Raw genomic sequence first — 144,179 nt, 5'->3', positions numbered from 1 at the left:
TGCTGTTTTTAAATCTGGAATGTCTACATTTGAAAATCTTTTTACCAAGTTTCTTAATCATAGTTGGTATGTTCTGGATCCTGGAATTTTTGCTCACGCAATAAAGAAAGACACTGAATGGAATGAAAATCTAGCAGAAAACAAAAACGAACAACACATAGACGAATCAAAAAATAATATTTCTAAATACAACAATAGTTTTGAATTACCAATCAACAATTTTGATACTATTGATAAGGGTAAGAAGCTAATTGAAAAGCAATACGTGAACGACTTTAAAACACACAAGTCGATTTCAAAATGTCATCAAATTGACTACCGCTCTAAATTTAAGACTAATGGATTTAACATATTTTGTGAAAGATGAAAAAGTTTTGAATCATATGAACACAGACCTAGATACCATTACAGCTTTAGTAATACAAAATGTCAGTCAATCAACAGGGCTAATAAAAAGAAACTCTCCATTAAAAAAATTGAAATCGAAAACCACTTTAACATCGAAAATTATTTTGAAATCAAAAAGTAATTTGTATTCTGAAACTTTATTCTCCAGAAAAAGGAAACATCCATTTAGTGGAAGGTTTGGAAAGACAGCGGACATGATGAAGCAATGTTACAGAGCAAATCTAGAGCTTAATACTGACACCTCTGATCAAGAGGATATTACATTTGAACTTTGCGAAGAAGAAACACAACGGGCCGAAATTCAGATAGAAACTGAAGAGAAAGATGTGACAATTACTCAAATAAAACAAGGGAGTTCAGAACCTAAGTTTTATCGATTTAATTCAAATTTTGACTCCAACATGGAAAAAATAATACAAACTGGTGATTGGTTGACCTGTAGTGAAATAAACCATGCCTAACTTTTGCTTCACAAACAATTTCCTTATGCGGAAGGCTTGGAAGATACTGGATTAGGTCCTTTGTTAAAAATGTCAAAACTGAAGTCGACCAGGGTACGAATTATCTATAGCAACAACCATTGGATAACATTTTCGGCTGAAACACCCAGTAATATTAAAGTTTTTGACTCTTTATCATGTAATCTTCTACACCATACTGCAATTAAACAAATTTGTCATGTTGTGAACTGCAGTGAATTCACGCTACGTATTTTAGTCCAGCCTACGCAACAGCAAGAAAATGATTCAGATTGTGGTTTATTTGCGATAGCATATGCAGCTGATATTCTTTTTGGAAAAAATCCAGTGGATTCAAATTATGATCTAAATAAAATGCGGGCACATCTAATTGATTGCTTTCGTCTAAATTTAATGAGTCAGTTTCCACAAGTTTCATTCAGTAAACGAACTAAACGAGGAAGACAAAAGATGATACTTCAAGACATTTTCTGTTCATTTTGTGTTTCTTTGATTCTGACGTCGAGACGGACAAAGGCCTATTCATGGCACAATGCTCAAACTGTAATGAATAGTACCATAAAAAATGCCAAAAGATACCAACAAATATATTCAAGAATAATAATTATGTCAATAGAAGTTGGAAGTGCTCTAGATGTCAATAAAAACTGAAAGCAATTTGTACTGTATTAGTCGTATGCTTGAATAAAACATTACACGTTTGTATTTACACGATTTTGTGTCGGAATTAACATTTTCATAACTGTGTAAGCGTATATATATATATATATATATATATATATATATATATATATATATATATATATATATATATATATATATATATATATATATATTATATATATATATATATATATATATATATATATATATATATATATATATATATATACGAATAGCGATAAAATAAAAATGCTAACAGAGTTAAAAAAAACGGATTAAAGTATAAACTAAATATTTTACAATTTTAAATTCTCCCTAATTTCTGCAGAAATTTACTTTTTTGGATTTGCATGTTTGCCTAAATCTTTTTTTTTAGGCAAACAATTATTTGTCATTTAAGAACACATTGTATGGACGGTAGTCGAGTTAGTCGTTGTAAAAAGGTCGGATTTAAGGACTAGTGTGTGCTAGAGCAATAGCCTTCTCCCCTTTGCATTAAATAATTTACTCTGTTTTGACTATTATACTGAAATTACCTGTTATAACTGATGAATAAAATTGAATTTTAAACGGAATGATACGTATGTGCAATTGATTACCATAAAGCAGGGTGTTAGTTTATTTTTGCTAATATCTTTTTGGTTACGCCAAAAAAAACTTTTATTTTATCTTTTTTTTATATGTAACATTCCAAAACTTAAATTATTTTTTTTTGTCTTTCTATTTTTTTTTTAGCTTCAAAATGCTATCAATCTCACACCTTCGTTGAGGCTGACTTTGATATCCTATTAATTTTATAATTGCTTATTAACTAATTTAACCTTCCTTACAATTGTTATTGATAGTTTTTTGGAGTTTTGCTAAATTATAACACAATATACAAACATATTTATGACATTTCACTAGCAAAATTATCAATTTAGAAAATAAATTGGGTTATCAAAACAGAATGGACAAAAAAATAAAATATTTTTAATGTTAATGTATCAAGTTAGGGTAAACATAGCAATTTAATTTATCTAGAGCATCCTTATAGAACACAAATAATCATAATTAGCATTTTTTAAATAATGCGAACACTAGTAGTAATGTCCTTTAGTTAAATATGTAGGTAAACACCTACATTTAAAAATAAAAATTGCTGTTTTGTTGTTTTAGTCAAGTTAACCCAAACACATTTGCACGAGTTATAATCAATTCACAATCATTAGAGTTTCTAAAATATACACAGAATATTATGTACAATTATGTACCAGAAAAAAAATTTACAATTATCTTTTTAGGCCAATACTTGTGTAATTAACAAGCAAAATTATCAAAGTCAGCTCCATTATCAAAGTTACTGTAGGTACTTTAAGAATTTTTTGAATAGAAGAATTAAACCCTTTCGCGACGCAGGGGTGTTTTTTCTTACTCGCTCGCCAAGGCTAAATAACAATAATAACGGTAATATTCTAAAGTATTTTTAAAAAGCATGTACTCAAAAGAAGCACATTTTGTTAAAGACACATTATACACTAATTATTAAAAAAACTTTAATATTTCAAAATATAAATATAAAAAATTTTATACTTGGGTTATTAACTATAAAACTAAAAAGTCTTTTTTTTAAAAAAAAAGTTTTTTTATCCATTTCTATAATCGAAGTTCTCAAAGGCGAATTTTTTCGCTAACAGTAAGTTATAAAGATTGAATATTGCTTTTATCTAACTTGCTATTTTAACTTTTATCTCTCTTGCTTTTTAAAATATAAAATAAAAATAATCGTTGCGAGTGGGATATGATCTAGACACAACCTATATAATCTGTATAAAATAATAGTAATATATAGTCTGAAAACAAAGACCGTTTTCATTGTTCAACCGTTTTATGTTGAAATTTGTATCAGCGACCCGGTCGCATATTTTGAAACCCCCCTATACAAGCTCAGAATAGGCAGAAAAATGAGCAATCTGATTCGCTGATTTTAAAAGACAGGCAAGTGCGATTTTGTTGAAAAATATAATTAAAATCAAAACAAACAGATTTTTGAAATAAATTTCAAAGTATGATATACTAAGTTTATCAATACAAGTCATGTGTTACTATTAACACAGGAAATTCATTTTATTTGAGTACTCTTCAGAATATTTAAAATGTATCAAAATCTATTTGTACAAGAGAATTTTCACTCGTAAAAATTTCAATAAAGTTTATCTTGGTGATGAAGATTTTATCTATTGTTAATTTTAAGAAACGAAAAAAAAAATGTGTTGAAGTAAATTTGATAAAATCTACAAATGTGTTTCTCTTAAAATATGTCCTTGGCCTTAAAGCATTCTCAAATACATAGTTTATATAAGTATGTTGTACGATACTAATAGTGAAGCACTTTAGCATACAAAGTTTATATGCAGTTTTACGTGACTACTGGTAAAGAAGTTTTTTTATAAACTAATTTACATGTTTATTATAAAGAGTTGAAAATTAGAGTTTTTTAAAAAAGAAAATTTGTACTAATTGCAAAACTAGTTTACATGTTCCATGTCAATATATGAGCTCTGAGGAGATTTTGTTTTCATGCTTTGTTTCAACCATAGTTTGGAGGAGGCTGATATATTTTTTTATTACGTAACTTTAATAAAACATCGTGTTAAACCATTAAAAACATTTTTAAAATTTATAAAAATTTTGGCAGGCTGCATTAAGTTATAAAATATTTGAAAATTTAACAAAAGAAGTGATATTTATGTTTGTCTACAGAACAGTAACTTTTGTACAGTTTCATATAAACACTGACATTAAAAGCAAGAAAAAGTATTGAAGTCAAATAAGTTAACCAAATAAAAGTGGATTATGGCATAAATAAAAGTAGATTATGGCAAATGATTGTGGCATTTTTGTATTGCAGTAATTGAAAAAAAAAAGATTTAAAAACTAAACTAAGTGGTTAAAATCAATCGTTTTAATGAAAAAAGAGTAATAAAAAAAAGAAAAGAAAATTATCAAAAAAAAAGCTATTATAAAATGTTTTTTGTATGTATAAACTCTTGAAATATTTCACTTGAATTTGCATGTGTGCAATTTTGCAAGATTTCTAAATGTGTTTCTCATCAAATATAATGTCCGTGTTCTATAAAGCATGCTCGATACAAAGTTTATATGCAATTGCACCAGACTTCTGGTAAAGTACTTAAAATATGAAAAGTACAAATTTTAAGCTGAGGTAGAGGTTGTTCTAAGCTTGTTACTGCATCTTTATACCAACTTGTTAATTATAAACAGTTTAACATTTAAAATTTTGGAAAAAGAAAATTTTTACAGATGTTTTGCCAAATTAGCTTACATATTCCATATAAATCTATGAACCCTGAAGAAGTTACTGTTCAACCTAAATTTTGAGAAGGCTGATAAGGCGTACATCAATATTTTTCTTTATATATATTATATAGGATGAAAATTGGATATTAATCTAATGGAAATAATTTGAATAATAAATTGGATAAAAATCTATTGCAAAATTTAACAAAAAAAGTGATATTTGTTTTTTCATTGAACATTAAAACTTTACTGAGTATTAAAGTCAAAAAATTTAACCAAATAAAGGTGAATTATGGCAATTTTTGTAATAAAAATAACTTCATCAAAATTAGCTTTTACATTTGAAGTAGCAAGTTTTCAAAAAAAGTTATTAATATTACATCAAAATAAAACATAAACCATCTCTGTTTTTATATTAATAAACAAGAGATATTCACAGAAATTTAAAAAAAGAACACTTGTTTTTATTGGTTATATTAAAAATTACATAATAAAACTATGAATAAAATTTGTAAATATGAAGTACATTTTATTTAAGATTTTTTTTCTAATTTTTTTAGAGCAGACATTTTTTTTTTCTTCTGGAGTATATAATGTAAAATAAATTATTAGCATTATAAATATATAAAGTTTATCAAAGTTTGCTGCTTTATTTAATATTATTTACCATCAGTTGCTACTAAAGGATACACATTTTATATTAATTATAGAATACAATAACGAGTATTTTGTTCAGGTTAAAAGCTATATATCAACAAACATGTATTAAGTTTTGAAATTGAAATAAACAACAACATGAACTTGCACGTTTGCAATCTTTCTTGTTTCTACCTTTTTACACTTAGTTTTTCATAAAGGTGTGTTAAGTTGAGATTTATTGCTTTTGGTAATCAGTTTACTATATCAAAATACACTTGTGGACATCAGGTTATAGATTTTTTCTAATAGCTTATTATGCTACAATGCTTTGTGATCTTTTATTACTATACAATACCAAAGGATATCTAAATTCGCTCTTGCTTACAATTGCTTTTAATTTAAGAGTGTTGCAAATCATCTGGGCTAGCTATAACAATCAATAAGCAATATTCTCAAACTTTTTTAGTGTTGTATATAATTTATATATGGGAGTAATAAGTGTAAAGTTCTTAAAAGAAATTAGGCTATTTTATCAAAATACTTTTCTTGCTAAATGATTGGATAAATGGGAACTTAATTTGAAAAAAAATTATACCAAGTTAATAATAGTCTATTGATATTAGTATGTAAATTTTAAAACTGTTTTAAAAAATATATCGTATGAGAATCACAGCATAGTCAAGTTTCACCATCTGGTTTATAGTTTGTTAAAATGGTTGTCTTTTTTATATCTTAGAATTATAAAAATAATTAGAAAAACAAACTAATTTTTTTAAATCTCTATTTTTAAGAAAAATTCTGAAAATCACGGATGTTTGAGTTGTGAGGGTTTGTATAAGTATTTGTACTATATTTCACAAAATTGGATAGAAAAATCATAATTTTTTTTGCTATTATTATTTGGTTTTTTATGAAGTTACTCAAATTCACTTTTATTATTTAATACGTTTTTTGACATTTGTTTTGATTTAAACATACGCGCAAAAGCCTCTCTTTCAAAATCAGCGAATCAGATTGCGCAAATTTCTGCCTATTCTGAGTCTGTATAGCACACCTATCCAAAAATGGTCCCAACCTCAATTTTGAGGACCAAAAAAACGACCTATTGGACATTAATCTGCAAGGTCTCTTGTATCACCAGATGTAAAAATTAAAATCTAATCTCTATAGCCTTAGGAGAAAAACACATTTAAAGTTTTATAGCTCTTTGCGCTACTGATTGCACTTGGAGCTCCGTTGTAAATCTATTTTGTTTTATTTTCACTTTTAAGGTCATGGAGTTTTAAAAAATATCAAAAACTCTTTACATATATGTGTTGGCTATAACCTGACAAAAAATCAGCTCTTTAACACTTGTTGTTTGTGTACAGGGACCTAAAGTATAGAGTATAGCACTAAAACCTCTTCAAAAAGAGACAACAGATACTTAACGTTTTTATTATAACCTTATTATTGACTATGGAAGTTTCAAAATTTAATAGAATGATGTCTTGGCATGTATCTTTTAGGCAAAAAAAATAGGAGCAAGATATCTTTTATCTGTAAAAAGATATAGCTCTTAAAGTAGAAACCTCGCCTTTAAAAAAGCGGCCAAAATGTAGCAGTTTTTTGTGGTTTTTATGTCTTTTAAAGATTCAAAGTTACATTAAATAACTAATCTAGTAACAATATGAGGTGACTAGCGGATATGGGATTCTATGGTTGTTAGACATCACATCTGTGTGTATTTTGTCTGCAAAAAGAGTGCTTTTTTTGACCTTGTTTGTACAAAAGTAGGAGCAAAAATCACATACTCAACGCTGTTAATGCAAGTTCTCAAACTTATATGTCTTGTTTGTTCTCGGTGATAACAAACATATTTTTTTTCCGGTCTGCAACATTTGTTTATAAACAATATATGTTAAGCTCTAAAAGATATGTTAAGTTTAAACAATATCTATATATATTATTTAAAATTCAACATATCTTTTGCGATGGAGTAAGAAAATATGTATACATATTTTCTACAAAAAAAAATAAAAATAAATAAATATATTCAAATAAAATATATATATTAATCTATGGTAATTTAAAGACCGGAATTTTAGTTTAATAGTTTTATGGCATTAAAAAACAGGGGTGTTCACATCACAGTAATGTTTAAATTTTGAGCTTAGACTTTTAAATAAACCTTAAAAGGTTCAACTTTAAAAGTCTAACTAGTCGTATGTCAATTTGCGTGTTCTTCACACTCATATTAATAAAAACTTTCATATAAAATGGAAAAAACAGATTTTAAACTTGAAATAACAAATTTTTTTCGACCTTTAATATGTTTGCAGACATATGACTGGTTAGAAATTAAACATATAACTTAAAACTCGTTTGAAAAAGTTGCTTTCTCAATTTAATGTTTTATCTTCATTGAGAGCAGCGTCATTTTATACCAAAATACGGCTTATCAACTATAAAGCAAAATTTTATATCTAAACTTAAGTAATTTAAAAAAATTTAACTTTGTTTGATTTTAGACAAACTAAAGCGCTAGAAGAAAAAAAAAAATTAAAAAAAATAAATTATTTGGGCTAAAATAATTAATTGGATATAATAACAACTTTTTTCATATTGTAAAAATTATGTTTAAATTGTAAATTCAAAATTAGTTGGTAATTTATAAAATAATTTCAGTATTAATGTTAGAATCAAGTTTTTTTTATATAAATCAAAAATGCATAACCTTGTTGTGCTTTTTTTTTTTGTTTTGAAGTATCTCCTAGACCTCCTATCTTTTATTGCTCTGACCAAGTTTGTTTCTACTATTTAAAAATCAAAAGCCACAACTTCAAAGTAATTACTTTTAAGTAATTACAAAAGCCGCAACTTCAAAGTAATCAAAACCTAAACAACTAAAAAGATTTTTGATCAACACAAGCTTGTACTGAAATTGTTTTTCAAAGATCATGGGGTTTTTTTAACCCCATGTAATGCCATCTAAAAGAAAAACTCATCATGATTGTCGGCAATCTGTATGCTTTTTTTGTTTTTCAAAATGTGACAGACATATTACTGATTTCATCAAGGAAAGGATACTAGATATTTTTTCTGGAAATTCTATTGACTTTAAGGATGATAGAGTTCCATTGGGCATATGCAATTCCTGCAGAGCGATTGTACAAAAGCATGGCAAGGGTGATAGAAACTTGGCTCTTCCCAAGCCTCATGACTATAACAAAGTGATTGTTAGACCAAAGACCAGAAGATTGGATTCTTGTAATTGTTTAATTTGCCAAGTTGGCAAACTAAAAGGACATTCTACAAAGCTCACTTTTTTAACCAATCAAGATTTGAAAGAAACATCAAGTAGCTTTGATAAACTATGCTCAAACTGTCTCAGTGTAGTCAAAAGAGGAATAACACATGTTTGTTCACAAACCACCAAGTATGAAAAGTAAGAAAATGAAAGCAACTGATTCAAGAACTGCTGAAAAATTTGCGTCCTCTGTAATAACTCAAAAGGTATCCTCTCCACAGGGCACAATTAGGTTGAGCAGAGAAAGTGGTAAAGCATTAACTATTACTCCAGGTACCTCCAGAGCTCAGTGCATATCAAGACCTTCTCTAACTACTTTGGGCATGGTTCAAGTTCAAATCAATACTGGTCTTTCAAATAAAAAGATGAAAAACTGGCTGTAACATTAAACAAGACTACAAATTCAAAAATTGTTGAAACAAAATTTAGGGAAAATTTTACAATGGCTGGTCGAAAAGTTGAAGGTTTATTCAAAGTTTCTAAAATCTCGCTTACAAAGCCATCAACAAAAACTGAAGATTTGGTGGATGTTGTTCATTGCAAGAGTTTAGGAGATTTTTATTACTCAATTCTCAGTGTTAGAGCAATCACTTCATCGCCTCTCATCAAACTAGGTATTGATGGTGGAGGATCTTTTTTAAAGTTCAGCTTAAGTGTTATCTCCAATGTTGGATGTCGAAATGTCACAAAAACTTCAGCCTCAAAAGACAAAAGCTTACTGACTGTAAAACATGGGAAAGAAACAAGTGCCAAGCGTCAGCTACTTGTTGCTGTTGCTGAAAATGTTTCAGAAACTTATGAAAATATCAAAAAAATTTTAAGTTTAATTGGGAAAATTGATGTGCCTTTCATTATTGCATGTGACAAGAAGTTAGCCAATATTATTTGTGGCATTCAGTCTCACTCAAGCAAACACCCTTGCTGTTGGTGTGATGTTAAATCTGATGACCTCAAAGAACAGGGAACTCCAAGAAACTTCAGATCCATCAAGATGCAATACAAAGCATTCATTGAGAAAGGGAATGGAAAAATGTGCGCAAAAGATTTTCATAATGTTGTTCATAATCCATTGTTTGACCAAGAAGATGTCAAACAAGTTATTGAGTTTATTCCCCCAATGGAACTTCATCTTCTCCTTGGAATTGTAAATCATCTTTAAAAATCAATGCTAAAGATATGGCCTAAAGGCAAAGATTGGCCATTACTTCTCAAATTGAAATTGCAACATTATCATGGTGGAGAGTTTGTTGGAAATGATTGTCATAAGCTTTTGAAGAACATAGATGTTTTGCAAAGAATTGTTGAAAGCGAAAAAGCAGAACACATGCTTGGTTTTGTAAAAACATTCCAACATTTTAAAAGTGTTGTTAGCTCCTGTTTTGGAAAGACATTAAATACTGCATATGTTCAACATATCAAAGACTTTAAAAACTCATATCTTCAACTCTCATTTTCAGTCACTCCAAAAACCCATGCAGTGTTCTACCATGTTCCTGAATTTATTGCTCTAAAGGGTTCGGCATTGGGCATTTTTAGTGAGCAATTAACAGAAACCTTGCATTCAATCTTCAATGCTCAATGGGCAAGGTACAAAAGAAACCCTGATCACCCTAGTTATGGAAGCCAGTTACTATATTGTGTTATTGACTATAACAGCAAGAATCTTTGAATTGGATTTTTTAAATAATTCTTTTTTTTTTTAACAGTTAAACAATGATTTCTAGAATTTCATTCAAGAAATACTTGAGAAAAAATTTGTTGATAATAAATATTCTTGTCTGAAATTTTTGTTTATATTAAAAACTATATTTATTAAGTTTATAAAAATTTTTTCAGAAGTGTATAGCTTATTTTGCAAGTACTAAATAAAAAAATATCAACAGCAATTTGAAGAAAAAGTAATAAATATCACAACAACACCATAAAGTAATTTTTTTTAAAGGAAATCATTTCATGTCTGTGTGTGTGTGTTTTTTCAATGGGAGATTAAGGTTATATGGGATTTTCTTCTGTTTGATATCTTATTAAAACCCAATTCAGTAAATATATATTTCCTATTTAAATTAAAGAAGTTGTTATTATTGTGTGTATTTCCAATATTTGGTCAATAATGTTTAGAAAAAACAACAAAGCAAACCTGTGGGTTTAACTACTGAAACAAAAAGAGGTTTTTATGCGTTTTAAATTCAGAACAACTAGAAAAAAATTTCTCAACGTGTTTTTTGCTTCTACTTTTGTACAAACAAGGTCAAAAAAGCACTCTTTTTGCAGACAAAATACACACAGATGTGATGTCTAACAACCATAGAATCCCATATCCGCTAGTCACCTCATATTGTTACTAGATTAGTTATTTAATGTAACTTTGAATCTTTAAAAGACATAAAAACCACAAAAAACTGCTACATTTTGGCCGCTTTTTTAAAGGCGAGGTTTCTACTTTAAGAGCTATATCTTTTTACAGATAAAAGATATCTTGCTCCTATTTTTTTTGCCTAAAAGATACATGCCAAGGCATCATTCTATTAAATTTTGAAACTTCCATAGTCAATAATAAGGTTATAATAAAAACGTTAAGTATCTGTTGTCTCTTTTTGAAGAGGTTTTAGTGCTATACTCTATACTTTAGGTCCCTGTACACAAACCACAAGTGTTAAAGAGCTGATTTTTTGTCAGGTTATAGCCAACACATACATGTAAAGAGTTTTTAATATTTTTTAAAAACTCCATTACCCAAAAGTGAAAAAAAAACAAAATAGATTTACAACGGAGCTCCAAGTGCAATCAGTAGCGCAAAGAGCTATAAAACTTTAAATGTGTTTTTCTCCTTAGGCTATAGAGATTAGATTTTAATTTTTACATCTGGTGATACAAGAGACCTTGCAGATTAATGTCCAATAGGTCGTTTTTTTGGTCCTCAAAATTGAGGTTGGGACCATTTTTGGATAGGTGTGTGCAACCATAGAGGATGAGAATTTATATGTATGTTTCAATTATGGGTTTCCAAAAAAAATACCAGAAAAAACCAGAGAAAAACTTGGAAAGAGTCCTTTTGATTTGTATTGCTATATGGTAGCTCATAATAAAACATACTCAAAAGAGATTAAAAAACTGAAAACTAATTTTGATGAATTCCCAGTTAAAGAGATAGGCAGTATTATAAAGGCTTTAAAAGACAAGAACGTGACAAAATATAACGAGTTAAAAAAAATTTATCTCGTAAAACTTTCTATTGCTTTGAAAAGTTACAAAGTAATTGCATAAAAATCATAACATGTTTTAAAGCAAATGATTTAGAAATTAAAGTTCTGCCGAATCCAAAAAAGTGCACGCAGAACTTGTTATTTTGGAATAACTATGGGCAATACGTAAAGAAAACCCGTCTGAGAAACGCTGCTACATTGCTACTACAAGACTCGCATGTGAACTTTGCAGGATCACCATTGAGTATTTTAAGAGTGATCTAAACCTTATTTACAAAGGCTCTCACAGGAGAATATATGCTGGTCCACACTGGAAAGTTCCAGCTTTTCTCCAAAGTTATGACAACCTTTTTGATAAGTTGTATGAATGTTTGTATACTTGTGCATCTAAGATGTTTGAACCAGATGAACATGGGAATTTGGTGTTAAATAAAGAAAATATTATTTGTAGTATAGAAGAGTCTTTTCGTGGTCTGTTTGAAAAGATGAAAAGTCGTTTGAAAGGCGAAGATACTAATACCAATGTGCCAGTGCTTCTAAGTTATCCTAAATTAGATATTACGTTATAGATGTTTAAACAATTTTAGCTTTGAAATGCTTGCATATAAAATGAACCTGCTAAAAAAAAAATTAAAAAAAAAAAATTAACCTGCAAAAAAAAATTTATATGATATTAGTATTTTGTAATTATATGTATATAATTTATATTGCAAATATATGTATATCGTATATTTTGTAACTATATTTTCACATTAAGGCAGTCAATATTCTTAAACTACACACCGTAATGTGAGCGTTAAGCACCAATCAAAGTATGCTTACAGTTTAATTAAACATAATATAAAATTGTATGAAGCTAAGTTAGTTTAATTGGGATGATGTTTTACGTGCCGTTGCAAGACAAGTTGCAAGATCATTATGAAAGTGCTTTTATCAACAAAGCATAACTTTTGTTACGAAACACGATTGTAAACTAATACAACAAATAGAAAGTTTTTTAACTAAAGACAATGAAATTGATACATTTTCCAGATGTTGTAACATCACTGTTGCAGTTAGTTTCGTGTTTTTCTAGATTCTTAAATGAGATAATGCTCTTTTTTTTGTTGGGTTTTTTTTCGAAGACGAATAACCAAATGCGTCTTAACTACGACTAAGAAGTAAAAGGAAACTAGATCTTGACTATTAAACTAAGTTGTTGCGCAACTTTCATTCACCACAGGTAGTTTTAGAATAATAACTACAGGTAGTTTTTAGAGAGCCCAGAAATGGAGAAAGTTTACAAACACAGAATGTACTTGCACGTTGTATTTTGGAGTACCTCTGAAAATCTTCAAGAAAGTCACAGCAAACACCCTTTGCTCCAAGGACTAGTTGTTCCAAAACATTATTTTAGTGAGTTCCAATGGTTACGCAATTGTAAACTAGGAAATAAGAAGACTGAGTTTTGAAAATTTCTTTCAAAACGAAGAGAACAAGCAACTTTTTCCAAAATCAATAAAGAGAATTCAATTATTTACTTGTAAAACCCTCAATTTTACTTTGGTCTCAGGAATTCACTCGTCAAGAAAAATTCACCGAGAAATGAAACCCCATCAGGATAAATGGATACAGCTGTATATAGAACTTAATACAGAGCTACATGCAGCTGTGACAACAGTCTCAAATTTCCGTTTAAACTGATAAACAATACAGTATTTGGGTCGTCCATTTATAACGTTATCGCCGAGGGGAAAAGGGGGTTTGTGCTTTTGTGTTTTTACGGAAAGGAGAAGAGAGGGAGGTTATATTTTTTGACGCAACCATGTTTAGATCTATAAACTCCTGCGTAAAACACTTAAAAAAAAAAAGGTACAACCATCATTATAAAAAATCAAATTATTTCTCAACAATTTGAGCTTTTGTAATTATGATTTTTTCATTTCCGACACTCATAATCGTCTAAAACATAAATTTTGAAAGTTGAAGTTTTCAAAACACTTTTTTTTGTGTGTGAACTAGAAAGGTGATTTTTATTAAACATCGACACCACTCTCTATTAAGAACACTTAGGATGAAGTCATGTCCCAAAGAAAACCTTTTGAGGCATAAAAATATTTACCTACACTCAAAAAAATCTTTCCTTATTTTTAAGGGAAAAATTAAGGAAATAATCCCCTAAAATCAGCACTGGTAAAGATTTCCTTAAACTAAGGAATTTGGTTTTTAAGGAAAATTCTTTCCTTAATAATCTTTCCTTATTTTTAAGGGAAAAACTATGGAAATAATCCCCTAAAAACAGCACTGGTAAAGATTTCCTTAAACTAAGGAAAATTGTTTTTAAGGAAATTTCTTTCCTTAAAACTATTTCCCTTAAAATAAGGAAATCCATAAGTAATAATTTTCTTAAAATAGTAAAAATTCATTCAAGGCAAAATTTGATTATTTTACGTGATATTTTTTCGGTAAGATCAAGACTGAAAAAAAGATTTCTTTATTTTAAGACAGCAGTTAGAGTAAAACTTCCTTACTGTAATTATTATTGTAAGTTTAAATCTATTTTCGAAAAACGTATAATCGATAAAAACAACAACAAAGTACATATACATATTAATAACTGTAATCTACAAATAGTGCACAGTAAAAATTTACAAATGTCGAGATCACAACTTAAGATTGGCATAGTTACATTTTAAACAATAATAAACATATATATACAGGACAACAAAATTTGTTAGTTCAGTTTAAAAAGTGAATCTACACTATATAATGAACTTTTATAACAAAAGTTAATAGTTCAATTTTGTACTGTTTAAATTCTTTTGCTGTTAACCATTTTTTTCCAGTCATCGGTAACAAAAAGATCAATGCTTTAATAGCAGCCGTAACCTGAGTCGTAACCTGAACATCTATGAAAAATAAAAACAAGGGTACTTGGCTAAATTAAAAATTTCTATATATATTACCTATTACCTTTTGTTTTGAAATATTACCTATTTCAATACAAAAAGATTTATTGTAATATTAATAAGTAGAATGTAAAGCGTTAAATGCAATTTTAATCATTATACAGCAAAAATTAAAAGCATAACAAACCTGAAAACCGAAGTTTAGTTTAAACTTAACTACTAACTCCTTTATATAAAATTATCTTGTGGATACGTACAACTGATACTCCAACAATCAAGCTGCATACAAAACAAATATTAAAGAAATTTAAACGCAATTTTAAATTTAGCACAGCATAAAGTAATAGCACAGAAACCTGAAAATCTAAGTTCAGTTTAAACTTAACTATTTAACTATATTAACAGTTTAACTTAACTCCTTTATATACAATGATCTTGTAGATATGTACAACTGATACTCCAACAATCAAGCTGCATAAACTACTTCAAACATTAAATAATACTCAACTTATTAAATAGTGAACATTTATTTTGTAAAAGTTACTAAACTAGCATTAAGTTGCTAAATAAAGAAATATAGTTTTAAAAAGTTAAATAGTAACATAATTTAATACATCGCATCTAAAACTGAAAATACAATAAACCTTTGTTTATACATTACTATTTTAACACCAGAATTGGAATAATATTTTGATTATACCAAGCAAAAGCTACCAATAAATTCCAACACAAGAAGTTCAATAACTATTAAAAAAGTATTTTAAAGATGCTCAAATAAAAAATGCAGGAAAATAAGTTTAAAATTGTTTACACTGCTAAATATTCAAGTTGATACAATGTAATAACTGTAACAAGAGCACACAAAACCACTTGTATAACCAAATATTAATGTAAATACAATGTAATAAATGCAGCATATACACTGAATTTTATAAAGCAACTTAAACAACTAAATATTCAAGTAAATACAATAAAAAGTAATAACTGCAGCATGATGAGTACACAAAATGAAAAAAACTGAAGCAATTGTACAACTTTGTTGACACTTATATTCAACTATAGTTGAATATAACTATACTCTACTCTATACTCTATAGTTATAACTATACTCTACTGTTAACCATACAAAGCAACTTTCATACACCTTCAGTGCTGATCACTAGTTAGTATTGCTACAGTTGAAAAAGACGAGCTACACTATTGATAGTCCCAACCATTCTTTCTTTGCCAAAAGTTAACTTATATATTATAAATTGCAAAAATTTAAAAAACATCTCTAAACCGCTAGGATACTCCAAATTGAAAATCCAAAACAACTTAAACATGTAATCCAAGCATTCCACCATTGAACATCCAGCCAAGCAAACATTTCCGTCGCACACAATTCTCCCAGTGATCTTGTCTTCATCGTTCAAGGAATACTCTAGGTATAGCTTTGGATGAGCCAGGTTTTGTGGAACATCTATAGAATTGCCAGTGCCAGGCTAAACATAAACAATTAGTACATGTATTGCAAATTATAACATTTCCAATTATATACAAATTTAAAATATTCACAATTTGTGCTATTAATACTAATTTAAGTTAGTGCAAAGTTAGAGTTAACTTGACAAAATAAAAACTTAATAAGAAAATTCGTTGCATGAGAATTATAGGGTACTATCTGCTTTTTTTATGTTATAATTTATTAATAAAAATGTTTAATTAATAATGTATAATTAAAAAAACAATTAAAAATTATATAAATCATATTAACAGCTTAATTATGAAAGATAAATAACAAAAACCACGTATTATTTATAAATATAATGATACATTATAACAATAAAAAATCGATAGTTAAATTCTCACAACATAGAAAAATAGATCATCCAGGTCATATTTTAAAAATCGGGAAAATTGTTTGCGGAAAATATCCGGAAAAAATCCATAATGATTTTCCCCTTAATTTCCTCATAATTTATAAAAAAATTTCCCTTAATTTCCTCTGTATAATATCAAACATTATATCAAATCCTTTTATTTAAACATTATTTTAAAGTTGTATTTTTTAAGAGCCACTCATAGCATAATAATAAATTTCATATATTGTCAATAATGAAGGAAGGGCATCTAAAAATACGGTACTTAAATTTGTATTTACGGCAAACTTTTTAAATATCCAGAAAAAAAATGAGAAAAATTATCCGGAATTCCTAGAATATTAGGAAAAAGATAATCCCTGAAAATGTCACATAGAACACTATAATTCTTATGTGACAAATTGTAGATTTATTTACTAAAAGAGAAAAAGAGCAACAAATTAAAATATTGCAGAAATACATAAGACATTTTTTAAAAATAAAAAACAATGCATCTAAAATGCTCACCGTCCCATATGCGATCAGCAAATCAAACGACTCCTTTGCCGTCAGGCGCTTTTTTCCTGTCATCGGCAACAGGTATAGCAATGCTTTCACAGTAGCTATAGTCTTTCCATCTATAAAAAATGCAATAAGTCGATTAATTTCACAGTAAAGATGAGCAATTTATCTCTATTAATAACAGTCAACCTCAAATTAACATAAAACACTACTCATACCACTTTTATATTAACTTACTGGATCCTCCAATCATTCCCTCTGTGTTGCATTTTTGAAGGTATTCAACTGTTGATTTGGAACAATAAAGTAGCACAGAGGATATCAAATTTTCCATACACACAACAAAGCGATCAGCTGCATCAGGGTACATACGACGAAAATCTTGCAGCAGCTAAACATTAAATAAATCTGTACATCATAAGCTCACTAATAAGAAAAAACACAAATATTTACGTGAATATAAATTTATATACTGAAAACCGTTTTATTTACTTTTCAATATCTATTTACAAAATATTAACCATTTGTGGCATAGACAAGTAACATGGTATTTGATGTACACATTCTAAATATGATGGATGACATTCTTCGATCTTTTTCCGTCTGTAGCAGAACGTTTTCTTCGCTGATAGTAAAAGGTCTTCACCAAAAACTGATACCGACAAGGTTGCTAATTTGATCATTTCTATTTTTAAATCATCACCTGTTATACCTGTAAATCAAAGCTAAATTTTATGTTTTACACAGCACAATGTGTAGTACTAAATAATATTTAAAAAAAATCAAATCTACATGAATGCGTTTACACAATATTCATTAGTTAAACAGTTATTCAAAAACAAATAAAAAAAGAAAACATATTTTTGAATTAAGTACATTATACTAATAACCTTCACAGAATTCACACTCCTCCAATTCTCGACAGCAACCTGTGAAAATAAACTCATCATTTTGTAGAACTGTAGTTATCAATGAATTCCTAGAGAGTGCATCAGACAGTGGTGCAGTACTTTGTTGCAAAGTCTGTCTAGCTTTACCCCTTTCCTCTTTTGGAGTCCATGTCCATCGTTTCTCATTGCTGCTAAGTTTAGCGCGTGCGTTTTCAATGCACTTAGCTAAAAAACCCTTGTGAGATTTTGGTTCAAAGAAATCTTCCGGTTTGAGACCTGTAATCCCGGCAAGAAATATGCTAACCATTTTCATTTTATCTTTTGGCGGGTAATTCCCGTAACAGTCGATAACTTTAGCAGCAGTCACATATGTTATCGCTTGTCTTTCAGATATTCCATAGGTTCCAGTTTTCAATTTTATCATGTGGTGTTTAGTTTTTGTATGCTGTAACAAGAATGACTCCAGAGACATTTGATTGGATAATATGCCTGATGCAGAAGAAGTAGGAGTATTTTCATTGATACCAGTTATGTCTCTGTTACTAGCCTCGCTAGATGGAGTAGTAGGAGTAGTCACTTGCGAAATATTGCTACCTTCATTGCTGACATTAGTTCTCGACAATAATGTGTCCTTTGTTATGGATTGACATTCTTGTACTTTCTAGACAAACAATGGTAAAATTAAAACAATTCACAAAATTGTTGTAAAAGTGCACAACAATTAATGATTTTGCAGAGCCATTGCATTTTTTGTCCAGCATACATTAATATACTCATAAATTATTATGTTTGTACACAGTCACATAAAATACAAAATAATACCTCTTTCCAGCATTTGCTTGGTTTGAGTATAACCACCGACATATCAGACCTTGAAACTATTGGAAAATCATTAGGATCAATTTCACATCCGTCACTATCCAACACAAACTTTAGACTGCTATCTGCACCAATGTCAAATTTCCGACATACTAAGACAAAATGCAGCTATTAGCCTATTAGTACATAGCGAATTAAATTTGTAAAAAAGAAAAGTCAGAAAAGTTTAACCAAATTAATTTCAATCATTTAATCTCTGATCAGCTGTAATTAGTCTACCTCTTGCTGTGTATAGTCTTTCCTGGCTGTTTTGTTTTAGGTATGTTTTTATTGTCAATAATGAAATATTACAATTATTACTATTGTTCCTTAGCATAATAAATTATTGAGGGAATTTTATGGCGCCTAAATTTTCGTATTAAGAAAGGCAAAAGTATGTAACTAATCAAAATAACTTAAAGGAAAATATATTCAGAATCGTGGATTCTGAATATACTAAAAGATGTCATAGTAGAAGAATGAAAAATAATAAACACAATAATATAAGTGTAATTTACATTTACTGTTATGCAAGAAAAGCTTTTTTTAGTGTTGACTCATTATCGCCGAAATTGTAATTCCTTATGAATTTGGTAAAAAAAACACGAATGGATAATTTTTTTTAATGCTTAAAAGGCTCAAATTGATAGTGTACACTATCTTCCTTTGTATTAAGATTATTTAAATTTGGATTTAAATCTCCATTATATATTTTTTAATATGCTGACAAAATAACACAAAATAATTTGCATAAGCACAAAAATGAGAAAATTGATTGTCAGCATGATTTAACAGCTAAGGTAAAGAAAAAAGAAGATATAGCACAAAGAAAAATAGCTGACTAAAAGATTACATATCTGGGACTAACAAGTTTTAATTTTTTACCCTCATAAAAGGTGGAATGAATGTTTAATGGAATGTGATCTTTCAACTCTTCAACTTGAGTGCTAAAAAGCTTTGAGCAAGGATTGTAGTCAATTGCATAACCATGAAAATGGTTATCGAAGTAGTTAACAGTAAGCCGCCTTAACAACATAAATGCAATATTACCAAGGTAAACAATGCATTCGACGTAACCAAACTCGGGTATACCATCACAGAAACCACACACAACTACACTTTTTTTTTCAATTCTGTAATGACCAACCTCAATCCATTGTGCAACATGAACTGTTTCTGTTTTGGATAACAGAAAATTATTGCACATAAACTGGCAAACGTCACATGGTTCAATTTGGCATACAATCTTCTCCTTCGTTGTCCCAATAACAGTGTGACTGCTGAACAGAGAGTGAGCAAGAAAAGCATTTGCTAGTGCAATTTGAGATTGCTTTGTTAATGAAAACGCTATGTTTTTGAAACAATGAGAACCTCTTGAAATTTGTTTAAAAAAGTTATGCCGAGATTCAAATCGCATGCACCAATATCTACACGGTGGACCACATCTTATGAGCGCTGTAGGATAATGCACCAAATAGTGATGCTTGGGTGTTAAGCGCTTTTCAGGAAATAAATTGAGATAAGTTTGATGATGTTCACCTATTAAATGTGACAAATTACTTGCTAAACCATCATTAACCCGTGGAGATAAAACAATATCTACAATTTCCATGAGCAATAAAAGTAAATTCCAATGAGGTTCGTCACGTGGGACATTGTGTCCTATTATAAACGGCAGATTTCACAATAGACACCAACATTCAGAAGCAGTCATTTTTAAATGTGTCAAAGATGAAAAAGTTGTGGGACGACTATTGACATCTGAAGAACCAAAACTAGATTTTGTCAATAACAGATTAAACTCGTTTAGAGATATGTATCCACCATCACTTAGTTTGCCTAAAATATCACTTAATTCAATAGGAATAATGCCTTCCAATAGATCATGCATTGCATCCACCGCAAAATTCTCCGTCACATGAAAGTACTTTAATTTGTTAAAAATGCATCCATGTTTAATACCGGTATGAGACTCTTTATAACCAAGTTGACCTAATGAATTAACCGACTCATCATATGACTCTTTAGTGCGTTTAACATAATCAGTCTCATAAAATTTTGTTTGATTCTCATCTTTAGTTGCCTCACACAATCTACAGAACTTGCGCGGATTGAAGTTTTCTAAGAAGCCAAATAATGAATGGTACCCCAAATTATCAGCTGAGAAAAGTGCTAATGCTGCTCTTACTTTTATTGTTTGATTACACACAGATACATCTATGCCGTCATCCGATTCTAACTTCATTAATGTGTTTACTAGGGGAGCAAGAATAATATCATATGTAAGTGCTTTATCTTTAGCATCTTGGGCATACCACATACCCACAAGAAAAATAGAACTTTCCTTTAAAAGTAGCTTGGAAGGTAAATTTCGCACCATCATGTACAGACCTTCCATTTTATTTATCTGTATATGTGGACCAAGTGGATTTGTAGTTTCAAATCCATCGATGTACAAATGTAAAACTAAAGCGTCAGGAAATTTAGAGAAAAAAGGATGTTTCTTGTATGTGTTAGTATCAAAGTAATCTGTAATGTTTCCATCATTGCTGGCATGGCTATTACAATTTAAACTTAAAGAAGTATTTTTGCATTCAATGATAATACGTGCTAATAAAACTTCAATTGGAACATATTGAGCAGTATCTACAACACTCTTCATTTCTCGATTGCCTGATAAAACTGATTTACGACTCTATTTCCTGACTCCTAGAGGTACGGGTTGAGGCTCAATGTACAACTGCTGCTGCTTTAAATAAGCAAGTTGTTTATGTTCTGTATCAACTTTGTCAACAGAAGTAGACATTGTTTCAAGATCTTTATAAAGATTTTGTACACAGAAAACATTTTCGTCAATACCTAGTTCTTTAAAAACAGATCGAATACGCTGCATTGTAAACTGCGTTGAATCTTGCAGCAACTCCTGAACATTCTCAGTTACAAACTTGGTATTTGTCAAAAGAACATTAGAGCGTGCTTGCAACTTAGTAATAAATGCAATAAAAGAACCCTGCATGCTTTCCTGTATACTTATTTGATCAGCAAAAACTACATCATTTACATTATCACAATCTACATCAGCCATAGTTTTTTCATGTATTTGGATTTCATTTGTTTCACAATCATCACATTGACTAGAGGAGAATGGTACAGATGCAAAATCACCTACATATAATTTCTGATGATGTTTTTCAATATGTATTCTCAAATTACGAAAACTTGAACATATTTTAGGACAGTCGCCTTGCCCACATCGAACATCAGTATGGAGAGAAACTGTGTGCAAACGTTTTAGGTGCCACAACATTATATTAACAGACCCAAAGGACTTTTGGCACAGGTAACAATTCAATGTCATACTAGAATCACTGTCACTGCGTTCTCAAAATATACACCTAATTGAATATAATGCAGACTGCTAAGTGAAGTTGTTATAACATATTTTAACTAATAAGTCAAAAACAATTGCCACTGGAGATAATAATACAGGCTAAAGCTTTTGTTGTTTTTATCCCTATTTACTCTTAAAAAAGAAATACAAGATTTAAACTGATTTAATTATTTAGAGTTAACTACTTTCACTGGAAAAATACAGTCTGGCATGGACCTTAAAAAGCTGAAATTGATAACCTCTTAAACCTCTTTCTACCGCAAAACAATAGTAATAAATAAATAATATAATATAGGCTAATTGTTGCTGGAGATATTATTTTAGTTAGTTTCAAAACACAGTTAGTATTTACTGTTTTCAATAGTGATAAAAAATCCGTTTTAGGCTGCTGCACTTTGTCAATAGTATAGAGTATTACCTGTTGACAAAAGCTCGTCAACACCTTGTTCAGGTTTGTATGGAATTAATTTTTTTTTTGAACGATCTTGATTGTAAACGTGTATAAGCAAAACAGAGTTGTCCATAACAATTAAACTAACTATAAATATTTACAATATAACGTAAAACCATATATTTTTCAAAACAACAATATTTACGATAACAAAAAATAGTTAATACTATTAATAAAATAATATTTGTGTTTAATAAATAGAGTTCCTGACAAAATCAGGTATTTTAATAACGTAAAAAACTTCTATTTATAACTAATATGAAAAAAATATATATACATTCACCTACAAAAGTATTTAAATATATAAGGTACTTATGTAAAGTAAAATTCTCAATGAAAAATAGAGCTTAATTGAAATTTCCAAATTAACTCCAAAATTTTAGTAGATTCACTAATTAACGTAACTGCTTTTTGCTTCCTGATGATCCAGCAATGGTGAAACTTAAAGTTGAAGAAAAAGTTAGATAAGTGTTATATATATAATATATATAAATACATATATATATATATATATATATATATATATATATATATATATATATATATATATATATATATATATATATATATATATATATATATATATACACACATAATATATATATATATATATATATATATATATATATATATATATATATATATATATATATATATATATATATATATATATATATACTCACATAATATATATATATATATATATATATATATATATATATATATATATATATATATATATATATATATATATATATATATATATATAATATATATTTATGGCTGTTGTGTAATGTAGGCTAATTGATAAACATTCATGAATAATATATGAATGTTTTACAATTATACTTATATATACATACATACATATATATATATATATATATATATATATATATATATATATATATATATATATATATATATATATATATATATATATATATAATATATTATATATATATTTATGTATATATAAGTATAATTGTGAAACATTCATATATTATTCATGAATATTTAACAATTACCCTACATTACACAACAGCCTACTTACACAAACCAGCCTTGCATTGAACATACAGTAATCACTTAAACTATAATAATAATAGTATAATTGTATGATATAGATTCCATAACTTAATATAATATTATTATATTTTATGATATAGATTCCTTATATTAATATAATATTCTTATGACATAAGAATATATATTATATATTCTTATGATGAAAATAATATCTTAATTAAAAATATCTTATCATAAGACTTATGGAACCTTTATCATACACGATATCAGCGCCTTTATTATAAAATAATATTTCCTTAAATTAATTCCGCATTATTTACTTAATTCGGACAAAAGGAAATAAGTTTCCTTCAAAATTCCTTCAAATCAAGGAATACTTTTTATAGAAAGTATTCTACCGCGAAAGAAATTTTACGGAAAAACAGATAAGGGAATTTTTTTCCTTAATACGCAAGGAAAGATTTTTTTGAGTGTAGGGCATTAGAAAAAAGGAAATTTTGAAATCTAGTTATTGTGTCCGCAGAAGATAAATAGCTTTAAAGTTCATTTCTCTTTAAATTGAGTAAGTGTAAGAAATTACCATATTTTGTAGAATTTAAGTAGTTAACATATGAAGTTTTTATATAAATTCATGAAAAATTAAGAAAATGTTATAAAACAATGTAAAGAAGAATAGAAATATTAAACATATTGGTAAAAGACCTCAAAAACTTCGTTAAATCAAGGACCATAAAATAACAAGGATGAGTTGCAAAGCCCTGGTTTCTGAATTTTAAAACTGAAGGTTTCATTCAAACTGTGTATTTATTAAAACTTTAGAAAGTAAAAGAAATAAGAGGAGAATACAGTTACAGTTTTGTAACATTACCACAAAATGGGATGTGCCTAAAAATTGCATTAGGCCAAAAAGAGTACAATTTTTTTTACAGTTTTAGCACATCGTTCAGAAAAGAAATGTGGTATGAATTAAATATCATATTAAATATGATATTTAATTCATACCACTAAATATTAAATATCACCGGATTATTTTTTGTTATAAAACATTTCTGTTTAACAGCTTCAGTTTTGAGATACGGAAAACCAAGGTAATGGGAGAAATCTTTGTAGTTTTGTAGCTTCACTTAAACTTTCAAAATTGTGCAATAGAATGGAGAAATCATTTCAAATTGCTCATGACTTTACTGTTGTAGTCAACAATGAGTTCTTTAAGTTAATTGCATATTAAGATAGTCTTGTGAGCGCTTATACCTTATGCCAATGTTGTTGAAAAGTGTGATGTAGAGCATCTGTGACTTGTTCACTAAACATTCACAGTCAGTAATTTTTTTTCTTGAACTGGCTGACATGGAAAAAGACAGAATGCACTTTTGATGTAACAGGTAAGTCAACACTTGAAACTGTCTTTGAACTGCTGAACCCATACTGCTTATTTAGATGGTTCCCAAAGCATGCTTCAACAACAAAGTTGAACTTTTTCAACAAATCAATTAATCCAATGGCACTGACAGCTGCAGATTTCTCTGCTTGTTGAAGTATGAAGTCCGAGTCCAGCAATGTGCCCACCGTGGTTTAGCTGCATTCAAATTTTGAAAGTTGAAAGCTTTTAAAACCCTTTTGTGTGTGTGTGAACTAGAAAAATGATTTTTACTAAACATCGACGTTTGATTTTTCTGTTAATAACGAATACTATTAAATAAAATACAGAAGTTCCTTTTTAGTTTGCAAAAATACAATTCTTTATGCGTTTAAAACAGCAAAAGTTTATGGTGTGACAAATTTATATTCATACAAAGTTTGTTATTTTTGAAATTTTATGCAAAGGTTGAAACGAAATGTCTTAAAAGTTTGAAACTAAATAATGTAATGCACGTGTGAAATTGAAACTAAATAATGTAATGTTTGAAATTGAAAATATTTTCTGAAATCTTACAACTTTTCAGGTCTAAATACAAAAATCATTTTGTATTCGATTTATTTCAAATGGCTTATATAAGTTTGTACTTAACTCGTTATTATTCGTCACTAACGGAAAATCAAAACGTCGGTGCTTAAATTTTATCGGTCAAATGTCTCAACTCAAACCCCTTTGTGGGGGGCCTTCATATAAAATAAGCTAACTATATTAATAATCTATATTATATAAAACTATAATAAAACTATATTATAAATATAATAAAAGACAAATTATTTATCGTTATCTTTTTATTTGGCTCTTAAAATTATCTAGTTTATAATGGTTGCTGCGGATTTGACTGAATTTATTGAGTTTAAACTGAATACGCTTAGTAGCCATAACCCAATTTGATCTTTTAAAAGAAATGCGAAAAAATAGAATTTTTTTAGAGTTTTTTTTATGATAAATTTATTTTAAAAAGGTTAGATAAGAAATAAACAAATGTAAGTTAGATTACAAAAAAATCTAAAAACAAAAAAGAAATATTGAAAATAAAAGAAAAAGTACTTGATTAATGCGACAATACCATTCCATTCAGAAGGCTTGCTTTTAAAACAAAACACCAGCAAAACTCCGTAACCGGTTGATTACTACTTATCCATCGTGATGCTCATCAGACAACAGTTGGTGATTATCGGCGAGCAGATTCTTTGAAAAAAAACCGCTGACAAGTTTGATATATTTTACTCTTGACAAAGTGTCTAGAAAGCTTAGACAGAAAATTGTTATTTTTATTTGTTTTAAACTTTAAATATAATTTTAATGAGCTGTTTTAAATAAAAATACTGAGTTTTATTTTGTTTTGGTCCTTCCAATGAATTTTATCTTAAGATTAGTCTGAACTTGATCTAAACTTATTAACCAAAAGAGGTTAATATCAACTCGTATAAAAATACCTGTCAACAGCTGTGAAACAATCGTTTTACTTTAAACATTTCAAAACTCTTAGACCTTTGAGCAGCCATAAAACTGTATTTTTTTGGTAAAAATATTTATCTTTGATATTTTATAGTAACTGAGGTATATTGCCGTTATCTTACTACCAAATTCTTCGTCCATTAACTGTCAGAGAATCCATTCTAAAACGTGATGCTGACAACTGATAAGCTGTGGTTTTGCATAACAACAGCAGGCACAAGGTCATCAGATGTTAATGTTGAAGCTGATTCAGCAAACAGTATTTTTCTTTTTGATGAGTGAATTGTTTTATTACGTGAAACTTGACCTGTAGAGTTCGCCACTTTCTTTTTGGAATTAGAAAGTATCAATCATTTTCGGTCACACTTTGCATCATCTTTGAAACTCTTTTTGAATGAATTTAGGAAATCAATATCTTTTCTGGCTTTTGAGCTTTTATTTAAAAAATGCAAAGTTGGAGTACGGATATTGAAAAAAGTGTCATTAATGATTGTTTAATTTTAATGGGTATAGACTAGGGTGCTCAAGTAAAATAATACCTAGAGAAGAAAAAGTAATATTAATAAAAACTAGTTTAATGAAAAAAAATATATAGTAAATTGAAAAGTGATTAAGTATATTAATGAGGATAATCGAAAGTTTATAAATAAAGTATTTTAGTAATAAAAAACCAAGTGTTCTTTAATTACATACAACGTAAATTCTAATTACACGAAACATGAGCCATAATAAAACAATTTTTTAAGCAATAGGTTTTTCAGAAAAAATTACAACAACAGCATCAGCAATAATCCAAAAATGTAGTTGAAAGAGTTGTTTGTTGGGAGATTTGAAACTATTCAGTTTGTTAAAAATTTAGTTTGAAAAACTACCTGAGTTCAAGCTCATTACTACGCACAGAAGATTAATTGTTCATACCACTAATTAATATAACTACATAATTAATTACATAATTCCACGAATTTCACTTGAAATCAAAACTCAAATTCAAGTTCTTGACTTTCAATAAAAAAATCCGCATTTGGCATTAGTTTTCATAACGTAGACACTCAACTTCGTTATCAGATCCCTTACTTCATAATAGACAGCAATTTAGACTCTTAAATTATACAACACAACGTCAGTATAGGCAGCAATTAATATATTACAAGGCTGACTGTCGTCTTACAGTTAAATAGCAAAATATGACTAGTAAACTATTTTAATTGGGATGATGTTTTACGTACTGTTAAAAGCAAGATATGAAGTGATGTTTTTCACGGTTTTCTAGCGATTTCTTACTCTGCTGATTTTATTATGTTTAACCTTTATTATGTTCAACTTTTATTATATTCAACCAACATTTTATGTCGTTCTTTGTAGTGATTGGCAAACATTTTCAGTAGCTTGGTGTCTGTCACACTATTTTATAAAAACTCCATCACAGAGCACTAGAAGAAGAATATTGCAAGGCCCTAGGTTGTTCCAAAACAGCCAGATTTAGAGTATGGTGAACTCCAATTAGTACAAGAACAGTACTTGAATTTGGCTTTACAATCTCAAAATGAAAAACAATATATTTTGAAAAGGTTACCTTTCAGATGAGCATATTTCCAATACACATGATGAAATCAATCTTCATATAAAGATAAAGCCAATTAACGTTTAATCAAAGCGCAATGCGAAATTCCTTACGATGGAATTCCGCATTGCGCTTCGTTTCCTGCGTCATTCACATTAATTAGCAAATTGGGATGTGAAGGAAACTCTGATCACAACACTTATAAACAGATATTAACGAACTCCGATGCTACTAATTTCTGTTTGTAGTTTTATTTATTCGGTTGAGATTAAGTGAAAGCCAATATATCATCCTTCCACATTTTTATGCAGATTAAATTTATTTTTTCAAAAGAAAAAACGAATTTACTACAACAGAAACAAACAAAGTTTTAAAAAAAGTATTTCAACTTATTCTAATACCAAAAGAATCAGCGAATCTCAAATTACTTTTAAACACGATCTTTTTACTCTAACTGATAGGCGGAAAAGTAAGCAATGCTTTGATGGATACAAATTATCAACAAAAATGTTGCATATGTGGTGCGACTCCCAAAATGATTAGCATAAAAAACTTTGTTGTTAAAAGAGTTGTAAAAACATTACGCTTTTGGCTTGTATACCTTACATGGTGGATTCATTTTTTTGAATGCTTGTTACGCATTAGTTTTCATTTAGATACAAAAAAGTTAAAATCAAACAAAAATTTTAAAACCAGCTTCTTGTTTTTTGGGAATACAAATGATGATAACAGAGTTTGCAGAATCTTTATGAAGACGGAGTTAAGTGATGAGACTACGGGATTTCACGGTAGTCCCATCGAAAATTTCAGTACTTTACTTAGTACGATATCTGCCGGCTATGAAATTAGTCTGGTTGTAATTATGACAACAATTCATCCGATAATAGTTCTTGAGTATATAATATTTGTTAAACTTGCATCATCACACGAATTATTGTTAGAATATACAAAAAAATTTTAATTTCACCTTGTTAGGAAAAAATTTATTACATGTGTTAAATTAAGTATAAAAATTGAGAAAGAAATTTTTTTGAATACATTTAAAACTATATCTTGGGTTCGTCTTTCGTGTATACGATTGACCAACTCAAGATATATATTTTAAAATGTTTTTCTCTCAATTTTTATAAGTTTAAATAGTGAAAAAAATTCTCAATAAAATAATAAATACCCTAAAAGTACTTTTTCTTCAAAAAAAATTTAAGAAACTAAAACCGTTTTTCTCTTACTCCATTTTACTCTGTAAAGAACAATTAAAAAAAATTAAAAATAAAGATTTTTCTCAATGGTGTAACCTTAACCTAAACCCATTTATGAAAAAATAGATTTAAACTTCTTTTTCTTATCCATTCCAAAATTCCGCTTGATAATGTCAAAAAATTATTATTTTGTTTTAAAACATTATATTAGAAACTGTTGTATCCTTTTCATAGGTTTTGCATAAACTATTAAAAATTTTCTAAGATGAGATTACCTACAAGTAGGCTTATTATCAACCAAAATACAGAAATAAAAATACCGAATTAGTGATAATGCTTTCTTAAGTACTTCTGTAAGTGGTATGTGTCAATTATTACTAATGAAGAGAGGCTTGTTTGATCAAATAGAAAAGTTGCCACTATGAAGTATCTCCACCAACTTTGAAAGATAAAAAAGGGAAGAAATCTTCGATTTTACTTTTGAGAATTATTATGAAAAACAGTCGTCTTGAACACGTTCAACTGTAATCTATATTTCAGACAGTTTTCGGTACGACAATATTTAATTTATAAACCGTTTTCAAAACATTCGTGATGAGCATAAAAGTTACAAGAAACCCGAACATATTAAAAAATGATTGGTTGCGTAATTCGTTAAAATCTTTCACATTAAAACTTCGCTTCGAAAAAATAAAAATACTTGCAGTGAGACCAAGGTTCAATCATAAATACATGGAAAGGACGGAACGAATATAAATATAAACAATTCATAAAAAAATTATGCGATAAATTAGATGGGCAGTTCGAAATTTACATGCACATCAGCTTGTTGCGCCATTGTAACGATATCAGATAGTTTCACAATCTATAACGAACAGTAACAAACTGAAACATGAACCAAACTAACAAAAAAATAACTAAACAGTAAATAATAAAGATCGGCAAAAAACTGGACGCAATTATTTATATATAATACTAACATACCATTCGAGCAGCATCATCCAAATCATTACACGGCAATCTTCGCATCTTCGACATTAGGTCCTATACATTGAGTAAAATAAAAGTGTGTTATCCTTGGTCAAGCAACAAAAAAGCAAAACATTGTAAAAGCCGTTTGGTTCTAAAGAAACCCAAATACTCTATAGAAAACCATTCTTTTTAGAGAATACCAATCGTCAAGCGAAACTTTATCAAATATCAACATGCAGTTTTTTTTATGATTGAGTGGTTACCTTGAAGTCGCACAACAAGAGGAATTTTCAAATGAAGAGCTTTAGCAGGTTCAATAATGCCTTCGGTGATAACATCACACTTCATAACTCCGCCAAATATGTTGACAAGAATAGCTTTTACCTACGTATACATCCACAGTATAATATGCTGCATATTACTAATGTTACTAATATACAATTATTGACAAACTTCATATGAACTTAATACATCTAAAAACAGAATAACTTATTCTTTTAATCGCAAAAATGAACAAACATCTCAGTATTGAAAAAAGCTTTATAACAATTATAAAAAAAAAAAATACAAAGTTTCAAGTTTCTCAGTGATTGACTGCTGCATCTTGTGGCAAAACCTTTGTTTTGCAGCCCAAATAGCACGATTTGTTCATTTACTATTCATTCCCCCCCTCCCCCACTCCATTTTAATAAAAATAAAAATTTCTATTTAAAGACTTAAAGACTTTAGAAATATTTCGATAGAACCTGACAACGAGTACATGATGAAAAAGGGGCAAACGCAAAAATTTGTGAAACTGGACATCTGTTGTTTTTCTCTGTGGTTTTTTTCTTATGTCTAAATAAATTGTAATCCCTTAGATCAACTGTGAAGTAATTTTCTTACATTTAAATTTTGATAAGACTTTTGTATTGAGGCAAATTCTGGTAACTCGAACCTTGATGGGATCAATTAAACGGTTTTAATTAACAAACGTTTTAGTTAGGTGAGGCTCCTAATAACTCAAACTTTCACATTAGGTAGAGAATTAGATTTTAGAAACTCGTTGGTCTGAAGCTTCATCTCCTTCCGTCATTCATCCAAGGTTTATTTTAAATCACCATTTGTCATCAGCTATAATTTCATAGTCAGTTATGACTGCATCTGTGTTGCGGAATCGATATAGTTGGAACCGTTTTTTAGTTGTAGTTACATCAGGAAAGAGGTTTTTAATAAACCATAATTTTCATATACTTTTGGAATATATTTACATTAACACTATGTAGCAAAAGTACAAATAGTACCAGGCGTGGATCCAGGAATTGTAACTGTAGCCAAATTTTATTTTCACCGTTAAAATTACGATAAAAGATCAATATTTTAATATTTTTTCACAGCAGTTATTGATTGAATAAAACGTCGGTAACGTATAATAAGAACCGTTTTGGCCATGGCAGGAACCTCTATAGCCAAAATCCGTAAATTACGACAGACAAATTTAAATTTTCAGGGATATTCCTTAAGCGAAAAAACCCAAAACTAACGTGTCAGACGTTAAATTTAAACTATGTGGCGATTGTCACAATAGCCACCCCTTAGATCCTTACCTAAATAGTACCTCTGCCCACATTAGTAACGATATAAATTTTTCCTTTTATTAGAAGCAAAAGTGCTTTTTATTAAAATGTTATTATTTATATTAAATTAAGAATTAGTAAGAAAATTCTGTCTTTATTGCACTTTGAAAGTTTATTTTAAGAAATGATCCTTTTAAAATTAGCTTTTTTTCTCCATAGGTATTTAAAAGTTACTATACTCACTCGTCTGTTTAAACTTATGATACGAAATGCAGCTGTAACAGCCTCAGCTGTTGCACCTCCACCAACATCTAAAAAATTAGCAGGTGCACCACCATTCAACTTAATGATTTCCATAGTAGCCATTGCTAAACCAGCTCCATTGACTTAAAAAAAAAGTTTGAACTTATCATTACTATAAAATTATATTACATTACAATTATGTTCTTAAACCAATATCCTTTTTTTCAATTATTTTTTACTTAAGCAGCCAATTGAACCTTCAAGACCAATATAGTTGAGGTTATAGCGTGATGCTTCAATTTCCCTAATATCGTCTTGTGTCCAATCTTTTAAGGCAATTAGCTCTTTGTGTCGAAACAGTGCATTGTCATCAAAAGATAACTTGCAATCCATACAAAGCACTTAAAAAGAATTGCCTAGTTTATAACTTACATAATTAAGAAAAATTTCATTTTCATATAAATATTTAACAAAAAAGCAATATTTTCTTTTTTTTTACATTTTTTTGAGGAGATTAAAAACACAAACAGAAAATACATTAGATTGGTTAACGAAGTGAAGCAGAACTAAATCTACATTCCCCATTTGCAAGCTCTGCAAATGGATTTATTTCCAATAACGTACAACCTATTTCTATAAAAAGCTTGTACAGCTTAACTAAAATACTAGCACAACAAGTTGCTGAATCATTTGTAAACCCTAATCGACCTGAAATTGTCAATGCTGCGGTGATAGATATATTTGTTTTTTTTTTAATGAAAATTAATTATGAAAAGGTTCGGATGTTAAACTGTTTTTACACTGAAACATAAAAAAAAGAACATTGAAAGAATTTAGCTCATATATATTTAAAATATCTATTAAGAGAGGTATGAGTAAAACAATCCTTAAAACTAATAAGGCATGCAACATGTTTTTGTTGACGATACAAAGGTTCAAGTTTATTTTTAAATCAACTACCCCAAGCAATATTCGCATCGTTCAAGTGGCAATGAATAAATATTTGCATCGTTCAAGTGGCAATGAATAAATATTTGCATCGTTCAAGTGGCAATGAATAAATATTTGCATCGTTCAAGTGGCAGTGAATAAACGAATGATATAGTTGAATTAAAATATGCTTATTTAGAATGCTTCTTGCTTTGTATAATATTCCAATACTCTTTGATATTATACCGCACAAAGTTTCGATGTGTTTTTTTCCAAGATAGATTTTCATCAATATGAATACCTAAGAAATTTGTGAAATTTACTTTTTTATTGGTATATTGTCAATAAAAAGACAAGGCATTTCTTTTGGCAGTTGGTGCTTTTGTAGTCGGGATGGAAAAGAATTCATTTGGTTTTATTAATATTCAGAGATAATTTATTTATCTTAAACCAATCAGAGATTTTAACTAGTTCGTTGTTCATGCTTGCAAATAGTGTTGTTTATGGGATAAAAATAGGTTAGTGTCATCTGCAAACATGATTGTCATTAAGTTTGAGACTTTATACAGATCGTTTATGTAAATAAGAAAAAGCAGTGGTCCCAGTATTGACCCTTGAGGAACTCCACATTTAATATCAAGAAGTTTACCCTTCCGTTTGTTTGCAATTACTTAAATAATTTATAATCCACTTTAAAACACTGCCAGTTATTCCATAGTATTTTAATTTGTTAACAAGAATTTCATGATTAAGTGTATAAAATGCTTTTGCTGAATCTATGAAAACTCCCAAAATGAATTGATAATTCTCAAAGGATTTGATTATACTTCTTGTAAACTGAATAACTGCATGTTCAGTAGAGTTATTATTTTTTGAACCCATATTGGTTGTTATATACTAGATTATTTTTAGTTAGATGACTATAGATTCTGTTATAAACAATTCTTTCTAAAACTTTTGAAAATACGGATAGAATGGATATGGGACAATAATTGCTTGCATTAGTTAAATCTTCTCCTTTTTATATTAGTGTAATCTTTGCTGTTTTTAGTTTATTGGGAAAAACGCCTTGTTTGATCAAACAAGAAAATATCTTAAAAAGTATGTGTTTTAGGACATCGTTTGAGTTGATAACAATGTTTCCATTGATTTCATCCGGACCAATCGCTTTGTTTAGTTTTAACATTTTGAAGGCACATTCGAATTCTTCAAAAATTAGTTCAAAAAGTAAGGGGAGTAAGGGGGAAGGAAGTGATCTTTTTTTATTCAGGTATAACTTAAGGTTATTTTTTTTGTAACTTGGATTTATTTTTATTGCAACTTGTATTTATTTGGTAATTTTTGTGTTTTTTGTGAACGTTGTGTTTATTTTGTGTTACTTTAGGAAGAGTAGTTAGTAGTTTTTTAAATTTTATAAAGTTGAAGACAGAAAACGTTTAAAAAGTCGTCTCACCCGGTCACGAGACCAATGACCAATTTATAAACTTTACATTTAAATTTTTATTTCAAATATTTATATTATAAATATATTATATATTATATATAAATATATTACTTGCAAACTGAAAACTCATGCCGGCAATCAATCACAAACATACGGACAAAGTATTATGACTTTATGACTGACAGTTTTGCAAAAAAGAAAAAAAGAAAAAAAAATTAGAAAATTATTACTAAAATAAAAAAAGTTTGCAAACCATAACCTAACAACTTTAGACACTTTTCTTAACATGCAGTTGTTATTATGGATACAGTTTGCTATGAAGGATTTACTTGTTATTATCCGTTATTGTATATACTATCAATATGTTGTTTAATACTTGAATTATCAAGATACAAAAAACGCTACACCTGTAGAAATCTAAAAATCAATCAAAAGATCGTGTTTTGGGACTAAACAATCTAATAATCATAATTTTGTTTATTGACTTCCAAACGGTATTTAATTCTGTATCTCATTTAAAACTTTTTAGTTACATCAATGTTAACTTTTTAGTTAAATCATCCCGTTTTTCTCTGATAAACATCAAAATGTTACACCTTTAACTAAGTTATCTACCGTTAGCCAAGAATAAAAGAAAATATATAAAAGTTACAAGAATCTGTTTGAAAGCTGAAAAAAAAATCTTAAAAAAAGGTTTAAGTTTAAATTTATTATAAAACAAAAATCTTAATAATAACCAATACGATTTAAAAAGAAAACATGCAGTATCGTAAAAACTTTTGTTATTTTTCTATACATTCAGGGTGTATACAATAACTTCACAATGAGTAGAATATAAATATATTTTCAATAACTAACTTACTAATCCTTTTTTAACAACACCTTTCATATACCCATATTACCCCACTGGTAGTGTAATACGAATACTCATAATATATTTGATACATATATCACACTTAGTGCTTTTCATAAATTTAAAAGGTCAAACTGTATTAGTTATGACAAGCAGTTTTCTTTTTCTTACTGGTACAGTCTTCTATTTAGTTTTGTTCTTCTCTTTTTCTCGCAACCTTGCGACAACATTTATTTGTTTATTATAGATACATCTGCTACAGAATAATATTTTGTGAATCTAACAAATAATTTGTAGACTATGGCAGTCCAATTGTTTTTCAATATTGGTATCACTATGATAAGTGTTTATCAAGTCTACTTTTAAATTGGAAGACATTATCAGCCTCAACAACTTTTTTCGGTAGTTGATTCCAATATATAACGATTCTATTAGTGAAGAAGAATTCTCTTTGAAAAATGTTAATCTTGGGGTGTTAATTATTTCTAATTGCTCTTGCAGGGCCTTGGAGCTGATGCCAGTGTGGTTTAGTTATTGGAACCTGCCAGTTTACTTTTATAAAGCTATTGGAAATTTTAAAATAATCAATTAGCATTCCTCTTATTCTTCTATCTTTAAGGGTAGTTAAACCCAGAACTTTGAGTCTTGATTCATAATTAAGTTTACTTAAAGCAGACACTAGTCTAGTGGCTCGTTTTTGAATTTTTTCAAGATTTTTCATGTCTTTTTTCTATAAGAATTCCATGCTGAAGAAAATGTTCCAAGATGAGGTCTTACAAACGACGTGTACAAAATCTTGAATGATTTTACGCTCCATTTAGTGAAAGTTCGCGTAAGCATTCCGAGAATACAAGTAGCTTTTGACATGGCTTTTTGGCATTGGATTTCCCATTTTGAATTTTTTGTAATTATAACACCAAGATCACGTTCGGATATTGTTTCCTGTAATTCCTGACCATTTATATAACATTTATGTTTATAAATGTCGTTAATTGTTTTTTTTCATATATACGTAACTTTACATTTATCATTATTAAATTTCATATGCCAGTCTTCAGCCCATTTCGCAGCTGCGTCAATGTCTTTTTGAAATGAAATGCTATCTAATAGATTTTTTATAATCGCAATAAGTTTTGTATCATCTGCAAAAAGCTTAATGAAATTTGTCATTACTTCTGGCATATCATTAATAAATATAACAAAAAATAGTGGTCCTAAACTAGAACCCTGTTGAATTCCGCTAACTAAATAGCACCAATCAGAACGATAGTTATCCATAACTAATTAAGTTGTTAAAATTCTGCCCTTTTTGGAAAGAAGACTTTGATACATTGTATATTGACTCCTCTTCCTTAACAAGCTGTATGGCAGTCATTTATTTGTTGTGATTATATGTACCAATAGTCTTGCATTGATTTTGTTTCAGGCATGATATTTATTTCAGTCTTATTATTTTATCTAAAATATTATAAGATTAACTTTAATTATACAAAATACAAAATTTAATTATAAAGTAAAATACAATAATAAAATAAATAATATGAGGAATACAAAAATGAAATGTCAAGTATTTTGATTGAAGTTAAAGTTTTACCCTAGCCATTCAAAGAAAACAAATTTGAACTATGATCTTAATGTAAATAGTTCAGTTGCATTATATAAAACTACTATATGTAACTGAAAAATGTATAATACTATATTTAAAAGCAAAAGTGAGCTTAATTATATAAGTAAATGTCATGCAGCTTATGATTTTGTAACGAAATTCTATAATTTTATTAGGATTTTATATACTTTATATATATATATATATTTATATCCATTTTATCCCACTATCATCTTACCTGTATATCCATTTAACCCCATTTTAGATTTTTGTTTATTTATCAATATGGGTTAGAGAACTTATAAATTAAATTTTACATGTTGTTACATGATGTTCCAACTAATAAATTTACATCAATATTCTTGAATAAGTAATATTACTGAAGTCTGCAGACAAAAGTTTTGAAACGTAATGTTTTTTTGTTTTTTTTAAAAACAAAATGTTTTACTTTTTAACTATTCATGTAAATCAAATAGAAACATTGTTAATGCAAATAGGAGAAGCTAATTATGTGTGCTAATTATAAACTGTTGGTAATTTTAGGGTTTTAGCATTATGTATAGATAATTATATATAGATAACTTACTCCAAAAATTCATATTACCCCAGCCTATCCTATTGGCCTAAAAATTTAATTTTAGAATAACCACTTATTCATTTTTTTTTCAGGTATATAATTATATTCTGTGTAAAATTGTGCAAATGTGCTTGGATTAACCTGACTCAAAATACAAAACAACAATTTTCCCATGTCCTCCAGCATGCCTAAAATCTAGATTCCAGTTATAATTCCATTTGTATATACTATCAGTTTTTGGTTACTCCCAATCACATTTATACTATAATCCAAACATTTTTTTTTTGCTTTTTCAGATAGTTTTCAGCATTTGACATTTTAATCTTATTGCATTTTTTAATGTTAAAGACAATAACTTCTATGTAAAAAAGTCATAAAGGTATAAAATATTAGAAAATGCAACAACATTAGCAAAGAGCATGAAAATTTATTAAGGTAGTCGATAGGTATTGACAGGTAGTCGATTACATGATTCGTATCGAGCACAAGTCACAATATCTGGAGCAGATTCTCAAACGATGCTCTTTCTCTGTAGAGAAGGTGCAAAAACGCATTGTAAATAAAACATAGTTGGATTTGCTCTTGTAGATAACCTTTAACCATTGTCACATCGTCGCAATGTTGCTTCTTTTTCACTTTTATATAAATACTATAATGGGCGCTGCTCTAAAGAGCTAGCATCTCTTGTGCCATCTGCTAAAATTTATTCTTGTGTTACTCGTCATTCAATTAAGTCTCATCCTTTTATTGGGGCTGTTCCTAAGTGCTCCAAAAATTCTTCTTTGTCTGGTTTATTTCCTCGAACATCAGTTCTTCAGAATTCGCTCTTTATCTTGATTTGCTGATTCATATGGTTTTCAATTTTTTAAGTCGTCTATTAATTGTTATCTTGCTTTATAAACATCATCTTTTCTCTTTCAGTATCTTTCAACTCTAATAGTGATTGCATGCAACTTTGTTGGAAGTGAAGATGTTTAAAAAAACAAAAAAACAGAAAAAAAATGCAAAATTTCTTGTAAGATATCTCAACAAACAGAATGACAATCTTCAAGGCATCAAAGTGTATACTATACGGTACTCTGCACAACATAAGCAAGCAGAGAAATGTAAAAAAAAACCTGGAGGGCAGGCCAGATTAAAGCCCAATAACAAAAAAAGGAGACCATAAATTCTTAGCATCTTGACAGATTAACTCCCACCTTTGGATTGTAGGGATATATATCTGCTGGTGAACAACTATCTAAACTGGATAGGTGCCACTAATTTAAAATTTAAAAATAACTTACCTGGACTTGATTAGACTTCACCTGATTCAATTGTTGTTTGCAACAAACTGGCTTCCAGAATTGCTTACAACGTAAAACCAGCAAGAGCCGATATTGATAGAGATTTAGTTTTCTCATACTTTGATGAGTCATCGGTTACATTAAAAAACATTCTTAATACTAATATATGGTGAGACAAATGTAAGTGATAACCCAGGATCTAAAACAGTAATTTGTAAATGTGGCCTTAAACGTGCAGAAAAAAAATGTCGCTTTCTAAAGAAGCTGTTAGTATTATGTACTGGAGGAGTGCAGTTGGTCAGTTTATTTCTCCCATGGTTGTTTATAAAGCTGCAAACTGCAACATAGAGTTGACACGTGGTGACTCTCCTGCAAGTATATTCGAAGGTTCAAAATATGGTTGGTTCGACTCTAGAACATTTGAGCTTTGGTTTTGAAAATTTTTGAACTGAAATTTTTATAATTGAACTCTTACAGCAAATCTTACAGGAACAAAGGACGCCAAGTTTCGTTGTTAATTTTCACTAATATTTTTATTCAACACTGCGCATTCTCAAAAATTATTTCCGCGCTGAAACTACCATGAAAAATCTGAACAGAAAATTAGCTAAATGCACGTTTCCGCGCGGAATTTATCAAAATAATTGGAGACCGGGTTTTATTGATTAGAAACGCAATACTCAACATAGTTACGGCGAGTATTGGTAAAACTTAAATCAAAATTTTGTATAACAATTTCTTATTTGACAATCTATAACTTAGGTTTTTAATGAAACAAAATAAATCTAAGATCATTTTTGTTTAATGCAAATTCTTTTGCTTGAATTAAAAAAATTTTTTTGGAGATTTTTTTTTTTATACAGAATTTAAGACATTTACAAAGTTTTTTGATGACCTTTAGGGTTATGCTAAATCAATTTGCTTGAAATTCTTTTAAAAACGTCCTTAATTTGGACATGATTATAGATCAAAAGAGCTATAACTTTTACAAAGTGTTTAAATCAATGAATTTTCTAAACATCGTGTTGTTTTCTCTCAATGTTATAAGTTTCTTTTCTTTTCTCATAATGTTATAAAGTTCTCCACTTAATAAGTAAAAGTAAACAAAAAAATATCATTCAAGAATTTGAGATTTCAATGATCTGGAAATTAAAGCTAAAGTTAGGATTCCATAATATACCGCAATTATAATATATTTAATTATATATTATCTTGATTAAGTATCTTGATTGTTTAAACTAATAACCCACTGACGGCAATTTTTTAAAAAGCACCTTAACTACTATAAGTCTGTGGGGGTCTTTATATTGGCATTAAATAAAATCTAAATAAAAAATATTTCAATAGAAAAATCAATGAATTATACAGTACGGGACAGATTAAGAATAATCACCTTTATTAGATTTAAAAGTTAACTATTTATTGCTTGTAAGTTTTCCATCGGCGATCAACAGCAACATGTTGTAGCTTTAAAGTTTTAAATAAATTACAAACACAGTAAATATTTAATATTTTATTGAAATCAATGAAAGTCAAATAATGTTGTTACATATTTTATTAGACTTTTTTATTATCTTTACGCCCATATATAAGAACACCCATATATAAGTTTTTGTACAACATTTTTATTATTATTATTATTATTATTTATATAGATTAGTACAGTGGCGTAGCTATCATATAGCAAAAGTAGGCAATATATAGAGACACCAGTTAATGGCAGCCAGCATGGGTCTACTTTGTAGACAACTTGGCTCTATAAAGTTAGGTAGTTAATCTTAAGAAATGAGGTAGGAGTTAGGTAGTTAGGTAGAAGTTAGGTAGTTAAACCTTAAGAAATAAATATTACATACTGCATATAAATATAAAAATGTTTATTTAAATAAATATTGTATATATATTCATTTTGTTTATATATAGAATAAAAGCAATGTCAAGATCATATATTGTTATACAATGTTCCGTTGTAAAAAGTTAATAACGTTTCGTTGACATAAGTTAACAACGTTTCGTTGCAACGAGTTAACAGCGTTTCGTTGCAACAAATTAACAACTTTGTTTTCAATTTTTCAGATAATATTTTGCAATTGACATTTCAATCCTATTGTAATTTTTCAATTTTAAAAACAAATAATTCTAGTTAAAAAAATTATAAAGACATGAAATTTTAACTAATATATAAGAGCAATTGTAAAGAATATGAGAATTTATAAACGTAAACCAGGTAGTTGATCATCACATCGTATCTTGCAAAATTAAAATATAAAGTTTTTAATACATTATTTGTTATCTATATACGGTGAGTATCGATTAATCATCAAATGAACCGTTTTGTCGAATGATTTTTTTCTCCATTTTAACTTTGTTAGGTAGTCTTTTTAGCTACCTTGTTTTTTCTCATACTTCGTGTATATGTGATTAAGTTTAATTAAAGAGCTAACAACCTTCTTTCAGTTGAAACTTATTCTAAAATTGTTTCTGACTGTTTTCCAATTCAGAACATTCAAGTAATTTACATGGCAAAAAATAATTGGGTTCTTTCAATGTCTTTTAGAAAGCTTTCTGATTTAGTTTTAAATTGATATGGTTGTTTTGAAAGGGAATTTTTAAAAGCGCATGTTGTGTTAATGTTTTTTTACACTGCCAGTAACAGTTAGTCAGTAGTTAGTGTAGAATAATCATATAGCAAATTAAAAATAATAAAAAATTTTAAAAGGAATTTCATCGGGAAACTTACACGATCTTGCATTATTATCTATATAGAAGATTACACGATCTTACATTATTATCTATAGAGCATAAAGAAGCTGCAAAAATGGACATTAAAGGACCTACGAATAATTTTGCTAATGCAAAAGCTAGAAGAAAACAATTTGAATTCTTTTTTTATACAATCATGTAACATAACACAAAAGTTGAAAAAGAAAACTTATTGCATTTATTTTTATAATTCTTATTCAGATCTATATAATTTGTTCTCTAGAGTTATGGGAATCGTGCTTCAGGGTTCTTTCAGCCACGCTTGTCTATAAGCCCAAAGTTTCATGCTACGCCTCTGGATTAGTATGTTTAAAACAACAGTTACAAAGTAATTTGAAAATTTTTAACGGGATTGTTAAGAAAAATTTCTGTTAACATAAGTTTGAGCCTACAAATCAAAGGTTTTAAAAATCTAAACTAATTGGTTTTAGGTGCAGCTACCTGCAAGCTGGACCTTAAACCAATTAGAAACTATCAAATAGACATTAAAAGTTTTCCTTTTAAACCAGAAATTTACGCCCAATAAGCGATATTGGTAAGAAATTTTTCTTTACCAATATTGCTTATTGGGTTTGACCCAGCGTCAAACCACAAAGCACTTGCTTCTGAGCCAGAATTCTAAAAACTGTGCCTCGGCTGCGTAACATTTCAGTTTTATTAAAAGATATACTTTGAATAACATTTAAGTTTTGAAAAAGAAGAACTTGGATTGCTTTGATTTTTTGCCTTTTTTTTTTTTTCAGTTACGCTCCTTTGTGCAATTCAGCAAAACAAAACTTTTAATAATTATTATTAACTTGAGAACATTTTGGCATCAGAAATCATTTTATATAAATATTATTTAAACCAAAGCTTTATTTGTGACGATCATTTAATTCGCCTTTTCTCTTATTTTTTTTACAGCAACAGCAAAAAAAGATTTTTAGTTGCAGTAAACATTATCTTTTAAAAGTAGATAAAGTAAAAGGAAAAAAAATGTAGCGTATTATTTGTATTGTATATTATTGTGTATATTTAGTTAAACAGTAATCTATATAACTATGATCCGAAATGCTAAAAACTGATATTGCAATTTTTAGTAATGATAGTAGGCCGTGGTATGATAGTTGGTCGTGATATGATATTAGGCCGTCATACGATAGTAGGTCGTGATATGATAGTAGGTCGAGATTGACGTCCTAATAAAAGTAACTATAAATAAATAAATTTAATTACTTTAATAAAATTGAACTTACTTTCTTTTTTAATATTTCATTTTCATTATAACTTGGTGCTTATTTTTAATTAAGATATGACCAGTGTAGCAGCTTAAAATGACTTGCCTAAAATAAATTCCCCCTACTTTGTTTTCTAGTAAAAAAAAATCCCGTCAGTCATTTTAGGTTTTTAAATAAATACTCCCTTTCGTAAATAAGTATTCCAAATGAGAATACTTATTACTACATCTGAAGATAATTACAATAAACGTCATCAATTAAACGCTTTTGATTATATTTGGTCATAAGTTGCTTTGAAAAATTGAAAAAAGAATAATAGAAAATTTATGTTTAAATGACTTGGTTCTAACACAGTACAATTGATTTCTAAAAACAACCAGTGCAATTTAGTTGACCAAAAGTATACTACGTTAACATAAAACGTTACTTTAATCAAGCCACATGTTGATAAAAATGAAAAGCTTATATTGAAAATTAAACTATTGTGTTAAAATTGAAGAAAGAGTTATACTTTTATGGTGTATATTTAATGTATGTTTAAGTTTAATGTAATTAACAATAAAATAAAAGTAAGTATTCAATGATAACTGGAAACCTGCGTCCAGTTGAGTTTGCGCAAAAAAAACCCTGCAACTTGAGCAAAAAACTTGCACAGATTGTTATTTGCGCAAATAAAAATCTTATGCAAATTGGCAATTGCGAGAAAAAAATCTACTTAGATATGCACAAAAAAACAATTTTAATTTACAGTTGAGTCCTTTGAAAAATACATCAACTAACCAATTCATTTGAGACTAAAATGGATTGAACCATTTTGATTGAATTTATTGAATTTTTGAAACTAAAGACCGGCAAGTTTATTTGTGCTATAACTCGTGGTTAAACGATATCATCATGGATGCTGCCAAAACGCTCATTTGGAAATATTCAATTGGCGCTAAACGTTTATATATATATATATATATATATATATATATATATATATATATATATATATAAAAATGCTGATAGTAAAAGATATTTTCTCAAAAAAAATTTTCAAATACATTTCGCATCTAACATTATACGTTTTAATATCATTTTTAATAAAAAAATAAAACTCTTTCTCTCCGCTTATTTGGTACTTAGTTAATAGAGATAGAGAAGAAAGGTTTTTATGTTTAAAAAAACCTTTCTTCTCTATCTCTATTAACTCTATTTGTACTAAAACCTGTAGTACTATGTACTACTTTCTATTTGTTCCCCTTTTATACTAAATTTTTCTTCAAGTAGTAACTTCAAATGTTTATAATATATATATGGATTAAGGGTATCCATCTTTAATACAAAACATTTTAAATTATACCTTAAATCTTCCTTATAAATTAATAAAAATATACAAATTTGTAAAAGTAACTAAACTACAAAAAAAGAAAAGAAAAAAAAATATTGATTTTATAAATAGTTTAAATAGTTTATGTGTGTTTAAAAATAAACAAACATACTAAAAGACACACGTAGAAACAAAAAAACACAAATAAAATACACAAAAATATAAAATATGCACAAATAAATCACATACACAAGTGAAATTTCTTTCATTAAAAAAATTATTGATGGTTCTGTTTTCAAAGTTCAAAAACTTGACACAAACAACTATAAATTTGCTAAATATTCGTTCATTACTATATTACGATCTAACTTTTTAAATTTTAGAATCAAGTTCATCGACATCAAGATCATCATTACTCTCGTTTTGTAAACGTCCTTTTTCAAGTTGTCGAAGTACAAGTTTTTTATAAACTCCATTAGCTTGAATAAGTTCATCGTGGGTACCTTCTTCAGCTACCACTCCCTTGTTTATCACAATTACCTGAAGATTGTATAAAAAGTCCATAATACCAATAAATGTAAACTATTGTAAGATAGTAAGAAAGTTTATCATAATATATATATACTTTTTTGATAATTTTGAATATTTCTGTACACCATTAATAAAAAATATTTACCCGGGAGGCGTGGCGCACTGTTGATAATCTGTGCGCTATTACAAGTACAGTTCTTTTTCCGGTCATTGCTCGATCTATAGCTTCTTGCACTAAATGCTCACTTTCAGAATCAAGTGCGCTTGTAGCCTAAAATATAATATAAACTTGAAACAAAAAAAGTATAATAAAATTCATACTTTTCACCAAAACAAGTCACTTTAGAACAAAGGTAATTTTATCATAGCGAGAAATCGATGCGAAAAGGTTAAGTATGATGATCCATTCTGTATAAATCTCTTAATTGTCATGGTGTGAAAAATTTTTATATTTAGATTCTTTTCATATTAAACTTGAGGTCCGGTCATCAAAAGGTTTCATCTTTTTTTCTTTTTCACAAATACTACAATGATCGCTACTTAAGCGAGCAATTAGCTCTTGTTCCATTAACTAAAACATAATCTCGCTTGACTTTTTATTTAGCTACAAATAACATTTTTGATTGTGCATCAATTCTTTGGAAGTCTCTCCAATCTTCTTGTTTTCCTGACTCAATTTCCGACAAAAATGAAAATGACAATGAATTGAAAAACTGACAAAACTTTCAGTTTTTCAATTCATTGTAAAACTTTCAGTTTTTCAAGTTATCTGTTAAACTTTCAGTTTTTAAGTCATCTGATAAACTTTCAGTTTTTCAAATCATCTGTTAAACTTTCAGTCTTCTTTATTGACATTTAACTCTTTTCTTTTTGTCTGAACTTAAATTTCTTACAACCTTGCTAGGTTCTAATCTTTCAATAGTTGTTGCCTGCAACCATTCTAGTTGCAAATTTAATTAAAAACAATTTTTTTTTCCACTTTTTTAACAACAATTATTAACATTAACAATAACTAAATAATGTATAAACAAATAAATAATAAATAACATGCTTAAATAAAGCATAAAAATTGTAAATGTTGTTTTAGCTTTTTTTTATATATTATTTTGTGTATAAATACACAAAATAATACATAAAAAACATATATACAATAAATACATAAAATAATACACTTTTACAGAAAGTTCTTTTAAATGTTTATTTAAACTAAACTGAAAAAGGGATACCTCATCTAAAAGTAAAATGTCAGGATTCATAAGAAGTGCTCGTGCAATAGCCACTCTCTGTTTTTGTCCACCTGAAAGTTTGATTCCACGCTCACCAACATATGTGTTATAACCTTCCTATAATATAATTAATATATGAAACTTGATACAGTTTTTAAAAGTAAAATATTTATACATAACCTGTAAAAAGTAATAAAAAGAATAACAACAATGAAAACAACTTTATTAGTAGTAATAAAAACAATAATATAATTAAAAAAAAAATGAAACTTTTTTAAAAAATAACATTTACCTCAAAGGACATGATAAAATCATGAGCATTAGCCTGTTTGGCAGCAAATTCTATCTATAAGGAAATATGCTTGAAAGCTTTTTTCACTTTTTTTTAATATATATAATTTATATATATATATATATATATATATATATATATATATATACATATATATATATATATATATATATATATATATATATATATATATATATATATATATATATATATATATATATATATATATATATATATTACTCGTCATTCATATATATCATATATATATATTCATATATATAAATATATATATTCATATATAGTCACATGTATATCATATATATATATATATATTCACATATAGTTATATATATATTACTCGTCATATATATATATATATATATATATATATATATATATATATATATATATATATATATATATATATATATATGTATATATATATATATATATATATATATATATATATATCTGAAAACTCTTATTTGTCTAGTTTTTTTCCTTGAACATGAGTTCTTTGGAATTCACTTCAAACATCTTGCTTTCCTGATTCATATAATTTGCAATCTTTTAAGTCATCTGTGAATTGATATCTTGCTCTACAAACTTCATCTTTTCTCTGCCAGTAACTTCCAACTCTTATAGTGGTTGCTTGCAGCCATGTTGGAAGCAAAGATGTAAAAAAAAAATATGTATATATATATGTGTGTGTGTGTATATATATATATTTATATATATATATATATATGCGTGTGTGTGTATATATATATATATATATATAGATCTATAGTTTGTTGGCTTTGGGAAGAGCGGAAGGAAAAAAGTGATTCTTACGCCAACATATACGTCACTTTTAATTACTTTTAACTTTCGTCCAACATTTCCGTGTTGGACAAAAGTAAAAACCATTAATTTAATTACAAATTAATCGTTTTTAAAAAAAACCACAAAACGCAAATTTAATTGACCAGAATGTTTTTAAAAACATTCTGAATGTTTTTAAAACATTTTGAATGTTTTTAACAATATAAACAATGTTTTTATTTTTATTTTTTTTATCAAAATGTTTTTATTTTTATTTTTTTTAATAAAATGTTTTTATTTTTATTTTTTTTACTGTAAATCATGCGCGGAGTGTTGCTACATCGACTATCTTATAGCCTGACTCGCAAGGGAGTGCTGCTACATCGACTGACAAATAGCCTGACTCGCAAGGGAGTGCTGCTACATCGACTGACAAATAGCCTGACTCGCAAGGGAGTGCTGCTACATCGACTGACAAATAGCCTGACCCGCAAGGGAGTGCTGCTACATCGACTGAGGGTTTGGTTGGGGCAGGCAGTCTATCATTATTAAAAAAAAAAAATTCCGGTCTTAAAAATTTTAATTTTTACTTTTTGTCAACAAAATATGGAAAAAACTTTCGGACAACATCTAAGGGTTCTATATATATATATATATATATATATATATATATATATATATATATATATATATATATATATATATATATATATATATATATATATATATATATATATATATATATATATATATATATGTATATATGAATATATTCATATATATATATACATATATATATATATGTATATATATATATATGTATGTATATATATATGTGTGTGTGTGTGTATATATATATATATACATAAATATACATATATTTACACACACACACTCACACACACACACACACACACACACACACACACACACACACACACACACACACACACACATATATATATTTACTCACACATATATAATTAATCAAAGTAAACAGTTTAATATCACATAAGATGGGTTGAAATTTTTAAAAAATTGCTATTATATAAATTTAAATATTTGACAAAATTTTAAACTTGGTTCTGCAATATACAGATTCATGCCAGCTGATAAACTTATTGACTGTTAGAAAAAAAAAACTAAAACAATATCTTGGTAAAACAACATCTTGGTAAAACAATTTCTTTGTATAACAACATCTTGGTAAAACAATATCTTGATAAAACAATATCTTGGTAAAATAATATCTTGGTAAAACAATATCTCGGTAAAACAATATCTTGGTAAAATGATGTTTTCAATTGAAACAGATTGAGAGCTTATTGATGACTTAATATTTAAAACATTTTTTTACTTTGATTAATTCAATTTTTTTTACAAAAAATTGAATTAATCAATTATAACTTATATTCAAAAACGTAATACAGTATATATATTTAGGGTAAAACTATAAATTTTGATTTCATTTTTTTACAAAAAAATTGAATCAATTATAATTCATATTCAAAAACTTGTTAAATTATTTGACCTATCACTAAGAAAATAGAAAAATATAGAAACATGATATAGCATAAATAAATAGAGTGCATTATTCTATAGAAATGTAGATAGGGAATTATGTAAAAAGTTTTCAGAAATGTTGGAAAATGAAACCTAAAAGAATATTCTACTAGGATGGAGAATATTGTACTATTTCAATGGAGTATTTTTATACACTAACTTAATGCAGACGCTTTTTTGCAGCAAAAAATAAAAAAAAGATTCTTACTTCATCTTGACTAGCATCTATACCATAAGCAATATTATTTGCAATGGTGGTAGCAAACAATATAGGTTCTTGACTGACAATGCTCATTTTCTTTCGTAACATATCAAGATTCACCGATTTGAGATCATGATTACCTGGCATTATTAATATAAAAAAAGTGAGATAATTATATTTAATTAAAAAAATTATTTTACAATTGTAAAAATTGATTCGAAAAAATATATAAATTGTAAACAAACTAATAAAAAAATTTAAATAATTGATTTATAATTAAATATATTATTTTAACATAAATTGTTGAATCTCTTAAACTGCTCTTTTTTAAACTGCTCTTTTTTAAATTGCTCCAATTTTGTATAGTTAATGGCTTGTATATTTTTTCTTTTTACCTTGAAGATTTTATAAATAAAGTTAGTTATTCAGATGCAACAAGCACTCCTGCTTTAGAGCTATAGGTCAAAGAAAAGCTTAAAATATTGTTTTGAAAAACTTATATATTCCAGTATAACATGATGTGCATCCTGTTTAAGAACACCTCTGGGAATTGAATGAACAATCTATTAATCATATAAGCTATTATTTTATTTATCATGTAGACGACTAAATGTAACCTTTGTTCAAGTAAAGATTTTTTCAAAACATAAAAGAACTGATTAAAGAATAATAAAATTAAAAAAATCAAAAAAAATCATAAAAGTTTAATACTGTTTAAATCTTTGATCTTATTTTTTTCAACTTTTTTTTAATTAATATTATCTTTAAATAAATATCCAAATATGAGACTAGTTTATATTTCAGTCTTATCTGCGGACTTTAATGAAGATGATTTATTTCTATTTTTTAACTTTAAGACACTAAGAATCTGCAGCTTTGGCGCATACTTAAAAATTTGTTTTGGATAAATTTACAGCTAAATTTATTCTAACAAACATTAATTAAATTAATTAAACACAAATTAAACTAAACTAAAATTTTACCAGAAAAGTTGTTACATGAAAAACATTAATATGTGTAACTTTATCGTTATTATATTAGCTTTATTTAATTAAATTATCTTGTTTTCATTTCGGTCTTAAATGTAAACAATTTTTATATAAACTGAAATTTATTTATTACATTAAAAAAAAACATTAGTTATATGCAACTTTTACACTATTGTGACACTAACTTTCTTTAACTAATTTATTTTGTTTTCATTTCAGGCTTAAATCTTAACAATTTTTAGATAAAAAGATAACAAAATCAAAATTGCTAATAATTACAAATAAATAACTTATTCTTTTTGTTGTTATATTTTTACACGCAATTTTATACCAGAGGGTTTTATATCAGAGTTTTACTTTTCCAATGTAAGTAATCCAATAACACTTGCAACTTAACAGACTAATATATATCTATAGCTCCTGATTCCATGTTAAAACAATAACTTTAATCTACTAAGTTAATAATAATATCAAAGTTAATATAAAGCTTTTTGTATTTTTTTTTTAGTGCTTGAGACTTAAACTTTTTGAAAAAGATATGTTAAAGCTTTAAAAAAATTTTCAAAAGTTTATTTTTGAAAAACTTTATCTTTTTTTTTAAATTATTTGAAACTAGAATTTTTAAATATTTTATAGAATCACAAAACAAAATTGAAAAAAAAAACAGCTTTAGTACTAAGTTAGCTATGCTAAGCTATTAACTATGGTGCAAAATTGTCAGATCATAGATTTTTCTATATATATTAAAATACTTTGAAGGTTATTAAGAAGAATCTTGAAAAAAAAATTGTTTATTGATCAAACCAAACTAAGAACTTGTAGAAGGTAAACAATTTTTTACGACATTACTTATTATAAGATGAAGTATCAATTAATTTTAAAAAAGAAATAATTTTGCAATAAGACAATTTTTCAAACTATGTAAATATTTTTAAAATTCGAAAAATTTAAAAGAAAACTGAAAAAATCAACAAACAAAAAATGTTTGGAAAAGACATGTCTTATATTGAATTTAGAACACAAATTAAGACAATAAAATGATGAGTTTGTAATGATGAATAACAAACAAATCAGTCCTCATAGAATGTCTGATTCATATATGGTTTCATGATGATGAGATCAAGGATATGTTTAGCAAGCTGTAATGTAAAGTGTAGCAAATGCAGGCATTAATTAAAGTGAAAAGTGGCCACACAAAATATTAGAAAGACATTCCTTTAACATCCATATGTGTAATATATGATGAAATAATGTATGCAATAACATGTAACTAATAATGTATATTATTAAATTTGCGATAGATATTATTAATTTTTTACAATGTGACCATTTAAAGTGTTAAATTTTAACAGTGTGATCATTTAAAGCAGTATGCTTTTTTACAACTTTATAATTAAAAGCAAATCAAAAAAAATTAAAGACATCAAAGTAAGATACAAGATAAAAATCATGAGTAAAAATTAAATTTTAAAACAACTTTTCACCAAATTATTTGCATACCAAAATATATTGTTCCATAACATGGATCATAAAACCTTTCCAGTAAACTCATAACAGTGGTTTTCCCTCCACCAGAAGGACCAACCAAAGCAATAGTTTCTCCAGGCTTCATGTTAAAACTTAAATTCTAAAAACAAAAATAAAAAAAATAATGAGACATACTGAAACATATATATATATATATATATATATATATATATATATATATATATATATATATATATATATATATATATATATATATATATATATATATATATATATATATATATATATATGCAGATATTATTTAATAATATTTAAGTGCTACATGAAAATAAAAGTGCTCATTTTGCATTTTGAAAATAAACTCTTCACATGCAAATAGATTATTGTTGATAATTTTTCACTTTTTGGACTTTTATTGTAGCATAGCATTAAATTATGAACCTGTTCGCAAGTTTTTTGTTTCCTAAGCTACTCCTCACTTAACACCAAAAATTATACATGCAAAAAAAAAATTATGTTGAAAATCTAATACTTTTTTTCTTTTATATATACATATATATATATATATATATATATATATATATATATACATATATATATATATATATATATATATATATATAAAAGTTATATATATATAAAAGTTATACATATATATATATATATTTATATTTATATATATATATATATATATATATATATAAAAGTTATACATATATATATATATATATTTATATTTATATATATATATATATATATATATATATATATACATATATATATATACATATATATATATATACATATATATACATATATATATATATATATATATATGTATATATATATATATATATATATATATATATATATATATATATATATATATATATATATATATATATATATATATATATATATATATATATATATATATATATATATATATATATATATATATATATATACATACACAGGGTGCGGAAAAAGTTCCTGTACAAAAATATAAACAGCAAAAACAGCAAAAGTTCCTGTACAAGACGAGAAATAAATTACACTTTAATTTAAAATAAAATAAAAATAAAAAGTACTAAAAGAATACGAAGGAATACAAAAGAATACCAAAACTAAAACCAAAAACACACTATATATTGAATGAAAACAACATACAGATAATTTTTTTAAATTATACTTTTGTACGGGAACTTTTTCCGCACCCTGTATATATATATATATATATATATATATATATATATATATATATATATATATATATATATATATATATATATATATATATATATATATATATATATATATATATATATATATATATATTTATATTATATATATATATATATATATCATAATATATATATATATATATATATATATATATATATATATATATATATATATATATATATGTATATATATATAATATATAATATGTATATATATATAATATATAATAATCACATCGAAGGAGACAAGAATGAGATTTAGTAATTCTTGTTGATTTTCCATAATCTGTATCAGCCAACTGCTGAGAATTTTTTCAATGTGTTTCATTTAAGTTTAGAGTGGGTTATACCACTCTAAATTTGTTTTTTATAGTGTTATAAGTAATTAATACTAAAATATAACTATAAAATTAATTTCAAATCATTTAAAAGATATGTTGATGATATACAAGATGATATATGATTTTATATTTAAAAGATATGTTGATAATACACATTCACAATTTCAGGTAGAAGCAGATGCACAAAAATATTTAGATCTCTTCAAAAAAACTCTAAAATTTATTAATTTCCAATAATAAACTGACACTACCAATTAATTCATCCTTATATATATCGTATTCATTAGAAAATATATATCCTGTTTATAAAGTAGAGTGCTATTGTGGAAAATGTTATATTAGTGAAACAGCGATAAAAATATTGTCACATATAGGCCACCATAAAACAAGTGCACAACAAGGTAACAAGAAAATTCAGCTGTATCTGACCATTTCAAAATTTGTCAAGGAAATTTCAACTGGAATGGTTATTTCTTGTGTTTAATGCTTGTCGGTTGGTAGTACAAATTAGTCATTTATGGCTTGTACATAGATTAAAAAGAAGATTGGGGAAAGAATGCTTTCTTGTATTAGTTGTGTTAATAAATCTTTCCATTCCATTTCCATTGTAGAATTTGCCTTGTTGTTTATAAATTGAATGCCACTTTTGCTGCAATCTAGGATGATAACTCAGTCTTGACAGGAAGCCATGCATTATATGACCACACTAATAGTATTTTGGTTTAACATTTTAAAAACTTGGTGAATAAATAAGTTTATGAATTATACGCTTCAAATAAATAACATGAAACTTTTAATGCTTTTATATTAATGAAAACATTTTTAAATAAAGTTAAAAATTTCTGATGATGATTTTTGTTTAAATAATCAATGAAAGTTGTATTTTTTCTTATTTATATATAAACAGAGTATGCATTTTTTTTTAACAAATAATTTCTATTTTTCTAATTATTTCAATTATATAGATAACAACTTTTTTGGACAATGATAGTCATTTTAATAAATAATTTTTTGGACAGTGATAGCTTTTGATTAAGCTTTATATGAGAATAACTAAAATTAATACTCTCAAAAAAAATTTGTTAAAAAGAAAAGAAAAATATCTTTCAAAACCGTTAGAATTAAATAACTTAATTCTTTACTGTTTTTATATTATAAAAGCCTTAAGAATAAAGTATAGAATCACTGCTAATGGATTTTTTTTTTCTAATTTTACAAATGCAACCATTTCTGACAAAAAAAAAAAAAAAAAGAACAATTTTATCTTTCCATTAAAATCTTTTTTTGATTTATAATTATACTAAAAAACTTATTTTTCATATTTACTTTATTTATTTAACAAAGCACTTGAAAGATTTTAAGATTTTTTCTTTATAATGTTTAAATTCATGCGATGAATTACAAATGTGTATTTCCTTTATTATGTATTACTTTCTGCGAATAAATGTTTATTTAAAAAACGCTTGCTTAATCAAACCATGAAATGGTTTTAAAAAGAGTTAAATTTTTTTTTTCAAATACATAATTATTTACTAGTGTGTATTTATATGGAAACTTACTATTTTTGAATTGGTAAAAAAAAAAAAAAAAATTATATATATATATATAACTTGAAATAAATACTCATATTTATTAATCAATTGTTAGAAATTGTTACTTTATTTTTAACAGTTTCCCATATTATTATAAAAACATCAGTTATAAAAGTTATAAAAGCATAAATAATTCAAAGTTTATTACTTCAAACTTTATTAAAAACTTGATTTAAATGATTTTAGGGTCAGTTTTTTGAGTTTTAACTTAGTTAAGTTATATTTTTATTTTTTATGTTTTAGTAAAGTTCTTTTTTTTTATATATATTTCGTTAAGAATTTTTTTCATTTAAAAAATTTTTTTTTTTTCAGTAAAGTCTAGATAAATTTTTCAGCGCATTTTTGAAACATTAAAACATTCAAAACATGTTAACAGCCATATTCAAATCATCAAAATAAAATATTATTTTTGTGGTTGAATAATGACAAGCAATCACATATCTTCCTGACCTAGACTGATAGCCATGACAATAGGTTGATCTAAAGTTTATGCATGAGAATAATGTGTTTAATGAGATTGAATACTTTTTTAAAACAAAAAAATAATGAAGTTTTAAAAATATTGCAGTCAACAGCTCCAAAACCTTTATCATAGCATCAATTATTAGGAAGAAATATATTTTTTTATAATAATTTATCTTGTACATATCCTATAACATGTTTTGCAAGGATACGCTCAACTAATTTGCATGAATAAGTTCAATTATTGTAATTGCTTCCTTGCAAAACATGTTGTGTATTTATAGTAAACAGTTGGTAGTCAGTTGGTAAAAATTGGTTATTGACTTTTGAAATGAATATGATTGCAATATAAAGTAATTTGCATATTATACCATTATAGCTGGCTGGCGACAATTTGATGCATTTGAGTTGTTTATTAGCATTAGAAAAGTTGAAAATGGGCTCTCCTGATAGATTAGAGATTGAGTTAAAAGGAGGTGATAAGTCTAACTAATAAAATCCTTGCCAAACTATATCTGAGAATTTCATGTTTAATTTCGCAACAAATTTAGTACTTGTGAGTAAGCTGAGGGTTGGGGTCAATAGTTGGTGTGAATGTGAACACATACTATTCTTATTATTGGCATAATATTATTTATTACTGTAGTAAGATACTCTCTGGACAACAAGTTGAGCAATATTATCAGAAGAAATTATACAGCCATAAAGGCTGGAATTGTGTAAACATTTATATTATTTTATGCATTCTAGAATTTCTGCAGTCATCCATTCTTGATCACTGCAAATTTTAATAGTACACAGAAGCTGATGTTTATTTTGTGCATCAGTTATAGAAAAGTTTTAGAATGAAGCAAGTGGGTCAGGGTCAAGATTTAAAAAAATACTTTTTACGCCAAATTGTGGCATGGCAGCAACTGTATCTTTAATCATATTTGATTGTATTTGAATACATTTAGGTTTTGGACGAGTGCTTTTATAAATATGTTGTGAGCAAAAAGCGATGACAATATTGTGATCACTAGCATTTAAGATTTAAACTATGAGAAGAGGTGATTAGCTTTAGAATCTTTAAAGTCGCCAGCTATGTAAATCAGTAGTGGATTGTTTCTGGAACAATTGGCTACTGAATCATCACAAGTGTATGATAGCTATGAGATGAAGAGCTTTTCTAAGAAGTTAGTTGCCATTCTGGTATATAAGCAGCATCCCTTAAGACACAAGAGTTCTCATATCATAATCTTTGTAAGCAGGTTTTTTCAATAAAAAAATTTCCTTGGTTTATAAGGGTTTCAGTAGTATGTCAAAATTGACTGATAAAAGGCAAAAGGTATAACTACTGGATGGTATTTGTTCAGTTGGGATTAACTATTATCATAACTCCACCTGACCTTTGGGTATTTCTTTTTCAGATAAACAGTTGTATTTACAAGAAGTTATTAGGTACTAAATACATTCTTGAATACAACTGATTATAATGTTACAGGTAGTGGAGAAAAGCCATGTTTCAGTAAAAAATCTGATAAGTGCATTTGTATCTTCATAAAATTGAACCAGTTGATTTTCCCCTGGGACAAATGGAGCATGGTTGGTAGTGAGTATGATCAGCAAAGTCTAAAAGCAGTTTATAGAGATTTCAAAGTATTATTCTAGAGATTTATAGAACTTTCACTGAAACAATGTTGCTGGCTGAGGATGTGTTGGCGGTAGATAAAGGGTCACTGTTGGCCTAAACTGTTTTGGATGATTCATTAATTCTGTGAGAGCATGGTGGATAGAACAGAGTTAAAAGCATAGATGTATTGCTGTTCAACTATAATATAACTATAATAATATAATAAAATATATTATATATATATACTATATTAAAATATATTATACATATTTTATTATAATATATATAATATATTATAATAATATATTATATATATATTATAATATAATAAAATATGTTATATATATAAAATAATATAATAAAATGTATTGTCCGAAAAATGATTGAAAGATAAATAGCATTAATAAAGAAAGATATTTATAGAGATGTAAAAGCCCTCTGGTGGTGCGCGCATTAGTCACGCCCTTTTTAACCTACTTACACTGGCACGTTGGGCATGTAGGAATCAAATAATAATTGCTAAAATGATAAATGCACTCGAACCCATCTGAATAAGGTAGTGCTATATTTTACAACTAATAGCATTGTTATATTACTTGCTTTTTCACATCTTATATTTGGTTAGCGCATTTGTCTTCTTTTTGTCTATCGGACATAACAGTGGCGATGACATTGACAAATAAATAATATAGATAAAAAGTTAATCACAAACTTTTCCTTTCGCTCTAATGTTTGAACCCATTATCTTTTGGAAGAGCAATGTTCTAACAAAACTTACCACCTGATAATTAAACTTTTTTTATGTTACGATACGCATAACAAAAATCACACGGTTTGGTTTGTTTCAGTTTATTCGGCTAGCGTTTGTCTCTACCCATACGTGCTTCATGCACAGCGGGTAAGGACAATTGCCTTAAATTGATTAAAGATAAATATTTCCTACCAGCCTAAACTTTATAAAGACCCATATATATAGACATATATATAAATATATATATATATATATATATATATATATATATATATATATATACATATATATAAATATATATATATGAACAAATATATATACATAATATAAATATATATATATATTTATATATGTACACACATATATATAAATATATATATGAACAAATATATATATATACATTAAATATATTATATATATATATATATATTATAATAAATATATTATACATATTCTATTATAATATATATAATATATTATAATAATATAATATATAAATTATATTATAATAAAATATGTTATATATATATAATAATATAATAAAATGTATTAAATATATATATATATATATATATATATATATATATATATATATATATATATATATATATATATATATATATGTATATATAATATATTATACATATCATAATTATAATAATATGAATGCATACAAATATATATATATATATATACATACATGTATATATATATATATATATATATATATATATATATATATATACATATATATATACAGTATGCGACAAAAGTGTTTACCACTTTACCAATATGTTTCAAAAACAAAAATGTTTTTGAAAAATATTCTTTTTTAAAATAAATGATTGAAATACATGTTTATATATCAATATATATATATCAAAATAAAGGTAATTCATAAATCGCGAAATTAATACTTTGTGGCTATATTTTTAATTTGTTTAAATAAAACATATCTCAATTAGTAATGAACGGTTTATTTAAACTTAAAATTCGTAATGTAAACAACAGAAAAATTATAATTGAAAGAATGAAGAAAGTGTCGAAAGAAATTGAAAATTTAGCTGTTCAGAAGCTTAAATCAGGATTGTCTCTTTGTGAGATAGGACGAGAACTTAATATATCTTATTGTTTAGTCTATAATATTAAGAAGCGAAACGATATAGAGGAGAAATGCAACAAAAATGGATGCAAGAAAATTTTCACTACTCGAGATCAGAGAACAATTTCTAGATTAATCATGACAAATAAAGCAAAATCAGCACACGATGTACAGAAACAATTAAATAATGCTCAAGGTACAGTGGTAAGTACTCGAACAGTGCAGAGAGAACTCAAGAGAATTGGATTCAAAGCAAAAAAGAAGATCAAGAAACCACTACTAACACCGAAACATCGTAAACTACGATTGGAATTTGCAAAGAAGTATGAAAACTGGACTTTTGCTGAGTGGAGTAAGGTGATTTGGACAGACCAAAGCAAGATTAACTTGATTGGCTCTGATGGCATTCGATATGTATGGAAAAAAGCTGGAGAAGGAATTTCTGATCGTGACTTTATTCCAACAGTAAAATATGGAGGCGGAAAGTTGTTGTTTTGGGGATGTTTCTCTTCGTCTGGTGTTGGTAAAATCGTAAAAATTGATGGAATAATGGATGCGAAACATTATATTGACATTTTAAACAATGGCTATTTGCCTAGTTTACGAGGATGGCGAAAGCAAATTCGTTCGACACTTTTTATGCAAGACAATGATCCAAATCACAAGGCAAAAATCACATTAGAATTCCTAAATTCGAAGAAATTTAAGATTCTAGAGTAGCCTGCGCAAAGTCCTGATCTTAACCCGATCGAGAATCTTTGGTCTATTGTGAAGAATCGAGTTTATAATTATGAAACAAGAGCAGCCAGTCAACAAGAATTATGGGAACGAGTTGAGTATGTTTGGAGTTCGATAACTGTTGAAGAATGCAAGAAGTTGATTGGTAGCATGCCTGCGAGAATTGCAGCAGTCATTAGAAGTTGTGGAGGCTACACAAAGTATTAATTTCGCATTAAAATTAATAATAGCATAAATCGCGACAAAACTGTTTACATCTGACATTTTGTTTCAATAAATAATTTGCTATAAACACTTATCATTCATTTAAATTCAGGCTCAAAACATGAAACTACAATGAATTACCTTTATTTTGGTATATATATATTGATATATAAACATGTATTTCAATCATTTATTTTAAAAAAGAATATTTTTTATAAAAACATGTAAACACTTTTGTCGCATACTGTATATATATATATATATATATATATATATATATATATATATATATATATATATATATATATATATATATATATATATATATATAATTATATATGTACACACATATATATAATTATATATATGAACAAATATATATATACATAATGTATATATATACATATACATGTATACAGGGGCGGATCCAGCATTTTTTGATCTTTGAGATAGCTAACTTCCAGACATGGAGCTAACTCAAAACATTTATATGTTTATACTTATGTCAAATAATGAGAGTTTGAAAAAAATTGAGATGATTGGAGGCTGGGAACAAAAAGCCCCAAAATTTTTGCTACACATGCCCCAAACGTGAGAGCAACAAGTTGATAAAATATTTTTTGTACTATTCTAAACTAGACTTATATTCATCAATAATTTTTAAGTTTTATAGTATTATCTCAAGCGTTCAAAAATTATGACCATATAAAGTTTAAACCCCCCTCAATTTGATGGGGGTTGTAATTTTTATATGGTCATAATTTTTGAACGCTTAGAGATAATACTATGAAACTTAAAAATTATCAATGAATATAAGTCTAGTTGAGAATAGTACAAAAAATATTTTATCAACTTGTTGCACTCACGTTTGGAGCATGTGTAGCAAAAATTTTGGGGCTTTTTTGTTTCCAGCCTCCAATCGTCGCAATTTTTTGCAAACTCTCATTATTTGAAATAAGTATAAACATATAAATTTTTGGAGTTAGCTCCATGTCTGGAAGTTAGCTATCTCAAAGAACAAAAAATGCTGGATCCGCCCCTGATATAGATATATATATATATATATATATATATATATATATATATATATATATAGATCTATAGTTTGTTGGCTTTGGGAAGAGCGGAAGGAAAAAAGTGATTCTTACGCCAACATATACGTCACTTTTAATTACTTTTAACTTTCGTCCAACATTTCCGTGTTGGACGAAAGTAAAAACCATTAATTTAATTACAAATTAATCGTTTTTTAAAAAAACCACAAAAACGCAAATTTAATTGACCAGAATGTTTTAAAAACATTGTGAATGTTTTTAACAATATAAACAATGTTTTTTTTTTATTTTTTTTAATAAAATGTTTTTATTTATTAAATTTTTTTTAATAAAATGTTTTTATTTTTATTTTTTTTACTGTAAATCATGCGCGGAGTGTTGCTACATCGACTATCTTATAGCCTGACTCGCAAGGGAGTGCTGCTACATCGACTGACAAATAGCCTGACTCGCAAGGGAGTGCTGCTACATCGACTGACAAATAGCCTGACTCGCAAGGGAGTGCTGCTATATCGACTGACAAATAGCCTGACCCGCAAGGGAGTGCTGCTACATCGACTAAGGGTTTGGTTGGGGCAGGCAGTCTATCATTATTAAAAAAAAAAAATTCCGGTCTTGCATTTTAATTTTTACTTTTTGTCAACAAAATATCGAAAAAACTTTCGGACAACATCTAAGGGTTGTATATACATATATATATATATATATATATATATATATATATATATATATTTATATATATTTGATCAAGAATATAAATATATATATGAATAAATATATATATACATATATATATACATAATATATATATATATATAAATATATATATATATATATATATATATATACACACATATATATAAATATATATGAACAAATATATATTTACATAATTTACATATATATATATATATATATATATATATATATATATATATATATATATATATATATATATATATATATATATATATATATATATATATAGTATATATATATATATATATATATATATATATATATATATATATATATATATACATACATTAGGGTGTCCCAAAAAAATAAAAAAATTTACCTTTAGTTTTGTGTGTAGCTTTGTCTGTTAAAAGTGAAAATAAGATTTTTGAAAAATTATGAAGTTTGACCCCCTGCTTTCCTTTTAAAGTTTTTACCCCCTCTGCCGCCCACTTTTTCAAAAGTACTTTTAAACTGTGATTTTAGGCTAGGTATATAAATGCATTATTGCAATTAAATATGTTTTGTATCAATATTAATCACTATTATAATTCTAAACTATGTATCATAGCTAATATTAGTAAATATAGTTTGTTTCAATTCAATGATTCTCAAAACTGAATAAATAATATTATTCGCAATGTTTGAAACTTTTTATGATTAATATTAATGTTACATACATTATTCAAATAATTTTATAATTTATAATAATTTTTTAACTATAGATATAATAGTATATATAAAAAATATTCGATCAGTTATGAGCAATAGTAAATTGAGAAAACATGATGAGAAGTTTGATATTGTTGGTAAATTATTACCGACCCTTGAAGCAAAGATGTATAGTCAACTACAAACAAATGGAGATGTTGTGCCCCACTATCTTTATCTTACAAGATTTGATTTGAAATTAACTGGTAATAAAGAAGTTGCATCTGTAGTTTGGGAAAAAGTTAATGTTATTTGGAAAATGGCAGGAATTCCAACAAAATAGTAGAAAGATATTGTTAGAATAATACTGCATCTGATTCATCTTGTGAACTTGATTAAAAATGTGAGAAAAAAATGTTATGCAGCTCAATTTCTGAGTTTTACTAATAAACTATCATCGTTGTTTGATATTGCAGCATCAAATGCAGAAAATTTTGATAAGAAAAGATACCTCGCGTAGTATCAATAGTCAGATCTCAGATATAGATTTTCTCTCAGATCAGCGCCACTTAAAAAAGCAATTTTTTGGCCCATTAGACAAGAGTTATGCTATAAAAGTAAAAGAAAGGAGGAAAAAGAGAAACATAAAATCAAGGCTATTGAAAAAGAGAAATCTAGAGAGAAAAATATAAAAAAAAAATTTTCTATGTATTGGCAGCATTTGATAATAAAGACAAAATTCATAATAAAAATGAAGAAAGTACTATTGCTAGACAGAAAAAAAAATCAAGATATTAGAAAACCCTAAAGTTTTCTTAATGGCTGATAGGTTGAATCTATTCAACAGAGAAAGATCTGGGATCATTTTAGCTGTAGCTGAAGCATTAGGTCACAATTTAGATGAAATATCTCAAAAAGCACAGCAAACAGATTAGGTAATATAATTCAACAGCAAGTTTCAGATGATACTAAGAAAACATTCATTTCACCCATGTACTCTTCCATTAACTGTGATTCAAAGCTGGTATCTGAGGTCGATGGTAAAGTGGAATTTTTGGCTATTGTATTAACAGGAAAACCAAGTGCACCTGAAGGGAAATTGTTGTGTGTATCCAGGATTCCTAATACAACTGGGCAAAGTCAGGCAACAGCTACCATAGAAGCTGTAAAGACATGGAAACTAGAAAAAACATTTGTGGCAAATGATTTTTGACACAACTCCATCAAATTCAGGTCGAATAAATGGTTCTGCAAATTTAATTGAAGAACACTTTAATAAAAAGTTACTTTGATGCGCCTGCCGACACCATATTTTTGAAAGAGCTTTGTCTTCTGTTTACTTAAAAGTTATTGGAGAATGTAGATCTCCAAATTACGAGCCATTTAGACACTTTAAAATTGAGGCATGGCCTAAACTTTCATTAACATCAGATACTACTTTTAGAAAAATAAAAATCGAAGAACCAGTATTAAAGACTAAACAAGCAGAAGTAATAATTTTTTGTCTGGTTTACTTAACCAGAAATCTCAAAAAAATATTAAGAGATGATTATCGAGAATGATGTCAACTTGCTTTGCAATTACTCAATCCAAAACAAATAAATATACAGTGGCACAAACCTAGAGTCTTCCATCATGCTAGATAGTTGTGTTCAATCTTGTATACATCAAAAATTTTTGCTTTTGCTGACCTGGCTTAGTATGAAAAAAGTTTTATAGCAAAATTATCACCGTTTTGTAAATTTACTTTACTATGTATGTGAAAATATGGCTTACGTGCACAAGCACAATCGATGCCCAACTTAATGATTTGGAATTCTACAACAAAATGCTTATTTATAAAAAATTGACAATGATGTTGCTCTTGCTGCCCTGGAAACATTTAATCGGCATCTTTGGTATTTAACTGAAGAAATGTACCCTTTCTCATTATTTTCTAATAAGGTATCTGATCGTGATAAAACTAAAATTGCTAAAACAATTCTGAAAAATATAAAAAGAAAACTGTGAACATAATATAGGCTTTCCACAATTTCCTCTTCTGAAGCAGAGTACTTTTTTGACGGATTTATTTGGACCAAAATCAAGCAACATTCTAAATTTATTCAGATATTCGAATAAGGACGGTGGTTAATTGGTAAAATCCCCCAAGTTTTGGAAAGTTAACACAAATTTTAATCACATGTTTGAGCATATCAAATCACTGAAATCTGTAAACAATACAGCAGAACAAGCTGGTAAACTAATTCAAGACTATGCAACATATTTTACAAAAGATTAAGAGCAGAAAGAATTACTTTTAAGTGCAGTAGAACACCACCAAAAAGTTCTTCCTCACATAAATAAACAAGCAATTTAAAAACTTAATTTTTGAAAATATGGTCTAAACTATCTCTTTTTTATTATACCTTTAAAATATTGTTATTTTGTTGTTATAATTTTAAAAAAATGAGATTTTGAATTTCTTAGTACTTCTGTCCCATTCTGCTTTAATATTATTAATTTATAGCAATCATTTCTTTGCTTTATTTAATAATTGAGTATTTATCAAGTTTTTTGTCTTAATTAAAAATTATAATTAATAAAGTTCCATATTTAGGCAGAAAAAAATCATACAACAAGGTTATTATTAGAAAGGATGGGGGTCATAAACCAGGTTTATATAAACCAGGAAAATTTTTAATAAATTTCTATTTTTATTTATTACAAAACTATTTGAAAATATAATAATAGTTAATTATAATGAATATAAATAATAGATATATAAAAAGAGTATATTAAGGACTGTTTTTGGGCAAAAAAACCTAAAGGGGTTATGAGGGGGTCGAATATGAAATTTTTTTGAAAATAACATTTGATTCAGTTTTATTAAACAAAATTACACAAGAAAATTATAAAAAAATGCGAATATAGTTAATTATAAAAAACAATTTTAGTCCTTTGTGTCATCTTTTTAGAAAAAAAAACACGAAAAAAAGAGTGGCAGGGGGTTAAATGTGAAAATTTTTTTTTTTTTTTTTTGCTTTTAGTAGATAAAAATACATATGAAACTGATTGAAAATCTAAAAATAGTTAAACTCTAAAAAAATTACTGCCATTTTGGGACACCTTAAAATATATATATATATTTATTATATATATTTATTATATATATATATATACATACATATATATATATATATATATATATGTATGTATGTACATATATATATATATATATATATATATATATATATATATATATATATATATATATATATATATATATATATATATATATATATATATATATATATATATATCAGGTCTATAAGTATGAAATGAGTGTTTTTTTTTTTCAAAATAAAACACTATTTTCTAATGGGAAAGTAAAAAATATTTTGTTCAAAGGATTTGCCATTGCTTTCTACACATTTTGACCACCTTTCTGGCCTTTGTGGATACCACGCCAATAAAACTGATCGTTTTTTGAGGCAAGCCATTTGGAGACCCATATTTCGACTTCTTCGTAGGAATTGAAGTGTTGCTTATTCAATGTGTGTCCTATCGATGAAAACGAATGGTAGTCGGAAGGAGCCAAGTCTGGTGAATACAGCAGGTGAGGTAACTCTTCCCAGCCAAGTGATGTTATCATTTCCTTGACTGCTTTTGCTGTATGACTCGGAGCATTATCATGCAACAAAACTACCTTTCCGTGTCTTCTGGCCCATTCTGGTCGTTTTTCGATCAATGCATGGTTCAAATTGATCATTTGTTGTCGGTTGCGTTGCGTATCAACAGTTTCGCCAGGTTTTAGAAGTTCATGATACACCTTTCCCTTCTGGTCCCACCAAACACAGAGCATTGTCTTTTTTCCGAACCGATCAGGCTTTGCAGTCGATGTTGATGCTTCTCCTGGATTTACCCATGATCTTTTGCGTTTTGGATTCTTAAAATAAATCCATTTATCATCACCAGTCACAATTCGATGCAATACTGACTTTTGTGTCGTAACAGCAACATTTCACATGTGGTTTTTCGCTTTTCCATCTGCTTGTCATTCAATTCATGTGGCACCCATTTCCGCACTTTTGGATCTTTCCCATAGCTTTTAAACGGTCAGAAATTGCTGGTTGTGAAACATTTAACATTTCTGCCATTTGTTTTTGACTTAAAGTGTCATCTTCATCCAGTATTGCTTGTAATTCTGTGTCTTCAAACTTTTTTGGTAGTCTTCCACGTTCTTCATTTTGCACATCAAAATCATTATCTCTGAACCGTTGTAACTATATTTTGCATGTTGCTTCCGATAGAGCATAATCACCATAAGCTTCGACAAGCTTTCGATGCGATTCTGCAGCACTTTTTTTCAAATGAAAACAAAAAATTAGTGCTTTCCGCAAATCATCATTTTCTGGTACAAAATTCTACATTTTTAACACGATTAAAAGATATGATGTTGTTTATACAATGACTTGATGTTTACTAAATATGTTTGACAGATGTCAAACATATTAAGTAAACATCAAATTTACTAAATATTTTTGACATCTGTCAAACATATTTAGTAAACTTGATGTTTACTAAATATGTTTTAACAAAATTTAAAAAAAATTAAGGCCCGTTCACAACAAATGTTCTCTATCGATACATTTGTAACTCGACGCTCACTTCATGCTTAGAGACCTGGTATATATATATATATATATATATATATATATATATATATATATATACATATATATATATATATATATATATATATATATATATATATATATATATATATATATATATATATATATATATATATATACAGCCCTCAGAATTAGGAATTAGGGTTGTCATTCGACAAAGCTAACCTAAAAATGTTAGAGGTCAGCAAAATAAAGTGTTACCTTCAGAACTTTTGTTTCTGGCCGTGTTGGATAGCTGAATTCGACGTTATCAAATGTTATATTATCTAAAAAAAAAATTTGAACTTATTATAAATTATATAAAAATGTTTAACAAAGTCATGAGAGAATTCAAATGCAAAGGACTTTACCAATAAATCAACAGGAAAAAAAAATTCAAGATTAAAAAAAAACTAAAAGTTACCTTTTGTGTTAACAATAATACTTCCAGACTTAATTTCAGGAACTCTATCCAATAGCTCATAAATTCTTATGGAAGCACCAGCTGCCTTTTATAAATAAAGAAATAAGTTAACTATAAAAAAGTCTATGAAATATATATACATATATATATATATATATATATATATATATATATATATATATATATATATATATATATATATATATATATATATATATATACATACATCTATATATATGTATATATATATGTATACACATACATATATATATATGTATGTGCATATATATATATATATATATAATATATATATATTATATATATATATATATATATATTTCATAGACTTTTATATACATATATATATTATATATATTTATAAGTAATATATACTATATATATATTTACATATATATATATATGTATATATATATACATACATGCATACATATAAACACATACTGACATCATATATATATATATATATATATATATATAAATATATATATATGTATATATATATATATAAATATATATATATATATATATATGTATATATATATATATATATATATATATATATATATATATATATATATATATATATATATATATATATACATACATTTAAACATAGCTATTAACTTAGTGTTTGGATTTGGGCAGGTACTATCTAAATATGAATTAAAATATGGAGAGTCTTTGCTTTATTAAATAAAACCTTAGATATATTTTATTTCTTGAGCTAGTGCATCGAACTTGAAATATTTGCTTTTCATCATTTTCATAATAAAGTTTGCATAGCAGTATTACCATAATGCAACACAAAACTGGTGTGTTTCCTGCCACAACAACTTGCTTTGGTATATTTTTGCTTATGTTTCTAAAATAAAATTCCTCTTGTTTAGTTTTAAAAAAATTACTTATGTTTCGTCATCCAATGGAACTATATGTAGAAGTTGTCCAATTAAAAAACTAGCCTTAAATTAAACAACAAGCCAGTTAAGTTTTCTTATGTTTCAAATAGTGCAATCTTGAAAAATCCTTCAAGCGTGATAAAGAAAAAAAAAAGTTGAAAATTAGAGTTTAAAAATCCTTGTTTTTGTTTGACGTCTTGACGTGTTTAATAAAATTAGACTGTACATGTAAAACTATCACTGAAATTCGAGTTTTGTTGTAATTATCCGTAAGTACAAAAAGAACAAAAAATACCTGTCATTAAACAATTTTTGAGTATTTATAATTTTGTGTAAAATTGGAAGTGTTTATGTAAAAGAAACAAACAAAAATACAAAAAGACACTGAACATAAAAGAAATCTTTGCTGAGCATAAAAGAATTCTGCTCATTAATAATTTATTATCATAACATTCATATTCAAACTATTCAAATAAAACACTAAAGCAAAAAAATTTATATAGTATTGCCTTTGTAGCCATTAAAGAAGTCATCAATGAATAATTAGAAGAATTTAAACACTATGGCAGATGCACATTACAATAAAAAATACATCTGACTAGCAATCATTATAAATTATCAGACAGAGAAACAGCAGCTATTGCTGTGTTTTTAAAGTATTGTTCAAGATTTTGGTATTTTAACCAAATAAGTATTGTAACTAATTATGATCACAGTTTTGTTGACAAAAACAAAATTAGAAATGAAAAAGTGAATAACTGTTTACGACTTTAAATGCAGAAAAAGGAAAAATATAACTTACTTCAAGGACTGTATTTCGATGGGAGAAAAGACAAAACTCTAGTGGTTCAAAATTTAAATCAAAACAGTTTCAACAAACCATAAATAAAGAACATTACTCAATTTTTTAAGAACCAAGTGTACATGGATATTGGTCATGTTTCACCCTCTTCTGGGTCTGCTGAAATTATTATGAATTCGTACTTGAATGAAGCTCAATTTTCACTTCATAAAGTGGACATAAATTGGATGTGTTGGCACTGTTACTAACACAAGGATGGAAAACTGGTGTCATTCACACAGTTGAAAAATATTTAAAAAGGTCACAACAGTGGTAGATTTACCTGTTATACTTTAAAGAACTGCCATTATGACATTTCATTTAAACGCACACAGCTTGCAAATTTATAAAAAATATTAGTGGTGAAGTGTGTCAACTATGAAACTCCAGAAATTGATCGCTAAATTTTAAGTAAAGATCAACAGTTCTTGTTGGATATAAGTTCTGCCATGAAATTAGCCAGTGGATCTGAAGATTTATCTGTTTGTGAACCAGGAACAATTTCATACTTAAGTTGGTTAACAACTGCAAATAGAGTTTTATGATTGTATTTGAGCCTTAAAACCCTAACAGAGGAGCACAAAATCTTAGTCTCTTTTCTTCCTTTTTTTTTTTTATTTATTCTTTCAGATGCCCCAAGAAGTTCTTACGGTCTTATAAAGAGCATTTGAAAGGTAGGTCATGTCTCGTTCCTTGCCGATGTTGTAAAACTTTGGCAAGGAACGAGACACGGATCTTTAGCTTCTGAGACAAGCGCACTAACCAATGTGCTACTGCTGCTCTTTTAAAATAACATGTCTCAGTGTGATTTTAAATTTAAAAAAAGTAAATACTTCGCTAATGGAGCAGAACATGTATGTAACATCTAAGTGATAAAATCATTAAGATTTCTACCCAACAATTTTCTGAAAGTAGTAGACCAAGTAATAGAGTTTTTTGCTTTTTTTTTGCACATTCAAACTTGTTTAATTGGGTTTGACAATGGTTGCAGACAAATGGGTTCTTACCAGGGAAATGGGTTTTAAAAGAACTATAACAGAAAATAGCCTTGCTTCTCAAAGAATGTTTATCAGGATTTTTTAACCACCTGAAATTAATTTTCTTGTTACCAACTTCACCAAGATGATTGAATAAAATTAACTACTACAATTTTGCCACCAACTTTGCTGTGAAGAGTCTTTGATAAAGATATTAAATCAAAGATCCAATATTTGAAACAGCAGCTAAAAGGAAGCAGTAGCTGAGTGGAAAGTCTTTATGTCACATCTAAACAATAGAACAATACATGAAGCTTGTAACAGAGGCTTTACAAAAAGTAGCTGGCTCTAATCCCAGAGATAGCATCATAAGAACTACACATAACTCCATATTCTCAATGCCTAAATTTTCAATCAAATTATATTTTAATCTACCAAATGTAATTAATGTAAAGAAAAAGAATATATTTTTTTAAAAAGGCAATTTTAAACAATTGAAAAGACAATTTTTGAACAAAAGAAAAAAAGATTTCTTATTTCATTTATTAATTGTTCTATTATTTTGTTCTATTTAAATTGTTCCTAGCTGCTTGTAAAAGAACTTATTTAACTTGTAAAATTTTATTTGTAAGAAGAAATGATAAAAAGGGAATATTTATTTAAATATTCAAGTCCGATGCATGCTATGTATTTTTTGCATTATCCTTAGGTAGCCTGGAGGCAAGTTTTTGTTGCATAGTGAATCAGCAATAACAAAAACAACAATAAGCTATTTATTTCCCATTAATAATCATTTTATGATAGTTATGTAATAACAATAATAATAATAATAATAACAATAACAATTATTATTATAATATCATAAATATTATTAAAAATAATTATAATGATAATAAAAAATTATAATAATAATTATAAAATAAATTAAGATATAAAAATTAATACAAATTCTAGTTATAACAACAATAAATTACAATAATAATAAATTTAAAAAAAGTTAGATAAAAATAGTAGTAATAAATACTATAATAATAGTAATAAGTGTGACATTATTTATAAAAATAAGTTAATGATTTATATGGATGGTGTCACTCATACAGAAGTCTGACGACATTAAAGGAGTGACACCAAAGTCAAAAATCAAAAGAAAATTTTTTTCAGCTTACTCTATTAGGCAAATCTTTAAAATAAGAAAGTAAAAAACAAAAAGCCCAATAAAATGTTCCTTTTTCATACTATATTTTTATATTTTGCAGAACAAAGACATTTTTAAATATAAACTTTATAATGATAATTTTTTTAATTACAAAATCTATAATATAACAAAAAATAGAAATATTAAACAAAATCTATAATTAAAAATATAGATTTTGAACATTTACATAATGATGATAATGATGATGACGATGATGATTATGATGCTGATGATGATGCTGATGATTATGATGATGATGATGATGATGATGATGATGATGATGATGATGATGATGATGATGATGATGATGATGATGATGATGATGATGATGATGATGATGATGATGATAATGATGATGATTAACTTTTTAACTCTAGGAATAAAACATCAAACTTTAGGAATATAACATAAAAACTCACTTTCATGAAATCACCATAAACTGATGACAGAATTGCAAATGGCCATATCAAATTAAATGAATACATAATGAATGCTAAAATAAATGAAAGAACTTTAAATAAGAAAAATACCATCTTTTAAAACATGAAAATGAGAGATTTATAAATTTTCATATTAAAATATAGATTAAGATAAAGAAATTATTGACAATAAAAATGGAAATAATATTGTAAAAATCTTAATAAGAATAGTTCACTAATAATATCAAGATTTAAAAAAATAATAATAATTAATAACTATCAAGCTTAATATTTTCTAATTATTTAATTATTTTTACGTTATGAGTTTTTTTATATTTATAAAATTATTCATTTAAGTAAATTTAATTAAAGTTTTATGAAAATAAATTTAAGATTATTTATTAAATAAAGGACTACTTTTTTTTTTTATTGATTCATGCAATGGATTTTAATTCAAAAAAAAAAAAAAAAATCAAAAAATATATATTTTTATGATATATAGTTTTTGGTATATGTTGTAACAACATATACCATGAACTATAACAACATATACCATGAACTGTAACAAAATATACCATGATCCATAACAAAATATACCTTTAGGTCTACATACTATATATGCACCATCAGTGACTATGAACATTTGTAATCTTAATTCTAGCTTTTCAATGATCTGTAACAACAAAGCTTTGCATGATCCATAACAACAAATGCCATAAACTGTAAAAATGAATGCTGCGAACTCTAACAAAATATACTATGAACTGTAACAATGAATGCTGTGAACTCTAACAACATTTACTATGAACTGTAACAACATAAACCATGAACTGCAACAACATAAACCATGAACTGTAGCAACATACACCATAAACAGTAATTGCCAATGCCATGAACTGTAACAATATTTACCATGATCTGTAACAATGAATGGCACGAACTGTAATAACATGTACCATAAACTGTAACAACCTTTGCCATGAACTGTAACAAAATATACCGTAGGCTGTAACAAGGTATACTGTGTGACAATAATAAAGTATACTAAAAATTAGGTTGCTAGTTAAAAAATTAATGTTTAATTATGTTGACTTAAAATCTCTATTCTAAGGTCTATATAGTAAAATAACAATTTTTAAAAAGATTAGCTTTTTAAAAACATTTTTATTAGATGTTTCATTTCTTTAATTCTATTATTCAATAGATAAAGAATTACAAATAAATGCCATTGATTGGCATGAATTAAAACTCAATTAAAATTGCCCCAATTAATTGATATTGTAGAATACTTGCTTTTGGTATTGCTAAATTTAACTCATCAGAAATTTGCATAGATCTAGGTTTGGCTTCAAGTTCATGCTCAAGTTGTATACATAAAATTTATGTATATTCGCTGCAATTACTTTGCGCTGTAGTTGTTTCTGTTTGAAATAATCGCTTCATATATAAAAAGTTCATTAAAATTTTTTCAGGCAAGCGAAACAAACATTCATGATAAAACTTTCGCAATCCAATGAGCTGTAACACCAAAACAAAAAAATACTCTTTAAATGGAATCAAATTGGTAATATTACATACAAGAAAAAAATTAGCACATAATATGATTACCTGAAAATATTGTTTTGCATATAGTAAAAATGTGGCCATCCAAAATACAAGCAAAACTACTAAAAAAATACTAAAACCAATAATTAATGTTGTATCCCTTACATTTTAGGATCAATGGACAACTTTTTGGCTCAATGAATTTATTAACTTTTTTTTGTGTAAATTGCATTTCACATAGTTTCAATAGCTTTATATAGCCCATCAGCATTTTTGAATATTCCTTTGTGTTTTAGAGAAAGCTAAACTTGATATCACATATTTAAAAAAACTGGATTATGTTCAGATGATTGAGCTAGCCACTCATTACTTCAGTTTGATTTGTTGCAAACCATTGGTTAACTAGTTTACACATTTGTTGTTGCCCATAAAGAGGCATATTTTTAAATCCATCCATAATTCCATTTATTTAATGAATAGGTTCAACTCCAAATTGTGCAGACAAAAGTTTATTCTGACAGCTTTTATACCTGATCAACACTTTTTTCTATCAACATACTTATTTATTAAGATGAAGCTAACTTCAATAAAAAAAAGAAGGACCTGGCATTCTATTTAATGTTAGACTTGTGGTTCATAAGTCAGATATATATATATTTTTTTTAATTAAAAATAATTATCTTCTGATGCCATTGTTCTATATAAAGTTTTTCCCTTGCAAGAAACACAAAATCATTATGCTCTTATCTTAACTAGATAAAATTCTCTATTTTTCAAACTCTAGGTATAATTTATTTTAAATATCAAACCATATAAATATATTAACAATATTTATTAAAACTTAAATTATAAGCCATATGACATCATGAAACATTTTTTAACAGAATTATAATATGAAATCAACTTTGTTTAACTAATAGATAATTAGTATTAATATCTTTTTTTTAAATCAAAAAAAATTAAAAAAGTATTTCGTATTTTGAAAGACATACAAAATACATCCAAAATTGTAGAACACAAATACAAAATACTGAAAAAGTATTTAAAACACTTTAAAAGTACTTGCATATATATACATAGTATATACAGTGCATATATAGCACATATATAGTATACATATATATTCTGTTCTTTCTCTTCTTAACCTCAATTGAGTCATTTGAAGAAAATTTTCAAATTCCATACCTGTAGAATAGCTTTAACAGTTATTTTTAAATTTAAGCGCATCCATGCACAAATGCTGCCATGTTTGTTTTTGAATAACTATGAATTTAAAAAATAATTATTAGCCAATAGGCCATATTATAAATTCATCTTTAAAAACAGGTATAATACCTATTGAGTAAACAACAGCAAAAACTTTCCCAATATATATCCTAGAATCATAAAATGATCCAAACAACTACCCAGCAATTCTTTACCTGTTTCTTAAAAGTGACTTATTTTGAAAAATTATTTTTATCAAACAATCTTTTTTATTAAGTATGTTTGGTTTTCATAAAAATAAACAAATTTTGATGAGAAAAATTCCAACTCCTATCATAAACAAAGTAAATAAACAATAAAAAACAAATTAACTCATTATTGAACTCATAATTATTATTTCATTTTATTCTTTTAAAATTAAACAGTAAATCCAACATTTTTGTGAGCCATTTTCTTTTTTATTTTGTACAATTTCTCAATCTTATTTTGTTTAGTTCAACAGTTTCTTTTTTTTTTTTGTTTTTTTTTTTGTTAGACTTTTCCAAATTAATGCGGTAGTGGTGCAGTGGTAGAACGCTTGCTTCATAAGCAAGAAGTTTGGAGTTTAATCCCCACCACGCCCCTGGTAGTACCACGCTCAACTTGTTTTTCCGCGCAGCAACCTTGTTTATCAAGGTTTGTGTTTTGGAGTTATAGAGTTAAGAGAGGGTTATAACCACAATTATGTAGCCTCCTCATTTGTAGTGGCTTTCTCAGTCTTGCAGAGGTGAATTAACATTAAAAAAAAATTTAAAAAAAATGAGCAAAACTATTTTATTTTTATGCATTTATGGTTAGCATATCAAACTCCTCAATTAAAGTTGTAATTTCACTGTACAAGATTCTGCACAATGATCTAACTGCTTTTTTATCATTGCCTAATATTTTTTATTTCAAATTTATGTTATATTCTTTTTTATCTCTTTGTAATTGAAAATATTTTTTAAATTAGTTATGCAGCATTTCTTTATTGACTTTGATAGTATTAGGGGATTCTTTAAAAGAAGGTAATGATCTTGAATAAGATGTAATGTAATAAAAGATTTTCTTTTAGGTTTTCGACAAAAACTTTATTATACTAAAACCATGCTCAAATTCACCTCAATAAAATCAGAGAACAATTTATCGAGACTAATGCTTTTAAAATCAAAATCTTGAAATAATTTTTGATTTGGGTCAACTATTTCTTAAAACTTCTGATATTAATTCACTATTTCAGCAGATATTTGATATTGATTTTGCTGATAAGGCAGACTTTGGTGAAAAACAATCATATTTAACTTTATTGATTTTTTTTATTGATACAATTTTTTTTTTTTTTTTTAAATTTGAAATAAAAATTGGATTGAAAGATACTTCGTATATTATGGCAAACTTCTATGGCAACATATTAATGAAGGTGCGTCAAAAAGATCAACTAAAAACTGGCTTCTGAATAAATAATGTAACTTAGTTCTCTTAGTAACTTTAATCAGCATGGATTATATATAAGTATGATAGCCATAATTAGAACGATCTCAAAAAATTTTAGTTTTTCTGGCAAAGCATTGAATCAAGTTGTTTGCTTTCCTTATGACAACTGAAAGAATTTTATAAACTTTTTGTATTCTGCAAGTAGTAATTCAGTTTTTTAGCAAAATTTTCATTTTCACACAACTTATTTTCACAAAACCTATGTTAACAAAACTGCATTGGATAATCAAGAGTTAAGTTGTTTTTTTCAAAAGTTGAACATCATTCTAGGAGAGTCATAAAAAATTTGCCACATCACTTTTAAGAAATTATCTAACTTTTAGGAAATTATTATACTTTTATAAATAAAAACATAAAGATAAAAGTCCAGAACTCTTGAGAATAAAAAAACCCAGGATTTTCAGGACTACTTTCCAATTTAAAGGACTTTCCAGGACTGGTGGAAACCCGTTTGTGTTTTTACATTTTTTCATTAAAAAAAAAATCAAAATGCAGCAGAAATTGATTCACAATTGAACTTAGATTCTTAGAATTTAGATTCTAAAAATAAAAGTTATTAGCAACACACACTGTCATATTTTAAAGTAAAAGAAAAAAGAAAATATGTATTGTAGAAAAAACTTTGTTTTCCAATCATTTTCAAATTTTTTTTTTTATAAATAAAATAATATGTTAATATTGTTTTGCATTCAGCCATAATTCTGTTTTGGTATTGGCTTCAGCTGAAATTTCAATTTGAGTCGATATCGCAACTTTGGTTTCAGTACTTTTCATAAATTGGGTAAGAAGCAAAATTTTGGTCAAAAAACATACTGAAACCGAAAAAAATTTTTGGTTTAAAAAAATGATTTTAAATCTTTATTTAATTAAGAAAAATAGTTATTTTTGACAATTTTCACAAAATATTTTCCCATTTGTAAATAAAATTTCAAGCCCATTGTTCACAAATTACTTAACTTTTTAGTTAGTAAATAGCATGTATCCATCAGGCTCCTAAAATATCAAAACTGCAAATAATCAAACCATTGCAGTGCGCATAATTTTTTGAACCTTTGCTTGCTAATTTTGATTAGCTGAAATTTCGATTTAGTTTCAATAAAACATTTGCCAAAATGTTGGTTTCAGTTTCAGCATTGAAATAGTATACCTAAAATTTTGGTTTATTTTGGTTAAAATATTTTTAAAAATTATAAAAAAAATTTTTATTTTTTTGGTTAATCAATTATTTATAAACATTATTTATAATTAATTGGTTTAATTATAAATAATGTTTATAAATAATGTTTATAAATAATGTTTATAAATAATGTTTATAAATAATGTTTATAAATAATGTTTATAAATAATGTTTATAAATAATGTTTATAAATAATATATTAATATTGATTTTTAAGCAACAAATAAAATATCAATTTTAATTCTGCGATTTAAACTCTAGAAACAAAAACTTTAAATGTATTAATTAGCACTAAACCTACTTTATTATTACAAAGTCAAGAATATGCCTACAAACAACATTTTAAATTAACAAATACCATTGAAATTGGTAAAAAAACTTAAATATATTTATATATATATATATAAACTTTTCTTTTTTTAAAAGGTCATTGTTATTTTAAAAGTAATTTCACTTATTCATTAAGTTACTAAAGGAATGTGGAAATGATTTGTATTAAAATTATGCAATACTGTATAAATATTTATAAACATAACTAGTAAATCAAAAAAAAATTATTTTTTCAAATCCATGCTTTATGCAAGCAGAATTCTATTGGGCCTAGAAATTCTTTTTTTGTTATCCTTTGTAGAAGGAAAAATTACTGTTACATTTTTAAATTTTTTTTTATTAATTCAGTGTTCTTTTAAAATTTTAAAATTTTTGTAGAAGGAAAAATTACTATTATATTTTTATAAAATTTATTAAATTAACAGTAATAATTTAAATCTTTTGTAGAAGGAAAAATTTCATACAAAAAATTTTTACAATTAATTTTTGCAAAAGATAGATCTATCTAACGATCTATCTTTTGGACCTTACATTTTATAGTGCGATCCGAGAGCACTTTGTCAGTTTGTCAAGTCGGTGAATGTTGATATTGTTGTTGGCATATGTCTTATTCGGTTGCACTTCTTCATGTACTCATGGAATCGATCTCAGTCTTTCCATCTCAGCCAAAGCGTCGTTGTTGCAAGGTTTCTTTCCAGTTAGCTTGGCACAGTCCAATTCCTGTATCTGTAGGCCATCCAGAGATCTCACTTGACTTAGTGCAACATATGCCTGACCTTCTGCGAACAAATCAGATCCTAGGTCAATCACTGCATAGTCTACTGTACTGTCTTGCATCTTGTGTACAGTTGAAGCCCACGATAGCACTATAGGTAGCATTCTTCTCTCAATTGTTCCGGCATTTCGTTTCGCTGGGAATTGCTTCGATATCGGCTCAATGATGTGTATACCGTCTCTACCGAAGTCAATTCTTATTGATGGTACATCTGTTGCATGTATTTGCGCTCTTCGGAAGTAGGGCCATATAATTTCTGTGATGAAGCCAATTGCACTGTTGACTAAGCCCTTGGAGTTATCGATGTGAGATCTGAGCATGACCTTTGCACCTACGAATATCTCTAGCTCTCTTGGAAGGGCAGCTGTCTTATTGATGTCGGTAGGAGTAATCTTGTCATAGTCGATGTTGTTATCTGGACCATCCACAAGTCTGTCCTGAGCTCTGATCTTATACATTTCAGTGTTGTTTGCTTTGAAATGTCCCAGGACAGCTTGATTATGTTCATCAACTTTCTTGTTAGTCGGGTATATGTGCAGCACTTTCTCTACAGAGAATTCACCATTGGCTTCTGTGGTGACTTTCTTCATTAGGATGTCCATATGTTGTTCTCGAAGTTCACCAACCCGTAGAGCATTCAGGACTTCGATGAATGTTGTATCGCCTTGTTGTCTCATGTTCTCAGTCAATTCTATCAGTGTGAACAGGCGCCATAGGTGTGTAGCAGGTATCATTCTATCAGGCTGATTAAACACTTGCTTTCCTCTTACTGGTGGCAACTGCATCAGGTCTCCGAACAGTAGGACGTTTATTCCGCCGAATAGATCATTACTGTTCTTCAGTTGCTTCAGCCGTGAGTCAATCATACAGAGCATTTCATAGGGAACCATCGATATTTCATCTATGAAGAAGAACTCTGTGTCTTTCCATTGCTGTCGCATAACTCGTAGGAAGTTGCCAGTCAGAAGTGACATATTATGTACAAGCTTTCCATCCTTCTGAACTGGTAACTTGAGAAGACTGTGTAACGTTTGTCCGCCTACGAGTCGCTCTGCTACTCCTGTTAACGATGCCACCTTAACCGCAGTCTTTGCATAGCATCTGTTGACTTGATTCTTCAGGAGGTTGAACACAAATGTCTTTCCAGTTCCAGCACCTCCTGTTATGAACAATCTCTCGCGGTTTGTATCGCCGTTCATTTGTTGTTGAATGCTGCGGGTGATTCGTACAAATATTTCATGCTGTCCCATATTCATTGCACGCTGAGCTATCTGGAATTGTTCATCAGTCATAGCATCATCTATTACTACTTCTTCTTCAACATCCTCGATGTTTGGATGTGGTTCATCAAGTACTTGGAATGCATGAACCTGAACAAATGCGTCTTCCAATTGACAATCTCATTCTCTGAAGGTCTCCATATAACTACTAATTTCTTTCAGTTGTGCTTCACGTGCGAGGAATGCATCTCGTGCTGTGTCAAACTCCTTGATTAGTTCGATTTCTCGTCTGTATGGCATGTACTGAAGAAGGAGACTGTAGTAATAGTTCTCAGGATCATTGGCTGCCATGAAGTATGGGACTCGTACTATTGCCGGTGTGTTCTAACTGACATCTTCGTATTGTCCGTAAGCGTGATGAGCTTTCTTTGTGTTGTAACTTCGACCTCAGCTTCGTATGCATCATTATCGGCTCCATCTTTGTCATCTTGTCTCTTAGCATTGTAAGCTTCAAAGCGCATCGCAAACTCAATCAAGCTCATATTGTCGAAGTCACATTCAGATGTTGATGCTGGTCGTCGCTCGTAGCGATCGAAGATGCTCTTTGCGTATCCTGATGCACGTCCAATTTCGTCGAATTGTATCATTCGATATCGTTGTTCTGGCTTTCGAGTGTTCAAGAACACTGTTCTTCTTGAACTATCATTTCAAGATGTGCCAGACGGTAGACACATTCACATGCCGATACTTGTCGCTCTTTCAATATTCTCATACATATCTTGAAGAGTTTTCTTGAGATGCTGGTTTCTTTGCGGCGTAACCTACAGAGCTTGATGCGGCTACATCAAGCTCTGTAGGTTCTGCCTTTGATATGTACTTGGCAATGTAGAATGCGATTGACTCATTAGATCCACACGGTTGAATGTCCATATTGGCTTGCCATAGCTTCAGAAGAGTTGGATTGTAGTTGTTGACCCAACGATCTTCATACCGTCGCTTCAGAAGACATATTCTACCACCGCTTCTTATGAAGTCATCTGAAGTGTGTGCGATGATACGTGTAGCTGTGCACACTTGACGAGGGAAGCTGAATCTGCAGATATTGGATGTTGGGTCATTCTTCTTGCATGTTGTTGAATGGCGGTGCATTTGAATCTTGACCAATTCATAGAGCTCTGTGTTTTTTTCAGGCAGTTCACAGCTGCATATTGGATCCAATTGTTCGATTCCTTCTGGTGTAGTGAAAGGCGGATGGTCTTTGATCCACACTACCATGTGCAAGTGTGGACTGCCTTTATTCTGGAACTCGATTCTCCACCAGAAGTCTACAAGTTGTTCTCCAAACACTTCGGTGTTACTGTGTATGAATTTCATCAGCGCATTGACTCGTATCATAAAGTGTCGGCTCACTATTACTGGGTATCTTTTGACCAGTGCTTGTGTGGTGAATGAATCCAAATTTTTTGGGTCATCATTTGGTCTTCCATCAGCTATGAGGAGGGCTTTTCTCATATCAAGCCAGTTCAGATCATTGCAGCTGAAGGTGACAAAGTAGGTAGGTGGTCCAAGGCATCTGATTTGTGCTATCAGATCATTCAGTGCGGTTCTCCAGTATGCTGAGGATCCTCTCAGACTTCTGAGGTTGAGGTGTACATCTTCTACTTGTCCATCTTGGCCTTCAATTTTCTTTGCACATGCTGCTATTGATGACTTGACTCTGTAATACTCAAACATCGACAACGCGTAGAACAGGTAGTCGGTTCTTTGGAATCTGGTGTCTGTGCCGAGTTTCGATATTGGAAGTAGTTGAGAGGTGTGATCTTAACCGGTCGTTCTTGTTTCAATCCGTTGATTCCATACGGGAAGAGGAAGTACCAGGCATACTCTTCAGATTTCAATTCGTGAGCCTCATTAATGATGTTGTCTCGTGTCTTTCGTGTAATCTCATTCAAATTGCTAGACACTTCAAGTTCATCTTCAACATCTGGTTGAGCACAGTCGATAGGTGCCATCACTGATGTTAATATCAGCATTTCTTGTCTGGTGATAGTATCAGCTTGTCCTATTGGAATGGTGTCTGCTTTCTCCAATGGAACTCCAGGATGTTCTGCTGCATAATCCTCCAACCTCATAATATCATACTTGGGATGAACGTCGATGTAGTCTAGCGTATACTGCGAGTTGCATGATCCAGTTGCACGCTTACACAGTCGTGTGAGTTCTTCAATCGTATCGCACTCGATCACACACGCTCTTCCGTTTGCTGATCTTGTTGAAGAGCCTTTTGCTCCACATGAGTGTGAATCTGTGAAGTAGAACTTGTCATCATAGTGTAGAACTCCCAAGGATTTCGATTCTGCTATCAATATTCCTGCACTGTGTTCAGTGAAGAGCAGTTCAAGAGATCTTTTCAATGATCTTCTTCCGAATACACCATCTTGCAGGGTATCATCATCATTCATATCATCCTGCAAACTACCGAATTATGGAGAGTCTTCTACGATATCGATACTGAAGCTGTTGTCATACATGATAAAGTCTCTCTTGATTATATTGAAGTTTTGCACCATAAGATATCCATCATTGTATATCGGAAGGCCATTCGGGTCACCATTTGTCATTATTCGAATGGTTTCATACATTCCATCACCCTCTATCATGTTACTGTTGAGTGTTAGCGTGTTTCATTTGCTAGGCGATAGAATGGCGGCTCTCATGATGTTAGCTAGAGCCATAGTGCAGCATTGAACTCCTGCGTATCCCGATTGGAATATTAATTCGTCTCCTTGGTGCCATGAAGCTCGAATTATTCTTGAGGCATCTCCGATCGATATGCATGCACTTGAATTCTCGTCTTGATCAGCTTCTTCATGTTTAGGCTGTTGTGGTACGACTCGTACAATGTCACTCTCTTCGATTCTTGCGAAGTGGTTGATGCCGACATCTTTGTATAGCGGATTGTTAGTGATCAACCACCGCAATGCATCGTACAGTCGTGATCTCGTGATTGTGTACTCCCGAGTGATATTCAAGTTCTCTAGTACTTCAGTCACGACTACGATTCCAGCATTGTCAGTTGATCGAGGTAGCATGTTCGGTAGCTTCTCACTGACCTCAAAGATGTCCTGGGCGAAGAGCACTGCTTGGCCACGAAATCCATACTGTCCAAATATTCCAGCGAGCTTGATGATCTTAACGAAGGGAATTACTCTGGACAGTAATCGTTGCTCTGGCTGTGTGAGCTTGAGAATCACATCAGGAATAGTACCAGGATCGAGATTACTCCAATACGCCTTCGGCGGCGATGTTTGCTTCTTGCTTGTGATGTGACTCTTGCATCTGTGGCAGACAGTGAGCGATGAGGATGCTTTCAGTGCTGCAGGTAGGTAAATCAATGCATCTTGGCTAGCACGGCAAGTTGTGATTTGCGTTGGATAGCATCGCTTCATGCAGACTTGGCAGATCTTATCGCAGAATGTGTTGATAGCTTTATTGAATGTTGCAATATCCGCGTTCAATCGTTGTTGCAGCTGTGAATTATTCTGTCTCAATTGTGCGAGCCATGCTTGTTGTTGTTCTGGTGTTTCTGCAGCTATTCGTTGTGACATGTTATGCGATAGCTGAGCGAGTCGTACTTGTCGTTGCTCTGGTGTTTCTGCAGCTCTCAGTTGTATCATGTTCTCTCTTACTTGAGAAAGTCGTACTTGGCGTTACTCTGGAGTCTCTGCAGCTCTTAAGTTTGACATATACTCTCTCTTCTGATCTAAACGTGCTTGATGTTGCTCACACGTTTCTCTTTCACGACGAGATTTGTCTTTCTCCAGACTAGCACGTTTCGATTCTCCACTTTCCCTCATTAGTTTTTCCAGGCGTTTTTGTTTTTCCTTTTCCAATCGTCTTTTCCGTTGTGTAGCGGTTTCAGTCGTCATAGGTTTAGTAGGCCGGTTGTTTGTTTTGTTTTTCATATGTGTTCCCACGAGTATGGCGGTAAATGACAGTCCATCCTCCCAGTGACCCCTTAGAAGGACAAGGCTCTTAATACAACAGGGTGTGCCAGGTGCCCTGAGGTCGTACGTTAGCGACATATCATATTTATCCACCCTAATGCTATTCAGTCCTCGGCATGCATCTCACCTTGACGTTGGGTGTGAGTAAGAAATAGTTCTCAATACTTTAACCGAGATTCGAACTCGGAACTTCCAGAAGAATTTTGAAATTTTCCTACAAATTTCGAGTCTCTTCCCAACTAAACCACTGAGGCTATTTCTTACCTAAAATCTTATATAACAGAAGGTATATATATAATAAATATATATATAAAGTAAAATATATATAAAGTAAATATATATATAAAATATAAGTATATAATATATAAGTAAATATATATATAAAGTAAAAATATATATATAAAGTATAAAACATATATATATATATATATATATATATATATATATATATATATATTTATATAAATATATATATTTATATAAATATATAATATAAATTATATAAATATATATATAGAAAGTTAAATATATATATAGAAAGTAAAAAACATATATATATAGAAAGTAACCTTATATAAAGCATGGAAAAAACAATAGGTTTTGAATCGCTGCGCTTTAATGTCTTCGAAACTGCAAATAATTTGCAAATCAATGATTTTTGTGACGTAATACGCAATTCATATCAAATAAATAAAATGTATGGGGAAATACAAATTAAATTTTTGTTAACTTAATTAACTTTTTATGGTCGAATTTTTCCATTTCCTTGTATTGTCATCGAAAATGATTAAGTGTGCAAAATTTGAGCAAAATTGGTTGAGAAAAAAGCTTTCAAAAATTGATTTCAAATTTTGTGGCACACAAACATATATAGAAAGTAACCTTATATAAAGCATGGAAAAAAGTAAATAATGTATTTACTATCATACACAATTTAAATATATTTTTTATAACACTTATTGTAAAGAATTCTTAAAAAGTTTAAAAAAAACTTTACTTAAAAATGATTTTTATAATTTTATATTTATCAAGTACAAAAGGATTTTATGTATCTAGAAAAATTTTTAACTTTTAACTTTTACTTCATAGAAGTCATGATATTTAATAAAGCAAAACAAAGTTTTTATCTGGACTGAATTACTGTAATATATTAAAATTATTATAAATTTTTTCAGTTTTACAACCACATGAAATTTATTTTCAAGATGTTGCAACAAATTAAAAGCATTAGAAAAGGTCATGTGACTAATTAAACAAATTAAAAGCATTAGAAAAGGTCATGTGACTAATTAAATTGATAAATGCTTACTGATCATCATTATTTTTGAAAGTTTTTAAGTGAAGGTTCACTTTAAAGTTTTATTTTTGTCGCACAAAACTAAATAACTTTTTATCAATGACGTTTTATAAATTACTTTATAGCTTTGTTTTTATAAAACGAAGTGACAGAGGCTGGTTAAGATTTAATATTTAAAAACTACAAATTTAACCAATTAAATTTCAACCTCAAAAATAAATTAGTAGTTGAGTTTTTTGTAGCTTTTCCAGCACAAAAGTAAATTTTTCATTTATTTTTGTCTAGCAAAACATTGATTTTAAACACTCTAACAATTTTATTAACGCCACAGAAAGAAAGCTATTTAATGCAAAATAAGTACCAAAGTACTTTATTTGGAATAACATAGTTTACTTTATCATACTAATGAAAGTTTTCAGCACAATTTTGGCATGTAATTTTAACAATTTCATGCAAGCTTACAAAACTGAGGTTTTGTTAGCTATTTTTTTTTTATGAGTAACTTACCCAGTGGTTATTCAGGTTTGTGTTTTGTGTTTACCTTGAGCTTAACATTTAAAATAGATTTTATACACGGTTAATAACACACAGTTAATACAGTTAACAACTTAGCATGGATTATAATTAAGTATGATAGCCATAATCTCAAAAAATTATAGTTTTCCTGGCAAAGCATGGTTTTAATTCTCTTCGAGGCTTTTGCTTTTTGAATCAAGTTGTTTTAGCTTACAGGATTTTAAGTAACATTATAACTAAAGAAAATAGAGAATTGATAAAATGTTCGAATTTCTTTTTGCATTTTAAAAAAATGTATTTTTGTTAAATAACAAACTAACAAATAAACTTGGTAAAATGCTGCATTTAAATTTAAGATATTTAAGAAAAGTCAATGTAATAAGGAAAAGTGAAAAACCCCAATGTTTTTCAGGCTTTTTTTTTTTTTAAGAAACATTTCTCAACTTTGTCAAGCCCTGTAAAAACTTTTTACACCAGAGATTTTCATAAAATATGTGTGCAATTCAATTACACAATACTTTTCTTTATTATAAAATAAGCAATTAACATCCTAAACATAAGCTGTAATGTATATATGTAATCACATATACAATGTATATATATAATCACAACAATATTACATATATACAATAACATTTTGTAACACATAACTCCAATATAATAACTTAAAATGAAATGAAGTTTTAAAAAATTTGCAAACAAAATAAATTTTACAAAATTTTCTTACAAAATAATTCTCCTATATTCATATCACCATCAATCACTAGCTTTCCACCATACCACAACACCAAAACAAGATTACCCTACAAGCAATTTACCCAAACTATTAAATTACTCTTAATTCAAAAAAAATTTAGAATAAATTTGCATAGTACCTAACGTTTTTAAAAAAAATATTTAGAAAGACTTATAATTTACTAAATAACAATAAGCAAAATACTAAAACGAGTAAAAAAAAGTATTTAATAAAATAATGCTAAAACACCTATCAGTAAATTCACAAAATTATAATAGTAAAAGAGAATGGGGTATCTGTGTCTCAACATTTTCTTTGCAGTGAAATGGGATCTTGGCTTATAAAAATTAACAACATCTTAATTCAATTAGAATTTATTTTGGTTTTAGAAAAACATTTGCAATCATTTTAAATTCTATTTTAGTTTGCACTTATCAGTTACTGATAAATTATACAATTAATATTGTTTAAAATGAAAAAAAAATTATTAAAATTTACTACAAATTTAAAAGTGATACACTGTACTAAATTGAGAGGTTTTTTCATTCCCCTAAAAAGATATCTATCTAACTTTTTTAAAACAAATATTTTTAAAATCAAATTTACCAAGAGCATCAGAAAAACTGTTTTTTATAGGCACCCTGACCCCTAAAATAGTGGAGTGGGTGTGTGCTGGAAAAAAACATTTCTATAATTTTTTTTTTTTGTAATTTGATTGCATATGTAAATACTATAACCTTATAATTAAGTTCTTTAAATACTTGTAAAAGTTTTCACTATAATAATCTCGCTTAACCAACCAACCACTTTTAAACACAACATTTGTAAAAGTCTATTACAAAATGTTTTTCTGGTACAACCCAAGCCAAGTTTAAATATAAATTTTTTTGTAATATTTTGTAGCTTTCCTTGTTTAAAATATTTTCTTTGCCACAAACTAGAACAACACCAATCGGATCTATATATAGATATATAAATATATATATAGATAAAATGTTAAAAATTTATGATAAAAACTTTTTAAAAATATATGAATAATATACAGAATGTTTCATAAACTTATATATATATATATGTATATATATATATATATATATATATATATATATATATATATATATATATATATATATATATATATATATATATATATTACATATAATATAAAATCTGTTCAATTAAAAGCTTTTTTAATTTTTTTCCATGATCAGGATGAGAAATATTTCTTTTGTTACATAAATTCTTCTTTTTAAATTTAGCATAAATTTCTTGCCTGTTTGTTTGGCAAACTTATCCAGACCACATGATTGATGGATAAAAATAAATAACATGATTCGTTATTATGTGGATTTTGCAAGTTGAAGGCAACTTTTGTGACACTTGAGAATGAACTTTCAAATGTATTAAAAACCTCAATGATGTTTTCCTGTAAGTCATATCCAAAGCAAAAATGTTCAGTTAACGTAATATCTTTTAGGTACTGTACTATTGAAATGAACTGTGAAGTGGGATCTGGAATAGAGTGGACTGGAATCCTGCTCCAACTATTACTATCAAGGCTTCTAAATGTTCTTGACATTATGTTCTTTTTACATTAATCAAATATATATATATATATATATATATATATATATATATATATATATATATATATATATATATATATATATATATATATAATTAAATCATATATTTTATTTAAATAACCTGCAAAGAAAAAAATATACTGATTTTTGAAAGTTAATGTTTTTCTTTCATGGATATAAAAATCACTAACACATATCTTCATAAACCCTTTTCAGAATCTATTGACACTCATAATTAAGTTCTTATTAAGATCAAGCCCTCTTATAACTTTTCTAGTTATCAACTGAAAAAAACCAGATATGTCTTTCACTATAATAATCTTGCTCAACCAAACAACCACTTTATTTCTCAAATAAAATTTGTAGAACATCATAATTGGTCTCTAGATTTCTTTGTATATCATTCAGTGTTCTGAACAAATTGCTCTCAAAACTGCTTTGTCTTACATCTCTCAACTTGGAACAAAATAATTTGGTTCCATAATCACTCAGATCAATTGCAACTTGTAACTGCATAATAGTTTGACAAGATACAGACACTATGGTTCTGCAAAGAGTTTTGTTATCTGATGCACCAACTTGAATATATATGTAATAATATAAAGATAAATAAGATTATTTGTTAACAATCCTAATAAATGTAAGTTAAAATAAAGCATTAAATATAATGTTAAAACTTTAAATTTTAGTCTTCTCAAAAATTAATTATGCTTATTTTAAACATTTTTGACCGAATTTGTTTGGATCATTTAATTCTTAGACTAATACATCTGATTAGTGCCAGTTGTATGCTTGAAAAGCTTGATCCTGAAAAGATTTTATCCAAGAAAAGATATAAAATTACAAAAAAAATTAGGTTTATATATTTGTTAAGGTTTATACCAGAAAATGTTTTATAATTGATTCATGCCAATATATGTATTCAAATTACAATTAAAAAATTATAAAAAAGTATTCTTCCAGCACACACATAACCCACCCTTAATGTGATTTAAAAAAAATTTGTTTTACAAATATTTAGCAGACATGACACAGGGCAACACTAAACCTGGAGGTAAATTTAGCACACTGTGGATAGCTAATGTAATGCCTAATTAAATAATTTGTTAAAAATAATCAATTGACTAATGTTCAAATAACCATAAAAAAGTACAAATTTTAATTTTATATTACAAAAATGAGGACTTAATTTTTATGCAAAAAAAAAATGTTTTTATGTGTACAACTTTTGATTTGATCATTATAAAAAAGTCTGAGGATAATAAAAACTTTCCTACAGAATTTCTTAATAATGACAATTGTGACAGGAAAACACAAAGTTGTCATTGTTTTCCTTTTATGATTTGATATGAGTCCACCAGAAAATAATTTACCATTTAGATTGATTTGGCAACAGTTTTCTAGTCTACTCACAAATAAATATTTGATAAAGTTAGCATATACAGTTGCAATTAAAAGTTTGCGAAAAGACTAAATAAAATTGAATTTTGCTAATATTTCAGCACTAACTTCACTAAATCCAACATATTATATAACAAATAAAAGATTTTTATGTTTACTGTTATGTTTTTAAAGAATATTGATTATTTAATTAGCGTATTTCAATTTAAAAATTATTGAATTTTAATGAGCTCAAAAATTTGCGGACATATTGAACTATTTCATATTTTTCTCAAAAAATACTAATTTATTGATGTTGTAACCAAATAATTTGGGGAAATAATTAAAAAGCTTCATTTATAAGTGATTGAGGTCATGGGTTAAAGAGTTTACACAGGGTATAAAAATTGTATAATATCTCTAGTAAAAAAGTTGATGGCAAGATTAGTTCAAATGAAAATTCATTTCATAAGACAGCACAATTTTATGAAACCAGTAAGTCTGCTGATAGACAAAATATGAAGAGATATGAACTTATAGGTTCCAAAAAGATTCAAAAGAAATCAGAAAGATCACACAAAACATATTGTCAGGATAAAACACTCATGATACTAAGCAAGAAAAAAACCCCATTTGACAGCTATTAGTTTAAACAAACAAATCAAACATTTTTATGAAATGAATTGTAATTTTTCTATTACAAAACGTTGTTTGCAACAATTTGGACAAAGACCTAGCTAAAAAGCTATTGATTTTCTTGAAAAACTGAAACGCCCAAGAAGAATTAGGATCACAGCATCTAAAGTGAAATAGTCCACACTGGTCAAAAATTCTTTTTAGTAATGAAAACAAGTTTACGCAGTTCAGATCAGATGGAATCAAGTTTGTTTGACATCCAGTAGATACAAAGTATGTTCCTAAATCCCAACTGCGGTAATCTAATGGTTTTGGGATGTTTTAGTCAGGACAGTGTTGATCCGCTTCATTGATGTACTAGAACTATTGATCAAGAAAAATAAAAAGACATATGTAAAAGCATTGTTTTTCTTCATGCAAAGGATAAAATGCATTGTGGATATAGCATCACGAAAATGATCCCAAGCACACAGCCAAATTGGTTCAAGAATTCTTTAAAAAGTTTAAAAATTCTTTAAAAAGAGTATAACTTGTGTTCTGAAGCTGATATCCTAATAAACTGGCTTAGTTGAGACAAGATACCATTAATTATTTATGGAAACATGTCGACCGCAAATATTAGATATCAAGCTTACAAATCATGCTAATATATTCAGAAAAATCAAAGAAATAATCCACTTAAAACCCATTGGTGTTTGCATTAACTTAGTTCATTTTATGGTTTGTAGATGCAAAGCCATTCTAGATTGTAAAGGTAGTCCTACAAAATAGTAATATGATTTTCCGTTTCTAAAAAATTTTGATTAAATGTTGTTAAACAATTTCTACTTTTTTAAGTAGGAACCTTTTTAATGCTTTGTCCGCAAATTTTTGAACTCATCAAAAATAGTGATTTTAATCAATTAAAATATTTTGATTAAAATTCGCTCAAAACGTTAATTAAAATTTCGTTGATTAAAATTCGCTCAAAACGTTAGAGTAAACATAAAAACCTTTTAAGTATGTGCTGAAATAATAGTAAAATTCAAATTTTTTTTCCCTGTCCGCAAATTTTTGGATGCTACTGTACCTACATGAACTGGTTAAGTCACAGTAAACTCTATGTTCCATTCTCAAAACCAACTTTAAGATCAGCAGTCAAAATACTAATTTGATTTAATAAGAGGCAAAATAATCAAGGTATCTGATAGGTACTTTAATCTTAATGTCATCTACTGTGAGGCATTGATGTAATTTATGTGTTTCTATATATTAAAAAATTGTAATTTAGTTTATGCTTTTCACAATTTCTGCTGAAAGTCTAGGTAATTTTACAATAACTTTAACTGGATTAGATCATTACATTATCAAATAGTAAACAAATAACAGTACTCAAAAAATAAAGATTTTCTACATTTCTAGATCCTGTAATCCATTAGATAATACAAGCCATCTAAGGTATTTAAACATATTCAACACAAAATAAATTATATTCTTGCTATTTTTCTGTTGCTCATTCTAGAGTCATTTTTAAACCTATATATATGTATATATATACATTTATATATATATATAAATATATATATATATATATATATATATATATATATATATATATATATATATATATATATATATACTTATATATATATATATGTATATATATATATATATATATATATATATATATATATATATATATATATATATATATATATATATATATATATATATATATATATATATATACTTATATATACTTATATATACTTATATATACTTATATATACTTATATTGTATAATTTCTTTTAGCACATTTTCTGTACTTCTTTTTGTGTGCATTTAATTAAAAGCACAATAAAAATAAACTTTGAAAAACCACTGACTAATAAAAATTAATTATTTCTATAAATTTACTTTTATTGTAATTTTAATAAGTTTTAAAAACCAAAATGTTTCAAACTGCAAACTATGTAACTGCACATAATATCTATTACTAAAATTGGTATAAATATTATTACTAAAATTTTAATTTAGCAAATAAAATAAATCTTTTTTAACAGTTATTTCAAAAACAGAAGAGCAAGATCCTATTCATATTTAATTATTAACTCTTCACTCATTCATCATCAACACCCCACCCCACTCTCGTTTATTCATATAGAATTATTATTAATTTATACAAAAAGAAGTTAAAAATTACCTGAACAACGACACCAAAGAACATATTGAGACAACCTAAAAATAAAAAACATATATACAATGTCAAACTTTAGCATATGAAATATATAGTTTATTTATCTATCATTTGTCAAGCTAACATTGTACTTCATTTGCCTAAATCTGAATCAAAGATACAAATATAAAAAAAAATAACTATTTCTATAACAAAATATAGATATTTTCTGTAGTATGAAACCAACTGAGGCAAAATGAGCATGAGATTTAATAAAACTTTAATTAGCAAGAAATTTAATTAAAGCAACAATCTATTATTGTATACATAATATCTTTATTTTCTTTATTACTATTTATTTAATTTTGTCTTTCCCATCAGGTTTGTCAGCTTTTTTTGTGTGTGTGCAATGTTAGCATATGCTAAAGTGCAACTTTAGCAGATGCTAACATTTCACTGAATTGTGTATATGGTTTCCATGTGAGATCAGTATACAAGGACCATAAGCTATAAAAAGTGAGAAATAAATTTTGCAAAGGAAGCAAAAAGTGATTTATGTCTAAGAATGGATTTAGGGATGGTATGTCAGGAAGAGTGTGGTCATTAGATTTAAGAGATGAACTGATTGACCTTAGCATTAGACAACACCATTTTGTATTAATATTTGTAATGATTAAAGGTCTTATGTTCTGAAGAATTTTCAAGACTTCTTTCAAAACAGTTTCTCTGGTGAAAACAATTAATCACATGTCATCAAGTTGAAATAAAAATTAATTATGTATGCAACATTAAAAAAGAGAGCGAGAATTGAGCATTTTATGAGAAAATGTCTATTTATCTAATACAATGCTTTTTTATTTATCTAATAAAAGTAAACCATGTAAATGCGAGGATCATCAAAATTATTAAAAAGGAAGAAAAAAAATGGTTGAGAGAACAGCCTGTTTAATACCTATCTATGAGCCCTGATCTTTAAAGTCATACTTGGTTGCAAACTTGCAACAAAAATGTTTTTTTAAGGAGTATTTTTATAAGAGGTCAATACTCTAGGTTTGAGTCCAGATTAGTTGTCAGTATGAGGCATTACTAGTACTTGAATCGTTGATGTACCTTTGGTTGATTAAGTTGTAAAGCAGGTAAAGAAAAGATGTTTGACAGATTTAGGGAACCTGAGCTGCAAGCCATATTTCAATCCATTAAGCTTTGAAAGATAGTAGAATCAGAGATAGTAGATTCAGACTTTTGCTAAAGGTTGCAGAAGTCTCTGATTGCTGAGCAGAGAAATTTAGGAAGTAGAAAGTCTTTCAGAAAAGCTTTCAGCACTTGTGCAAAGAAACACGTACTTTATTTAGGACTTTGCTGGGCCTCAATTTTAATAATATGCAATATAATTTAATGCTGGTGGCAGGGGATTACAAGAAGAAGCTTTAAAAAAAATAATTTAAATTTCCAGAATTATTTTTTATTCGCATTCTTTTTATTCACATATTCTTGTATCTTTAATAAGAAAATAGGTAAAAACCAAATATGTAATATGTAAAATTACATATTTTTTAATAAAAAAATATAATTTCACTATAATATTAATGAAATTGAGGTCATAAAATTTTTTTTTGGATACATTTAATATATTGTAATATTTTATTACAATTTTATTACATACACGTTATAAAATTGTAATAAAATAGAATAGAAAAACCGTTGAAAAATAGAATAGAAAATTTAGTTTTATTTAAACAAATATTATTGCAATCAAGAAAATTATTATTGCAAAAATTTAGCTATATTTAAAAAAATATTATTGCAATCAAGTTAAATTATTATGAAACTAACAAAAAATTGAATAAAATAACTTAGGTAACCAAGGTTCAGATTAAAAATCCAAACACATTTCTGTGCAAAATACACTTCTGATAAATAATATGCAATAAATTGGATTCATTAATTAGTAATATTTTGCGTGTTTTTTAATAGAAATTAATGTTGCTAAATTTAATAAAAAGGGTGAGATTGTTTCAATTGCGTATATTTTATAAGCGTGTATACACTTATGCATAAATGTTTGTTTTTCCTACTCTGGAAATGCATGTTACTAAATTTACTAAACATGAAGAGAAAGAGCATTATTTAAAGCCTCTTATAGCTATAATGTGGCAAAATCAACAATTCATGATAGCATTAAAGGTAAATATAAAACAAATATTGTTGGTGCACCAAGATGATCTAAATCACTAAAGTAATTCTCTAAAATGCAGGCCCTTTGACTGTGGTTAAAACCATTTAAAAGTATCAAACCAAACTGATTTATTTAAAAATGGAAAGCCTTCTAATTCATGGTTTCAAGATTTGATGAAAAAATATACAAAACAAAATTCAATCACAGCAAGCTGGTGGCGTGTAATTTATTAGAGCGATGTCTACACAACATAAAATAATTGAAATTTCAACAAAAAGTTTATCTTAAGCATAATCTAAAAACTGCTGCTTTCAATTGTGATGATCATGTGATCATTGAAAATATGTTTTTAATTGTGATGATCCGATGTACAATTTAACCAAGGTAAAGTGAAAGTAGTTTGTAGAAAAGGCTTAAAAAATCCTAAAAAATTATCACCAACAAATGAAAAACAAACAACAACAATTCTTAAATGCTACAATGCTTATGTTAATTTTTTGCTACATCAACTAATTTACAAAAATTGGTTACATTAAGTTATTTTATTTCTTTATTGTCATTTTCTTTTTTAAATATAAGCATTTGTCTCAAAATGACACAGGTAACAGTATTATGAAAGACTGGTGCAAAGGTGGTACCAAAAATGTCTTTTATAACACAAGTAAATCAAGATGGATGAAATCCAAATAATTTCTAGCATGGATTAAAACAGTATTTTTGCCTCATGCAAATAATCTTAATAGCTTTAAAATTCTATTTTTTATATTAAAAAAGCTTATGATTAAAAAAGTCTTCAAAATAATATTATACTTTGGCATTTGCTCACACTAAGTCATTTTTTGCAACTATTAAACATAGATGTTTTCAAAACAGTTAAAGCCAAGTGGAAAAAAGTAGTCTAAAGTTTTTTAATTAGAAATATATTTTAAAGAACCAGTTTCTAATGCTGTTTTGTGCAATATAACTAATATTCATAAGACACCTAAAATCAGTCAATTGTCAAATCAAAAAGTTTTTAAAAAAGTCTAGAGATTTTAAACTTAGCTGTCAAACAAGCAAGCAAAGATGTAAACAATTCAGTGTTAAATATAAAATATTGTAGAATTAATCAACTAGCCAATTACAATATGACGGCATTAACTTGTTTTGTGCAGCTGCCATGTTTGTCAAGGTTTATGTTTCAGAGTTATATAGTTGAAAGAGAGTTGTAACCGCAATTAAAGTAGCCTCCTCGAATGTAGTGGCCTTCTCGGCCTTGGAGAGGTGAATTAACTTTTAAAAAAAAATCTGATGCTACAGATTTGAGAAAAAGCTAAACAAGCACATAAAAAGCAAAAACTAGAGGAACAAGTTGCCAATAATCTAGCTAGAGAAAAAATTGCTACAGCTACTCAAAAAGCAGAAGATGCTAAAAAAAGAGAGGGGAAAAAATTAATTAAAACAAGCTAGTTGGCTAAACAATCAGATAAAAGAGGTAGAAAGCCAAAAAACCAGCACACAAATCCAGTTAAAGTTGACTTAAGTCAAATTTCAGACCATTATCTTTTTTAAAAAGTTTATCGATCTTGTAAGCTTGTAATAAATTTATTTTTATTAATCTATTAATAAAAGTAAATTAAAATTTACTAAATGTGTGCTTTTTTCTTTTAACTATATATAAGCCAGTAATTAAATCTGGGTATTGTTAATATTATTATAAAAAAATAATTTGTTAAATTTTCTACTTGTCTATTTATAAGTTTATTTATCTAAAAATAATAATTTATATTTGCTCTGACAAGCAATTAAATTAAAAAGAAACAAAATTTTTTTTAAAAAAAAAACCAACCTGAAGCTAATGACAACTTTTTTCCAGTCAAGAAACTAGCATCTATCCCTTTACTATATTCTGCTTCAGCCTTTGACTCTTGTGAAAAGCCCCGTACAGTTCTCATAGAACTTAATGTTTCTTCTGCATTTGTTGCTGCATTAGCCAAATCATCTTGTAGCTTTTTTTGCATATTTTCAACATAATTTCCTTACAAAAAAAGAAAAAAAGAAGAAAAGAAAAATGTTTTATTCTTTTGAAATTTCAAAAAAAAATTTAGAACAAAAAGTAAGACCTTTATTTTAAACATTAAAATTAATAATAATATCTATACTATACATGTATATATAATTGTATTTATATATATATATATCATAAAATTAATCTATATATATTCTAAAATTCAGATCTACACTCAAATACTCTTTGAATCATAGAGATGGATTGCCAGTGAAAGACTTAATAAGAACTCATAACATTAAAACGCTATTAAATTGATGATACCGAATAATAAGACAACAAGTGATCACTAATGGGCAAACTAGTCATTAACTAATAAAGTCATTATTTAGTCATTAACTAACTAAAAGCTAACATTTAACCTGCGCACCAAAATTTAGTATTGCAATTATTTGATCACATGCATCATTATAATTAAAACATGTGCATGCACAACTTGAACCCTACTATCACAAATAAGATTTAATAGCAACTTTTTTTTTGAAAAATCTGTAAATCAATTAGAAAACACAGATACCGATTGTGCAAAAAGTGGAAGATTAGGCTGATACCAATATTTACTAATCAGTATATCAGTAATAATGTGTATATTTCTTCTTTTTTATATAGTTATTGAATCATTTGTTATTGCTAGGCTGAAAATTTATTTGTGTAGACATTTTTAGCTGCAAACTAAGTAGATGTATGCGCTATGGGTTAGACTTAGATGTATAAGCTCTAATTCTTCTTATAATTCTTCTTCAAATGATAATATGGCCTCTTAGACTATCTTTTCAACACTTTTGTTTTTAAACCAATGTTTTTGATCTGTAGCTTGTTTTTCTTTAACTGCTTTTTGTGTAAATGCTAAAAAATTTTTAAGTGGAGTTTATGTTGAAAATATTTGTTCTACAATGGATTTCTTAAACATTTTAACAAGTTAAAACTATTGCTAGCTGTCTGAACTTCAAATATGGCAGCTAAAAAGTTTGAGGCTATTTTAGTATATCATATACTAATACATCATATTTAGATAAGATATGAAACTACTTTTTTCTTTGAGAGACAGCCAATATAACTAAGTAATAACTATGTGCAATTTCCTGTTTTTGTAAAGCCTACTGTAAAATCTTCTAAAATTGTTAGAAACCTGAATCATCAATCATTACTAATAACTAGGTCAAGTGTTGATGATGGATATTACTTGAATGAGGTAAGTAAGAAACTTCATCAGCTGTGTTAAAATATTATCCTCTAAACATGATTGGAACTTCAAATTTTGAGTATAAACCATTTATCATGTGATGGATGAATTGCCCAACAATTGCAACTCTACCATCTATTTAAATAGACTTATACCATGTGTGGTGTAGATTAAAATCTACATATAATAGCATAATAGAACAGTTATTAGTTAACAGCCCTTGTTTGAGCAATACAATTGACTTAATCAATTGAGCTAGTACATTGTATCTTTAATATCACAAGGTCTATGCAACCTAGCAGTAACAACTCAACACTAAATTTGATTATAAGTCATACTTGCTTAATGGATTTTAAGTTAAGTTGTTTATTTTTAATCTGTTGTGTTATATCACTTCTAGCGTATATTGCTATACCTTTTCTGCTATCTCTGTCTACATTTGATACCCATTTACAACTGTGTTAGATGTATTATTATACAATGATCCTGCAAAAAAAGTTTTAGGAGATCTTATATGATAAGCCTTGGTTATTATTCTTGCACTAAGCTCCTCTTTTTCTATATTGTTTAATGAAAATAAATTGCTTGCTTAAATAATATAATTGTCCTAGTGTTGATGAAGATAATGAAGATTTGTGGTAGCTGTAAAAACATGAGTTTTGACTATAGCTTCTAGTCTTGATCAACAAGTTTATTTTCATTAATTATTTGCTGTACATCTAGCTGAAATGTTATTAGTCATTTTATAGCTGATGCACTGTCTTTGTAATTAATGTTACTATTGATGTGGCTTCAGCAGGGTTGGCAAAAACCCAGATTTTTTTTTAAAAACTGGGCCTAGTGGGTTTTTTGTAGATAATTTTGGATTTTTTTGGGTTTTATTTTTATATCTGTTAAAACTTATTTCTTGTTTAATAATATTGAAAACTATAATTTTCTTATAACATTAAGCCTATATGCATTGATCTATTTTAGATATAAAAACAATATTCTTTATAGTTAAAAATGCCATTGGAAAGTGGGAGAAAAAAGACTTAAGAATGGGAGGAAGTAACTGAAGTCGAAAAAAGTGCAAAGGTTTTTGTGGCTATTGGCATGCTTTGCTTAGCAACAAAATAAAATGAGTAAAGCCCCATTTAAAACATTGCCGAAAAAAATTTATGTTTTTACACAAGGGTTCTTCCATAGAGAATATATGGAGGTATGTGGAGAGGAAGTTAACCCAAAGACATACGAATGAGTAGAAGAAGGGTGTTAAAGTTAGTATATACACAGTTTGACTATCTCTCCTAAAACTTTGTTTTTTATAACAAAGGCATTGAATTTCATGATTTTAAAAATTCAATATTACTTTATGAAATTTTTTTTCATATTTATTATTTTTAAATATTTATGCTTGTGGGAAAATTGGGGAGGGTTAATTTTGTAATAAATAATGTATATGTACGCAGGGGGCAAAAGGGAGGGTCATTTAAAACATTCAGCCACATACAAGGAGAAAGCAGGGTCCTAAATAAGTGATTTTACTGTGTACATACTTTATGGATGCCCCAAGCATACAAAGTCATTTAAAACTTCTGAAAATCAAGAATTTATATACATGGTCAAGTTATTGAGACTAGGATATAATCCATGTAACTGTTAAATGCTAGGATGAGAGCTCTTAGAAAAAAGTAAAAATAAAGTAAAAAACAAAATGATGGATCAACTAATCCAAGAAGAGAAAACAATAACAATTATGCAAGATGAATGGAGTACATATGATGGATTAAAAACAGCAAGTAATGTACTGAACTCCTTTGTAATGTCATTAAATGTCTTGAGGAAACATGCAACAAAGAAGTATTTATAAGAAAAATAAGAGATTTAATTAGAGAAACATATCTAAATCTTTTAACATATGGGTGTTATATACACTATTAAAGTCTTTTAGAAACAGATGTTTTACACCCAGATGTCATCAAACACGTGGTTGAAGTACAGAAATATTTTTGCAATACACATCAACCATATGTAAATGTTATTTTGTATTTTTGGAATATTACCTAAAGAATAAAAAATATATAAAAGTTTAAGATTAACTATTAAATATATTATTTTTTTCTTTCAAGGGATGGTTGCATGAGAAAGGAGGGGATATGCCTTGGCTTCCAATTGATAACTGATGAAACTCTCAAATTGACTATACAAAAATATACACAAAAAACTACCCAAACTATGTAGAAATTGTAGATAGTCATAATATCCTATCAAGATCGAAAAAATTACTGAAAATTGAGCAATATTTAGAGAAGGTAACACTGCTTAAATCATACTCAAATGATTTGGTGTCATTTTAGATTAAATATTTAATTTTTTTTAGTTAAATCTTTTATTACAAAATAATACTTCAAATAGGTGTAAAAGAAAAAATAATAAAATAAAACCATTATGTTGATTAAATAAAATACTTTCTAGATGTAAAGTGACAGCTGTCAACTATATGAATGTGTTGAGTTGTGGCTCTCACTTCTGAACAACCCTGAACTAAGTCACCCTCATATTTCTATTACGTCCATCCATCCATTATCTTGCATATATGGACAAACTTAGCATTTTAGGTAAAAATAAGCTATGAATTAAAAATCAAAAAAATTGATTTTCAGAGCTATATGCTAATTTGAATTTAATTTTTTTTTTCAAAGGTAAACCTGATTTTGTACATGGTACCTGATTTTGTACATGGTACATGGTGATTTTGTACAAAGGTACCTGATTTTGTACATGGGTTTGATTTTATTTAAAGTAAAAGATTGTGATGCATTTCCTACAAGGATGTTGAGCAATCAAATTATATCAACAAAATTGTGCAGTGATTGGTGGTCAATCATTAACCAGAAAAGCAAGAATCAATTAAGAAAAAATTCCCTAAAGGATTTTCCAAATTTTTTTCTAACATTAACTTCAAACATGTCCTGCTAGTTCAGGATCAATAGAAAAAGTATTTTCCTTGTTTGGTTCTATCTGGTCAAAAGTTAGAAATAAATTAGAAAGTGAAAAGACGAAAGAGCTTGTGTAAATATATAGACAGTATTAAAAATAGATATGTCAAAAATGTCATTTTTATGTCTATTATATAGTATATTTATTCTAAAAAATTTGCATTGAGTGATATCTTTTAATTTATATTGGTTTCCAAAACTATCCAAAAAAAATTTTGTTAAAAGAAATTTGTCTGAATTGAAACTTTCCCTTTTTTAGCTTTTCAGCAATATATGATTATGTTTTCAGAAATAATGGTTATAATAGTTCATACCCAACTCAAATTGCCTGTGTTTTATTGGGTTTTTTTAAGCAGGTTTTATTGTGTTTTATCAGGCTGGTTTTTTAATCCTAACCCTGAGCTTCAGTTGCTTTTTAGTGCACTTTTTGTTAATTTAAAAACAAACGTTTACTTCTGTTTGATTCAATACTAAATATAATGATTTGATAACTTGTATTGGGATTAAATATTAAATTTAAAATCAGAAATTAGGTATTAGGAAAAGATATTAGATATTTAAATTACATATTAGACATTATGATTGGATAATAAATGTTAGGTTCATATATTAAATATTACAAGTAATAATATATCAATAAAGAATATTCCAAAATTTTAACACATCATCAGAGACAATTTTATGAAATTATATACCATATTTTTGGATAGCAATCCCAACTAGTGGTACAACAGCAAGAAGTAACCCTGCCAATTTTGGACATACAACTAACATAACAACTAAAGAACCAACAATTTGTAGCACATTTTCCAGTAGCTTTGAAATATTACCCTTCAGAGGATATAAATATCAGTAAAATATAGCAAAGGTTTACAAATATATAAACAAAACAAAACAAAAAAATATTAAAACTTTAAAATAGAAATAAACCTTTAAATACACATAAAACATTAATCTTACACAAATAGCACTTGTGATAACTTCAGTGTCAGATGCAAGTCGATTGGTTAACTCACCGGTTCTGGTTTTAAAAGTAACAAAATATTTGGTTTTTAGTGAAAAATTAAATTAGGCTTCTAAAAGATAAAAAAAATAGCAAAGTGGACTTATATATTTGAGTTTAAATATTCAATTTTGCATTTAGTTTTATAATACTATGCGTTGATTGAAACTGATTTAATATTTCAAAAATAATTTTTACCACAAAAAATTTTTATAAACTAATTTAAAATTTTTTTAACTTAAATTAAAAAATAATACAAAATAATTTTTTTTTCTAAAAAAAAAAAAGGATATAAAAGGAGAAAAGAATACTTTGATTTATTAAAACTTTATGTGAAACTTTTATATAAAAAGAAATTTTATATAAAAACTTTTTTCTTTTTTTTTGTTTGTTTTACCATTTCTTGATTTTGTCATATACTTCAGGCTCCTTAAGATTTTTTTATTAGACCTACTGTAAACTTCAAGCTGATTTTTTTTAAACAATTTACTCCCAACAAGGCTGCAAGCAACCACTATTTAAGTTAGGAGTTATCAGAAAACAAAGAATATATATATATATATATATATATATATATATATATATATATATATATATATATATATATATATATATATATATATATATATATATATATATATATATATACATATATATACATATATATATATATGTACATATATATATATATATATATATATATATATATATATATATATATATATATATTATACCTATATATATATATATATGCATATATATATATATATATATATATATATATATATACATATACATACATACATATATATATATATATATATATATATATATATATATATATATATATATATATATGTACATATATATATATATATATATATATATATATATAAATACATATATATATATATACAGGCTTGGATTTACCCCATTTGGGGCCCTAGGCAGATTCAAATTTTGAGGCCCTTAAAATGATATATTAATCCTTTATTCAAGAATCAAAAATGTACTTTTAAAAGCAACTTCAAATATTGACACTCAATCAAATTTAAAAAAAGGACTTCGGTATGTGAAAATATGTTTTATTTTCGAATTTTACATTAACTTTTTTCTACACTTTTCCTTAGCAAATTCTTCAATCAATACGTCAAAATCAATTTTCTTCATCAAATCTTCATTACTTGATAGCAATGAAAAACTATTTAATGTATTTTGTATCATAGTTGATCTTAAATAATTTTTCGTAAGTCTTAACTTTAAAAAACTTTGTTCTCCAGAACAGTTAGTGAGCATCAAACATAAATAGATTCTTAAAATTGTTTCGGAATTTGGAAACACAATTTCCATTTTTTTCTCTTTAATAATTTTATATAATGATAAATGACTTATAGGTAAATCTTCACTTTTCCAGGTTAACTTAATATAATTATGTAAATGAATTAGTTCATTATACAAAGCTTCATCAATGTCTTCACTGTATTGCTCCATAATTTTTTGGACATTAGTTTTTAAATCCTCATGTGATATGTTTAAATTTGACAAAAATCTAAATAGGGCGAAAATATCCTGATAAGCTTTAGCCCGTTCTTTTAAGTTTATACTGAGTATTTTCAAACTTTTCTCAAATATATTTGTTTGAAATGCTTCTTTATGAGTCAATTTGGTTTGTGGTGTTTGAGGTTCATCTGGAAATCTTTTGTTTGTTTGCTGCCTTTTGATTGTCTAGTCGGTGTCTGGAAGCAACTTTTTCGCTTCTGCTGCAATGACATTATAATCACCAACTAATTTATCAAAAAAATCACCAAGAGATGAGTATAAATTCAAACAAGTGCCTAGGGTAATTTTTGAATCTTGTAGAAATTATGAAACTAAGTTTATTCGACTCAAAAACAGTTTGTAATGCAAATTCAAATTCGCCCATCTTTCCAATCAGATTATGTGCCTCCGCTCTCGAATTCGAGTCAAAACTTGAAGCTTCCGCGATTTCATTCAAAGAATCTTCTATGTTTTTGTAGTTACAATATATTGTATTCACAGAGTCTGCACAAGCACTCTATCGGGTTTTAGACAAAGATTGAACAGACATATCCGAACATTTATCTAGAACAGCCCATTGTTTGGTTGATGACGAAAAAAATATTGATGACGAAAAAAATACATATATTTGTTGAACTATTCCGAAAAAATTAATTGACTCTATACAACAATCAACACCAGATGAACCCACTAAACTCAATGAATGTCCAGCATGCGGCAAAAAGGTGGCCAATTTATTGATAATCAAAATTTTCGTCTTCATACCTTTATATTTTCCAGACATGTTTGGCGCGTTGTCATATGATTGTGATCTACAGTTGGATTATTTCCAAGCTGAGAGTTGAATCCAAAAAATTGATGGTTACTTCAGCTAATTTCTCACCCGAGTGATCCTCAACTTGCACAAAATTGATAAATCTTTCAATTGGTTCAAATGTTGTATCATCAACATATCTCAAGATAATACAAAGCTGATCTTTGTGACTAATGTCTGGTGTAGAATCAACGGATAAACCAAAATATTTTGAATTTTTTACTTCATTGCTAATTGACTATAAAACTTTCTTGGCCATCAGTGCAACGAGTTCGTCACAAACAGTCTTTGACAAATAATTAGTTTTTCCAGATCCAACATTTCCATAATTTTCCACATGTTCAGATAGAAAAGGGTTAAACTTCGAAATAAGCACCAGTAATCCTATAAAATTGGATTCTTTGCCGAAACTTTCGTTGGATCCTCTGAAAGCCAAGTTTTTTTCTATTAAAGTACAAATCACTGCTACTACTCATTTCAAAACTTGTCTCCAGTAATTTCGTTCCTTTCCGATTTCAGAGTCCAGCCGAAATTTTACACTATAACTATTTTTACGCTCTAAATACTTCATCAAAGCTTCTCTATGTTCGGGTGAATTCTCATGACTTTTTAACGATGAAAACAAGTTCTTCCAGTCTCTAAATCCATGCGCTGCTAGGGCGAACTGAGAAACTCTAAACAGCTTGCACACAAAGCAAAACACACTACCTAGCGATGGTGAATATATTAACCATTGTTGTTTAAATTCTTCACCTTTGGCTTTTTTGCTAGTGAAAAGGTTTTCAATAGCGATCGTTTTCTGCATACAACGTTTTTGAAGCCAAAAATGTGTCATTTATATTCTGACAGACTTCAGGCCCTTTTGAATCCATAATTCAACATCCTTCTTAGACAAATCAGCCATAGTCAGGCATCACTCTGTATATTAATTTGAGGACTCAGATCATTTAAAGTTATTGCATTTATTGGAGATGATTCACAACAAGCTAGCACAACAAGCTAGAGTTGATGTTTCAGTGATTGCTGACAAATTATTTGTTTCCAATCCAGTAGCATTTTCATTAACTTTAATGAAAAACTGATCAAGCTTTGGTAATTTTTTGACTTCCTCATCTTTTTCAGTTTTTTTTTTACGTTTTTGAGCTCCGCTTTCAGATGTTCTCTTCATTTTTTAGTTTTTTCTAAAATAAAGGAAAAAGTCAAATATTCTTATATTTCTTTGCTGAAATGAATGAAATAATGCACTAATTAAATTCTTACATTAATTTATTGAATTGTACTATACTTAAAAAATCATTTTTAATCTTAGTTTCTAGTTTATTCTGTAAAAATAGAATTCAAATTTCAACTTATTAAGTTGAAATTTGATTTCTATTTGAAAATTTGATTATACCCTACATTATAATTTCACAAATTATGAATAAACAAGGAAGGGGTGTACATTTTCACTGAAAAATTACTAAAGTAATTTTTAAGAGATGGCGCCCGTAGAAAAAACATGTTTTTCAAATTAATAATTTGAAATTATGAACGTTTATGTGCAAACTCACAATATATAAAGTTCAATTTTTTTTCAATACAATTGTTAATTTATTATCAAAAGTTTTCAATTCAAATATTTATTTGTTTTGGAATTGGATCTCCTGATGCTTGGGGACCCCCAAAATCTTGGGGCCCTTAGCAGTGCCTCGTCTGCCTATAGGTAAATCCGGGCCTGGTTTGTGGAATATATAAATATATATATATATATATATATATATATATATATATATATATATATATATATATATATATATATATATATATTCCACCAACCAAAATTCATTTTTGCATATACTCATATTTTACTGTGTCTGTCCCTGCATGCTCTAAAAACTATTATTCACCTACTTTTTTCCCAGTACTTCAACCCTTTGGAACTCTCTCCCATCTTCAAGTTTTCCTGATTCATACAACCTGCAACTTTTCAAGTCTTCTGTCAACCGTTTGTTTGCTCTTTAACTCTATTCTTTGTTTTCTAGTAACTATCAACTTAATAGTGGTTACTTGCAGCCTCGTTGGGAGTGAATCAGAGGTAAAAAAATTTATATATTTTTTTAACTAAATTACTCCAACAAGACTGCCACTTTTTAAGTTGGAATAATAAATATTGTTAAAGGGCAAAAAAACAGTTGAAGAAGACCGAAAAAAACTGTAAGTTGTATTTGAGTTGGGAAAACATGAAGATGGTAGAAAAACCCAAAGTATTGAAGAGAGAGAAAAAAACCTATATGAATAAAATTTTTTAGAACATGAAGAGACTGGTACAGTAATAGCATGTGACTTTGCTGAATCAAAAGTCATGCAAGATAGAGTTTTGGCCAATGAATCATGTGATATTAGTTTGCATGAGTAGCGACCATGATAGTATTTGAAGAAAAAAGAAAAAGAGAGGTAACCTTATGATAATGAGATAGAAGCTCAAGCTTAGCATTTGGAGCCAATATCACTTACAAAATGATTTTAGACCTTGTATAAAATAGGGAGGGTCTAATTACCACCCCAAGTTGTCATAGTAAAAAGATCAGATTCAGGACCGTCTGTTCTAAACAATCAAATAGTGAAAACTTTTTGTCAAAAATGGAGTATATAGTTGTGTTGTCAGCAAATAAAATCTCTTTAGATGGAACCTTGTGGTACCCAGGAAATTGCTGGAAATGAAGAAGAGTGTTGGCCTTTAAAGACAACTTCAAAACTGCAATTAGAAAGAAATGATTTAATTATCTCAAAAATTTCTCAGATACAGCATACAAAGCGAGCTTATAAAGAAGACTAGCATGCTAAACTTTATTGAAAGCCTTTGATATGTCAACAGCAACAGCTCTTGCCTCACCACCTTCATCTAACGCATGATAAAAATATTTCTTTCATAACAGTTAATAAGTCAGTTGTAGAATAGAGGATCAAAGTCTAAAAAAGTTTACTAATAATTACCGGTGATCGATACTAATTAACAGCAATCGGTAGAATCTTTCAGTTATATTAGTTAACAACTCAGCAGAAAAATGAGAGGATGAAGATTGATTGTCAGAGAGTAAGTTGTTTGACTCAAGATGAGATATTAGGTGTTTGTTAATTAAAGAATTAAAGACTCTGATAATAATACAAAGACTGATTAGTTGATAGCTAGAGGGTTCAGAGTGTTCTCCAGAGTTTTAATAAATTGGAGCCATTATTAATCAGGTAGGAAAACAAGATTCAGTTTAAAGTTAAGAAGTTTAGAGAGTATTGATGAGGGCTCTAGAGAAAACTTTTGTAAGACTGTGACAGGAACGTTGTCTTGACTACAAGCAATTGAAGTCGAGACAATATTCTTTGCAAATAGTTCAGCCTTGTCCTTAATAATAACAGAAATAATAAGATAGATAATAAGATCAGAACCCTTTTATAAAGATGGAATGTTAGACTTGCATTTGTTAATGACACTGTTAAAGATTATCCAAAAATCTTTAGAACCAAACCTAAGAGTGTCTATACAAAACTCAGTCATGCACAAGGTAGCAGTAAGAATGTTATGATAAGACAAGTCTGAAAAAGAAGTTAAAAACAAGATAAAAGTTTTAGAAAAATCATAGTATGGTCTGAACCAAGTAAAGGAGAACTAGGAAAAACTGAACACAAGCTAGGGTCAGAAAAACACAATTCAAGAAGTGAAAGTGAGTAATTAGCTTTGTCTTGAAAACATGTCTGGAAAATATATGAGATTGATAAATATAACCAGAAGGTTTGGTGGTATTAGAGTCAATTTTATCAGAAATAACATCAAAAAGAATGGAATCTTGAGAAGAAGGAGAACAATAAAAAGCAAAAAAAGCTGATTGAGTGAAGAGGGGAAAAAAATGGTGCTATGTGCTAAACAGAAGCACATTCAAGAATGGTCAGAGGATTTAAACTTGATTTCACAGCAAATAGGTGAATTGATCTGTAAATATATTCCCAGGTTAATGTAGCAGTTGAAATTTTTACAAATCAAAGGATTATAGCCATCAACACAGATGTGGCGATCGTTTTTTATGTTTAATATTTTTGGTACTCTAGTCATTTTTTAAGTTATTAGAGAACTTGACTCAATCATAGAAAGGGCATGGCACACACCAAGCAATCAGCTATGCAGTTGTCTTAGTCCTGCTAATTAATCTAATCTAAAAATAAAGGGATCATAAAGTGGCCTTGACAATGCACGCTAAATGCACTAAAAACTAATCCCAAGCAATGCGCTATACAGTTGCTTTACTTGTGCTAAACTAAACGGATTATTAGGAGTTAAAAGGAAGAGTTATGTAAATATAAAATATTACAGTGCATAAATGAGTTCATAGCAAAAATAGACAAGCTATGTCATGCAAACTAATTTTTGGTTAAACACTAACAAAGAAGCACAAAAAAAACCCATGAATTAAGTCAAGAAGCATAAATCATCCTAGGCAAGAAATAATGTAAGACAGGTGCATGGCATTGCATCCACTAAAGTCTTTAGCTTTGGACAATAGCTGGTAATATCTGCCCATGATGAGTATTTCTGTTGCAACACCATTTCTAGACTTTACTCAACCAAGAGCTTTCAGGCAGGTTTATTTTAAGTCAGAGATAACTTTTCCTAGCCTTTGTTTAGAAAAGCAAATCCTACAAGGCATCAGGACATGGATATACATGTTATCATTAGCAGGGTAATCATGATAATCCTGAACTATACCTGATCTGATATTCAAGTCTTATATTTCAATTAATGATTTCCCTAAAATAAGTTTCATGGTATATAATATGAGGTTTTCTTTACAAAATTTCAGATAAATTTAACTATTTAAATAAACAAGGGGTAAATTATCTCAAATTTAACAGATCGCGAAAATTTTTTCCAGGAAAAACAACAAATTTACTGCAACAAAAATAGCAAATTTCTTGCACAATACTATCACAACTATTATATTTTAAATATTATTTGTATAAAACTAGCTTTGCCCAACCTGACAGACAAATAACCAAAGGTAATATTCTTCTGATTAGATGTCAACATTTTTGTAAAACATGATATAACCGTTTTTCATAAAAACCTTTACCCAGGAATATAAAAATTAGCAACCATGATTGATTTAAACAATATACTTTCCAGACAATGGCTTTGGCCTACCGCAATTTGCAATTCCTAATTGCTTAATATACATATCTTTTTTATATATAAATAAATCTCTAACAACATAAGCATAACATTAATAACAGAACAAGAAAACTGAAAATGTGCTGAATAAATATTGTGAAAAAAATGTGTGAAAAATTCTTTTATGTTTAATCAGAAAATTCTTTTATATGATACATCATCATTTTTATATGAGCAGTGCTATATATGATTTATCAGTACTCTTTAATGGGCAGTGCTAAATTTCTTTGGAGTTTTATTATATTCTTTAGTTATATTCATGGAAGATTTTTAAATTTAATTAATAATCTATAAGTGATAAGTTAAAAAAAAAACATGTTTCCTAAAAATTCATCCTAATATAATTTCAAGAAAAAATTTACATTATTCTAGTTACAACGTTATTAATAAGATTCTTAAAAGTTGATCTGGTGTAGATTTGGATGATTGGATTTGAACCCCAGAGTTGCCCAGCATATAGTTTTACATATGTAATCAGCTCAAAGGTACTTTCATAATTCAACTGCAGTGTACAACTTTTATCTTGTTAATTAAACCTTGCTCTTTTTAGGTATGATACTTTGTCATAACAAGCTTTAAAAGGAGCTTTTAATTATTATTTAAGTATTAAAGTTTTTATTTATTAAAAGAAATATTTGATCTTCTAGCAATAAAAACCATAACCAAAATTGCAAATTCAGAACTTAATTTAGTATACTGCATCAGTTGCTTTTAAATAATATTTATAAAAAATGTAAATGATTTGGTTGTCAAAAATTTACTTTACCCATATAAAATATTTTTATCATGTCGTGATTCTAATTGTAGTATGCATTTATGTAATAACTCCAATAATTGGTTGATGTGGATGTAATAACTTCAACTATTGGTTGATGTTAAAATGTAATTTAGTTGCTTAAAATATATTACATATTTAAAAACCTTTTTAGTTATGAAATTAAAATAGTACAAAATTTTTATAAAAGTGTTTTCGATTTCCTAACAACAATATATTTTAAATTTTATATATTTATATTAAAATAATCAATCTTAACAACAGTAACAATTTAATTTCCTAACAATGATGTGTGCAAATGCATATTTCCTAATATCTTAAATAACATAATATCTTAAATAATAACAATATGTGCATGTGCATGCATATTAATAATTGATACTACCTATTTAAGTCAAAGAAAGCAATTTCTTGCTTGATTATATGTTTGAAAAGCTAAAAAAAAAAAGAATTTAAAATTATTTAACTTTATTAAAATAATTTATGAACTTATGTTGTATCTCAGAAACATCTTTCACTATAACTATATCATAAATATTTATTAAAATTTTAGCATCCTTATGTCTAAAACCGTTAAAACATAAAAAATTCTGTTTATATTATTTTCAATATCAAATATTCTTTTTATACTAATTTTTATACTGCATTCATAAAGTATGTACATAGTAAAACCAGATTTAAGACCTTCTCCTCTCCATATATACACACCTGTATGCCTTAAATTCCCTCCCCCACCCTCTGCACATGTACACATTACAAAAATCAACATTACAACCCTCTCTTTCCCAATGCATAAAAATATTTCAAAACATCAGGAAACAAAAATTTTTTTTTTTTTTTTTTTAATTATTTATAAGCAAATATAAAAAGCAATTATCATGGTCATATCTTAAACAAGTATTCAAGTCAACCTCAACAGTTATCAAGGTCATATTTAAAACAAGTATTCTAAGTTAACCTCAACAGTTGTCAAGGTCATATCTTGAACAAGTTTTTTTAGCTCAACAGTAATTCAAACAATTTTTTTATATCATAGCAGGATCTCAAGCAAAATTTAAAAAGTACAGGTCAACATTTTACACAAATTTCATATTATACATGTATATATAAATAAACTCAATTACATTTTTTCGAAGTGTTGCAACAATACTTTGACCAGCTAAAGAAAATTGCCAAGTACTGATCAACTCTCCAACAGAACCAATCATGTAGATAAGAAACAAGAGTAAAATCTGCTTGTTCAATGCATCTAAAAAAAATGCACAATTCATTAGATGTAAAAAGTGCATCAGAAAAAAGTAATAACCAAAAAGTTATGTTTATTAAATAACAAAGTAATAAAAATTTCAACTTTTAACTAATGTCTTTACATAAAAAGACAAAATTAGTACAGCATTTTCAAAACTAAAATAAAAAAATAAAAGATTTTATAAATTAAAAAAAAAAAATTTAAGAAAAAGTCTAAGATAAATTTATAAATAAATATTTTTTATGGTGTGCAAAAAATGGGTTTATAAATAAATATTTTTTATGGTGTGCAAAAAAATTGTTAAATTAATGACCAATAGTTAAGTTAGGTGTTATTTTTAGGCTTTCTTTTATTTGCCATATCTATTTGGAATAGGTAATTGAATTTTGCAGTTTTTTATTTGTAAAGAAGTGTTTGTGGTTAGCCCATTGTTTCTTTCATTTACCTTCTGATAGACGAATACTTTTTCTGGAGTGTTAGGGGAAGACACTACATATTTATAAATATTATTTGAGATTCTTCATTTTCTTTTAGAAGGGCAATTTTGTTTGTTTATGCAATTGCATGGTGGGTGTTCATCTCAATTTTCAGATATAACTTTTTTTTTTGGCTTATTACTACTTTGTCAATATTTTGATGCAGCTGTAGCTTACTTTGTTTGTATTTTGATTAAATAACTTATTTAGGGGGTGGGACATTGGAATAAGTTATTTAGGGGGGTGAAACATTAGAAAATGTTTGTCAATTTGGATTTTTAAAAAAAACCCAACAAAGGGAGAAACACTTTTACTGTAAGGAAGATTGAACCATATCATATTTCTTTTTCTTTGGCTTTGACTTTTTTTTTAAAGTTATTCTTTAAATAAAAATCAGTGAAGCTGTTTCTTCTTAGCCCCTTTTTGTATTCTGGTAAAACAGGTTAAACATGTTTTTATTTAAAAACTTTGGTGACAATATGTTGCTAATGGAGGTTGATTTTGTTTAAGTATTTGAGGAGAGCGGTTGGAATTAGTGTGGATGTAATTTTTATTCGAATATTGCAATAAATTTTAATAAATTCTGCGTATGTATGATTGCTAACGCAATATTTTTTACTTTAGGTCATCAAATAAAGATAAATATCTTATTATCTGCCAGTTTCATGTATGTATGTGTGTATGTATGTATGTATGTATGTATGTATGTATGTATGTATGTATGTATGTATGTATGTATGTATGCATGTATGCACCTATTTTTTAATCATTTTGTAGTTTTATGACATAGGCTACATTGTTAATTGCTTTTTTATTAAATTATTAGAATTTTTCTAATTTATCATATAGTCTTAAATATATATTCTATTTTAAATGCTTTAATACCAATTTTATTTACAAATTTACTTATATCTTACCTAAGGTTACCTATGCTGAAGTCAAAACATTTAATTATAACTTAAAAATTATATGATTTTCGCAAATTTAATATGCACTACATGGAAAAAAATACATATTAATAATCTTTTATCAACCAACAGCTACAACTGCATTAATTGTTGGAACTACTGGAATATGATAGCTTCCTTAAGTAGCAACCATGGTATATACGACTATGGTAACCATAGTCTATACGACTATGGTTACTGCTCATATTCCAACAATTAATGCAGTTGTAGCTATATCATGAGGTGATTTTTGAATCTGTCTAAAATAGAGATGGCCTCATTATTACCACAAATATGATAACAGTTTTGCATACTGAAATGAATAAGAGACTTATAGATGTAGAAAATGGAATCAGGAGTAAGAATATGACAAGCTTAATAATGAAAGAAAAACTTAGCAAATGCTAAACTTGTATTGTATCTAAGGTTTCCACGAGGAGTTAGTTATGAATACAAGAAAACATAAAGTAGAGAATTCAGGGAGGGAACTTTTCAATATAGGAATATTAACAACACTGTAGAAATTGTTAGCAGTAAATAAATGTGTTTTGTTTGGGTGAAATTTAAAAAGCACTGCAAACCCTAAACTGTCACAGAAGATCAGATTTAAGATCAGCTGCATGTTCTAAATAATAAGAAAGAAATGCCTTTTTCTCAAGACAGCAGTATATAGTTGTGTGGTCAGCAAGTAGAGCCACTTTAGTAATATTGACAGGATGATCATTAATTTATATAAGAAACAACTTTGAATAAAAGGTCATTTTTATTACAGTAACCTGGTTTAATAAATTTCCAGCTACTCCTAATTACAATATTTGTATAAGAGTCTTACTTTAAAGTTAAAATGGTAGAATTGTAATATATGTAGTAGCAATTTTATTGTGAATGAAAGGGCGCTTTATAAACTGCATTTATCACCCACAAACTGTATCAGCTTTCATTAAAACTGTCAAATCCATTTCATGTTCCAAATCTCTAATTGAAAAAAAAATTTCAAAGCTTTATTATTACTAGTTATTTCTTCTTAACATTAAGTGGAACAAAGGTTGGTTAAATAACACATACCCTGAAGACAGTTTGAGCTCCACATAGTTTCTTTCTGCTGAGGTTAATTTAAATTAAATTTTGTTAAGATTACTGGTGAGTTGTCAATAAAGTAGAGGTGTAGATTGGATTGGCATTGATTAGCATATATTAAATTACATTTTTTGATAATAACCATAAATAATGTAAAAAGTGTTTAACCATAAACTAAGCTTTAAAAAAAGTGCCACTAGTGATTTTTTCCCATTCCAATGTCACATTTTCAAGATTGGAAAGAAATATTATAATCCACTTTAAATATTACCTTCAATTACATGAGATTACCTTTTTTTTTTTGTAGCAGCCTTATGTATTTTAAGAAAAAGATGTCAATAGGAAACTTACATAATATGTTGTAGGTTAAAAAACCATTACTCCTTGTTTCATTCCATTTGAAAAATTATATAAAATAGTTATTGTGTTAGCGCATGTCTTGAATACATAAGAACACATGTGATCTTTATCTATTGATTCAAAACCATCAAGAGTAACAAGGTGATTTCAAAACAGACTCATATTCAAAGGAGATATAAAAATTGACCAATAGTTAAGTTAATTATCAAATTTTAAGTTAAATATCAATATTTTTAAGTCAAATATCAAACATTTTATAAATCTCAAACATTTTCTTTCCTTAACTAAAATTCATTCATACCATAAGCAACCTCTTCAAATTTTTTTACTACTACCTCTAAAATTTTACACGCTGATACCCAAACCACTAGATACCCAAACCACTATATTCTTCTCTGACAAACGTTGCCTAAACATTTTTTCTAATCTTTGTCTAAAATTATGGCTCTTTTTCTTGTCTTGTTAGAGTCATACCACACATCCATCTGGTCATCATCTTCTATTTTGAAAATACTACACCATATAAATACTAAAGTTTATACAAACATGTAAAGATATTGTATGCCAGCATCCAAATAAATAATAAATAAACCATTTCATTTTTTTTAAATATCTTTTTTCTAGAACATCTATATTAAGATCAAATATCTTTTTATTATTGCAAGAAATAAAAGGTCTGAAACTAAGCTCCCTTGTTCTCTGTTTACTAAGTCATATCTCAGTATGTACTGTATCTTATCTCAGATGTTATGTTTTAGAGACTTTATCAGTGTCTTTTAAAGTAAGTCTAACATTCCATCTCTAATTCATGGGTTTAATTTTATTACTTCTTCCCAGAATAAGGCAGAATTTACAAAAAACTTTCCTCTAATTTAACTCTCAAATCAAATGGCCATGCTCTTCCTGCCATTCCAGTTAAACAGGTTAACTCATTGCTAGACATCACTTTGCCTTCTGATGCTAAAGTCAACTTTCAATTTTTATCTTCTATGGCTTGTGGTTCAGACAACATTTCCATCATAGTCTATCCTACAATCAATCAAGTATTAGTTTCTTCATTATGCGGTAATGGTGTAGTGGTAGAGCAATCGCCTCGTAAGCAAGAAGTTCTGAGTTTGATCCCCGCCACGCCCCTGGTAGTACTGTGCTCAACTTGTTTCTCCACACAGCGGCTTTGTTCGTCAAGGTTTGAGTTTCAGAGTTATAGAGTTGAGAAAGAGTTGTAACCACAACTAAAGTAGACTCCTCAACTGTAGTGGCCTTCATGGCCTTTTGAACTAACATTAAAAATATATATATAAAAGTTTTATAAATACTAAATCATTCTTTCTAACTCCAATACTAAAAACTTCCCTCGAAAGCCACTCTTCTTCATTTTCAGTAACTTATATACTGCAAAGTTCTATTTTTTCTCCTGTTTCTTATCTATAAAAAGTAATCTTGCTGATAATCTTATACCTAAAATCTCTATTCTCTAATTGCTGACAAATCAACTTTATAGTCTTGACAAAGTCTTCACTTTTTGATTGCTTAGAATAAGCAGCCAATCTTTAATCTGATCTCTCTTCTGTAACAGCATAGGGCAAGCAGTAGCTTGCTGATTTTAACAAAACTCATTATTTACTGCAAACAACTATTGCAATAATGTTGCATTCCCATACTGATGAACAACAATCCTCTCACTCTCAGACAAGGTCCAAAAGCACATTGTAAATGAAGTTAGACCTGCTTTATATTCAGAAAAAAATTTTTGTTATAGAAACTAATTATTTTATATAAACTTTTTATTTATTTATAAAACTTTAAATTAAATATTATTTTAAAAATTTAAATTTAGTTTTAAAAGAATGTAAAATACTTTTGCAATACTTATTAAAGAAATTTTTCTTTTATTATCTGCTAAGGCTGTTTTTTAGAAAGTTCCATTTTTAGGTGGGGTCAGGACCAGGACCCCAGACACTTACTAATTGTTAATTAGTTAGAGTATGACTTGTAGGAACAATTATTAAGATATTAGGCTAATGCGTATCAACCAATCCAAATCTGTTCAAAACTTCTACTTTATTGACAACAGCAAATCAAAAAATAATCTCAAAAGAATTCAACTTGAACTGACCTTAGCAGTAAAAAACCTTGTCATTCAAATTTACAAATTAAAAGAACAATGCCCAAACAAGTGTTGCAGCTGCCAAGGCTATCAAAATGCTTTGTATCTTAAATATTAAATTGGATAAACAGCATTATGAGAAATATCCAATCCACAAGCATGGAAATAAGAACATTAAATTTGTAATTAATTGATAATGATAAATGATAATAATGATGATGATTTTTTTGATGTATAGTACTTTTCTTTTTCTTTAACATTAATAACAGAAAATAATTTGACACTTAAACTTAATTTAATTTACTAAAAAGAAAAACAGTTTTTTTGCAGTAATAACTGTAAAAGTATTGTTTTACCCATTTGAACTGCACTTGCTGCTTGAATGACATAACCAAAAAATAATGGAGCAATCATCTTTGATCCAGTTGAGCAACATAGACCAACCATACCAATAAAAAGTCTCAATAATTCCTATAGCAACAAAATTCCTATAGCAACAAAATAAAAAGAGTAAAACTAAATTTTAAAAACTTTTGATAGTTAACTTGTAAAGCAAAATTGTTTAAAAATATCAAATTCAAATTTATATGATGTGTTGTTAATTAACAAAAATGTTCACCATTATGAACTCACAAACAGTTTTTACTTTTGGATATCTTATAACAAACTATATGCCAGATATTTTAAAAAAGGAATCAAAAATCATACTATATTTAGTACTATAATACTATTATTTAGTGCTTATTTTAAAACCTTGTGGTGCATTGTTCATAAAATTGAATTCTTTATAAAATTGCTGTTAATATCAAAATTTACTACTTACTGGATAAGTCAATTTCATCAGGCGTAAAAAATTAGCATTTTTCTTTGCAGGTAAATTAAAAGTTGTATCTTCATTTTTAAGGCATGAATAAATCCTCTGTAGTTGCTTTAAGTGATATAAGTACTTCAAATATAGCAATAATTCCAAAGCTCCAAATACAAAACAGGAAATGCATAAGGCATAGAACTTGATACCTCTGTTACTGTTTTTGTGATCTTTCAATACTATTAAATCTTTATAAGCAGTATAAACAAATGTTCCAAGAAAAATAATAAATCCAAAAAAACTAATTAATTTTCTTGGTTTTTCATTTTTGATATCATCTTGACTTGCTGCTATAGTCATATTTTCCAATTTTGCTAATGTAATAATCATTAACAAACCACGAAAAAAACCAATACATGCTAAGTCAAAAATTGAGCTTTTAATTTCAAAAGAAATTATTGAGCTTCTTAGCTTTTCTACATCTGTAGTCGAGACCCATAAAAATAATGATGAAATTAAATCAGCTAACAACAAAATCGCAAATCCAGAATATAAACGTATGATTGGAAATCGATAACTTGGGGAATCGATTGTTATCATTTTACAACATAAAAAATATTTACTATAAGTTATTATGTTGATTTAACTTAAGTAATGAAAAAATAAAACTATTAATTAAAAAATATAAATTTTAGATGAATATTGGTATTTATTTTACTAAAAATAATGCCAAATAAAAAAATGCCTTTCATACATGTAATTCAGAAACATATTGTATAAACTACAGAAATGGATATAATCAAAAATATATTGCTAAAATAAAAACAAATTAAGTAAGCATTTAAATTGAAATTTATTTTCATTCAAATTTTCAAATTCTAGCAAAAATTAATTTGTGTTAAGATTACCATAAATCTGATATCTAAAATTTTTAGATATTAATATGGGCTGCATCTAAAATTTTTAGTTGTAGTCCATATTTTTTAATTTTGGTAATGTAATAATCAAGCTAGAAAAATTTTTAGATAACTTATAAATCTAATATTTGATACCAGATTTATGGTAATATTGAGGCACAAATAAATGTTAGCTTGAATTTAAAAAAACTTGAATGATCAATTGAAAATAAAATGTAATTTAAATACTTAAATTATTCTCATTAGCACCTATTTCTATGTTTTGTTTAAAAATTATGTATGAGACATTTTTTTTTAAATATACAGCACCATACTTCTTTAAAATATCAGAGATATTTTCATAGAAAATGAAAATTTTAATATTTGACATATGTTGAAAATGTTCAACATTTTTAACAGGTGTAAGCTAACGATTTGTTATATGATTTTATGTGCCTATTTGTTATATGATTTTAAAATAGAATGGTATATATTTTTATATTTTTCTGGGTTAACATAATGCATTCTGTTATGGTATAAAACGCTTTATAATAAGTTAAATTTAAAAATTGTTTATGTTGTATTAATCAAGTAGTAAAGTTTTCAAACTTTACTATTTATTTTAATAAAACATATGTGCAAGCACCTAATTCATGAACAGATGAATGTTCAAAAGACTTTATCTTATATTCAGAGGTATTTTTTAAATTATACTAATTATCTATAGTTGTATATTTGAAAACATTTTCTCGATCTTCAACAAATCGATGTGATTTAAGCTTATAATAAAAACATAATTATACAATTTTGTGATAAACCATTTTATTCCATAACAGAATGCATAATGTTAATCTAGTAAAACTTATAAATCTTTTGTTAAAATATATACCATTCTATTTTAAAATTATATAGCAGATAAGCACGTTTAGTCTGCTTTTTTGATTTTAGTTGTTTTTGGTTAGGTTTAGGTTGACATGTTTACCAAAACGAAACCAAAATATAATCACCAAAATCTTTTACAATAACTTTTATGGCTATATTTTAAACTCTAAATTATCTACTTTAAAACTAAAATATTTAAGCGATTATATTTAGTTTTCAAATTTTTTTTTTATTTACGGTAATATTAATGTAAATAATATAATTAACGGCAACGGGTTTCCTCGTTGTCGTCCTAAAAAACGTCAATTTAATTAATTGAAATAGATATAAACATTTTTAACATTTAAAATGGAGTTAAAATAAATCGCACTTCCAAAACAAAATAAAATAGACTATTTAAATGGTGAAATTAAGTGTAAAGAAATTAAATCTCGCTAGGTTTCTTTTGAAATGTCTTGACAGTCTTAATTTAGAGCCCCTAACATTTTTTGAAGGTCCTTGTGCTACTAGGGAATGTGGTAGGGCATTGATTTGAAACTAAATATCTTTGTTTAATCCCTTGACGGCTTCAAAATATTGAATCAAATTCTCTCTTTCCCTTCTTTGTTCTAGAGTTTGTAGATTTAGATTAGTGAGACGGGTTTTTTAGTCTAAACTTCTTATTGCTGGCACAAGTTTAGTTGCTCATTTCTCGGACGGCTTCTAAAGCCTTTATGTTGTTTTTTTTTAAAAAAAAAGATTTCAAACAGATGCACAGTATTCCAAATGAGGTCGAACAAAGGTAGTAAACAATCTAACAAAAATAGTTCTTGTCCAAGATTTGAATGTTCGCTTAAGGATGGCTACGACAATATTTGTTTTATTTATTGCATGTCTGATGTGATAACTCCATTTTAATTTATTGTTAAAAATTACACCAAGTTTTTTTCTCAAATTTTGTGGTTTTAAGATTAAAATTAGCTCCAATATTATCTTTCATTGTAAAGTAGCAGCTTTTGAGATTTTTGCTCGGTTTTTCGCCGAATTTTATAACTTTACATTTCTCACTATTAAAGGATATCTCTCATAGCTTAGACCAGTCTATGAGGACATCAAGTTTATTTTGAACTTTAAATAACTCTAAAAGAAACAATTTCCAATTCTTCTTCAAACTCTAGTAAGTAACAATTAGCAGAAACATCATTTGTTATTTTGTTGAAACCTACATTAAGGTCACTGTTCGATTTGCGTAATATGTTTTTCCTCACATTTTTGGATTTTAGAAGGATAATTTTTTTACCTTTTTTGTTTGCTTAATACTTCATTTTTTATTCTTAAAATCTCTGGTGTTGATGTGGTTATCATACACTTTCCCTTTTTACGTCCACGTCTTAAAATCTTACGAGATGGTGCCTGCAAAATATATATTATAGTATTGTATAATTATAGAATTTAAAGAAAACCTAAACTAAGAATATTTAGTTTAAATTACCTTTGAATAAATTACCTTTGGATAAATACCTTTGTACCTCGTACAATCTCAGGTGAAAATGCAGTTAAGTTTTCTTTCTTACATGTCTATCATAAGGCCATATCACGCGAAATCTTGACATAATATTTGTTGGTGTGGAAGATTTTTCCCATGCTTGTCGAATGAAACTGGCCATCTCATAAATTGTAATGGCTTGTCCTGGATTGCTAAGCATCTAGCTTTTGGCAGCTGCATTAAAATATGTTATCATTGTACCAAAAACAGATCTATATAAAGGTTGTGTCTTATGTGAAGTATGTGGTGGCAAAGTCATCATACAAACATGGTTCACTTTTGCATATTCAAGTGACTTTAGTGAAAGGTGGCTTTCATGATTATCCATAATCAATAAAACTTTGTGATCGGCTGTTGGGCGTGAAACTTTACGAAATGTTTTAAAACATCTATAAATATTTCAGCATTCATCCATCCAGATTGATTGGCTAATCCAATAGAACCATCTGGTGCTCCTCTCAATAGTGAGTTTCTAAATAATTTTTTTGGTAAAACAATAACAGGGATATTGCTACACCAGCTGCGGAGACAATGCAACACATTGTTACTAATTCACCTCTTTCTCTATATGTTATTTACCCAACTTGCTTCAATCCCTTTGATGCAATGATACAAGTAGTTTTTGCACAGTAGTAAAACCTGTCTCATCAAGATCAAAAATTTTAAATGATATTGCTTTTGACTCTGATATACCTTCTTGTAATTTGTTAAAGAAAATATCAATAGTATTCCGATTAAATGCCGATGCTCTAGCAATTGAAGTTGCCTCTGGTTTTCTAACAGATAGTTTAGGGTTTCTTTTTAAAAATCCTATTAACCAATCTCAACCAGCCTTTTTTTGCTCTATCCAACGCAAGGGACATTTTATTTTGTTTGCTTGAGCCATTTCAAAATCTAGAGCTCTTACTTGAACTGGTGTAAGGCCATATAACATATCAGAATATGACTTTAGATAAGTGCTCAGTGTTTGTTCTTGTGCAGCAGAGAAAATCATAGAATGTCTATAATTTGGTTGAAGATTAGCAGCTGGGTATTGACACTTTTTTTATACACCTATGAAGTGCAGACTTAGAAATGCCAGCTAAATATGCTGCTTCTCTAAGGCTTATCCCATTTTCCACTTCGGATACAGCAACTTTCAAAATGTTTTCTCAAACATGTGGAGTTTCATTTTTTCTTTAATATACTCAAGGCGTGACCTGAAATTTAAAAGAAATAAGGTTTAATTAAAAAATATTTATTTGTTATGGTATTAAAGTCACTGCTATTACTATATCTTATATCAGACTATTATGATATTATGATTTTATTTAAGAATAAAAAAACTTTTATGCATGCCTTTTGCTTTCCAAATGCTTTCAAATTATTGATGTAAAAAGAATTCTAAATTTGCTCCAAGCAATAATGATGAATCAAATTTATCTTTAATAAAGATCTCTCTTTCCAAATTTTGTTTTAAATCAACTGAATAAAAACTAAAATTAAATATTTCAATTAGGCGTCTCAATATTTTTATTTCGAAAACTATAAAAAATCGTAGCTAAAATATTCTAGAAAGAGGTTAGGCGTCTTACTATCAAGTTTTCGCCCCTTTTGGTTTATGTTTAAATTAATTTCTTAAATCACTTAAACACTATTATTTCAACTATAATGCTTACGAATAATTATAATTAATTATATATAGAAGTTAATTAATTATTATGATTAATTAACCGCTTATTTAATAGGAAAAATTAAAAAAAAAGTCTCGCAATTTTCTAATACTTAATTGACTATAATAACCTCTTAATGTTATTAAATTGTATTCCCAACGGAAGAGAATTCGCAACGGGCTATATAAGTTGTTTGTTTAAAATTAAAAAGTACCAAAATGAAAAGATTAACAGTTTGAAATAAGTTTTAATTTTTTTCAAAATAAAACTAAAAATGAGTGAAACAACTTTAAGAGAATATAGATGCGGATGTTTCAAAAGATTGGATAAAGTAAAAAATAAGCGTGGAATATCTAGAGTTTTTTTAGAAACGAAGTTGAGGTTCCTAAATGAAATACGAAAAACAATCAACAAAAACAAAAATGCCATTGAGCTTGGAACACATTACTGTGCTGCTTGTATTGAGAGAGCACGGAGAAAGAAGAATGAGGAAATAAATTCACCGTTAAGTAGATTTATAGAGACTCAGTCGTTTGATTTTCAAACAACGAATCTTGAGTTGTCTGAAAGGCTTGAAACAAATCAAATATCAGCTTGCCCACCGATTATTGAATGAAATGAAAAAATATCACTAAAGTCTTCAAAAAGTTTTTAAGTTGAGTTTAAAAAATAATTAGTTGAGCTAAATAAAAGCGAAGGAATGAGCGAAAAAAATTCTTTTCAGGGCAAGGCATTATTGACGCTTATGTGCAAAAAAAAATTCTTATACCTACTGGATCAAGATGCTGCGGAGAGCATTTGAACGAAGTTGGATTATTAAACAATGAAGCTTTAAATCAGCTGATTATTGTTAAAAAGAATGTGAAACTAAATGCATCAGAAGTTAAATCTTTACTAGAGATGTTTCGATATTACGCTTAGCATAGCAGTTTATTTACAAAGTTTTCTGATATTTCAAAACCACTTAGTTCTTCACATTGTTGTCTATTGATACTTCAATAGACAACAATTTAAAGAACTAAATGGAGATTTGATTTCACTCAGAAACACCAGTAGTAGATCTAAATCTCAAGTTCTAGCCATCTTTCTGTTTTGGCTAAAAACTGGCCTTGATCAATACACTGTCGCTGATTATTTTGATATTGACTCTCATTTTGAATTATCTCGATACTTGCAACAAATAAGAGATGCTTATGATTTGTCAAAGATTTCATCCCTAATAACTTAGGTGTAGGTAATTTAACAAGGAGTGAATGGTTAGCAAATAACAGTGAATTGGCCAAAGAAATATTTAATCCTAAAGAATCTCAGTTGATATTAGTTGTCGACGGAACTTACTGTTATTGTCAAAAAAGCAGCAACAACTATTTTCAACGAAAAACATTCAGCGTACAAAAAAAAACACATTTGGTTAAACCTCTTTTATTTTCTATATCAAATGGAAAAATTGTCGATGTATTTGGACTTCACGAGGCAACAAAAAATGATGCTTCAATCATGAATGATGTACTTCTAGGCAACCAAGATCTCAGAAAATTGCTTCATCCTGGTGATATTATATTACTTGATAGAGGCTTTCGAGATAACTTAAAAAATACTTATAATTTGGAGCCAAAAATGCCTGCATGTGTAGAAAAAAGTCAAAAGCAATTGACAACATTACAAGCTAATCAATCTAGAATGATTACCAAGTGTCTTTGGGTTATCGAAGTCACAAATTCATTTCTAAAAACATCTTTCAGAGCCTTAGATAAAGTGCGCAATAAATTGTTTTGACAGTTATGTATATTGTTGTACTAGACGCTTTGATACTGTTAATTTTGTAATACTTGTATAATTATATATCACATAATGTTTTTTGTTATATCACAGTACATGTTGCATAAATAAATAAAATAACAACAGGAGTATGACTCTTACAACATCTTCAGCCTTTAATATTCATTTACTGTACAAAAGTGTACCTATTGAAAATTCGATTTTTTGGTTTTGGGGTGACCTTTTTTCAAAATATGTCAAAATGAAACATCTATTCGTTCTTTTTACATAAAAGTTCATTGAATTACGATACAGGCCTAGTAGGTTGCAAAAAAGTCATATCCCTAATATATATATATATATACATATATATATATATATATATATATACATATATATATATATATATATATATATATATATATATATATATATATATATATATATATATATATATATATAGAGAGAGAGAGAGAGAGAGAGAGAGAGAGAGAGAGAAAGAGAGAGAGAGAGAGAGAGAGATCTATTTAAGCTGTTGAGAAAGTTGAGGTCTCTTCCCCCCCCCCCCCCTCCCTGGAATTTTTCCACGCCACGACAATATATATTTTTATATACATATATATGTATATATATGTATATATATATATATATATATATATATATATATATATATATATATATATATATATATATATATATATATATATATATATATATGTATATATATGTATACACTTTTCAATCTTAACATGTTTCGTAGTTTACATACTACATTTTCAAAAGATTACAATTTAAAACTATGGAATATATATGTAAAAAACAAAATATATATGTATTTTGTTTTTGAAAAAACAGAGGAATGTCAAAATAAATTTCAAAAAAATGAAAATAAAAATTGATAATAATTATTGTTTATAATGATTATTTTAATTTTTATTATAGTAATAGTTATTATTATTCATAAAAGATATTTAAAATAATATTTATAATGAATATTTTATGATATTTTAAAGTCTCTATGAATACAATTCTTAATTTGATACTCCGTTTGTAACTTTTTTTCCAATGTATTGAAACTTTGGTCTTTAAGTAAAAGAATTGATGAAGACTTTATCATAAGGTTTTCATCAATTCTTTAACTTAAAGACCAACTTTTACAATACTTTGGTTTTACAATACTTTTGTTTAAAATACGTTTACAATTTATACTAATTTTTTTATGACTTAATAAAGTTTTTTTTAAGCCTTATTGATGTCTTCTTTTCAAGTCATACTAATGTCTTCTTTTCAAGCCATACTGATGTCTTCTTTTCAAGTCATACTGATATATTCATACAATGTCTTCCTGAACAAACACTATGAACTGTTAATAATTTTTTTGCAGAAATAAACTTTGAACCATTAGTTGATCATACAGCAATATTTCTAATACAGTTACATTCTAAAGTTGGGTTTGATGGATCAACTTGCAAAAGCATTTATACTCGGGTAACAGTTATAAAAGAAAACAAATTTTTAGAAAGAAGCTGGCTTATTTCTTTCATGTTTTGTTCCACTTCAATTATCTGAATACATAAATGAATATAAAATTATTTGGTCTAATCCATATCCATCATCAACTCTATATTGCAAACCGATAAGATCTTTTCATCAAGTTTTCTAATTGACTCAACTTAAATAGACAACACTGCTACAGAAAAGCTAAACTGAAAAGTATGTAAACCTATATCTCTGGTATCATACTGTAAACCTACATCCCTGGTATATATGTAAACCTATATCCCTGGTATCATACAAAACTGATAAGTATGTAAACCTATATCCCTGGTATCATATGCTGCAGAGTCTACATCGTATTTTTTATCCATAATTGGCAAGTTGCAGGGGGAATAACCTTGCCTATTTGCATGCTAAGTGAATCATTCTTCAGAAAGCGTTTGCGTTTAAAAACAAATGATAATTTATTAAGACAATTAATGTCTTAATAAAACACTTCATATAAGTGTTAAACCTTTCTTTTTGCAGCCATGTTGCGTTTTCCAAAGTGGTATTACCAATTTGAAAAATAGCACCCGCTAAAAAACTTGCATCATCGCTAAAGAACTTGCATCAACCCACACCTTTTCCTCCTGGCCATGCACAGCCCAATTTTTGCAAATAAGGTCACTACTTTTAAACTCAACACAGACTTTTCGAAGAATACATTTCACATTCTCATCAAAAACTTTATTGTCCCAACTCCTCTTCAAAATAAAAACTCTTCTTTTCAAAAAACGACAAACAACTCTTAACTAACTGCACACTGGTAAATGATCTACTATTTGTTCACAGACCGAAAAACGAACTCTTTAATTAAACTTTTTTTGAATTTTTTTAACTCATCTCCCTATAGACCATATCAGTTTGTCACCAACATTTCGCACACATAATCCCAAAACATATCCCCATCATCTTTTTTTATATAAACACTTTTTTTTTAATAATTTTTTGTTTTGCTGTTTATATAAACTACGATTCCCTTTTACAAAAAATAAAATTTAATTACAAATATATAAATAATAAACAGACAGAGGCTCAAAGAAGATATGGACGGCAAAATACTAACCTAATCTTTTTATAGAGCTCTTCAGATCATAACAATAATAGTAAAATATGGTAAATAAATCAAGAAATTTTAGAAATTTTAGTAGAAATTTTAGTAGAAAATTTAGTTAAAAAATAGTAAAAAAAAAGATATAATATTTAAAAATACAAATAGTGACAAAAAAGAAGTTACATTATTTAAAAGTAAAAATAATCGCAACCAGCCAAAAAAAGGAAGATATGTTATTTAAAAATACAAATAGACGCCCATAGCCAAAAAAAGAAAAAAAAACAATATTTAAAAATACAAATTTTCATCAAAACAAAAAAAAAATTGTCAAATAAATATATAATACTTTATTTAAGATATGTACATTTTAAATAAAATAAAATTTATTTATTTTATATATTTATTTATTTACGTTATAACATATGAAATTTGTATATAATATTTAAAAATACAAAAACAAAGAGTCCAATAAGAGGATGTGATATTTAAAAAATGTCATTGTAAAGAAATTTATAAAAAAAGTTATTTCGTAAGGTATTCCTCAGTTTTCAACTGGAGATAAGCTTTGCGTAGATATATGATTGCTGCTTTGTTTCCTATTCTTCTCCATTCTCTCAACTTATATACGCACACATCTGCATCTCTTGTATACGCTTCAATGAAATTGTTAGCTTCTTTCCAATTCAAAACGAGTTGAACTTTATTGTCTTTATTTCTTTAATTCACAGCCGTAAAGGAAAGTTGTCCTTTGGGAGGTCCCATCACGTTTTTATCATACTCAAGTAGCTATATCCGCTTGATCTAATCCTGAGTTTCATCTTCAAATTCCGGTTTAGCATATTTTTGTATCTCTATATATATTGAGCAACTTTATTAATCAGTTGCTCAGGTCCATCTCGATCTCTATATTCCCATTTGAATTTCCATTCGATGTCATTAAACACTGCTTCATGATCTTTCTTTTTAATTTCAATTTTATCAACTTCATTTTTGTTTGAATTTACCATTCCACAACAGCTAATCTCAATCTTTTTCATTCCTGATAAAGAAGTAAAACAAACAACGTAATGGAACTCAATCTGAGCATTATATCAACTCCAAACGGTCGGAAATCCACAATCATAATTTCATCACGTACCTCCCCAGCAAACATGTCAACGTTGAATCAACGTTGAAAACCGGTCGCAAAAGACGTTGCGGAAACGTTGACAAAGTAATCGATATTGCAAAGATATGTAACGCTGTTTAATAGACGTTGATTAAACGTTGTTGCGTAACGTTGAAAAAGCGTTACTAAATGACGTTACGAAAACGTCACAACTAAACGTTGAAAAAGCGTTACATAAAAAGCGTTGAATAAACTTACCTTATTTCGCAACTTAGCGTTGAAAAAACGTTACCTAAAATGCGTTGCATTAACGCTGTTAAAGCAGTCTATTTTGCAAGGATTTGTAACGTTGTTAGTAAAACGTCAATTTAACGTGACTCAAAGACGTCGAGTAATGGTTAAAATATAACGTTAAATCAACGCTTAAAATGTGCTGTACAAAATATCGCAAAATATTATTTAACGTCATAAAACGTGGCTATAATAAATATTGATTTGACAAATAAAACTGAATTGTATGTTGAACTGTGCTCTTGCAATATTTCCAAATCAATTTTTAATACAAACAGTCCCAGCAAACATGACAACGTTGAATCAACGTTGAAAACCGGTCCCAAAAGATGTTGCGGAAACGTTGACAAAGTAATCGATTTTGCAAAGATATGTAAGGTTGTTTAATAGACGTTGATTAAACGTTATTGTGTAACGTTGAAAAAATGTTACTAAATGACGTTACAAAAGCGTCGCAACTAAACGTTGAAAAAGCGTTACATAAAAAGCGTTGTATAAACGTCGCAACTTAACGTTGAAAAAACGTTACTTAAAAAGCGTTGCATAAACGCTGTTAAAGCAGTCTATTTTGCAAGGACTTGTAACGTTGTTAGTAAAACGTCGATTTAACGTGACTCAAAGACGTCGAGTAAAGCTTGAAATATAACGTTGAACCAACGCTTAAATGCGCTGTATAAAATATCGCAAAATATTATTAAACGCAATTAAACGTGGCTATAATATATATTGAATTGGCAAATAAAACTAAATTGTAATTTGAACTCTACCCTCGCAATATTTCTAAAATCAATAATTAATACAAACAGTAATATACAATGATAAATATAAAAAAGCTTAAAATATACAATTTGTAGATATATATATATATATATAAATATAAATATTTTCTTTAAAATTTATGTGTGTGAGTGTTTGCATATATATTTATGCAATATATAAAAATACAATTAACAGGATATCGTATCGATAGGCCAGGATATCATTGAGATACAGAATCTAAATCAAAAAACAAAACTTGTACCATTAGTAGTCTGAAAGCAAACGTAAAAAAAAAATGTTATTAAATTAGTATAATTATTACTAAATTTAAAAAGTAAAAATAAATAAATGAATATATATATATATATATACATACATATATATATATATATATATATATATATATATATATATATATATATATATATATATATACACATATATATATATATATATATATATATATATATATATATATATATATATATATATATATATATATATATATATTTATATATATAATTTATAATTATAGGTTCAGGTGTCACTCCATTGACTAGTTTTTAACTATATGAGTGACACCTAACCTTATTTATGTGAGTTTATAAATATTATTGTAAACTTTCATATTTTATGGTTAAATAAATGGATTATTATTATTATATATAAAATATATAGATAAACCAATTACATATATATATATAAATTATATGTATATATATAAATTATATATATATATAAATTATATATATATATATATATATATATATATATATATATATATATATATATATATATATATATATATATAAGTTTGCTTATTCGAAGCAATTTTCATTTCCTGTGAATTTTCTTTAACAAACTCATGCAAATGCTGTTATGCAGAAATGCAGTTACTCGAACCTGCAGTTGTTCGAAACAATTTTATTAAAATTTGAAAGAAACTTAAAGTAGGTCATTTTAAAGAGCATATTCAGTTATTCAAGTTTCAGGTTATTCGAAATAAATTCTTATACCCCTTGGAGGTTCGAATAACTGGGAGTTTACTGTATGTATATATATATATATATATATATATATATATATATATATATATATATATATATATATATATATATATATATATATATATATATATATACAGTCACAGGCAAAATTAAGTAGCATTAATGATAAAATCAAATCTCAAACAATAAAAAAAAATTATTTATGTCAGAATCTATATAACTGCAAAAGTTTTATGTTTTTTTTTTAAATTGATTACAGAGAGACAAAAAAACATTTATAACTCTTTTTAACTCAATGCAAAAGTAACTCTATTAAATGAACTTTGCTAACTTACAGTTTTTCTGTCTAAAATAAATGTGACAAAAGTAAGAAACATCTACATTTTGATGAAAAATATCAAATATCAGTAAGTGGTGTTATGAAGATGTGTATAAAATATGAAACAACTGGTTCTGCCGACATTCGGAAAAGACATGGTCGCCCCATTAAGACTTCAACAAGAACCAATATCTTAATTGCACTGATAGAAAAAAAAAATTTAACAATAACCTCAAAACAGATTGTTGAAAATCCTTATTTAAATGTTTCATGTCGAACTGTACAGAAAAGACTTAATTTAAGTGGTTTAAAAATTTAGGTGGTTTAAATAAACCTTCTTCAGAAAAGTATAAACAAAAAAAAATTTTAGCATTTGCAAAACTGCATATTAACAAGTGTGAGGCATTTTGGAACTTAGTGTTATGGTCTGATAAGAATAAATGTCAAATACTTGGCTTAAAAAACGACAAAGAGTTTAGCGCAGACCTTGTGATGCACTCTTAGATAGAAATCTTACAAAAACAGTCTAGCATGGAGGTGGCTCGCCTATGGCTAGGGGATGTTTTGATTCAAATAGTGTGGGACGACTGGTGAATGTTGAATGTATAATGACAGGGAAGTTGTATGTTGATTGGCTTTCAAAAAATTTATGTCAATCCGTTTAAGAATTGATCGCAAATTTTTTTTTCACCATGACAACAACCCTAAACACACATGCAAAGCGGCAAAACAGTTCCTCAAAAAAAATAAAGCTAACATCCTTAAATGGCCGCCACAAAGTCCAGACCTTAACCCTGTTGAAAATATATATGGGCAATTTTGAAATCTAAAATAATTTTAAGATAGCTCATTTCATTTAAGTTACTTTTACAATGATTTAAAAAAAATTATAAATATTTTTTTTCTTGTTATGTAGATTCCAACGTAAATAATTTTGTTTTTATTGTTAGAGTTCTGAATTTATCAACAATGTTAACGCTGTATATATATATATATATATATATATATATATATATATATATATATATATATATATATATATATATATATATATATATATATGTATACATAGATATATAAATATAAACATATATATATATATATATATATTTATATATATATCTATGTATACATATATATATATGTATATATGTATATATATATATATATATATATATATATATATATATATGTATATATATATATATACGTATATACATATATATATACATATATATATATATATATATATATATATATATATATATATATATATATATATATATATATATATAAATATATATATATATATATATAAATATAGATATATACATTTTATGGAAGTCAAATTTTACAATTAAAAATAGTCACAATTCCATACATAAATTAACTAAATTAAACTTACTTCAATAGTTGTAACTATAAACCATCAATTTAAATCATATAATGTACTTCGTTCATAAGATGGAAACCAGTTAAAACCATATAATTCCTCTATCTTTGATCCACCAGAACTTTACTAAATAAACTTACACCTAAAATCAAATTATAACATGTCAAAAAAATTTAAACAGTGTTATTAAAATCAGATATGACTAATAGTTATTATTAAGTTTTATTTATTCTTCACCATATAAAAAGTTAAATGCAAAGAGAAACACAATCATTCACTAACATAATTACTTTCATTATTTTTCAGAGTCCTCTGTAGTCGTAAAATTAAATCCTTCGCCTACTTCTTTATCTAATAATAGATACTTATAAGTAATTATTTAGTAAAACCAATATAAACAAAAATGTAAAAACTAACATATAGACCCAGTTCAAACAGATTACGATATATATTAAGGCAATCATAATACAACAAACAGATTCAAAACTTTACTTATCCCAAAATAAAATTAAGACTTATTAGATGTTTATTTGATATAGTACTTCACCATTAATATAAAACTATAACAGTTTTTTTATTCATATAAAACAATTAAAATAGCAACGAGTACTGTAAAATTTAATGACCTCCAGTAACTTTAATTCTTTTAACTCTAAGCTTGTTCCTGAACAACTAATTGGAAAACTATTATAGGCAGCTTTCATTGCATGAACACCAGTTGACAAAAATAACCAACCATCTTCTACCCAACAACATAGAGCAACTGCCTCTGCTTCAACCTGTTTTTAAAATAAACAACTTAAGCCCAAGATTGTGAAGTCATTGTAATAGACCATCTAAAAAAAAGACATCATTCGTTTTATTTACATATATATATATATATATATATATATATACATTTATAAACAAATATATATGTTTATATTCATATATATATATATATATATATATATATATATATATATATATATATATATATATATATGTATGTATATATACATATATATATATATATATATATATATATATATATATATATATATATATATATATATACATATACACACATATATATATACATATATATAATATATGTATATATAAGTATATAATATATGTATATATATGTATATATATATATATATACATTTACAAACAAGTTTTTCAAAAAGATGGAAATAAAGTTTTTTATCCAAACGTGTTTTTTTACAAAAAAAACATAATAATGCATACTTTCATTATTGGTCGAAGATTTTATACTGAAGTATTTGCTTGATAATTAGGGTAAGGTGTTTAAAGTTTTCCAAATAAATAAAATTGAGTCTGTTAACAGACTAAATTTAGTCTGGCTTATTATGTTTTATTAATTTTGATATTACTTAAAACATTTGAATTTTATCAAAATTAAATGCTATTTCTAACTTAGAAATAACATATTTAATACAACTTTGCAATTTATTAAAATGGTCATTTTAAAATAAATAAATCATCAACAAAAATAACCTGAATAAACCGAATATACTCTGAGATTTATGTATGTTATATACAATTTGATGCAAAGTCTAAAAGTTTTAAATTAGCCGCAATAAAAAGAAGTTATAAAACATAACTTTATTAAAATATTTTTTTTATACTATCTGCAAGCATTCTATTAAATTCATTGCCTTTTCTTTACGGCAAATTATTTTTGTAATGGCTAGTTAATGAGACAAAAATTTTCAATGTGTCACTTCCTCAACGTTGCCAAAACAACGTTTAATTAACGTTGGCATAATAACACTTTTTCAACGTTTTTCAACTACCACATTTTCAACGTTGGTATATGTACCCAGCAAGCAAACGACGTCTTATCAACGTCTGCGCAATGTTGAAATGTCAACGTCGGAAATTTCAACGTCTATTCCACGTTGATTTATAGTTGATAAACTAACGTTAAAGAAAATGGCGTTGTTTCAACGTCTGAACAAAGAGGAAATTTCAACGTCGGCATTTTCAACGCTTATTCCACGTTGATGTATTGGTAATAAACTAACGTTGATATAATCAACGTTAAATCAACATGTCTTTTTACTTTCTGTTTGAAATCGCGAACTTCTTATTTGAAATAAAGATGGCTAATCGCTCAGAGAAATGTGCTATTTTTTATTGTACTTTATTAAAAAGTGTAAAATATTTACAAATTATTCATACAAAAGAGTTATTCTTTTATTTGACTTTTGTAAATAGCTATTTACAAGTAATCTAAAATATATTTTAATTTATGGATTATAATTAATTAAAGTTTTTTTGGTTTATAATTTTCTTTTTTTATTTTCTGGCAGGAAGTAGTGATGCTTCAATGCCATTTTAATATTATTAGTAATGATTATTGAAAAGAATTCACTTTTTGTTAGGTAACATTATTTTACACATTTACACAACTTTAATTACAAAAATACATTTTGAATTTTTTTTAACTAAAGCTAAAATTGCTAGTAAAAACATTATAATTTACTATTCTGAGAACTAGTTCTCAGAGTAGTAAGTTATAATTTTTTTTCTAGCAATTTTAGCTTTAGTTAAAAAAGTAATTCAAAATGTATTTTTGTAAATGTGTAAAACAATGTTTCCTAACAAATACATATATAATATACACATGTATATAATATAAGGTATATAATATACACATGTATACACACACATGTATATATATTATATATATATATAAATATATGTAAATGTATAATATATTAATATATATATATATATATTATATATTTATAATTATATAATACTTTAATTTCAAAATGTATTTTTGTAATTAAAGTATAATATATATTATATATTAATATATATATATATATATATATATATATATATATATATATATATATATGACAATTTCAAAAAATCTGTATGAAATATATTCCTGGCTAACACCCTAGTATAAATATATTTAATTATTTATTTTTAGGAATAAAAGTATTTAGTTGCTATGTCATCACGGATTACGCAATGGAGAAAAATTAATAAATCAGTAATTGATTTATTTACTGAGACAGATAGTACAATAGAAACAGATAAACAACAAATAAATGTTTCAGATTATAGAGTTCTTTCCGAAGAAGCAATTGAGCAAGAAGTTGAAGGTGTTGAAGAAACAGATTTCGACTCAGATTCCAATCTTGACTCCGCCGGAGTCTCCGATAGTTCTGATTCTAATTCTTGTTTCTTGAATCATGGAAACTTTATAGATGACAAAATAATAAATGGAAATCTACGTGAAGAATTAGCAGAATGGGTTGTTGTAAACCAAACTTCACATTCTGCATCAAATCAACTTCTTTTTATTTTGAGAAAAAATGGCCACACAGAGCTTCCAAAAGATGTAAGAACATTATTGAAAACTCCAAGTAACATTCCTCTGAAGAATAAGTGTGGTGGCGATTACATTTATTATGGTTTGGAAACTAATATTTTAAAACATTTAAGCAAATTTCCAAATCTTGCGAAAATTGAATTAGTTGTTAATGTTGATGGAATACCATTATTTAAAAGCACATCAGTAGCTTTATGGCCCAAACTTTGCTCATTTTCAAGTATCCAACCATTTGCTGTAGCTATTTTCTGTGGTAAGAGCAAACCTTCATCTGAAGAAAGCTTTATGTTTGATTTTGTAAACGAGTTAACAAATTTATTACAAAATGGAATCAAAACTCAATATAAACATTACTTAGTTTCCCTTAAATCATTTTGTTGTGATGCTCCAGCTCGACAATTTTTGAAGTCTATAATTAGCCATAATGGATACGATTCGTGTGAGCGATGTATTATTCACGGTGCACGTATTAATCACAGACAAATTTTTTTGGGGTCAGGATATACTCTGAGAAATGATACAGAATTTAACCTACACGGTTACAAAGAACACCAAAAAACTTTATGTACTCTAGCTAAATATAATATACCATGTGTTACATCATTTGTTTTAGATATCATGCATTTGGTTTATTTAGGAGTAACTAAAAGAATAATAATTTTTTTCAACAAAGGTAAAAGATCATGCAGGATATCAGAGATTCAAAAAGCAGTTATTTCTGAAAAACTTAGAGAATTATCAGGAAAATTGCCCAGCGAGTTTGCAAGACAACCAAGAGGTATTGATGAGTTTAAACGCTGGAAAGCTACAGAGTTCAAAAATTTTCTTTTATATACCGGTATGATTGTTTTAAAAAATGTAGTTTCTCAAGAAATATATACACATTTCTTAAGCTTATCAGTTGCTATGAGTATAATGATTGATAATGATCTTTTGAATGATCATAAGTTGTTAATGTATGCAAAAGGGCTCTTGGAATGGTTTGTATATCGGTCATCATTTCTATATGGACAAGAATTCGTTACTTATAATGTTCATAGTTTGACACATCTGTATGAAGATGTGGTCAACCACAGCTGCAGTTTACAAGATATATCTGCTTTTCCTTTTGAAAACTATCTAGGCATTCTAAAATCTTATGTGCGCAAGGCACAAAGTCCCTTGTCACAATTGACAAAAAGAATAGAGGAGATAGAGAAATGTTGTGTAACAAGAAGCAAACAACAATCAAAAACTAAGATTTCAATTGGAAATAAAAATAGATGGTTTTTCATTCGTGGAGAAAAAGTAGTGCGTGTAAATAATGTCATTGGTAATGATATAGAATGCTATGTCTATCAAATATCTGATTTGGATGGGTTTTTTGATGATCCGTGTTGTTCTAAGTTGTTGCATATATATTTCCTTCATAAAAATGTACAATTCAAGAAACAATTTATAAAAAAAGATCTAATTATTAAAAAAGTATGTGGTATTCCATACAATGATGGGTATGTGTTGGTGCCGTTACACCACAATGTAAATTTTTGAATTATTTATCATTAAATAAAAGAGTTGTTTTGTATAAAAAAAAGTTATAAACACTTAGATAAAAATCCCAATAATAATTTCTTTGTGAATTAAATACTTTAAGACCTAAGTGCTTAAAGTATTAATTCACAAAGAAAATGTTGTCAGAAAATATATTTTAATCCTTTATTTGTAAAATCTTTTTGTTTTTAAAATTTAAATTTATAAACAAAGTAGTTAAATAAAAATCAAGAAATATAATAATTAAGTAAAGAAAAAATAAATTATTACTTAATGCATTTACTTTAAGTTTTTACAACAAAAAGGCTATATAAATAAAATGATTGAAATATGTTTTCTCTTAATTTTTTTTGTGTGACTAAAGTACTTTGAGCACTATAGTCTTCAATTACAAATAATATTTTTTCTATTAAAATTAAAAAACCAATTAATGAACAAATATAGATATTATAATAATGTTTATTTTTATTTATTTTTTATCATTGTTTTTAAGTAACATTTTAGTATTTTGTTTTTTTAAATATTTTTTGCTTTTTTTTTTAATGAAAAACAAAAATGAACTAACAATAATTATATGTTCAAAAAATTGATGATAATAATTAAATTGCATTATTTGATAATAGTAAAAATATTTATCACTATTTGTTTTATTGCAGCAATTTAATAATTGAGGATGTCTGCTTTGCTAATTTTTAGCTAGTATAAACAGAGCATTTATATAATTAAGCAATTAGTCTGAGAAAAAGTTTAACTATTAGTATTTTAGCATTATCAATATGTCTGACTTCCTTATTTTCAACTGGTATAAAAAGAATATTTTTATTTATACAGTCATTAGAAGCCATTTCAAAAAAAGGTAAAATTTACAGCTACATAATTTTGTTTTAATTTCTGTTTTTACTGTTATTATTTTGTAATATATATATATATATATATATATATATATATATATATATATATATATATATATATATATATATATATATATATATATATATATATATACATTTAAAACATATAATAATTAATTTCTTTCACATTTATTTTAATAATTTCATTATTATATTAAACTATTAATAGATTAATTTTTTTCTTTTGAGTTAGACAAACAGGTTTACTATAATTGTCAATTTCACAAACAAAATGTCTTGGACCAGAGCAGTATGGTTTGAATATGCAAAAGATGGCTCATTAGAGGAATATGAACAGACTCTTCCATCAAACTGGGTAAAGTGTAACAAAGTATTTTGGCCTAATAAAAATGTTGAGTCATCAATGAAAAAAATGTCCAATCCAACTGATGATTGGTATCAATTCAAACTGAAATACATCAAGCTAACTGGTAATTGAAGATTTATTAATATTAAATGATGTAATATATAAAAATGTTTTTAAAAAATATTTTATTTTTATTTATAAAAAATATTTACACAAAATTATTATTTTTTATGGGTTCTTTCAATTCGACTAATTTATTTGCACTGTTTTCGATGATCACTTAAATTAGTAACTCCATCAAATGATTGAGTTACTAATCGCATGACTAAACGAATGCCCACTATACTCTTAAAGCACTTCATTGATGTCTCTTTCTAAAATAAATTCTTTAAAGATATAATTTTAAATTATTTATAGGTCTTTTTATATATTTAATGAGTGCTCATTAAATTTACTAAATAAATAACAGTCATCATTATGTTTTTTCCTTATAATAAGACTTTCAATGTAAACATTAATTGATTCCATCCTAGATGATGACAAAGAAGTATGTGAAGAGTATGGAGATAATGTGACAGCTGGAGAACTGGATAACAATGAAATGATGGTTAAGAGTTGTCCCAGCTTATCTGAAAAAAGACATGCAATTATTAAGTATATTCCAAAGCCAGTTCCACCGAAAATGCCAATAAGTAAAAATGATATATAATACTCAAAAATGATTATATTTATAACACTATTGTTTTCTTGTATAATAATAATATTCTTGTATAACAATATAATTTCTTTCATAGGAACTGTTACGCCGGATACAGATGTTCCACAAAAAGCAAAAAGGAACAATTCAAGTCAAAAAATTTCATCTGGTACCTTTTGCCTTAGTGACATATTTATTTTAAATTATTTAACTTTTTTTTAGATTTTTAAAATAACATATTAATGGTTTTTTTTATAATAAATGTTATGTCAAACTATTTTAATGTTAAATTGGTTTCTAAAGGTTATACTCAAACCTCTTCTATACATGGTGGTTATTCTGGACTTACTGCTTTATCAACAGCTCACATACCAAAGCCATTTCTTTCAACTACTACCTCTTCTACATGTGATGATTTTTCTATACGCAAACCAACATTAAACAGTCAGACCACTACTAGTATGTTAGAAAGCTCATTCACAAATGTTTCCACCAATTCACCTGCTGTTATTTCTCAATCTTATGTTAATTACAATAGAAGAGATTCTGCTTGTGCTCGGGACAAGTTAATTAGCTCAAAAAATCTCGAAGATAATGGTAGGTTTCTTTACTATATCATTTGTGATTTACAGCTGTCTTTCAACTTGCTGTTGTTTTGTATGCAACATATTCATTCAAGTATATCATTTATTGTCATGGAAAAGGCCAATAAATGTTTGCGAGATAGGTGGGGATGGAAGAAATTCCTGTCCCCTTGCAGCTCAGCTCTCAAATATATATATATATATATATATATATATATATATATATATATATATATATATATATATATATATATATATATATATATATATATATATATATATATATATATATATATATATATATATATATATATATATATATATATATTATATTTATAAAGTACTTTTTGTTTTCAAACTCAGGATTTCAACATATAGTATTACGGAGGTTGGCCCAAATAACCTTGCAAATGAGTGAAATATCCAAAAAGTTAGATGCAGTTAGTGGCACCAGAATGAAAGATGTTGAAGAAGAGATATTAATACAATTTGATGATATAGACGCTTTATATGAGTTCGATCGAAAACTTGGAGCTGACAAAAGGGTTTTTAAAAAGTTTGTAAGTTATTTTTCATTTAAATATAGTGTTGATTAGATTAAAATCTTGTGCGATGAACATGGCTACATTTACATTGATAGATCCTATAAGTATATTTTTTATAAATGTGTATATCATCAACTCCCGACCATCATGATTATCATGATCATTAGCATCATCATCATCATGATCATTAGCATCATCATCATTGTGATCATCACCATCATCATCATCATCATTGTCATCATTATCCTTATCATCATCAGCATCATTTATGTGAATCTATTTATTTTGTCGTAAGTATAATATTTAAATATTATACTTACGACAAAATAATACAAATTTAAAATATTTTATACTAAATTGACTATTATACTGAAATTGACCATTATAGGTAAATTTGTGGGTATTTTTAAAAAACACCCCTCCTCATTGGCAAAACCGCCCTGAAGTCAAGATTTTCAGGAGATCCACATAAATGATGCTGATGATGATAAGAGGCCCTGGCCCAAAACAGATTAGATTTTAGGGTTGGATTTTTTTTATAGTATTGTACTCTTTTTCACTGTTTTGTTTTATTTTGTTCAAGTTATTATCTGTTATGAAAGTTAAAGAAAATATTAAAAAAAAGTCATAAATACATTGAATAAATCTAAAAAAAATATAAATATTTATTAAATGTATTTATGACTTTTTTTTAATGTTTTCTTTAACTTTCATAACAGATATTAGCTTAAACAAAATAAACAAAAACAGTGAAAAAGATTACAATACTATAAAAAAAATCTAACCCCAGCTAGTAACCCGGGGCCGGTGCCGGGTTTGTAAAAAGCTCTGTTTTGGGCCATGGCCCCGGTCACTTACTAGTAGCAGGATAACCTGACCTGTTATCTGCTAGGATGTTATCTAAAAATTCCATTGAAGATCTAGATGCTCTATTATGCAATATTGCCACATTGCTCCTATAGATATTGTTTTATTTTTATATCAGGTTAATCAGCTATCTTCCATTGGCGGTAACAATGGTAAAAAAAGTGTTGCAAACATGATAAACAGGTTGAAACATTTTTTAAATCAATAGTACTTACTATTTTTGCAAAGAAAATTAGTTTTTAAAAGCGATTTTTAATTATAGAAAAATAATGTTGAGTTTCTCTTTTGACATGTTTAAGGTTGATGACAAACAGACTTCAATCGAAGTTCAATTTGGTTGGTTCCAAGGGAAAGGTTACTGTGAAGTTACCTATGGAAAAGTTAAATGTTTACAAAGCAATAATTGGTAGCTATAATGTTGATCTCTATATTTTTATATATTTATATTTCTTTTTAAAGGCTGCCTGTTGAAAATAAATGAATTTAGTTGAATTCACAAAAAGTAGATATAAAAATCTTCCTTGAACAAATTGAAAAATAAAATTAAATCAGTTTACATTAAAGTTGTAAACTTCATGTATTCGTATTAAATAGTGTAAATTGAAGACATTCTTTCTTCCTTTATCTACAGTTTTATTCACTTGACCAAATTTGATATTTTTGCATTTACTTTTTAGAATCGATTAGGCGCTGTGAGCCTAAAGCAACAGACAAAGAAACTAGGTCATTTATTGCCTCCTGCCTAAAATATGCACCTTATCGTTTGAATGGAGGTAAACGGAAATCTTGCAACCACGAAATAGAAAACGATGAAGTTCACAAAAGCGATGAAGAAATAAATCAAGGTGACGACGAATGCGAAGTAGAATGTGACGTTGCATATATGTATGTATATACATATGTATATATATATATATATATATATATATATATATATATATATATATATATATATATGTATATATATATGTATATATATATGTATATATATATATATATATATATACATATATATATATATATATATATATATATATATATATATATATATATATATATATATATATATATATATATATATATATATATATATATATATATATATATATATATACATATATACATATATATATATATATATATATATATATTAAAATAAATAAAAATATATGATAAAGAACAAATGTTAGAATTAAATATACAACACCAACTCTATAATTAGGAATTATTACGTTTCCTATTAAAATTATAACCTTTTCAAAAAAATTGAAATAAAGTTTCTTATCCAAACGTGTTTTTATACAAATAAAAAAACATTATGCATACTTTTGTTATTGGTAGAAGATTTTAAACTGAAGTATTTGCTTGATAATTAGGGTAAGGTGTTTAAAGTTTTTCAAATAAATAAAAAATTGAGTCTGTTAACAGACTAAATTTAGTCTGACTTACTGTATTTTATTAATTTTGATATTACTTTAAACATTTGGATCTTATTAAAATTAAATGCTATTTCTAACTTAGAAGTAACATATTTAATACAATTTTGCAATTTATAAAAATGGTCAACTTAAAATAAATAAATCATCAACAAAAATAACCTGAAAAAACCGAATATGCCCTGAGATTTTTGTATATTATATACAATTTGATGCAAATTCTAAAAGTTTTAAATTAGCCGCAATAAAAAGAAGTTATAAAACATAACTTTATTAAAATATTTTTTTTATACCATCTGCATGCATTCTATTAAGTTTTCCTTGCCTTTACTTTACGGCAAATTATTTTTGTAATGGCTAGTTAATGAGACAATAATTTTCAATGTGCCACTTCCTCAACGTTGTCAAAACAACGTTTTATCAACGTTGGCAAAGTAACACTTTTTCAACGTTTTTCAACTACCACATTTTCAACGTTGGTATATGTAACGTTGAATAAACGCTGTTTCATTAATGGCTTATATACGTTGAAAAAGCAGCTAATGTCTAACGTTGATAAACCGTAAACTTTGAGACGTTTTTACAGTGATTATTTGCGTACTTTTATTCAACGTTGAATAAACGAGATTTTTTGAGAAGATATTATACGTTGAAATTTATACGCTTATTCAACGTTGAAAATGTGACGTTTAAAAAGCGGTTTATTTTTAACGTTGATAAAGCGTAGATTTTGAATCGTCTTTAAAGTGGCTTTTTGCGTAAGTTGATTCCACGTTGAATAAACGTCTTTTTTTGAGAAGCTAAATTACGTTACAATTTCAACGCTTATTCAACGTTTAAATTTACCGCGATTTAGTATACAAAAACAAACATTGATTCAACGTTGAAAGTGCGTTGTTTTTGTGACTGCAACGCTTTTTCTACGCTGCGACCGGTTTTCAACGTTGATTCAACGCTGACATGTTTGCTGGGTCGATATTATTAATCTCGATATTAAATATCGTTACAGTCGCGGATCCAAAACATTAGTAAACTTTTCCTTTAAAATGCAACACTTTTGGAGAGTTTAAATTTTGATTTTTGGACAAAAACTTTTGTTTTAAAATTATCTTTGAACACACCGTGTCCACCATAGCCGTTGCCACCGTACCATTAACTTTCAAACGAATAATAAATAGTGCAAAACAAATTTGTCAACGAATTTGTTATTATATTATTATGTTTCTCACAGTAAATTACACAAATTTCTATTTTGAAAAATCGAAATTTACGAGAAAAAAAATTAAGATTTTTTAAAGGTTGACGATTGTTTAAGCTTAAATACGTTGAAAGTTTTCATTCTCATCAGTGGCTGATATATATTTTCTAATCTTTAGTTTTTAGATGTTTTTTTTTTGTTGATAACAAGTAAGTAAGTGGTAAAAATTTTCAAAAATTAATTAACGCCTTCAAATCCCGCCCCCCGGTCCTCCTCCTTCCTCCTCCCTTGTATTAAGCGCCTAAAAGTTATTCAGCACCTAATGTAATAGGACAGCAGAACATTGCAGAAAATTACTAAGTTTAAATTTTCAAAAATAATATAAAAAATACACATTTTAAAATAAATCTTTCTTCTTCCTCGCCCAAAGTTACCCCATGAGGTCAAAGTTACCCCATTTTACGGTACTGCCATCATTTCTCATATCAATTTATTAGCTCTCAATTTGGGTAACATGATATTGATTGCGTCCATTACTGCTTAAAATCTTAATGGTAAAGCCTTCGGCAATCCCTCGACAAATATCAAACTCGTCAACTTTATTTGCATCTTGCTTATGTTCCAGCGCCATAAACCGAGTAAGCAGTTTTTCAAAGAAAAATTAGAAAAAGTAGTTCCAACTTTTTGTTCTGCATTTCATGTTTTTATTTGTATCTCTGTGTTATCTCTCTTTGTATTTTTGTTTGTCCACATCTGAAGATCCGTCATACTGAATAAATTCATAATTGATTCCATTTCCGGTAAACTCATAATTTTCACGCATGAACACAACACTAAAATTAAAATTTTTGTCGTTTACAAATTCTACTGACAACTTATTTTAATTTCTAAACCTCAAAAATAACTATTAAAACCCACGTAAGCATAAATTATAATTAAAGTGATAAGTACATTTAATGTACAAAAAAGAAAGTAATTACACTTTAACTAATTTAAATATTGAATTTTACTTGATCATTAAAGTATTATTTATGATAAAACGTGTTTTAAATTTAAGGGGGTTTACATACTATAAGGGGGTTTAAATACTTTAAGGGGGTTTAATAATACATTAAGGGGGTTTAAATACTTTAAGGGGGTTTAAATACGTGTTTTAAATTTAAGGGGGTTTAAATTTAATGCCGTTTACACGTCCGTTCAAAAATTAGTGAATCCGTCCGCTGCTTCAGCTGATGGATCAGTGTTTTTCAATCAACGAATTAGTGTTTTTCAAAAAAGCGAGTTTACTCAAAATTTGTTATGCAAATCCGCCTTTTTAAAAAACACTGATTCATTTTTTAGCGTTTGTGTAAACAGCACACCATATTAAATTTAAAACACGTTTGATCATAAATAATAATTTATAATACTTTAATGATCAAGTAAAACTTTATGATTAAATTATTTGAGTATAATTACGCAAATTGACCATTATAGATAAATGCAGCTAAAATGTACATGTGTTGGCTGGCCAATAGAGATTGAGACAACGAAATGTTCATCGATTGACGGTAAAAGTTACAGCTGGATTTAGTTATGATTATTAGTGTTTAAAAGGGGGCGTCGTTTATACGTAGGCCCATTTTTGGGTTCGCAAATTGAATTACCAGTATTAATATAATTAAAAGAATACATACTTAAAGATAATAAATAATAAATATAATAAATAATAAAGATAAATGCTTATGACTAAAATAATTAACAAAAACAAAAACAAACTTTATTTGTAAAAATCATTATTACCATTAAATTTAGTTACAAACCTACCTACTATCATAAAGAAAGATTGTTATTTTTAGACAGTTTATTAAATTAAATATTAAAAGTAGTAACCACGTAAAAGTTAAAATAAAAGTTAAAGAATTATTAGTAATAAATGTTTTTTATAACACTAACATTAATAACTAACAATATAATTGCAAAAACTTTTTAGTTTTAATCAATATTGTTTAATTTTTAAATAATTTTTTGATCGATAATGTTTAGCTGCAAGTTTGATTGGTTCAAAAGTTGTGACGTCGCTGTTGTTGGTGATGAAACATAATCATTAACTTTAAAAGCAAACAATGCTTTTAACTTTTGTCTATATTTAGCATCAAACACAGAATAAATAATAGGATTAATTGCTGCATGAAATCCATAAAAAATTTCAAAAATCAGTTTTAAAAAACGTATAGTTTTTTGACTTTTAAAATTCTCCAGACCATACATATCATTGATAATCCAAACTATTCTGTTAGGAAGAACAAGTACAGCAAACATTATCAAAACCATAATTAACATTGTAACAGTCTTCTTATTTTTCTCAGAACGACATTTTTTTGCTACGTCATTTAAAATATTGCTCTTAAGATACGATTTCCTGAGATATAAAACAAGTCTAGAATAAAAAACACTCATCAAAACTATTGGCAAAAGATAGTAAAAAATAAATAAAACCCATGTGTATACGCA

General features: G+C 27.3%; 6 protein-coding genes and 1 long non-coding RNA gene across 7 annotated transcripts in view; 1 reads left to right on the top strand and 6 right to left on the bottom strand.

Annotated features, from left to right (window-relative positions):
* Window positions 1-14,615: 14,615 nt before the first annotated feature.
* On the bottom strand, window positions 14,616-23,044 carry LOC136085905 (uncharacterized). The gene is made up of 8 exons (XM_065807754.1): window positions 22,790-23,044; window positions 18,945-19,093; window positions 18,123-18,783; window positions 17,754-17,944; window positions 17,470-17,623; window positions 17,239-17,348; window positions 15,057-16,353; window positions 14,616-14,869 (listed from the first exon to the last, which is right to left on the bottom strand). The coding sequence occupies exons 1-7, from the start codon at window positions 22,893-22,895 to the stop codon at window positions 16,042-16,044; spliced, it is 1,683 nt and encodes a 560-aa protein (XP_065663826.1). The 5' UTR covers window positions 22,896-23,044; the 3' UTR covers window positions 14,616-14,869; window positions 15,057-16,041.
* Window positions 23,045-25,487: 2,443 nt separating this feature from the next.
* Window positions 25,488-118,958, bottom strand: LOC101234644 (uncharacterized). The gene is made up of 19 exons (XM_065807752.1): window positions 116,086-118,958; window positions 115,619-115,733; window positions 110,171-110,295; window positions 109,432-109,481; window positions 100,682-100,742; window positions 100,417-100,552; window positions 95,339-95,527; window positions 91,362-91,396; window positions 85,568-85,643; window positions 71,256-71,329; window positions 66,907-66,991; window positions 66,705-66,769; window positions 51,350-51,476; window positions 48,867-49,000; window positions 46,292-46,345; window positions 46,000-46,116; window positions 44,919-45,044; window positions 44,184-44,782; window positions 25,488-25,564 (listed from the first exon to the last, which is right to left on the bottom strand). Exons 1-18 carry the CDS (start codon window positions 116,668-116,670, stop codon window positions 44,615-44,617), a joined length of 2,322 nt encoding a protein of 773 aa, XP_065663824.1. The 5' UTR covers window positions 116,671-118,958; the 3' UTR covers window positions 25,488-25,564; window positions 44,184-44,614.
* On the bottom strand, window positions 30,496-32,650 carry LOC136086552 (succinate--CoA ligase [ADP-forming] subunit beta-like). The gene is made up of 4 exons (XM_065808803.1): window positions 32,497-32,650; window positions 32,258-32,400; window positions 30,722-30,842; window positions 30,496-30,530 (listed from the first exon to the last, which is right to left on the bottom strand). The coding sequence occupies exons 1-4, from the start codon at window positions 32,648-32,650 to the stop codon at window positions 30,496-30,498; spliced, it is 453 nt and encodes a 150-aa protein (XP_065664875.1).
* Window positions 77,605-79,054, bottom strand: LOC136085904 (uncharacterized). Its single transcript, XM_065807753.1, has one exon. The coding sequence runs from the start codon at window positions 79,048-79,050 to the stop codon at window positions 77,659-77,661; it is 1,392 nt and encodes a 463-aa protein (XP_065663825.1). The 5' UTR covers window positions 79,051-79,054; the 3' UTR covers window positions 77,605-77,658.
* An 8,713-nt stretch (window positions 118,959-127,671) lies between the features above and the next one.
* On the bottom strand, window positions 127,672-130,802 carry LOC136086551 (uncharacterized). Its single transcript, XR_010641417.1, has 3 exons — window positions 130,536-130,802; window positions 130,266-130,395; window positions 127,672-127,771 (listed from the first exon to the last, which is right to left on the bottom strand). It is a non-coding gene; the product is annotated as an uncharacterized LOC136086551 (long non-coding RNA).
* A 4,922-nt stretch (window positions 130,803-135,724) lies between these two features.
* LOC136071961 (uncharacterized) lies at window positions 135,725-140,270 on the top strand. Its single transcript, XM_065808557.1, has 10 exons — window positions 135,725-135,997; window positions 136,242-136,483; window positions 136,893-137,051; window positions 137,154-137,225; window positions 137,360-137,653; window positions 138,004-138,200; window positions 139,171-139,235; window positions 139,352-139,458; window positions 139,730-139,937; window positions 140,243-140,270. The coding sequence occupies exons 2-10, from the start codon at window positions 136,285-136,287 to the stop codon at window positions 140,268-140,270; spliced, it is 1,329 nt and encodes a 442-aa protein (XP_065664629.1). The 5' UTR covers window positions 135,725-135,997; window positions 136,242-136,284.
* A 3,405-nt stretch (window positions 140,271-143,675) lies between these two features.
* Window positions 143,676-144,179, bottom strand: part of LOC124816951 (galanin receptor type 1) — a 1,288-nt gene continuing 784 nt past the window's right edge. Inside the window, exon 1 of the mRNA XM_065808802.1 lies at window positions 143,676-144,179. This exon is cut by the window's right edge and continues 784 nt beyond it. Within this exon, the coding sequence (XP_065664874.1) occupies window positions 143,682-144,179 (498 nt within the window). The 3' untranslated portion in view covers window positions 143,676-143,681.

This window comes from Hydra vulgaris, chromosome 10 (assembly GCF_038396675.1).
Source record: "Hydra vulgaris chromosome 10, alternate assembly HydraT2T_AEP".
NCBI lineage: Eukaryota > Metazoa > Cnidaria > Hydrozoa > Anthoathecata > Hydridae > Hydra > Hydra vulgaris.
This window is presented reverse-complemented; position numbering and strand designations above follow the sequence as displayed.

Excerpts from the sequence above, each read along its gene's own strand:
- LOC136085904 (XM_065807753.1), bottom strand. The coding sequence starts at position 79,050 with ATGGGACAGCATGAAATATTTGTACGAATCACCCGCAGCATTCAACAA.
- LOC136086552 (XM_065808803.1), bottom strand. The coding sequence starts at position 32,650 with ATGGATTGCAAGTTATCTTTTGATGACAATGCACTGTTTCGACACAAA. Across the intron at positions 30,843-32,257 it reads TCATAAGTTTAAACAGACGA|GTAAAAGCTATTCTTGTCAA; the intron begins GTGAGTATAGTA and ends ATGTATACGTAG. Across the intron at positions 30,531-30,721 it reads TCTTGTTGTGCGACTTCAAG|GACCTAATGTCGAAGATGCG; the intron begins GTAACCACTCAA and ends CTCAATGTATAG.
- LOC136071961 (XM_065808557.1), top strand. The coding sequence starts at position 136,285 with ATGTCTTGGACCAGAGCAGTATGGTTTGAATATGCAAAAGATGGCTCA. Across the intron at positions 139,236-139,351 it reads GTTGCAAACATGATAAACAG|GTTGATGACAAACAGACTTC; the intron begins GTTGAAACATTT and ends GACATGTTTAAG. Across the intron at positions 139,938-140,242 it reads GAATGTGACGTTGCATATAT|AATTAAATATACAACACCAA; the intron begins GTATGTATATAC and ends AACAAATGTTAG.
- LOC136085905 (XM_065807754.1), bottom strand. The coding sequence starts at position 22,895 with ATGGACAACTCTGTTTTGCTTATACACGTTTACAATCAAGATCGTTCA. Across the intron at positions 17,624-17,753 it reads ACTTGTCTATGCCACAAATG|CTGCTGCAAGATTTTCGTCG; the intron begins GTTAATATTTTG and ends TTTAATGTTTAG. Across the intron at positions 17,349-17,469 it reads GGGAATGATTGGAGGATCCA|ATGGAAAGACTATAGCTACT; the intron begins GTAAGTTAATAT and ends CATTTTTTATAG.
- LOC101234644 (XM_065807752.1), bottom strand. The coding sequence starts at position 116,670 with ATGATAACAATCGATTCCCCAAGTTATCGATTTCCAATCATACGTTTA. Across the intron at positions 100,743-109,431 it reads GCTTTCTTTGACTTAAATAG|AACCGGTGAGTTAACCAATC; the intron begins GTAGTATCAATT and ends TTTTAAAACCAG. Across the intron at positions 44,783-44,918 it reads CAGTGCGCCACGCCTCCCGG|GTAATTGTGATAAACAAGGG; the intron begins GTAAATATTTTT and ends TACAATCTTCAG.